Below are 111,640 nucleotides of genomic sequence, written 5' to 3'. Positions count from 1 at the left end.
CCGAATGTGTAGGAGCCCTGAATGCCTCATGTTCATGGCACACGACACATCCAACATATTGTACATAGGTTTTAATATATTTGAGCGCCCTTTTCTATAGAAAAAGATACCAGTGCCGCAGTATCCTTTCTATGTTGGAATCACACTCACCCTGATTGCTAAAATGTACAGAAAACATTCGTTTTAAAACAGATGGAGACACAAAGAGGTCGTTTGTGTTTCTTTTACAAATGTGATCTAGTTGCCATTTTGTGTTTTTTGTTGTTAGTTTCTGTTTGCTGGAAGGTTTTTACAACGATGGAAACAGCTTTGAGATTATGGAGTCAGACATTATGCCTCATGGGAAGTTTTTGTACAGGGTAAAACGGAACACCTCAGAATAAGACGATGACGAAACGTCAAGGATTTATCAACGGGATTCAGATATTTTCACTGCTAACATTTCTCACTGGCACACAAAGTGACTGCTGAACAAGAAGTGTGTCCAGCCATCAGAAAGACTTCCCTCAGTCTCTTTTACAGACAGGATGTGGACACTAAATGCTGACCGTCCCCAACTGAAGAACTAATGTTTGCCATGACAATGCTGTACTCTCTGTCTGTTTTTTTTTGTTTTGTTTGGCTTTTTTCCTGTGTCGACTATCAGAGGAGAAATCTTTACAGGATGTAAACAGTCCCAAACAGGTGGCTAACTGCAGCCGATCATCCCGTCCAATCGCTGCCTCACACGTCTATTTCTCTTGAGCTAAAGTGGCCTGGAAATAACACACACACACACACACACACACACACACACACACACACACACACACACACAATGAAGTCCCATCTTCATAACAAAGCGTTTACAAGCTAATCAGAGCAGAGACCCAACAAAAATGCCTCGTTAAACGATAAGGTTTTCATTTTTTATTTTTAAAAAATGTATTATAAAGGTAAAAGTGCAGTGAAAGCACTTATTCAGTGCTGCAGCTTAATTTGCATTTTATCCCCTTTTAACTCCACTACTTCAGAGTCTGGGTATTTTCCATGATAAATTGGTTTAAAAACTGGTAACACTGAGTCTTATAAATACTTCACTTACTAAAACTGCTTTGTTGTGTTTTTAGCTTTTGTAGCTACGTGTGTTGTGATACTGGTCACTTATTCATAGCACTGTGTTAGGATTGAGTCTTGAAAGCCAGAAATTTCACCATCTTGTCAGCCTCCAACAGGCGTTTTTAGTCCACTCAGTGATAATAAACAGGAATATTCTGCCTGAATGCTCAGATACTTTACTCACAGAGATTAAAAAGCCATTAAGCAGGTATTATGGTCTGAAATTGGCAACTGGGAGAACAATGTTTGTCCCGGTGTGGTTCCTGTTGCGCTGCACTGTGGAAGTTCAATTTGCCCATCTTTAATGTAGCATTATGTGGCATCATGTGAGCTCAAAATGTGAACTGAGACTGTCCATCAATTCTTAATTCTTTCCTTTAAGATGGGCCTTCAGAGACACTTTGCTGTAAAGGAAATCCACTTTCTCCATCAGTTAAACTGAAATCATTGTCTGATTGCAGTTATGAGCTTTTCCAGTCAAATGAAGCCGCCCTGACTGTTGAGATGTTCATCATCAGCTCTTAAGAACGACATGTTTACAGCTAAAGACTCAGACATGATTACAGGTATCAACATTTCGATAACTTCAGTCAGGCAGATTGTGTTTTAATAAAGCTCCTCCCCCTTCGAACAAGAAAGGATGCTGCAGCACTCGATGTGAAAACAAATGTTGCACTGATATATTTAAAAAAAAAATCTGTGTTTATGATGTTGATTTATGAAAAGAGAGAGAGAAGGACGGAGAGGACAGTGTTATTGTTGCTTCTTTTTAACATGCTTTCAGATGACGATGTTATAATTCTGAGAAGTACAATTTACAGAGATGTTTTTCATTCTCGAAAAAGCTTATATGCGTCTCTTTGAAACGTAACAGTTTTATTTACTTGGTATAATATCACCTTGTTTTTGTACTGTCACTGATGTACGTGCCATTGTTTGGTTTTTTTCTTTTAATACTGCTTCTGTAATTTTTTGCTGTCTCAGATCCAGGAAAAAAAAAAACAAGAGAGGAAGTACGGAAGTAAAAAAAAAAAATGGGAAAGCAGTGAGGCCTTACGTGACTAAAAGTATTGTTTGTACTTTGACTTTCTGGTCAGCACCCAGACTCATTCGTCTCTGTTGTCTCAGACTTCGATCATTGACTATTACATTCCAAAGAATTGGATCAAATAAATGTTTTAAGTAAAAGCCGCTCTGCTGTTTCTGTGAGGGAACACTTTTTTTTCCGAAGGGACAGTTTTCCTAAATCACAAAAACATACTGTTGCCCAGGAAGAGAATTTTGGTTTTTATTTTCTCAGGGTTTTCACTGAAACTACAACTTATTAAAATAGTCTTGTTGAAAACAGCATGTTCTTTGAAACACCCCAATTTTCTTTTGCCCTGAGAAATTGGGACATTTTGTCTATAAATAGCCATTGCTGTTAAATATTTTAAATGCAATTATTCAATACTGTGTGCGTCACAAATTGGAATTCAGTTCATCTCTGTTGTTTTTGGGGAAACAGGCAAATAAAACCCAAACTTATCCGTATGGCTGGATACCACCACAAGGTAACTTCATGTGTTGAGAAAGAGTGTGTGATACTGTTGAAAGCTCCAGATCGGCGACGAATGGACCTTATGGTGAGATGGAGCTGCTAACTGTTTTCTGCAAATATTTAAAATTTTCCAAAATCTTTCTTGGCTGTTTTCACCACCACTGACAATTGTTAGTTTCTGTATCATGTTTGAGCTCTACAGAACAGTATTTATGTGTGAGTGTGTGTGTGTGCCCCCACCTCTCATCCACCACCATCTACAACAGGTAAAATTTGTAGCAAATGCAATCAAAAATTGCTGACTTGATTTGTCCGCATTGCATTTCCGTAGCCTACTTCAGCAAAACACAGCTCACTGGCATAATTCAATTAACATTAATGCCTTTACAACGTTACGCCACAGCTATGGCCCTGCTGGAGGAGTATTGGAAGCACTCAAATATCCTGATCAGCCTACTCAGAATTATGTGTCAGTAAAGATAAAGAGAAAAGGTCCCAAAACGTGTTAGGAAATAAAACCTCAAAAATGGTCATAGAGTTGGATTCATGTAACGTGTCTAAGAGCTTCTTTACTGCAGTGACACCTGTCTGCATGCTGTATCAGGCTGTGACCCCAGAGTGGCAGCATTGCCTCTCCAAACTTTCTTCAGAACAGCAGCATATTTTAGAGATGCAATCTAAATGCATTATATTTGTCACAGAACTGTTTCCCTCCGCTTGGTGAATATGTTTTATGAGCTACATGAAAGCGCAGCATTGAGCTAAGCTCTGCTCAGTCTGATCTCGTGTGAACTTCAGTGGTGTGGCTTCGGTTTAGGTGAGGTTTCCTGCCCAAGATTGGTGCCACTGAACCGCTTTCCCATGAGCTGCTGGGTTCAGTGTCTGCTGTGGGGCTTGTTTGCTGTTTCATTTCTGTGCTGCAAAGAGTTTAAGTGCAGCTTCTCTGACTTACTGGGTTATACTGCAAACTGTCTGTGAAAAAGCCATGAAAAAGGGCATGTTTATGAAGCAATACTTAAAAAAATAAAAAAGAAGCTGTTATTCAGACACCATGCCTGCATTTCCCTGTGATGTGTCCTGGTCATCAGAGGTCTGCGGCTGTGTTTGGTGTTTCCCATGAATGTGTGTGAAACTGATTCTGAAAATGACAGCTTAGCAAACTCTCTGAGAGGACAGGTCAGAAGTATGCAGCAGGATGATTGTGTGCTGATGTAAAGAAACGGAGATGGTGACTCCTCATGTGTCATTCGGCCAGCTGGCAGCATCAGCTGTTACATACTCATCACACATTTTACAGCGATATAGAGGCAATGGGGGAAGGTGCTTGTGTCTTTTTCAACATCCATGTCTAGTTTTGGACAACAGATGTTAACAAAAATGATTTGTGGTAATGTTACTATTTCAAGGTGCTTTACTGATTACTTCCCATGTGGCTTTTCTTTGTTCTCAGCTTTAGTTACTTTTCAATGAAAACCATGTATCCCCAAATTTGGTGATTTTGAATTTTTGTGATAAGCCGAAGGATGAAAGTGTTCCTTATGTTTGAGAAAATTCTCCTACTTCTTAAGCTCATACACTATTGAAAAAATGTTTTGGATCAGCTTGAAATTTCATTGCACAAAGCTAAAAACAAGGCTGTTTTTGTTTTGTTTTTTGACTCTTGAAAAGTTTACTTTTAGCCATAGATGGATAGCATAAACAGGACAGTGACACTACAATATAGTTATCTTTATAGAACATGATGCATTGCTGTAGATTAAACTACCCTATGGTACATAAAGGGTTAAAATAAGCACAACCTTACACAACTACATTTGTAATACACAAAAAGGTCTAGTATGGATTAAGTGACATCTAGTAGTGAGGTTGCAGATTGCAACCAACTGAAACTTCCACCATGTGCCAAGTGTGTAGGAAAACTGTGGTGCCATCGCAGAAATGCAAAAACACAGGAGTGACCTCTAGCTCACCTGGTGGAATATGTGCCCCTTAAAGCTGAGTTTTCATCAAAAACGTTCAGTGTAGTATCTTTGGAACCAAAAGTAGCATCTACGAACATGGGCAAGGTCGGGTTCAGCTCTGACCTGTGGCCCTTTGCTGCATGTTATCCCCTCTCTCTCCCATTTTTTCTGCCTAACTTGTCCAATAAATATAGGCAAAAATACCCAAAATAATCTTAGGGGAAAAAAATAATGGAAATAGAAATGTGAAAGCTGTGAAGCTAAAATGAGAAAATGTGAATGGCTCTATCTACAGTCAGTGTTCATTTGTCTGTTCTGGGCTACTGTAGAAACGGTATGTCGGACTCTGTGGAAGAGAGCCTGCTCTGTATGTAGATATAAACAGCTCATTTTAATGTAAAGAAAACCCAATAATTTCTTAGTTTTTACATGATAAGAAACTAAGAAAAGACTGCGTTTTCTATAATAAAAGAATAAAACCATAGCTTACAAATATTAGCCTATACTGAATTTAATCGATATTATTCATACAACCCCCCCTAAAGCAAACACACTGGACACGTAATGCAGCAGTAATGTTAATCCAAAAAACATTATATGTGGGCCTAATAGTAAAACATGAACAGGGAACATTTTGAATACTTTTATCTTTGAAACTTGAAGTACATTAAAAAATGTTCCAATAGCCTATAAATGCACTAGATTGGATTTTTTTTTAGTTATGTAAGTGTCTGGGTTTCTCAAATGTTATTTAAAATATTGTTGACCTATATTGGCCTCTGTGTGTGTGTGTGTGTGTGTGTGTTGTGTGAGAGAGAGAGAGAGAGAGAGAGAGAGAGAGAGAGAGAGAGAGATAGAGAGAGAAATTAGGTGATTTAGATAATAGATAATAGATAATAGATAATAGATCTACGGTTTGTTCTTTCGCCCGCTACGTGCCGCTGCTCTTCCTGTGTAGGCGGGGTCTAAGTAAGACGTAGAGGTTTGTTGAGCTGGGGCATTAAAAAAACATCCAGCAGCACCGGAGCTGCGACTGTAACGTGTTTGGACGAGCCGAGGACTCCTCCCTTTTTATCAGTTTTTTTTTATATATAGCCCATATTTTATAAGTTTTAGTTTTCATAAATAGGCGTTTTTTTTTCTGGATAATGTTGCTCTAAATCAACAGACACGCCAGGACAGCGTCAACACAAGGTAAGTTGACCGCGGTGAAGTTAGTTTTAGTTTGGATGTTCGGCAGAGATTCGCTCCCGATCCAGCAGCGTCGCTTTAAACTGCTGTTGGCACTTCAGGGCGCGAGCTCTCATCCGCATCGCAGGGTTTTCACTCAGGGACCATCAACAAATGACTTTGACACTAGGTCAATGTTATTTTAAATATTTCGACAGCTTCCAGGTTATGTGACCTAATGACTCAAAATCAGTGCTGGATCATATTACTACACTGGCTGGTCAGGACACGCCTCTTGTCATTGCATTTTAATAGTCCTCATATTTCAAATAAGCATTTTTGATTAATAGCTTCCAGGTCATGTGACCCACAGAGTCAAAATCAGGGCTAAATCATATTACTACATTGGCTGGTATGGACACACCTCTTTTTATTGCATTTTAATACTTGTTATATTTTCTATAAATATCTTTATGGAAAAACCTGCATCTTTCTTCAATAGCTTCCAGGTATGTGTGTCCCAGACAGTCAAAATCAGTGCTGGATCAAAAGCAGCAGTCGAAAGCGACAACATGCATGATACATGTGACACAACAAAATTGTGTTTCATATAGCTGTCAGATCCCTTAAACTAGATATGGAGGTGGTTGGGTTCATATTGTGAGTTGAGATGCATTACACAGTTTGAAGACTGTCCAAAAAACAAAGTTAAAATAAACAGATTAAAAAGTTGGAGGAGGAGGAAAAAAGTTTAGAAGGTGCAATAAACAAAGCCAAATGTGGAGATGACCTCCTTTTCCAAAATCCAATTTCTAGAATTACTTCTAGAATTACAGAGATGACGTTAAAATACCAGCTGAAGCGAGAGTGTATGGTGACCACCGGCAGGCACAATCTACCTTAAATAAGCGTTGAATCAGTTCAGTATTGTGGTTGTCCGGATCACTGAATAGCTTGAAATCCTAATATGAAATTGTCTCAAGGTATAGTTTGTTGATGAATTACATGCTACAGAGCAATACAATTCATACTCAGATGTACACTTGTGGATAGAGCAAAGTGGATTGGTCCAGACATGGGTTTCTGATTTCTACTTGATCATTAGTTCAAGGTTCAAGTTGATATTAATGTTTGTTTTTTAAAGATCTTTTTTTTTTTTTTTTTTTCTCGCATTTTTGCCTTTTATTAGATAGGACAGGACATTGGGGCTGTTGTTAATGTAGGTAACACTGATGTGAGTTTAAATCCACGCACTTGCCTGGCATGCATAAGTGCAGCGGATGTAGTAGCAGGAGGTGTAAGCCCAATGCCATTTGAGGAGGTAGGGCCACAAGAGGTGGACATCTCAGTATATGTGCAAGAGGCTACTGTTGGACAGCTGTTAGCTGGGAGTCCACATTTCCATTTGAGTTTAGCAGTCCCCCATTTGAATGAGTAACAGTTAGCCCAGGTGAAGAATCTGCTAAATGAGAATGCAGATGTGTTTGCTAGCAGTGACGGTGAGCTGGGAGGCACTGACATAATACAACACGAAATCCCTCATCTAGAGTACACACCATTTAAGCAACGCTATCGAAGGCTACCTCCAAGTCAGTATGACGAGGTTAAGGCACATATAAAGCAGCTTTTGCAGGAAGGGGTTATAAGGGAGAGTTCCAGTACAAACTCCTCGCCTTTGGTGATTGTGTGCAAGACCATTTGCCAGAAGTAGTTTTTGCCTACAATACATCCGAGCTCCTCAGAACTGGCTACACAACCTACTCCCTGATGTTTGGTAGGTCCCCCAATTTGCCTATGGATATCTTGTTGGGGGTGGGAAATGAAAAGTTGGATGGAACGATGGAGGACTGGATCCAGAAGCACCAGAGAGAGTTGGAAGCGGCTCATGGTAATGCATGTAGAAAATTGGTGTTGTAAGCAGAGGCCCGTAAACGAAGCCAGCGTTAATTGTCTGCTAGTGCAGCTGAACAGCTGGAACTGGAAGTTCAAGCAGGCCCAGGAGAAATGGAACGGAGTCTTGGGGAGGATTCAGAGTCCGACGCAGGGTAGGAAGTGGACTCTGAGTCGACCGGGGATGAGCGGGCTCCTTCTCCAGTTGTGCGGCGATCAGCTCGAAGTACAGCTGGCGTGCATTCCAACCCATACTATCAACCACGCTCTGCAATCCCAAGGCGAGGGGAAAGGGCTGGAGCTCAGGTAGGGGTTCAATTGAAAAGTGTATGGTTAGGCACTCTTAGAGATACCCTTTGTGATGCAGGGTGTGGTTAACCTCCAATCGCATGAAACAAGGAACCACAGAGAAACCCGCTAGATTTGTGGTTGCATTTGCAACTATTTCCAGTTTAATCTGTCTGCTGCATGCACAAAGAGCCGTGGGTATTAGCTATTTCTGTTTTTGTACTGTTTACCTAATCATTTTCAGAATTTTTTAGTTGAGCTGATTTCTCACAATTTGCATTGAGGTTTCACCCAAGAATGAAGGACATTGTGGAACTGGCTTGTTTACTGGTTGTAAATTTTCAGCAGGGAAAGCAAAGCAGATTCAGCAGGAAGCTGATTCTGTTATTTCTCTTGCTATGAAGATATTTGTCAGAGGTGGAAGTGAAAAAAAAAGAGATGAGAGATTCTCTCCCTGCTGCTGTGGCTGGTTTGATTTTGACATGTTTTGATTTATTTCTCTGGGAGGATATGATGTCTTGCCAGTGACCATACATCTCTTGAATTTTGGCGAAATACATGAATCTACAGTCAACAGAGCACAGTGCAATGTATAAGCCAGATTTTATCAGCCTGACCTTACCAGACTTAAAAGTTGATACAGAGTTTCTTTCAGTATTGGTCATGCTCATGAAAATGTGTTTTCTGTTTGGGATGGGTGCAACGAACACATCACTGAGCAGATCACATATACCCATAGGGTTCCCACAGTCATAAAATTCCTGTATAAATTATGAAATTATAAAAAAAGTTTTGAATATAAATTATTCAGTCTGTTGTTTACATTGTGTAAATAAAATGCACCAAACACATGTAATGTCATGCAAAAATATGGCCATTGTATTACTAATGTAAAATTTAGTGCTGTGCTGTATGGCCATTGAAACATCACTCATCACATTAGAAATATACCAGAGGGGCATTTTGTCATCACAGAGGCTGCTAATGTCTAACATGTGAGTAGTTAGCAAGCTCGAGCAGTTTTCCTGGGAAGTGTGTGTTTATTAATGTATGCAGGGCTCTTGCAACATGATTGAGGTGCTTGGATTACTTGACTTTGGTACTCTGAAATTGAAGTACTGGAATATATTGAAAATCAAAATTCATATCTTACTATCTTGAAAATTTTTTAATTTGGTCCTCGACAAAATAATTTCAAGAAAATTGAGAGAACCAATAGATAAATTATTTTATGAAGCAACTGAAAAATTGTTTAAAATTAGAAAAAAAAAACAGTTATGTAGTATAAAGTTCAGTTTTGGCCGTGGTAGCATGTGTTTGTTCCCATTTATGAATTTGCCCAAATCTTTTGCAACAGATGGTTGTGAAGAAAAAAATGTCATTCTGCCTTGAAAAAGGTACTTAAAACGTCCTTGAATTTGACTTGAATTTGACTTGCCTTGTCTGTATGAACCCTGTGTAGGACTAATGTAAGGCTATATAGGCCTTCCCATTTTAATCTACTTAAAGATAGTCATAGAAATGGGGAAGCCATGATGAAAAGGTTTTGAAAATTCATTGATAAACTCTGTGTCTGCTCTGTACCTAACTATGTAAAGCCACCAGTTTTATCTCTTCATCACTCAAAGTTAACTTAAAAAATATCTTTTTTTCTTGAGTCATGTAAAATAAATGGCACCCACAGACAAAGACAATGTGAGAATTAGCTTAATAATATCCAGCAGGGACTGACTATTTTGGGACACAGCTGTTGACTTAGCTGCTATCAACACTTCCTGATTGTAGGCTATGAAGGCTGCATCTTACTGGGGCAAGTAAACCGAAAGTTGGTCTGAGTCTCCAAGTTTGAGGATTGGGCAGACCGTCAAGGAAATGTGTCACTGGAGTTGTTGGGAATGGCAGAGATTCAGGAAGAGGCATGAAGCTGCCAGACCAAATATGGGAATACACACATGAACACACCTGCCTTTTCTCTCTGCGAAGCTGTAACCTTGGCTTTAGGTTCTTTCTGCAGAACTTACTTAGTAAAAACATTGACTTGATATCAAGTTGCAGTCAAATAAACAATGTTTAGCCACTTTTGTCCAGTTGTATTTTTGTTTTTGTGGCTTATCGGTTAATGTTCAGCGGCTCAGCTCAGTGTGGGAGAGGCATTATAGGACTGTAGAACCACAGTTATTTTTCTCCAGTCGGATTGTGTGGCAGCTTTAAATGTTGGTCATCATGGTATTAAAGCTTCTGCTCGGTTAGAGTCATTACATGTCTGCTGTTAGACTCATCATGAATCACTCTGGTTAAATCTAAACACCTCAAGTGTAAATGCGAATATTCTCTCCTTTATGCAACATTTTTATGTCTCCTCAAGCTTCTCTGTCGTCCTCTGTCTCTGTGTCTCATATAGTCTAAGCTGAAATACCCTGTGGAGAAAGTCGAGATAACCATACATAATCCTGTAACAGCTTAAACGTTTCCAAACCACAGTCAGACAGCAAGCACGTAGTATGGCAGTTTCATGGAAGTGATGATGAACTGGCAGCTGTTGGCAGCAGAGTGTGGGCATTTCCTTCCTCCATATTTGGAATAAGCAAAATTAGAGTCGCTCCTCCCCTGTGCTGTCTAACAGTAACTGAGGAATTTCACTAAAATGCAGGATACAGCCTTTACAACATGCAGTGATGATTGTTAGGAAGACAACATCACCCAAATTTATTCGTGCTGGTGGTCTCATTAAAATTAAAAACTAATGATTTAGGAGTCATCAGGCCATAAAAACATTTGCCTGAAGGATTTGCTGTGATGCACTTGATGATATAACAGTTTCTTCAAGTGTTCACTAATTTTAATGTAGACATACGTAAAGTTTTTTTCTGTGCCTCAAATGCAGATGTTTTTGAATCTCTTGTAAAGATATCTCTGGGTAACACTGACCCTTTGAAATGCAGAATGACACCTTTTGATAACATGGCTAAAAAAGTACTGAGCAACTTGTTAAGAGATGTCCCACATATTGCAAGAAATTAGGAAAAGGTGACATGAAAATGACTTGAAAATATGTTTCAAAAGAAAGACAGGAGGAGATATTATGACAGGGTAATGGTAATTTAAATAATAGAGAAAATGTCCAGAAAACTGTATTTGTACATACTGTTTATTATATAATAATAATAATAATAATAAGAGAAGAAGAAGAAGAAGAAGAAGAAGAAAAAATGATGATGATAATAATAATAATAACAACTATAACTATAATAAACTAACTTTATCTATATATTTATGTTTTTTGTTGTGTTACCCTTTTTTCTTTTCCTGTTTTTTTTTCAATTTTTTTTTCAGGTAATTTTCTTGTAACTAGGGACCTCTGTCTGTGTTTTTGAAAGAAATCAACCACTTTGTTCAGGTTTCAAAGGGTTAAACCTCTGTAACCAACACAAAGTACATGTGACTGTTACACACACAAAACACCATTTTTGTCAGCTCTCACTAACACAATTTATAATGAGGATTGCCTGATGATGTTTGTTTTAACTTCTAATACTGAGTTATTTCATTTTTCTTGTCACAGATGGATTTGCGGTTACTTTTAATAGCTACGTTATCAGCGATCCTTGGTGGCAGCTGGGCACAGCAAGGTAAGAAACAGGAAATATCATGATTCTATTTTTTAACTGTTAAATATTAGTTCACCCACAGCGTAAAATGTTTAACAAAGACCCCAGTGCAATACAGTCACCTTCATATTCATCTTTATGCTTAATGCATGTGTTGATTATCATGGTTTTGAGTAGACAGTCATGCTCTGTACTTCGTGCCATATATCGCCCTCTTATAGTTTCCCCCATTAATGTCCTTAGTGGAATTTCAAAATTACCTTCACAGCAAAGTTCTAGCTGACCTTCGAAAATATCAGTTGGAATTTTTCATATCAGTCAAAATATGAGGCTACAGCACCTGTTTTTCATAAACTACTATTTTTTACGATGTAGTCAGAAGGGGTTTCTTGTTTTTTGATTTTTCCATGAAAACACATACACAGATTATCTGGACTCTTTTAATACAGATTTTAAAAAATCTGTATTAAAAGAGATGATTCATTGATTTTTCTTGCTCCAATTTGACATTGTACACAATATATAGAGGCATTTTATAATGTGTTTCTATGGGGTTTACAATGGGAATAAAATATCTGTTTAGGCTCCAAATCATCCACCCCTACTTAATATCACTAACTCTGCAAAATCCATCGTCATAGAACAAGAATTCTCATAATTTCTCCCTAACAGCACATTGGAAAATCTATTTTATAATTTATTCTTACTTCAGTCTATCTGTGATTATTAAGTGCATGAATTTTTTGAACATGCTATCATGGGAACCTTTATTTCCACCACGGTTTATAGGAAAAGTGATAAAATGACTAACCCTATGCAACTAACTATTAAAGAAAGAAATGGCTGTATCTCAAAAACTATGAGGATCTATATCACATTTTGGTACACTGGACTCAGAACAACTTGAATTTCAATAATTTGTTATTTGTTTCAGTGTATTATAATATTAAGCATATAAAATTAGTGCTAAAGCTATTTTTGTGATTTTTTTCAAATTTTTTTTCTATTAATGCATGATAAATGTCAGACATTGAACATTTTGATTTTGACATGTGTAGCCACATGTTTTGATACTTAACACAGAAAATTCCATGTTTCTATCTATAACAGAAATATATGTAAGCTTTTACTTAACATACTAAATATAGTATACGGACGCACAAAGCAGTACAGCTGTGCTTACCCGTTTTACCCAATCCCCTCCTGACATTTTGCATTTCTTCATTCATCGTTTATGACTCTGTGGGCCCAGTTGGTTTGTGGGAAGCTTTTTTTTTAATTATTTCTTTTTTACAAGGTGAAGTCATCACTTGGTGGGCTGCCTGGAGCTTCTCGCAGCACGACTCAGTTTTCTGAACTGGGATGGGGTTGTGTCTCACAGCCAAAAAACAAAGCTGGTTTGAGTTAGTGAACTAATGGAAAATCTGTTTTGTCATCTTGGCTGAAAGGAACTTGTGTTGTCTCTTTCAGAGGGAAGCATATGCATCAAGGCGAACGCACAATCGTGTGGGGAATGCATCCAGGTCGCTGAGTCGTGTGGATGGTGCTCAGATGAAGTGAGTTAAGTCACTAAAACTGCCACCAAAGTGTTTTGTCATAGGACTGAAAAGTTATCTGGAAGACTCTCAAGCTGTGGGAGTGGCATGTTCAGAGTTTGTGGCTGCATTGCACAATGGTTGAATGGCACAGAAACGGCTAACAGACGCAGCTGGAAGTCATCAGTGCGTGCATTGAGTAATACAATTTAAACATAACGAATAAACTCTAATAGTTACCTTTGACAATTCCAACATTTCAAGTCTGTGTACACCATCCCTAAGTCATAATCTGATCTATTTTAAACGACCAACTCAATCAAAAGATAATATGATTAAAAAATGTCATTACAATGTTTTTAAGATGCTTATTTGAAATTTTGAAAAGGAAGCAAAGTTAAAAAAAACTTTTGTTTTTGTGTTCCTTATTTCCTAACATTAATTTTTGCATCTATAGTATTGATACAAATAGATGCATCTATAGATAAGCATGCACATAAACTGTACTTATCCTATAAATGCAAGCCCAAACAACTGAAGAGTTGTACTAGAGAGTAAAGAGATTCACATAAACCACAACTCCATTAAGTTAATCCATTCACTTTAAACATGAGTCCTGCTGCTTCTTGTCTCACAGTGGAAACTCGGGCTAAATAATCATCTTAAATAGACATTTTCTGTCCTCAAGGCAAGACTCTACCTGCAGACCACACTACAGGAAAATACTGATTTGGTGGCAACAATGTGCAGGACAGACAAAAAGCAAATGTTATAGAATTATAATGTTTTCTATAGAGTCTGTCAGATGTGCTGAAAATGCTTTGGACGTATTTCCTAGTGGTAACTTCTACAATAAATAAAATGGTGAACAGCATGTTTTAAAGGTTCTTCAGTTTCACCCTGCAAGACTTGGAACGCGAGATTAGCGTCAATCAGCAGAACTACATTTGATACTACATTTGTCATATTTTTACTGCAATATAAGAGTAGGAGACCTTTGCTCTGATAATATGATGACTTTAAACATGAATTAATCGGTGTTAGAAACCAAAAAGTTCGCCATAAATAAGGGTTTGGATTGGTATACTGAAATTCTATAGCTGCATTACAAATACCCCTTTTCCACCAAATTAGCTCTGGTCCTTAAACCGCTGCTGTTCAGGATTCTTGAACCTTGGTTCTATCCAGCGAACCAGTTTTGTGAAGACTCATTGTAATTAAGGATGTGTCATGATCGGAGGGTCTTGCACAATGTGCAACAGAAGTAAACTGTTGTAGCAAAATTGCATGTTACAATAATTATCGCAAATTTCTGTTGCTATTACAGATATTTGATTTAAACAAACAGGCATGAACCAACTATTATTGCGACCACTGCATGTTTTTTTTAACTGACGATTTCTCTCTTGACTTTGTTCTCCATCCTCACTACAACCTGTTAGATATGACACGCCCACTGATGTGGTCACATGTTTTGGGGGGTTTATTTTTGGTTGAAAAAATAAATCCCCCAGAATTTTTTAAAAGCTGTTTTACAGTTTGGTAACTAAAGTTTTTGAGGTTATTGGACTGCTGCTGTAAAATGTGCAGCAAACACCTCAGCCTACTTAGTCATGTCCCCATCACTAATGATTTTTGATCGAGAGTTGTTTATCTAAAACCAACCTGTATTGGACCCTAAATATCAGCAATAGCTAAAAACACACCAAGGTGAGTTCTCTTGAACAGAGTCTCTCTAAGTTTGGTATTTTTGTCAGTTTGGCACATGTCAATACAGAGCTGCATTCCTGTTAAATGTTGTCTGTACTTTTTTCTGCCAGACTGCTGACTGATATCCACCCGAGCTTATGAAATCACAGCATAACTGCAGTGTTTTCACCAGATGAGGTGAAATATATATAGGTCACCCTGAAGTACATTTGGTTTAATATTTTGTACTCAGAGGGCATTTGATGTTCATAATCAATCCCAAAATCACAGGGAAGGTCACCACTGAAGGACAACTCTGCCATCACTAAAATAGCTCTATAGAGAAAGTGCTTTGCGCCTTTTCAATCAGATTTCATGTTGTGAAAAACCATGAATGGTGTGTATGCTGGCCTCTGCAACATAACCCCCATTTCTCGTATTCGCCCTGCAAACTCGATGTTCTGCAGAAGAACAGGAGTTTTTGTTTGTCTGTGTTTTATTTGAATATTTTTTATGTGATGTATACAGCGAGATGCGCAGGAGGGAAAGGCCTCTGTGGGTCATGTGGTTTTGAAAGAATTAGGTCAAAGCACAATTTTTGTTTTGACTAAGCTCAATGTTTCAAGAACTCCTCCGCTATGCCTTGTGGGACATCATGTGCATTCAATCGATATTCTCAGTCATCTGTTTATGCTTGTGTCCTGCTGTCAAAGAAGAATGGCTTTAAAAAACAGACAGTTAAGGGGAAAGGGATTGATTTCAGAGGCCACATTTATTGTTTACTCTCGGATCCTGAAAATGGTATCTGCAGCATTCATACACCAGATATTAGTGAGTTTATTGGTTCATATATCACAAATGCATAACAAACTGTTACTTTTTTTCTTTTCCGGATGTTTCTGCACATACATCACCTGTAAAATTACTTTTCAGTTTTTCCACTTTGGAATTTGTATTTGAGGTGAAAATGTTTTTTTATGACCTCACTACTACACTGCTGTCTCTGTGCTTTAACCAGTATTTTAGTGTGGTTGATGAAAAAAATAAACTAACAATAAAAAAATCTGTTAAACTGTGATGTGCAATACTTGAAAGAACATTTTATATGTTATGCCACCGATTAGATCTCCTCAGTGTCTTCAAGCCCATGGAGCAAGATGAGAAATGAGTGTGATATGTGGTTCAAATTTCATTGAGAATTATCATCACAAAAACTTGTCGTGCTATTTTGCAGAACTTCCTCACTGTGGGTGAGTCCAAGTCGGCGCGCTGTGATGATCTGGAGTCCCTGAAGAAGAGAAAATGTGCTGTGAACAAAAATTTGAGAACCCACGAGGAAAAATTGACATCAACAAAAACGAGCCCGTCACCAACCGCAACAAGGAAGTGCCAGACCAGATCACCCAGATCCAGCCCCAGAAACTCACTCTGACACTCAGATCTGGTAAGCATTCAACTTCTGAAGCCAAATCTTTGAATGTGTTGCCTGAGCAGGAAAGATAGTCTGATTAAACATTTGCCATGTGAGGGACAATTCCAGAAGTTGTGTTTTATATGTAATATGTTGCTGTTGCTGTTGGCGTGGTTAGCACTGTTGCCTCACAGCAAGAGGGTCCCTGGTTCAAAACCTGGTTGGAAAGGGGTTCGGTCCGTGGGTCCCTTCTGTGCAGAGTTTGCATGTTGTCCCTGTATTTGCGTGGGAACTCTCTGGGGTCTCTGGCAACCTCCCACAGTCCAAAGACAAGCAGGTTGATCAGGTTGATTGGTGACTCTAATTTGCCCTTAGGTGTGACTATGAGCGTGACTGGTTGTCTGTCTATATGTGTCGGCCCTGCGATAGTCTGGTGACCTGTCCATGGTGTACCCCGCCTTTCCGCCCGATGATAGCTGGGATTGGCTCCAGCCCCCCCGCAGCACTTACGAGGACAAGCACTTACGAAAAATGAATGAATGAATGTTTGCTGTTGTCATAATTAATTTCCAGTAAGAAACTCTGATTTCTTTTCCTTAAGGTGGCCCCAGACTTTTTGACCTGAAATTCAAGCGTGCTGAGGACTACCCCATCGACCTGTATTACCTTATGGACCTCTCCTTCTCCATGAAAGATAATTTGGAAAACGTCAAGAACCTTGGCACTGACCTTATGCAGGAAATGCAGAAGATTACCTCGGATTTTAGGATTGGTAAAAAGAAAACATCAATAATAATCATCTAAAGGACTGTAGTGTTAAAAAATATTAGTGCAATCCTGAGTAAAATACTTTCTCCTTTTAGGTTTAGGCTTAATTGTAGAGGAGCCTTACATCAGCACCACGCCAGCCAGGCTCAGCAACCCCTGCACAGGGAACCAGAACTGTACCAGCCCCTTCAGCTATAAGAATGTATTGAAGCTCACAGACAAGGGCGACGAGTTCAATCGGTTGGTCAGTCAGCAGCAGATCTCAGGAAACCTGGACTCTCCAGAGGGGGGCTTCGATGCCATCATGCAGGTGGCGGTCTGTGAGGTGAGAAGACGCGTCCCTGTAGTGTCAGCAATTTGGAAATGTAGACTTGTTTTGCCGTGATACTGTATCTAGGCAATAGTGTCAGATAACTGAGATAACTAACTCTTTGTGTTGGTCTGCCCAGGAGCAAATCGGCTGGAGGAGCGTGACTCGGCTGCTGGTGTTTTCCACCGATGCTGGTTTCCACTTCGCTGGAGATGGCGAACTGGGCAGCATCATCCTGCCAAACGATGGGAAGTGTCACCTGGAGAACAACAAGTACACCATGAGCCACTACTATGTAAATCGTCATTTATTAAATATGCATAATGTATCCAGGGGAGCTAACTGAGCATGTGGAGAAGGGTCGAGATGCAGTCTCTCACACTCACCTCACTATCCATAACACTCACCTCGCCTCTCGTCTCCTGAGACTCTGCCAAAAAATTGCATGTGAACACACCGCAAAGACTATAACTGAAGGCTAAACAGCACATTTGTTCTGCGCCTATATGAGAAGAAATTATTCTCCATACCAGCAGGCAGCTGTAGTCTGTATCCATCACTCAAAAAGGGAAACAGGAAGACCAACACAAACAGTTTTAACCTGTGTCTGCTAAACAGCTCAATGGCAAAAATAACAGTCTTACCTTTTTATAGCAAGTTTGTTTCAGCCTTATTGTGATTTCATTTATCAACCTACCCTAACACAGTTTCAACACGCTGAATCAGCTGAAAAAAAAAGCTGACGAAGGCTGACATGGGCCATGATGCAGGACACACCACAAAGACTAAGGCAGGAGACGTTCACTGACGGCCCTACATTGACCGACGGCGGACTGCCTCAACCCTGACCATTACGTGTCCGCAGCCTCAGCTCGGTCTTCTAGAGCGAGCATGCTAAGATCTAAGATTTAACTCATTGTTAGAGTTTCTTATTGATGTTAACCCACATTTGTCCACAGAGTCTGGGATTTGAAATGCTAGCTGAATGTCCCTCTCCTCATACGTTTGTGTTTTTTTCTGTGTCGATGAATCCTTTGATAGGACTACCCCTCCATTGCCCATTTGGTTCAGAAACTGAGTGACCACAACATCCAGACAATCTTTGCTGTCACTGAGGAATTCCAGCCTGTTTACAAGGTAAACTTTGTGTTTGCTGTACATCGTCTCTTCATGTATTTCGGCAGTAAAATGCACGTTTAATATTTGTTCACTCTGCTCTGACTTACAACACTTTTGTCTTTTTCAGGAGCTAAAAAAAATCTCATCCCCAAATCAGCTGTTGGCACGCTGTCCTCTAACTCCAGCAACGTGATCAAACTCATTATTGATGCTTACAATGTGAGTCAAACTGCACCGCCTTCACATCACATCTGACTGTCCCTGAAATTAACAGATAACTTGTGATTCTGATTCGATTGCTCTTGAATATTTTGTGATGTAGCATATTATTGCACACAATTTTTCCATTCATTCTGTGAGGAAAATAGTTTTTTTCCTCACCATAAAAAGATTTTCAGGCTAAATGAAAATTACAAAGAGTCACCATAAATGGTCATGTACTTGTACGTGTTCTGTGAAGACAAAAGATAACACTGAAGTCACTACTGCTGTGGTTACTTCTCCCTGATGTGAAATACTATTCACACATTCAGGTTACATGAATGCTGTCTATGTTACTAAATGACTCAGAGTTGACAATTGTGCCTTTGTTCTGCACTACTTTACATACATATTACTGAGACCAGGCACTATAAAATCTCTTGTAAAGTAGCAGCTGGGTTTTTGCATTTAAATAGCTTGTATGCATAGGTTGTGATTGTCCCACTAGAGCCAATGCTGATTGATCAATCTTTCTTGTTTGGACAGTCTTTGTCATCTGAGGTCATTTTGGAAAACGGCCGACTTCCAGAGGGAGTTTCCATCACATATAAGTCAATCTGTAAGAACGGCGTGGAGGGGACAGGAGAGAACGGCAGGAAGTGCTCCAACATCTCCATCGGAGACGAGGAGGTAGATTTGATGCTTTTTGCTGGTGTGAAAATGATGCAACTAAAAAATGACTTCTGGAACATTTCGACTAAGCACAATGATGCAGCATGACACCTCAGCTAAAGTTATGCAAGTGTTCAGTTCGTGACAGCAGGGTTACTTTATAGCCTTGCTTTGCTTTTTCTGTGCTGTGAGGGTGGATACAATTGTGTCCTTGTTGCTACATAAGTATCTCCTACTGGTTTGGGGTATTGGTTATTCCAAATTGAGGAAAAAAATTGGGAAAAATGCATGCATCGAGAAAAAATCACGACAAAACAAATAATTAATGAGAAACACATCAACTAATGCCATAGGTCATGTCTGAAATTTGGAACGATAAGCTTCAAGGCATCCTCCTTAAAAGTTTTAATGACCCTATAAACTTTCTTCTGGCTTCCAGGTGCTTTTCGAGATTTCCATTGAATCCCAGAAGTGTCCATCACATGGCAAGCCTGAGATCATAAAAATTAAACCACTGGGCTTCACAGAGGAGGTGGAGGTAGTCTTGAACTTCATCTGCGACTGTCAGTGCGCCGCAGAAGGAGAGCCCAGAGTGAGAAGTGCGATGAGGGCAACGGGACCTTCGAGTGTGGAGCCTGCAAGTGAGCGTTCAGCCAAAAAGATTTGCTAAATCAGTGCTGTTGTATTGTGTACCACAGAGTCTTAAAAGTCTTTAGATTTTCTGTTTCTAAACACAACTGTACATCTTGAAGTAGAAAAAGGAACTGCTTATTAGAAAATATTCGGTGGTGATAAATTGAATGGAAAACAGTTAGACTTTGGGCTTCTGTGATACATGGTTCAGTCAGTGAAGAGGGAGAAATGTGTTTGTTTTTTTTTAACTTTTTCCACTCAAATAATCTCATTAATTCAGACATTCCAACATTAACTATGTTTTTTTTCATGTTTTTGAATTTTAGTCATGAAATGTTCAACTTTGCTTAACCTCTTATTTCCTGTTTCAGGTGTAACGAGGGACGCATCGGGCGTCTCTGCGAGTGCAGCAAAGACGAAGTGCGGACAGAGGGATTGATGCTAACTGCCGAAAAGACAACGGCACTGATATCTGCAGTAACAATGGTGATTGTGTCTGCGGCACCTGTCAATGCAAGAAACGGGAGAATCCTGCAGAGATCTACAGCGGCAAATACTGCGAGTGTGACAACTTCAACTGTGACCGCTCAAACAACAAGCTGTGCGGAGGTGAGGATTGGAGAAATTAAATCATTTGAAAGACTGACACCTCTTTTATTGTATCTGTGGTAACCCTATCTTGTACTTTACCAGGACACGGGCGCTGTGAGTGCAGGAAGTGCATCTGTGATGCCAACTACACAGGCAGTGCCTGCGACTGCTCCCTGGAGACTTCCACCTGCCTCGCCAAGAACGGGCAGATTTGTAACGGTCGCGGTACATGTGAATGTGGACTCTGCAAATGCACCGACCCCAAATTCCAGGGTCCAACTTGCGAGATCTGTCCCACCTGTCCTGGCGTCTGCACTGAGCACAAGTGAGTCTGAAGCTTGCATATCAGGCCAGAAATGTAAAATTCTACAGTTTTTAAATGTGAGGTTTCTGCTGGACACAGATATTAGGAAATAACATGTAAGTTTAGAGTTTTTTTTCCATATTTAGACTCGTTATTAATATTTTAGTTAAAAAAATGTGGGGGGATTTTACAGAAAGATGACTACTTTTTATGTAAATGTGTTCCTACTTGTTCCATATATTTACCACATAAAATCAGTGGTTTTGTGTTTTTTTTGATAATATTTTTTTGTTTTTTACCAGCATGAATATATTGAATCTTTTACAATAGACCTGTTTCTTTAAAGCAAGGCCACAGCTACTGTTGAGGACCCAGATGTCATGTCTCTGCATGACTATTTTTTTAACAGTCTGAGGGTAGTTTAAATTCCACAATTCACAATCTGTAGATACTGTATATTGTAGACAGCTCCCACTGTTTTTTAGACTCAATATAACTTAATATAATTAAATTTGATGACTTAAGGGCCAACAAATAGAAATGAAAATGATTCAGTGTTTCTCCATCACATTCTTATAAAAGCATTTATGCCTTACTGTTTTGACATTAGATTTACAGGTTATATCATTGAATACACTCTAAAAAATCCAAATAAATCAACAGTTGAAGAGACTTTAGTTTTGACATTATGACCTGATAATTTCTAAAATCTTGAATACACATTTGTCTCTGCTTTCTCTGTTTTATTCATTGTCCATACACATGTGGTTTGCTTAGATTGGCAGCTATTCACAGCTTTTTGGTCACAATGTCAGTTTTCTCTGCCTTCTACCAATGTGTGTCGGGACTATAATGACTAGAATACAGCACAGAAAGAAAATCAACCCTCCGTCCATGTCTTCACAGAGATTGCGTGCAGTGCCGAGCATTTGGGGAGGGTGAGAAGAAGGATACATGCGAGCGGGACTGCAGCTACTTCCAGCTGATCAAGGTGAGGGATCGCGACAAGCTGCCCCAGCCCACTGACCAGAGCTTCCCACTGACTCACTGCAAAGAGAGAGACGCCAACGACCGCTGGTTCTACTACACCTACGCCATCAGGAACAACGCCAAGGAGATCCACGTGGTGGATACGCCGGGTATGGTTAGACAGCTGCATTTTGCACAGATTAACATCCAGAATTAAAAATCAGATGGCATCATATTTATCTGATATGTTGAATATGATGCCGGCAATCTTTTCTGTAATAGCAGTTGTCTGAAAGATCTTGAGTTAAAGGTACCGTGTGGGGTTTTTGTAGTGATGCTATGGAGAGAAGTGTCCTCATTAGTGGGTGCCCTTTGTGATTGTGATACACAGTCTTGCCAGTGGTTTCATCTGCAGTAAACACAGCAGAGCATGAGCACAAGGCAAGGAAGAGGAGGACTGCTAGCAAATTAAAAGGGTTTAAACATTAAAACATTACATAATTTGGAATTTCAAAATATTGTATCTTCAAATGTTTTCGGTGAATACTCGATTCTGATTGGCTGAAGTCTGTCCATTGATTTTGATAATGGATGCCTATCAAGTGGTTCTAGAGAAACTGTCAACAGCTGTGTTAAATAAGCACACTGGCTACACACTGTCAGTCTGTATCTTAATGGGGTCACAGTAAAGGCCTCTGTTTAAAATCTAGTCATTATCTCGGCTCCAACACTGTGTGTAGTTCTTCATCCCCTGGACACCACAGGATGGAGAATGCAACACAAGTTGTAAGAAGTACACTGCCCCTCTGAACTTACTGATATGATATATTACATCAGTCAACATGTCAAATCCCAAATGCTGTTTGACTTGATACTTCAGGCTGTGACCGACAGTACACTTGTTCATTAAAATCTTGACATTAATTTGGGGAGTGTTGATTTGGCTGGATAGCTACCTAATTTTGTTGTTTAACATCTGGTCAGATTATATTCACTGTTTGTCAACCATATTCAACGTTATTGACTTTGAATCTTGCTTGCATAATGTTAGCTTTCTGGCTCATAGCCAAGCCAAAGTGATCAATGAGCTGAGTGGACTAGAAATATCTCCTGTTGCCATGTCATATCTAAGGTTCATCCTCTTTCCTGGAGCAGTGAACCATATTTCCATTGCATAAGAACCTTATGGGACTGTAATGATTGTTCCAGGTATTAGGTAAACCCTCAGGTGTTTGCAACATACAGCAGCAGCCTTTAAGAAGTGACTGTAGCAGCTATGCTTCTAGGAACATTTGCTTGGCTTTCTTGATAGTTTTATAGTACAATAATAAGGGTTCAGTGTGCTTGAAACAAACTAGTTTGTACGTGTTGTCCGACCACATCCAAAGGCTGAACTGTTGCTGTTCCAGATGTTGATCATAGCCTCCTCCTGGCTGCAGAAAGAGGGTTACAGACACAGACAGACAGTCAAGAAGTTCCATTTAAAGGTTCTGTGTGGGACATTCAGAGTGTAAATCTACCACTATTTGCTGTTAGGGCTGTCAAATGTTTATTTTTTTAATAGCAATTCATTGCTGAATTTCAGTAGTTTATCGCGATTAATCACATTTTTTATCACACATTTGCAATTCCATTATTTTGCGTTTAAAACAGTTTTGAAGTCCATAGTAAAAAGGTAAAGCAAGTCTTATCAGAGTATTTTAATTGGGAATCAAATTACAGCATTTGTGATGTTGTCTGCAGTCAGTTGCCAACCATTTAGCAAGCGCTCAGTTAAATTCCTTGATATAATTCATCCACAGGTCTGTGATGATTCACACACTCCAAAATAGTGATTTGCCATCTTTGGCGATGTAGTTGCTGGCTGACATCAGTCTGCTTCGCTGCACCTGTATGCTGAGCTCATAGGAGGCTGTTTTTATCATTCCAGATCCTCCTCTGCCAACTGAGATTTTCATGCGACGTAAGTAAAATTGCTGACTCTGATTTTGTCATTACACAGTGTCAATATGCCATTTTGGTTGCACAGACTTGTGTTTTCCTCTTAGTGGACATGTCTCCATAGACTTTCTTTGTCTCTACACAGAATGATAAATGCTATAGAGAAGTCCTGAGCAGTGATGTGTGCAAAAGATAGCAGACAAATAATCTTTTAGATGACAATAAAAAAAACACTACATTACTAACAAAATAAGAGTTGATGGATCAGATTTGTGTTATACCTTTTAAAATTGAAAATGTTTATACTGTATGTCCTGCTCCTTTATGTCACACACAACTGATGCTTTTTGACAATTTAAGGACCGCATCAATGTATTTCCATGTTTGATGAAAAATAACTACACACACTGTATATAACTTTACTCCTGACTAATCTATCTTAACTTGCACATGCATGTGTGAAGGTGGGTACCACAGTGACCAGTTGACTGTGCCGTCCATTATGAAAGAAACAGTTGACCTTAAACCTGTCATAACTTTTATTTAAACATAAATAACTTTTTGTAATATTTGCTGAAACTGTCACTATGTTCACACAGCTCTAAATGAGACAGAAAATCTGTGAAAAAAGGATACTCCTCTGCTTACTCTTTTGCCTTGTAGCACTTCCAGTGGCCATAAAAGATACGTCACTTGAGATGTGTCGCCAGCAAAATCATTGTTTCCCCATGGTACAGCATGCCCGTCGGGTGCGCCCCTCTTTTTGCTGAGTGACACATTTTTCTGGCAGTTTTTGGGTGTTCATAAAAGTGAAAATATTTTAAACTATTTCGCTAAAGGCAAGGAGTTGCACCGGTTGTCTCTGTCACTTTCCGCCACTCGCACACAAACCCGCTCTACAAGTGCTCCCAGCTGTTTTTCCATATGCATTTCTGAGGCATTTTTTGAGCGGTCGCGCTTGGCATTGCGCATCTCGGTATAATTGCCCCCTAACACAAGTGATCAAAAACAACCAATCAGAGCCGAGATGTCTCCAAAACAGCTGTTATTCATGTCAGGTACACTGCAAACTGCGAGCTTATAAACTAGGCAGCGCTGATCAATGTAAATCTAGATTCTGTATTGCCTATTTATTATCTGAAATGTTTTCAGAAACATTATTTAATGTACTGTTCAGTGAAAAAGTTTCCTCCGGGCTGGGGGTCAGTGTTTAATACTTCTGTCGACTGTTTCCAACATGGCAGCCAGGTCTCAAACTGTCTTATTTTACAGCAAAACAGTACACTAAATATATGTTGCTCCTCTCATTTTTCCCATATTTACTGTTAGAAATCAAACTGATTTGCTCAGGGTTCAAAGGTTTAAATACTTGTGAAAGGCTCCTGAAAGAAGCACAAGAAAACTGATGTCGCTCCAGGTTTCCAAGGGTTAACCTGTGGGTTTTTTTCCAGTGAAAGTTACATTAAAGTAGTTGTGACTGTGTGGAGAGTGTGTGTTGAAGTCTGGTCTTCGGTGGTGTGTTCGCAGGAAGTCCAACATCCAAGATTTAAGAGTGTGCTCTAAAAAAAAAACATTCACAAAACCATGTTAGAGGGAAAAGTTTGGTCATGTCTGGAGAAGACTCTTTAGTACTTCATGATCCGGAACATGTCAAAGCACCAGTAAGCCAGTAATTATATTTGAATGCAACATATTACCTCTCCTCTCTCCTGCAGTGATGGACTCCCTCTCACAGAATAACAGCGAGTTGGGCAGCATGGGCAACATGCTGAAGACCTTGGACCCCATCCTCATCACCATCATCGCCATGTCCGCACTGAGCGTCCACGGCGATCTGCTAACCTGTGTCTAGTTCCAACAGTGTCTTTCTTTTCTTCCAGTTTTTCTGTTGCCTTGTTTTTCTGCTGGTTTTTTTCTCATCGGCTGGCGGGTTCCTACACACAAAGGTGAGGAAAAATCCGGAAAACGCATTTTGTACTTTGTACTTCCAGATTGCGATTATACAACTGCAGATTTTTAGTTGTTGTAGTATACTGTCAAATATCACATTTTGTCGGTGTAGATCTTAAGATCGTCTTGCCTTGATGACAGTCGTACTGACGCAGACTAAAATATTTAAGTAAAGCAGTTTTACATTGTGGAGAGCTTTTGGGAGAAACGATTGAATTTCCGAATGTGTAGGAGCCCTGAATGCCTCATGTTCATGGCACACACAGTCCCAAACAGGTGGCTAACTGCAGCTGATCATACCGTCCAGTTGTTGCCTTAGACGTCCAATTCTCTTGAGCTAAAGTGGCCTGGAAATAGCACAAATTGATTTGAAAACTGGTAACACTGAGCCTTAGAAATACTTCACTTACTAAAACTGCTTTGTTGTGTTTTAGCTTTTGTAGCTACGTGTGTTGTGATACTGGTCACTTATTCATAGCACTGTGTTAGGATTGAGTCTTGAAAGCCAGAAATTTCACCATCTTGTCAGCCTCCAACAGGCGTTTTTAGTCCACTCAGTGATAATAAACAGGAATATTCTGCCTGAATGCTCAGATACTTTACTCACAGAGATTAAAAAGCCATTAAGCAGGTATTATGGTCTGAAATTGGCAAATTTTGCGCTACTATATATATTTTTTAAAAATAATCTGTGTTTATGATATTGAGTTATGAAAAGAGAGAAAGCCTCTTTTTAACATGCTTTCAGATGATGTTATAATTCTGAGAAGTACAATTTACAGAGATGTTTTTCATTCTCGAAAAAGCTTATATGCGTCTCTTTGAAACGTAACAGTTTTATTTACTTGGTATAATATCACCTTGTTTTTGTACTGTCACTGGTGTACGTGTCATTGTTTGGTTTTTTTCTTTTAATACTGCTTCTGTAATTTTTTGCTGTCTCAGATCCAGGAAAAAAAAAACAAGAGAGGAAGTACGGAAGTAAAAAAAAAATGGGAAAGCAGTGAGGCCTTACGTGACTAAAAGTATTGTTTGTACTTTGACTTTCTGGTCAGCACCCAGACTCATTCGTCTCTGTTGTCTCAGACTTCGATCATTGACTATTACATTCCAAAGAATTGGATCAAATAAATGTTTTAAGTAAAAGCCGCTCTGCTGTTTCTGTGAGGGAACACTTTTTTTTTTCCGAAGGGACAGTTTTCCTAAATCACAAAAACATACCGTTGTCCTGGAAGAGAATTTTGGGGTTTTTTTCTCAGGGTTTTTACTGAAACTACAACTTATTAAAATAGTCTTGTTGAAAACAGCATGTTCTTTGAAACACCCCAATTTTCTTTTGCCCTGAGAAATTGGGACATTTTGTCTATAAATAGCCATTGCTGTTAAATATTTTAAATGCAATTATTCAATACTGTGTGCGTCACAAATTGGAATTCAGTTCATCTCTGTTGTTTTTGGGGAAACAGGCAAATAAAACCCAAACGTATCCGTATGGCTGGATACCACCACGAGGTAACTTCATGTGTTGAGAAAGAGTGTGTGATACTGTTGAAAGCTCCAGATCGCCGATAGAGTTGGATTCATGTAACGTGTCTAAGAGCTTCTTTACTGCAGTGACACCTGTCTGCATGCTGTATCAGGCTGTGACCCCAGAGTGGCAGCATTGCCTCTCCAAACTTTCTTCAGAACAGCAGCATATTTTAGAGATGCAATCTAAATGCATTATATTTGTCACAGAAACTGTTTCCCTCCGCTTGGTGAATATGTTTTATGAGCTACATGAAAGCGCAGCATGAGCTAAGCTCTGCTCAGTCTGATCTCGTGTGAACTTCAGTGGTGTGGCTTCGGTTTAGGTGAGGTTTCCTGCCCAAGATTGGTGCCACTGAACCGCTTTCCCATGAGCTGCTGGGTTCAGTGTCTGCTGTGGGGCTTGTTTGCTGTTTCATTTCTGTGCTGCAAAGAGTTTAAGTGCAGCTTCTCTGACTTACTGGGTCGTACTGCAAACTGGCTGTGTAAAAGCCTTGAAAAAGGGCATGTTTATGAAGCAATACTTAAAAAAATAAAAAAGAAGCTGTTATTCAGACACCATGCCTGCATTTCCCTGTGATGTGTCCTGGTCATCAGAGGTCTGTGGCTGTGTTTGGTGTTTCCCATGAATGTGTGTGAAACTGATTCTGAAAATGAGTGCTTAGCAAACTCTCTGAGAGGACGGTCACAAGTATGCAGCAGGATGATTGTGTGCTGATGTAAAGAAACGGAGATGGTGACTCTCATGTGTCATTCGGCCAGCTGGCAGCATCAGCTGTTACATACTCATCACACATTTTACAGCAATATAGTGGCAATGGGGGAAGGTGCTTGTGTCTTTTTCAACATCCATGTCTAGTTTTGGACAACAGATGTTAACAAAAATGATTTGTGGTAATGTTACTATATCAAGGTGCTTTATTGATTACTTCCCATGTGGCTTTTCTTTGTTATCAGCTTTAGTTACTTTTCAGTGAAAACCATGTATCCCCAAATTTGGTGATTTTGAATTTTTGCGATAAGCTGAAGGATGAAAGTGTTCCCTTATGTTTTGAGAAAATTCTCCTACTTCTTGATCTCATAAGCTATTGGAAAACAACATTGTGGATCAGCTTGAAATTTCATTGCACAAAACTGAAAACAAGGCTGTTTTTTGACTCATGAAAAGTTGACTTTTTAGCAGGACAGTGACACTACAATATCTTAGTATATCTTTATAGAACATGATGCATTGCTGTAGATTAAACTACCCTATGGTACATAAAGGGGTTAAAATAAGCACAACCTTACACATCTACAGCAGTAAAATGATACATATACAAAAAGGTCTATTGTGGATTAAGTGCCATCTAGTGGTGAGGTTGCAGATTGCAACCAACTGAAACTTCCCCCATGTGCCAAGTGAAAATGAGAAAATGTGAATGGCTCTAACTACAGTCTGTTTATTTGTCTGTTCTGGGCTACTCTAGAAACAATGTGTCGGACTCCGTGGAAGAGGACCTGTTCCGTATGTAGATATAAACAGCTAATTTTAATGTAAAGAAAACACAATAATGTCTTTGTTCAGGTCATTAGAAACTAAGAAAGGATTGTATTTTCTTTAATAAAAGATTAAAACCATTGCTACAAATATTAGCCTATACTGAATTTTGGCATACAATCCCCCCTAAAGCAAACACACTGGACACGTAATGCAGCAGTAATGTTAATCCAAAAAACATTATATGTGGGCCTAATGGTAAAACATGAACAGGGAACATTTTGAGCTGTTTTATTTTCGAAACTTGAATTACATTAAAATTGTACAAATAACCTATAAATGCACTAGATTGGATTTTTTTTTAGTGATGCAAATGTCTGGGTTTCTCAAATGTTATTTAAAATATTGTTGACCTATATTGGCCTCTCTCTCTCTCTCTCTTTGTGTGTGTGTGTGTGTGTGTGTGTGTGTGTGTGTGTTTGTGAGAAGGTTAAAACGGGTTCACTGCATCACTGTTCTCGGGTGTGTTTGTTCTTTCGCCCGCTACGTGCCGCTGCTCTTCCTGTGTAGGCGGGGTCTAAGTAAGAAGTAGAGGTTTGTTGAGCTGGGGCATTAAAAAAACATCCAGCAGCACCGGAGCTGCGACTGTAACGTGTTTGGACGAGCCGGGGACTCTTCGCTTCTTATCAGTTTTTTTTATATAGCCCATATTTTATAAGTTTTAGTTTTCATACAGAGGCCGTTGACGTATGGTGAGCGGAAACGTTACGTCCTTGGCGGTGTGGTTTATTAGCTTAAACAAAGCGGACCCTTATAACAGTTTTAGCTAGTCTTCGCCTCAGTAGCCGTTTTTATTCCTCAAAAGAGGACGGTTTTTTCGGTCTAATGTTACTCTAAATCAACAGAAACGTCAGTACAGCATCAACACAAGGTGAGTGTCGTTATTTTAACCTACATATGTCAAATTTACCAGTGTGCCATGTTTTGGGCGAAAACACGAAACGACAAAAGGGGAGAAGCGAGGAATGCTTGTCTTCAGGGGCAAACTTTGGGTGTGGGTTAACGGTAACTTGCTAAGCTAGCTGTCGACATTTTTGTCAATTTCCTCATATAATACGGTTTTTTTCGACATCGTGACATGTGAAATGTTGGCATATTTTTACCAACATCTGAAGTCTGACCCCTTAATAAGTCTTCATCTGGGCTTTGTGCCGAAAGTAGGCCATTGAATTGGCCTTTGTATGACCAAAGAGGGCAGTATGGGTGGTTTAAAGTGTGAAAAGATCGTGTTTATCACTTCTGGATAACTATTAACACCACTATTACTTCATTCTTATGTCAAATATCATAGAGACTTTTACATATCTGAGCCTAATGGTGTTAACTTGCAAATGTCAATGTAAAAAAAAAACACAATTCTCTGTTGCTCTGCAATGATGTCGTTGTGAATTTTCTGCCCTCAAAGTGTTTTGTTAAACAACGCTGGCATTGTTGTCATATTGCTACAGTGGGTTATATTTTGGTTAAACCATAAGGAATGAATAAACAGTTAAGTGATTAATCTTTTACATGTACTACCCTAACTGCTACATTTTAAGTCTCCTCAAATGATTTCTAGTTGCCTTTCTCTAGGCAACGATATAGCAAAAGGCTCAATAGTACACTATAAGAAAATTAGCACGTTTTTTGTATTGTGATGTCTTATCATCGTCTGATTTTTATTTTATTTTTTTTTACTAATGCTATCGAAACCATTAATCCGATTTTTTTTCCCCATTTCCTGGAAAGTGAAGATTGTGTTTCAAAGCGACCTGGTTTTCCTAAGGAGTGCTCTTTAAGCACTCGGGTCCATCTGTCCGACCAGACTTTTTTCAATTTGTCAAAAAATACCTTTGCAGATGTCTTAAACATCTGTGTTTGTGCATGCAAGAAGGGAGCATCTGATTTAACCTACTCTAGACATTGCATACCTTTTTGGCAAAACATACATGATAAAGAAAGAAAAAAACATCACTTTGTAAGCCAAATTCGCAAACATTAGTGTGAAGTGTAATAGAAAACTGACACAACTCATAGCTGGACCCCAGCCTGGTCAAAGTGCATTATGGGTTGTATAAACTGTGGTTGAGGATACAGTGAGACCAAGAAGTCTTAAAGAAGGCCATATTGGTTAACCAGAATCAAGAGTCTCTTGTTCAGCCTTGCCCACAGCTCTGATTCAGGACTGTTGACTGTGCAGTATGTAAGTGGGACAAGATTGGTCTTGCCTACCTCTCTCGCTTACCCAGAGGAATTGCAGCCTGAGGGGGTGTTTTTTCCCCTATTGTTAATCTCAGGGAGAAGCTTGATTTGTTGAACTAGTAATCTGCGTTCACCAAGGCCTAATTTAGAGACATGGGAATAAAACGCCTTAGGTTAATTACTAGCCTGTCTGTGTTTATATACAGCATCATAATGACATAGCAACAGCATTGTATTGAGGTGAGAAAACACATGTCTGTGATGCTGTGCAGCGTGTATAGATGCAGATAATGCACACCAGGCCTAGTAATTGTAGACATGAGGGTAGACGTGTCTGTAGACTAGAGACGGCTCCCTGTAGATCAGTGACTCACTTCCCTTAGTTACATTGTTGTGATGTTAAAACAGAGCGAACAGTCCTCGGCTAGGAGTGTCCGGGGCAGTCTGAAGGGTCACTCAGCATTACTCAACTCTATTTGTCAGATATGAGTCATGAATGATCTGGCCAGGCGGATCATATAGGAAGGGTAGCCTATGTTTATAGATATATGATCATGGTTCAATCATTAGCTCTTGTGCTACCATCTTTCTGTGGTAAAATGTTGGAAGTCATCACAACACAGGCATAAAAGTGCCAAATGTGCAGCAAGAAACAGGAGATCGACATATTTTAGGTCTCTCGTAAAAGTACAGAATATTAATGGTCATGGAAAACTAACCTGAAGAGAACAACATAAAAAAGCACAGTATTAAGAAATAAATGATCAAATTTGTACAATACAAAAAAAGATTAATATAAAGGAGAAACAATTAACTATATTATATTATATTATATTAACATTTACAAGGTGTATCTATATGGAATCCAGCCTTAGCATGTAATAGAAAGTGAGAGAGGAAACAGCATTTTAAAACTTGACCAAAGGGGTTTCAACAAGTTGCTTAGGGCCAAGATTGTGATCATACTCAATCTACATCAAACTGACCGAGTGAACTCTGGGTTCAGGTTGAAAAGGAGTGGAAAAAGCACCCCATATTTCAGTGACGTTGTTTTTTCCCCGAGACATACTATGGGGCCAGTTCAGTTGGAATGCGTTATCTCATCTCTCGAGAGGGTTGGGAGATCGGGATCTCCTCCACATGACAGACAAACCCAAACAGGTCTTGCAATTTGTTCTACAACTTAAAAGAATATGCAGCAGACTGACTTTAACTCTTTTCAGGAATAGTTTGCTAACTGCTGAGTGATAAACATATAGACAATTAGATTTGTTTGGATTTTTAAATGGCTTTTAGATAATAAAACAAATGTGACATGTTATTGCATGACATTTGCTCTTATTAATCACTCTACTTTTTTGCCACAGAAAGTTTAGGCTATGTCATTTTCATACTTTTACCTTATTGTCAGTTTTGGGATACTGGTAATGTATGAGTCTGGGATGTCAATGATTAATCCACTTTTGATCAATTATCTGTCAATCAGGTCATAGCTGTTCAGATCAGTTTACTGAAAAAGAGGAGCCGCTGCAGCAAAGGGAGTGAAAGCAAATGTTCAGACGCAGTGCAATGAACGGTTAAGTTTCACTTTCACTGTGTCTGATGTTCTGTCTGTGCCCAGAATATGCTCTGTGTTTCAGGAGGAGCAGTGAGTAACTAAACACTCCAAAAGCGCAGCTAATAAAGGGCCCAGCTCCAAAAATAGGAAACCAGTACTTGGAGGTAGATGTGGGCCACCACAAAAAATTAATATGTTAGAGACCCTACATTAACTTCACATTAAAAAAAAGGAAAAAAGGTCATTCTTCAAATCCTTGGTGTCTTTATTTCATAGCAAAAATAATTTCGATACTGGCCAAATTATTGTAGGAAAGGACAACAAAACATTTCCAATCATTCTATCAATCATTCTTTTTAGCCGACTGGATGTCAGCAGGGCAGAATATGTCCCTATGCTTTGTCTCTAAAACATAGATAAAGAGAAAGACTTTGCCTGGTAACAATCTAGTTTGGCAGCACTTTTAAACTGATGGTAGATGTCCGCTGGATAAAGAAGGCATTCCTTTTTGTAGGCTGGGTTTCCTTCAAACATGCTGCATTTGCAGTCAAAAGCGAGACGTTCTTCCTGATCTCTCAACAGCCTGTTAGGGAGGAAAGCAGTGACGGGGCGTGGTTTTAATTTAGGGAATGGATGTGGAGTCATGCTGAGTTGTTTGGGTGCCTAATGGACTGAGAGTGGACTGTGACTTTCTGCAGCATCTGGGGGCCAGCTGGCTCACCGGGTGGCAAACAGAGCTGGGGGGATGGGCACCTAACTCAATTTGTGGACGACCAGATGACCCAGCCACCGTAAAAAAAAAGCTGACTTGTTTAGAATGCCATCTTTCACTTTGCCTGTTTTTTCGCAAGTTCTTGGCATTTCAGGGCAGCATTTATTATTGGATTATATCAGAATGCATGATGCATGTGACACAACAAGTTGTGTAGCTGTCAGATCCCTTAAACTAGATATGGAGGTTGTTGGGTTCATATTGTGAGTTGAGATATGCATTACACAGTTTGAAAACTGTCCAAAAACAAGTGAAAATAAACAGATTAAAAAGTTGGAGGAGGAGGAAAAAAGTTTAGGAGGTGCGATAAACAAAGCTAGGGATGCACGATAACTGTTTTTTAAAACCGATACCGATAACCGATGACTTTCAGCTCCTAAAGGCCAATACCGATAACCGATAACCGATAACCGATAACACACACATATACCTAAGATCATGAAATCAATACTATGAACAAAACCAAAAACAGGGAGGGCCTCATTCATTGCCTTTTCCATATTACGAGCATTATCTCGTAAGACAACATGCACCATCTCCTTCTTAATATTCCACCGCTGTAGCATAGCTTCAAAAGTCTGTTGAATCATTATACCTGTGTGTGATCCGGGCAGCTCCTGGGAGTGCAACACCGCTCTGTACATTTTAAAGTCTGTATTTATCCACTGCGCGGTCAGACTCATGCTTACAGGGCTGACATCACAAGTCCATATATCCATGGTAAAGCTCATGTCTTTTACGTTGTTATCAATCAAAGTGTGAATACATTTGGCAATCGCATCATACTTAGCTGGAAGGCACACATCAGAAAAGTAGCGGCGGCTCGGCAATGTAAACCGTGGCTCCAAGTGATTAATCAGACGGGAAAAGCCTCTGTCCTCGACCAGGGTGAAGGGCTGGTCATCAAGCGCCTGTCTTCTTCGGAAACTTTGAAGAAGTCCCACACAATCGACGCCATGTTCTTTGTTTTCGTAAGCACGCTGCTGCATGCTGCATTCAAGGTGTAACGTAACCCCTCAACAAAGCCTAATGTGGAGCTGAACTCCTTTCCCAAAATCTAATTTCTAGAATCACCTCTTTAAAGATTATGTTAAATTACCAGGTGAAACGAGGCCCAATCTATCTTAAATAAGCATTGAATCAGTTCAGTTTGTGGTTGTCGGGATCACTGAATACCTAGAAATCCTAATATGAAAATTTCTCAAGGTAAATGTATAGTTTGTTGATGAATAGATGCTGCAGAGCAATACAATTCATTCTTGCATGTACACTTGTGGATAAAGCAAGGTGGATCGGTTTGAGTGAGGTCAATTTTCAAGATCTAATACCAAACATCATTCATTTGTGAGGATTTGATGCTTTTCTTATGTCACAAGAAAATGAACATCTCACTGTTTTTGACTGTCAGTTGCATGAATACAAGCAATTAGAAGATCTTGGGTTTTAGAAAATTGTAATGTTTTAAACAATATTTTACATTTTTGACCAAACAATGAATCAAGTGAATAATTTGCAGATTATTGATAATAAAAAAAGTAATTATTACACGCAGCCATAGCATATGTACACGGTCCCCTTCTCTCTTCTTTTACTTCTTTAGCTTCTTTACATCGAAAGATGCTTGGAATGAAGTATAGTATAGTACATTGGTTCCCAACTGGTCAAGACATGGGGTTCAGATTTCTACTTGGTCATTAGTTCAATGTTCAAATGTTATAAATTACCACATATCCAGATTTATTTCACAAAATGTAAATAACAAGTTGGCTTAGAACACACAGAAATAAAACATGTTGCAAGAATAAACAGAAACATCACTTGAAAATCAAAGCTATGTAACTGATAGCATCTTTAATATCATTACTATTATTATTATTGTTGTTGTTGTTGTTATTGTTACTTTGGATATGTAAAATCTGTTGCATGAATGTCACCAAAAAAAGTCATGTTTTCGGTTACATTTAGTAATTGGGGGAAATTGTATGTAATCAGTTGATTTTCAGTTATGTTTTTTTTTGTAAAATTGGTCTCGAATTTAATTCCAAGTGGCATTAACAAAATCTTAAAGTCGTAAATCTAACGTGCTTGAAGCTGTAGGAACCCTGTGATGATGCGCAGTATGTAAGCAACAGCAAGTTAGGACCAAGGTGTTTGGTCAGAGTGCAGTTTTCTTTTCATGAGAAAGAAATTGAGCCATCGATCAAGGTTAGTGACGCAGGGTGTGGTTAACCTCCAACTGCATGAAACAAGGAACCACAGAGAAACCCGCTAGATATGTGGTTGCGTTTGCAGTTACTTCCAGTTTAATCTGTCTGCTGCATGCACAAAGATGAACCATATGTATTAGCTATTTGTGTTTTTGTAGTGTTTCCCTAATCTTTTTCAGAATTCATTAGTTTAGCTGATTTCTCTTTTTTTGCACCAACACCATCTTGCATTGAAGTTGCACCCAAGAATGAAGGGCATTGTGAAACTGGCTTGTTTACTAGTGGTGAATTTTCAGCAGGGGAAGCAAAGCAGATTCAGCAGGAAGCTGATTCTGTTGTTTGTCTTGCTATAAAGATATTTGTCACAGGTGGATGTTGGGGGAGGTGCAGAAATATGCTTTTAATATTGTAGTGCTTCAAGTAAAATTCATGTTTTCATGTATGTTTCATGTTTCTCATTATAAAAGTTAGATAAGATAAAAAGTTAGATAGATAAAAAACCTGATTTAAGTCAAAATGTTTGTGACAGCAGTACATATACCATAAACTCAACCACATGGAGAGACATTATTAGATCAATTTGTTGAACTGTGGTCACCCACAGTCGAAACATGGACTTTGTTAAAGATTACAGAACATTCACAGATGTGCCATGCTCCACCTTCAGACAACACAAGGCTTGTCTGTGTAAAGCTATAGGAGTTGCTGCAACAAATCAGAGGTGTCAGAAAGACAGATACTCAGTAGAGTTTATACATATATTTTCTTTTAATCAGACAGTGCAGCTCTTTTTTTTTAGTTGAACAACCCCCACACATTAGCTATATATTAACACATAGAAGCAAGGAAAAAAGTCTCATTAACTGACAGTCTATCAGCTAAGGACACTTCTGTGGCTGTATTAACCATAACTGTTATAAACACCTTATAAAGCTATTAGTGCAGTGTTTCATAGTATCAGTGAGTGGCCCTATCAGGAAGAACTCTTCTACCGCAGACTTTGCATAGTGCGTTTCCCATTTGATAACAGTCACAGGAAGAGAGAGGAAGGGGTAAACAATGATGGAGTGGTGACACATGTCTGCAATGTCACAGCACACATGTTCAGTTACTGCTTTCATGTATGATTGACATTGACCCTGACTTGGGAAAATCCCAAATGTATTTCCAGCTGGTGATCAAACTAACTAAAGCCTGGTGTCTGGCAGAGTAGCTGAGTGAGCCGTGTGCTTTTACTAACTTTTTCCTGAACAAACTATTCTGATTAATCTCCATAATGTTAATGTATATCACATACTCAACATCTAAACATTATAATCTATGAATTTATGTTGTAATTGAGTACATTTTCCAGAAATTCATTTTATAACTGTCTGTAAGTAACATAAATAAGATTATGATTTTTCTGACCTGTCTGAGACTGATGGTAGGCGGTGGACCATAACAAAAAGGCAAAGGATTGAGTTTCAGTCGGCTCTTCTGGGCAGCGGTTGGAAGAAACTCTTGATAAAACATTCGTTGAGGTCTGTGAAGCCCCCCACTGCTCATGTTGAAAGCTGGGCTATTGTATTGGTTTTTGGCAGGCAGGTAGTGTTTACACGATAAAACTACTCAACAGAAAAGCACAATGAGGGTTAGAAAAAAGAGATGAGAGATTCTCTCCCTGCTGCTGTGGCTGGTTTGATTTTGACACGTTTTGATTTATTTCTCTGGGAGGATATGATGTCTTGCCAGTGACCATACATCACTTGGAATTTTTGGGAAATACACGAATCTACAGTCAACAGAGCACAGTGCAATGTATAAGCCAGATTTTATCAGCCTGACCAGACTCGGTAGTTAGTAAAGAGTTTCTTTTAGCATTGGTCATGCTCATGACAGTTTGTCTTCACCATTCAGTAGCAAGTGATGTATTTGTTGAGCTGATGTCATTTTCAGTCATCACTGAAGATTTGGTTTGCTTGTGTGCTAGGAGCAGTTTTTCAAGCCGATTACTTATAAAAACCTGTGCAGCCATGCCAATTTCATCGCTTTTCTCCATTATTGTGGCAGTTTTCCTGTCCCCATTTTTCTAGCAGTGGCACAGGAAGAGGATGTTCCATTCTCATTCCAGACTGCAAAGCTTTTATTGGCATACTTATTTTTTTTCTGACTAGTAAAACAGCTGTCAATGAGTACATCAGACCTATTTGAATTTCTGAAAAAAACTGAAAACAGAAGGTCAGTCAGAAGTTGTTGTTGTCTTGTCTAGTACATACACTTAATTTGAAATGTCCTCACTCTCTCAGACCAACTCGAGTCATCTTAATTATATCAGGCCCTTTACTGCATAACCTTTTGATATTTTTTTGTCTGGACTCTGAAAAACTTGGGCAGTGATCCTATAGCTTGAGGTTATGATGACTAGAATCTGAAAAAAGATAACTATGCAGCAGCTATTACCAATTCATCTGGCACTAATGTATATTAATGTATCTGTAATGTATAATGTCTAAATGTATCTCTTACTAGTTTTTTTAAAAAAATTTAAATCAAATTTCAGAAAAATAATCTAAAACCAGTTGCCTTAGTTGGTGTCTTCATATTACTAGTTGATATTAACATCAGTCTATAACCCAAAAATACACATGTATGATAAAGAAAAGCTGCAAATCCTCATATTTGCAAAAAAATGCCAGACTCATTACCCATCAGCAAAATTGTTATTTTTTATCAATAGACTTATCAATTAACTGTCCAGTTGTTTCAGATGAGGAGTAGGTAAACTATGCAAGACCCTGCTTTGTATTATTCCAGTCCATCGTGTCCATATTGAAGCATTTCCAGTCAAAACCAGTGTCTTGGTTAATGTACTTGTACTGGAAAGAGCTGAGCAGCTCTGGCTATTATCAACAGAGGTAGAATTGTAAATGAAAAATGGTGGCGCTAATGTTCAGCATCACAAGCACAAAGCATGTACCGTCTCTGTCTTCTCGAGCCTGACCATACAAAGTCATGATTCGACACGGTGTACTCCTGTTACTCTAAATATTAGGCTCTCAGGTCTGTCATCACGACTACTCATAGACCATAGTTTCTGCCTGACGATAGAGAGGGGGTGTTCAAAGAGGAGGATGAGGAGGCTAGAACTTTGTAAAAGTATCTGCCTGCTATCATTAGTCACCCTGACTGTGAGAGAAGAAATGGCATGACCTCGTGTGTAGTTGAATGATTTTCTCAGCTGATATGTGGGAAAGATAAAGGCCAGTAGTTTTAACTGTGTGCCTCAGTATTGGGTCAAAAAAAAGAACATCAATGAGAGGCAGCTGCTGGTTCCTGTTCAGGTGTTGAAACATTAAGATAACTTTCTACCTGAGCCTGGACATGATCATGCGCTGCTCACGCAAGCAGCGCATGATGACTAACGCCGGATTTCCACCGCTTGCATGTGCGTTGCATTACGGCTCTGCTGCGGTTTTGCTCCTTGCTCCGGCATCCGTCAATCCCCACCGGTTGCGTTTTGAGTCCGGCACGGCATAGCACTGCCGGATCAGCTGGAGTGGTGAGACCGAGGAGATCGGTAATTACAGAATCACGCACATTACTGTATATCAGTACAGAAGGAAAAAAAAACTCCATTCACTCTCTGGGTTAATTTTAGTGATGCCGATTCACTCCCATAACTTCCAATAAGTTGCTCAACGCCATTTCCTTTCTATGGTTGTCCTTATAAAATGATGCGTGGTTCTATAAATAATTTTGTGGTATTCCACCTCCATAATTAGCTTCTCTTTGTCCGTGTTGCCGGTAATGACCTTTGAAAACTTCTGACCTGATGAATAAAGGCCTGGATCTGCTCATTTTGACGTTTTGTTGATGTAGTTAAGTGAAATACAATCTGCAAAAATTGGAGGCTTGTGTAGCTGAGACGAAGTTGATACGCAACGCAGAGGAACCAGTGGAAATTAACACATAGACTACAGTGTTATCTATTTTCTCCGTTTGCCGTGACGGAGCGGAGCCAGACCACACACAGATCTGGTGGAAATTAGGGCTAACTCACTGAGCTGCTGCAGAGCTGCCTGCTGCTATAACTACTGTATACCCACAATCAAAAGATTATAGTCCACTAAATTATGAAGCTGTGCAAGCCACTGTATTGTCAACAACACGGCAATGAAAGTACTTCACGATAAAAGGTGTTAAAAACTGAAGTCGAAAGAAACATTGTCAGAGGGCTTTTATTTTGAAATTTGAAAAGGAAAGGTTGAGTAAAACAGATATATTTGTAATTCTTTGTGTATGTAATGGGTATAGACATTAAAACTATATAAAAAAGGTAGTGTAATGTCAACATAATTGTTAAATGATCATTTTCACTGTATTTTTTCTGCATGATTTTTTCTGTCATGCAGAAAAAATCAGCAAGACTCCTGTGCTGCAGCAAAGCGACAGCCACGCTGCACCTGAGCAGTGGTGCTCATACGGGCACTATGGCTGCTTTAACCTGTAAACACAGGCGCCACATACAAAAACTGGAGCCAGTGTTAAGCCCATTATAAAAAGTGACAGGTATATTGTCTTGCATTGGACAAAATGTGGCGAAAGTATAACTAAACCAGAGGGACTTTGCGTGAAGAGGTCATTTAATAATTCTCTGTCCAATACATGAGATCAGAGATGCTACATTATGTAATAAAGATAAACACATTTGATTTGACTTTCTCTCTGATGAATTCACCACAAACCAACTGGCCTTCTTTTATAATCTTTTAACAGTTATAAAGGGCACTTTTACTACAGTCTGTTTTAAATTACACTTCATCAGTCTACCTCTGTCTGAAATTGCTATCAGCTCTTATCATCTGTGACGTTAGCTTTGTGGAAGCAGTGCTGTCTTTTATGTCTCTCCATGTCTTGTGAGACAGTGAAGTCTCCTCCTACAACGGTCATATAATAATTTAGTTATCACTTACTGAGAAAGTTATGAGACTTGCCACCACAGGTCTTATTGTTCTGTTGAATTATCTAATTTATTTCTTTGATAAAGCTTTGGCAATAACCAAAGAGCTGCTGTAAACAAAGAAAAAGCTAAAAGGTTGGGAGGTGTACTTAATATTTTATTCAGAGTAGATGTTATAGCAAGCCTCTTTGCAAAGATATCATGCCCCAAGATCATTACCACAAATGCCAGTGCCTCCCTAATGTGACACAAAGGCATAAAGGACCCTGAATGCCTCCCAGTCTGTCAGCTCCCTGTAATTTGCATTCTGAGCCCCAGCGTGATAAACATAGCTGTACTTCAGGAATGTTGGGGAGGAGCCCTAATAGTGCAGAAAGTCTTTGCAGTTGGTGTTGGTTTGAATTTAATAATAATCATCTTGCTGGGTGTGTTGAATGCTGAACATTTGTGTCTATGTTTCCACAAGTTCTTCAGGAAGTGTAAAGGGAAAATGCCCATTGATCAACAGAAAATTATTTCCATCTGTTGCCTCTGGCCAGATGTTAAAATGCACCTAAAAATTCAAATAAAAATTACATTTGGCTCAACTGTTAATGTTCGTTTTGCATCTCCCACTACTCAACATATCTCTCAGCCTGCCATTTTGTTTTGTCTGACACGTTTTTTTCCCCACTCAACAGTATGATAACTATTACTAAAGCACTTAAGGGAAACTCAGATTGAGGTTGGCCATTAGGCCCAGTTTCACAGGATGTGGTTGTTTTTGCAGATGTATGTACCCTCTGAACCACAGCACTGCAGCAAACACATCACTGAGCATTTCACTGAGCATTTCGCATATACCTATAGGGTTCCCACAGAATTCAGTTTCCTGGAAAAGTTCCGAAATTAGAAAAATTGTTTTCCAGTCTTGGAAATTGTTTGGAATCAACAGAATGTTTTGGGAAAGTTTTTAATATAGGATGTTGTTTAAATTGTGTTCATAAAAATCCCCAAACACATGTAATGTCATGCAAAAATATGGCCATTGTATTACTAATGTAAAATCTAGTGCTGTGCTGTATGGCCATTGAAACATCACTCATCACATTAGAAATATACCAGAGGGGCATTTTGTCATCACAGAGGCTGCTAATGTCTAACATGTGAGTAGTTAGCAAGCTCGAGCAGTTTTCCTGGGAAGTGTGTGTTTATTAATGTATGCAGGGCTCTTGCAACATGATTGAGGTGCTTGGATTACTTGACTTTGGTACTCTGAAATTGAAGTAATGGAATATCTTGAAAATCAAAATTCATATCTTACTATATTGAATAGGTTTTACCTTAGTCATTGAAAAGAAGAACTTCAATTAAAAGAGTACCAAAAGATAAATTATTTCATGAAATTTGAAAATAATGATAATAAGTAGTGAATTAATATAAAGTTAAATTTTAGGCTGTGGTAACGTGTTTGTTTCCATTTATGAATTTGCCCTAATCTTTTGCAACAGATGGTTCCTTGAAAATTTGACTTGAATTTGACTTGCCTTGTCTGTATGAACCCTGTGTAGGACTAATGTAAGGCTATATAGGCCTTCCCATTTTTTTAATCTACTTAAAGATAGTCATAGAAATGGGGAAGCCATGATGAAAAGGTTTTGAAAATTCATTGATAAACTCTGTGTCTGCTCTGTACCTAACTATGTAAAGCCACCAGTTTTATCTCTTCATCACTCAAAGTTAACTTAAAAAATATCTTTTTTTCTTGAGTCATGTAAAATAAATGGCACCCACAGACAAAGACAATGTGAGAATTAGCTTAATGATATCCAGCAGGGACTGACTATTTTGGGACACAGCTGTTGACTTAGCTGCTATCAACACTTCCTGATTGTAGGCTATGAAGGCTACATCTTACTGGGGCAAGTAAACCGAAAGTTGGTCTGAGTCTCCAAGTTTGAGGATTGGGCAGACCGTCAAGGAAATGTGTCACTGGAGTTGTTGGGAATGGCAGAGATTCAGGAAGAGGCATGAAGCTGCCAGACCAAATATGGGAATACACACATGAACACACCTGCCTTTTCTCTCTGCGAAGCTGTAACCTTGGCTTTAGGTTCTTTCTGCAGAACTTACTTAGTAAAAACATTGACTTGATATCAAGTTGCAGTCAAATAAACAATGTTTAGCCACTTTTGTCCAGTTGTATTTTTGTTTTTGTGGCTTATCGGTTAATGTTCAGCGGCTCAGCTCAGTGTGGGAGAGGCATTATAGGACTGTAGAACCACAGTTATTTTTCTCCAGTCGGATTGTGTGGCAGCTTTAAATGTTGGTCATCATGGTATTAAAGCTTCTGCTCGGTTAGAGTCATTACATGTCTGCTGTTAGACTCATCATGAATCACTCTGGTTAAATCTAAACACCTCAAGTGTAAATGCGAATATTCTCTCCTTTATGCAACATTTTTATGTCTCCTCAAGCTTCTCTGTCGTCCTCTGTCTCTGTGTCTCATATAGTCTAAGCTGAAATACCCTGTGGAGAAAGTCAAGATAACCATACATAATCCTGTAACAGCTTAAACGTTTCCAAACCACAGTCAGACAGCAAGCACGTAGTATGGCAGTTTCATGGAAGTGATGATGAACTGGCAGCTGTTGGCAGCAGAGTGTGGGCATTTCCTTCCTCCATATTTGGAATAAGCAAAATTAGAGTCGCTCCTCCCCTGTGCTGTCTAACAGTAACTGAGGAATTTCACTAAAATGCAGGATACAGCCTTTACAACATGCAGTGATGATTGTTAGGAAGACAACATCACCCAAATTTATTCGTGCTGGTGGTCTCATTAAAATTAAAAACTAATGATTTAGGAGTCATCAGGCCATAAAAACATTTGCCTGAAGGATTTGCTGTGATGCACTTGATGATATAACAGTTTCTTCACGTGTTCACTAATTTTAATGTAGATGATGTAATTGATAATTGATAATGTAATTTTAATGTAGGGTAATGGTAATTTAAATAATAGGGAAAATGTCCAGAAAACTGTATTTGTACATACTGTTTATAATAATAATAATAATAAGAGAAGAAGAAGAAGAAAAAAATGATGATGATGATAATAATAATAATAAATAACAACTATTTTATCTATATATTTATGTTTTTTTTGTTGTGTTACCCTTTTTTCTTTTCCTGTTTTTTCAATTTTTATTTCAGGTAATTTTCTTGTAACTAGGGACCTCTGTCTGTGTTTTTGAAAGAAATCAACCACTTTGTTCAGGTTTCAAAGGGTTAAACCTCTGTAACCAACACAAAGTACATGTGACTGTTAAACACACAAAACACCATTTTTGTCAGCTCTCACTAACACAATTTATAATGAGGATTGTCTGATCTAATACTGAGTTATTTCATTTTTCTTGTCACAGATGGATTTGCGGTTACTTTTAATAGCTACGTTATCAGCGATCCTTGGTGGCAGCTGGGCACAGCAAGGTAAGAAACAGGAAATATCATGATTCTATTTTTTAACTGTTAAATATTAGTTCACCCACAGCGTAAAATGTTTAAACAAAGACCCCAGTGCAATACAGTCACCTTCATATTCATCATTATGCTTAATACATGTGTCGATTATCATGGTTTTGAGTAGACAGTCATGCTCTGTATTTTGTGCCATATATCGCCCTTGTATCGTTTCTTAAGCACCAAGCAGTACAGCTGTGCTTACCCGTTTTACCCAATCCCCTCCTGACAATTTGCATTTCTTCATTCATCGTTTATGACTCTGTGGGCCCAGTTGGTTTGTGGGAAGCTTTTTTTTAATTATTTCTTTTTTACAAGGTGAAGTCATCACTTGGTGGGCTGCCTGAAGCTTCTTGCAGCATGACTCAGTTTTCTGAACTGGGATGGGGTTGTGTCTCACAGCCAAAAAACAAAGCTGGTTTGAGTTAGTGAACTAATGGAAAATCTGTTTTGTCATCTTGGCTGAAAGGAACTTGTGTTGTCTCTTTCAGAGGGAAGCATATGCATCAAGGCGAACGCACAATCGTGTGGGGAATGCATCCAGGTCGCTGAGTCGTGTGGATGGTGCTCAGATGAAGTGAGTTAAGTCACTAAAACTGCCACCAAAGTGTTTTATCATAGGACTGAAAAGTTATCTGGAAGACTCTCAAGCTGTGGGAGTGGCATGTTCAGAGTTTGTGGCTGCATTGCACAATGGTTGAATGACACAGAAACGGCTAACAGACGCAGCTGGAAGTCATCAGTGCGTGCATTGAGTAATACAATTTACAATAAACATAACGAATAAACTCTAATAGTGACCTTTGACAATTCCAACATTTCAAGTCTGTGTACACCATCCCTAAGTCATAATCTGATCTATTTTAAACAACCAACTCAATCAAAAGATAATGTGATTAAAAAATGTCATTACAATGTTTTTAAGATGCTTATTTGAAATTTTGAAAAGGAAGCAAAGTTAAAAAAAACTTTTGTTTTTGTGTTCCTTATTTCCTAACATTAATTTTTGCATCTATAGTATTGATACAAATAGATGCATCTATAGATAAGCATGCACATAAACTGTACTTATCCTATAAATGCAAGCCCAAACAACTGAAGAGTAGTACTAGAGAGTAAAGAGATTCACATAAACCACAACTCCTCCGTTAACTTTAAACATGAGTCCTGCTGCTTCTTGTCTCACAGTGGAAACTCGGGCTAAAATAATCATCTTAAATAGACATTTTCTGTCCTCAAGGCAAGGACTCTACCTGCAGACCACACTACAGGAAAATACTGATTTGGTGGCAACAATGTGCAGGACAGACAAAAAGCAAATGTTATAGAATTATAATGTTTTCTATAGAGTCTGTCAGATGTGCTGAAAATGCTTTGGACGTATTTCCTAGTGGTAACTTCTACAATAAATAAAATGGTGAACAGCATGTTTTAAAGGTTCTTCAGTTTTACTGTGTAAGACTTGGAACGCGAGATTAGCGTCAATCAGCAGAACTACATTTGATACTACATTTGTCATATTTTTACTGCAATAATAGAGTAGGAGACCTTTGCTCTGATAATATGATGACTTTAAACATGAATTCATCGGTGTTAGAAACCAAAAAATTCCCCACAAATAAGGGTTTGGATTGGTATACTGAAATTCTATAGCTGCATTACAAATACCCCTTTTCCACCAAATTAGCTCTGGTCCTTAAACCGCTGCTGTTCAGGATTCTTGAACCTTGGTTCTATCCAGCGAACCAGTTTTGTGAAGACTCATTGTAATTAAGGATGTGTCATGATCGGAGGGTCTTGCACAATGTGCAACAGAAGTAAACTGTTGTAGCAAATTGCATGTTACAATAATTACCGCAAATTTCTGTTGCTATTACAGATATTTGATTTTGCTAAAAAAAATAAGCAAACAGGCATGAACCAACTATTATTGCGACCACGATGTTTTTTTTAACTGACGATTTCTCTCTTGACTTTGTTCTCCATCCTCACTACAACCTGTTAGATATGACATGCCCACTGATGTGGTCACATGTTTTGGGGGGTTTATTTTAGGTTGAAAAAATAAATCCCCCAGAATTTTTTAAAAGCTGTTTTACAATTTGGTAACTAAAGTTTTTGAGGTTATTGGACTGCTGCTGTAAAATGTGCAGCAAACACCTCAGCCTACTTAGTCATGTCCCCATCACTAATGATTTTTGATCGAGAGTTGTTTATCTAAAACCAACCTGTATTGGACCCTAAATATCAGCAATAGCTAAAAACACACCAAGGTGAGTTCTCTTGAACAGAGTCTCTCTAAGTTTGGTATTTTTGTCAGTTTGGCACATGTCAATACAGAGCTGCATTCCTGTTAAATGTTGTCTGTACTTTTTTCTGCCAGACTGCTGACTGATATCCACCCGAGCTTATGAAATCACAGGATAACTGCAGTGTTTTCACCAGATGAGGTGAAATATATAGGTCACCCTGAAGTACATTTGGTTTAATATTTTGTACTCAGAGGGCATTTGATGTTCATAATCAATCCCAAAATCACAAGGGAAGGTCACCACTGAAGGACAACTCTGCCATCACTAAAATAGCTCTATAGAGAAAGTGCTTTGCACCTTTTCAATCAGATTTCATGTTGTGAAAAACCATGAATGGTGTGTATGCTGGCCTCTGCAACATAACCCCATTTCTCGTATTCGCCCTGCAAACTCGATGTTCTGCAGAAGAACAGGAGTTTTGTTTGTCTGTGTTTTATTTGAATATTTTTTATGTGATGTATACAGAGAGATGCGCGGGAGGGAAAGGCCTCTGTGGGTCATGTGGTTTTGAAAGAATTAGGTCAAAGCACAATTTTTGTTTTGACTGAGCTCAATGTCTCAAGAACTCCTCCGCTATGCCTTGTGGGACATCATGTGCATTCAATCGATATTCTCAGTCATCTGTTTATGCTTGTGTCCTGCTGTCAAAAAAGAATGGCTTTAAAAAACAGACAGTTAAAGGGAAAGGGATTGATTTCAGAGGCCACATTTATTGTTTACTCTCAGATCCTGAAAATGGTATCTGCAGCATTCATACACCAGATATTAGTGAGTTTATTGGTTCATATATCACAAATGTATAACAAACTGTTACTTCTGGCTTCAGAGTCTTTTTTTCCTTTCCGGATGTTTCTGCACATACATCACCTATAAAATTACTTTACAGTTTTTCCACTTTGGGAATTTATATTTGAGGTGAAAATGTTTTTTATGACCTCACTACTACACTGCTGTCTCTGTGCTTTAACCAGTATTTTAGTGTGGTTGATGACAAAAATAAACTAACAAAAAAAATCTGTTAAACTGTGATGTGCAATACTTGAAAGAACATTTTATATGTTATGCCACCGATTAGATCTCCTCAATGTCTTCAAGCCCACGGAGCAAGATGAGAAATGAGTGTGATATGTGGTTCAAATTTCATTGAGAATTTCATCACAAAACTTTGTCGTGCTATTTTGCAGAACTTCCTCACAGTGGGTGAGTCCAAGTCGGCACGCTGTGATGATCTGGAGTCCCTGAAGAAGAGAAAATGTGCTGTGACCAAAATTGAGAACCCACGAGGAGAAATTGACATCAACAAAAACAAGCCCGTCACCAACCGCAACAAGGAAGTAGCCGATAAACTGTCACCAGACCAGATCACCCAGATCCAGCCCCAGAAACTCACTCTGACACTCAGATCTGGTAAATATTCAACTTCTGAAGCCAAATCTTTGAATGTGTTGCCTGAGCAGGAAAGATATCTGATGAAACATTGCCATGTGAGGGAAAAAAAAAACAGTTCTAGAAATTATGTTTTATATGTAATATGTTTGCTGTTGTCAAAATTAATTTCCAGTAAGAAACTCTGATTTCTTTTCCTTAAGGTGAGCCCCAGACTTTTGACCTGAAATTCAAGCGTGCTGAGGACTACCCCATCGACCTGTATTACCTTATGGACCCTCTCCTTCTCCATGAAAGATGATTTGGAAAACGTCAAGAACCTTGGCACTGACCTCATGCAGGAAATGCAGAAGATTACCTCGGATTTTAGGATTGGTAAAAAGAAAACATCAATAATAATCATCTAAAGGACTGTAGTGTTAAAAATATTAGTGCAATCCTGAGTAAAATACTTTCTCCTTTTAGGTTTCGGCTCATTTGTGGAGAAGACAGTCATGCCTTACATCAGCACCACGCCAGCCAGGCTCAGCAACCCCTGCACAGGGAACCAGAACTGTACCAGCCCCTTCAGCTATAAGAATGTATTGAAGCTCACAGACAAGGGCGACGAGTTCAATCGGTTGGTCAGTCAGCAGCAGATCTCAGGAAACCTGGACTCTCCAGAGGGGGGCTTCGATGCCATCATGCAGGTGGCGGTCTGTGAGGTGAGAAGACGCGTCCCTGTAGTGTCAGCAATTTGGAAATGTAGACTTGTTTTGCCGTGATACTGTATCTAGGCAATAGTGTCAGATAACTGAGATAACTAACTCTTTGTGTTGGTCTGCCCAGGAGCAAATCGGCTGGAGGAACGTGACTCGGCTGCTGGTGTTTTCCACCGATGCTGGTTTCCACTTCGCTGGAGACGGCAAACTGGGCGGCATCGTCCTGCCAAACGATGGGAAGTGTCACCTGGAGAACAACAAGTACACCATGAGCCACTACTATGTAAGTCGTCATTTATTAAATATGCATAATGTATCCAGGGGAGCTAACTGAGCATGTGGAGAAGGGTCGAGATGCAGTCTCTCACACTCACCTCACTATCCATAACACTCACCTCGCCTCTCGTCTCCTGAGACTCTGCCAAAAAATTGCCTGTGATCACACCGCAAAGACTATAACTGAAGGCTAAACAGCACATTTGTTCTGCGCCTATATGAGAAGAAATTATTCTCCATACCAGCAGGCAGCTGTAGTCTGTATCCATCACTCAAAAAGGGAAACAGGAAGACCAACGGGACAGATTCAGGATGCAAGTTAGCCGGTTAGCACATTAACAACAACACAGTGTTGAAACAAAGCATATTTACCAAGCTAGTGAACAATAACACAAACAGTTTTAAACTGTGTCTGCTAAACAGCTCAATGGCAAAAAATAATAGTCTTACCTTTTTATAGCAAGTTTGTTTCAGCCTTACTGTGATTTCATTTATCAACTTACCCTAACACAGTTTCAACACGCTGAATCAGCTGAAAAAAAAGCTGACGAAGGCTGACATGGGCCATGATGCAGGACACACCACAAAGACTAAGGCAGGAGACGTTCACTGGCGGCCCTACATTGACCGACGGCGGACTGCCTCAACCCTGACCATTACGTGTCCGCAGCCTCAGCCAGGCCTTCTAGAGCGAGCATGCTAAGATCTAAGATTTAACTCATTGTTAGGGTTTCTTATTGATGTTAACCCACATTTGTCCACAGAGTCTGGGATTTGAAATGCTGGCTGAATGTCCCTCTCCTCATACGTTTGTGTTTTTTTCTGTGTCGATGAATCCTTTGATAGGACTACCCCTCCATTGCCCATTTGGTTCAGAAACTGAGTGACCACAACATCCAGACAATCTTTGCTGTCACTGAGGAATTCCAGCCTGTTTACAAGGTAAACTTTGTGTTTGCTGTACATCGTCTCTTCATGTATTTCGGCAGTAAAATGCACACGTTTAATATTTGTTCACTCTGCTCTGACTTACAACACTTGTCTTTTTCAGGAGCTAAAAAATCTCATCCCCAAATCAGCTGTTGGCACGCTGTCCTCTAACTCCAGCAACGTGATCAAACTCATTATTGATGCTTACAATGTGAGTCAAACTGCACCGCCTTCACATCACATCTGACTGTCCCTGAAATTATCAGATAACTTGTGATTCTGATTCGATTGCTCTTGAATATTTTGTGATGTAGCATATTATTGCACACAATTTTTCCATTCATTCTGTGAGGAAAATAGTTTTTTTCCTCACCATAAAAAGATTTTCAGGCTAAATGAAAATTACAAAGAGTCACCATAAATGGTCATGTACTTGTACGTGTTCTGTGAAGACAAAAGATAACACTGAAGTCACTACTGCTGTGGTTACTTCTCCCTGATGTGAAATACTATTCACACATTCAGGTTACATGAATGCTGTCTATGTTACTAAATGACTCAGAGTTGACAATTGTGCCTTTGTTCTGCACTACTTTACATACATATTACTGAGACCAGGCACTATAAAATCTCTTGTAAAGTAGCAGCTGGGTTTTTGCATTTAAATAGCTTGTATGCATAGGTTGTGATTGTCCCACTAGAGCCAATGCTGATTGATCAATCTTTCTTGTTTGGACAGTCTTTGTCATCTGAGGTCATTTTGGAAAACGGCCGACTTCCAGAGGGAGTTTCCATCACATATAAGTCAATCTGTAAGAACGGCGTGGAGGGGACAGGAGAGAACGGCAGGAAGTGCTCCAACATCTCCATCGGAGACGAGGTAGATTTGATGCTTTTTGCTGGTGTGAAAATGATGCAACTAAAAAATGACTTCTGGAACATTTCGGCTAAGCACAATGATGCATGCATGACACCTCAGCTAAAGTTAGTTCCTTGTTGCTAAGTATCTCCTACTGGTTTGGGGAATTGGTTGTTCCAAATTGGGAAAAAATTGGGAAAAATGCATGCATTGAGAAAAAATCACAACAAAACAAACAATAAATGAGAAACACATCAACTAACGCCATAGGTCATGTCTGAAATTTGGAACGATAAGCTTCAAGGCATCCTCCTTAAAAGTTTTAATGACCCTATAAACTCTCTTCTGGCTTCCAGGTGCTTTTCAAGATTTCCATTGAATCCCAGAAGTGTCCATCACATGGCAAGCCTGAGATCATAAAAATTAAACCACTGGGCTTCACAGAGGAGGAGGTGGAGGTAGTCCTGAACTTCATCTGCGACTGTCAGTGCGCCGCAGAAGGAGAGCCCCAGAGTGAGAAGTGCGATGAGGGCAACGGGACCTTCGAGTGTGGAGCCTGCAAGTGAGCGTTCAGCCAAAAAGATTTGCTAAATCAGTGCTGTTGTATTGTGTACCACAGAGTCTTAAAAGTCTTTAGATTTTCTGTTTCTAAACACAACTGTACATCTTTAAGTAGAAAAAGGAACTGCTTATTAGAAAATATTCGGTGGTGATAAATTGAATGGAAAACAGTTAGACTTTGGGCTTCTGTGATACATGGTTCAGTCAGTGAAGAGGGAGAAATGTGTTTGTTTTTTTTAACTTTTTCCACTCAAATAATCTCATTAATTCAGAAATTCCAACATTAACTATGTTTTTTTTCATGTTTTTGAATTTTAGTCATGTAATGTTCAACTTTGCTTAACCTCTTATTTCCTGTTTCAGGTGTAACGAGGGACGCACATCGGGCGTCTCTGCGAGTGCAGCAAAGACGAAGTGCGGACAGAGGACCTTGATGCTAACTGCCGAAAAGACAACGGCACTGATATCTGCAGCAACAGTGGTGATTGTGTCTGCGGCACCTGTGAATGCAAGAAACGGGAGAATCCTGCAGAGATCTACAGCGGCAAATACTGCGAGTGTGACAACTTCAACTGTGACCGCTCAAACAACAAGCTGTGCGGAGGTGAGGATTGGAGAAATTACATCATTTGAAAGACTGACACCTCCTTTATTGTATCTGTGGTAACCCTATCTTGTACTTTACCAGGACACGGGCGCTGTGAGTGCAGGAAGTGCATCTGTGATGCCAACTACACAGGCAGTGCCTGCGACTGCTCCCTGGAGACTTCCACCTGCCTCGCCAAGAACGGGCAGATTTGTAACGGTCGCGGTACATGTGAATGTGGACTCTGCAAATGCACCAACCCCAAATTCCAGGGTCCAACTTGCGAGATCTGTCCCACCTGTCCTGGTGTCTGCACTGAGCACAAGTGAGTCTGAAGCTTGCATGTCAGGCCAGAAATGTAAAATTCTACAGTTTTTAAATGTGAGGTTTCTGCTGGACACAGATATTAGGAAATAACATGGAAGTGTAGAGTTTTTATTCCATATTTAGACTCGTTATTAATATTTTAGTTAAAAAAATGTGGGGGGATTTTACAGAAAGATGACTTTGCAGTAAGAAGCTTTTTTATGCAAATGCGTTGCAACTTGTTTCATATATTTACCACATAAAATTAGTGGTTTTGTGTTGTTTTTGATGATGTTTTTTGTTTTTTTACCAGCATGAATATATTGAATCTTTCAGAATAGACCTGTTTCTTTAAAGCAAGGCCACAGCTACTTTTGAGGACCCAGATGTCATGTCTCTGTATGACTATTTTTTTAACATTTAACATCAGTCTGAGGGTAGTTTAATTCCACAATTCACAATCAGCTCCCACTGTTTTTTAGACTCAATATAACTTAATATAATTAAATTTGATGACTTAAGGGCCAACAAATAGAAATGAAAATGATTCAGTGTTTCTCCATCACATTCTTATAAAAGCATTTATGCCTTACTGTTTTGACATTAGATTTACATGTTATATCATTGAATACACTCTAAAAAATCCAAATAAATCAACAGTTGAAGAGACTTTAGTTTTGACATTATGACCTGATAATTTCTAAAATCTTGAATACACATTTGTCTCTGCTTTCTCTGTTTTCTTCATTGTCCATACACATGTGGTTTGCTTAGATTGGCAGCTATTCACAGCTTTTTGGTCACAATGTGAGTTTTCTCTGCCTTCTACCAATGTGTGCTGGGACTATAATGACTAGAATACAGCACAGAAAGAAAATCAACCCTCCGTCCATGTCTTCACAGAGATTGCGTGCAGTGCCGAGCATTTGGGGAGGGTGAGAAGAAGGATACATGCGAGCGGGACTGCAGCTACTTCCAGCTGATCAAGGTGAGGGATCGCGACAAGCTGCCCCAGCCCACTGACCAGAGCTTCCCACTGACTCACTGCAAAGAGAGAGACGCCAACGACTGCTGGTTCTACTACACCTACGCCATCAGGAACGACACCAAAGAGGTCTACGTGGTGGATACCCTGGGTATGATTGGACAGCGACATTTTGCAAAGATTAACATCAAAAATTAAAAATCAGATGGTGTCATTTTTATCTGATATGTTTACCTTACTGAAGTAGTGAACTACGTTTCAATTGCATAAGAACCTTATGGGATTGTAAATATTGCTCCAGGTATTGGGTGAATCCTCAGGTGTTACCAGGGAAAATCGCAAAACGCATTAAAATAGAAATGAGTGGTCTTTTTCTTTCTTTGGTAAGTGACCATGGTATGAGTGGGATAATGCCCTTTGAGGTGTCCATTATCAGGAATTAATTGGACAATAGGAAAGCCTGTAGTTACCTCCACAAATTAACAGTCTCCACTGAGGCAATGCAGAGGGCTGTTCCTGCCTCCCAGTCGTCCAATAATTCCTGATAATGGACATCTTGGAGGACATTATCCTTTACTTACAGCAAAGGAAATGCATTCAGCACAATGTTAAAACAGAATCGTATTTGTTTTCAAGAAAATCTCAAAAAGGTACCTGTTTAAAAGTATTTGAATTTTGGTTTAGATTCCTCATCTTTATATATATGAATGTTAGTAGCAGTGGTAGTGTTGGCATGATAATGTTGCCTGTATGATGATTTTATAAAAAGACATACAATTAGTATTAAGCCAGTCATACTGCTGTCTCTTTTTAGTTTTGATAATACAACCTTTTTGTGTCCCTTTTTTGATACCTAGAGGGAAGAAATCATCGAAAGGAAACCTTTTATACCTTCCTGATATTTTGTTGTAACCTCACTTGTACAATGCCTGTGTTACTTCAAGGTTAAAGCTGTGACACATGCATTGGTCTGATCCCCCTCGGTACAAATGGTGAACCCAAAACAGCAGCATAGCTTCCACATGGTCGTTCTATTTAATAGAAAGAGTGGGCCTTTTAATGTTTGCAGACCACCATCAATACACTGAATAACTTGTCAAAATTAATGACAAAAACATGTGTTTTGAATCTGTGGACATGTAAGATAATATTTTCAAACACTATGAACAGATTTCAGTTGTTTTCTGTGCATTTTCTCTTTTTCAGAGTGCCCGGCCGGACCTGACATCATCCCCATTGTGGCAGGTGTGGTAGCAGGCATTGTGCTGATCGGCCTCGCCTTGCTGCTCATCTGGAAGCTGCTTATGATCATCCATGACCGCCGAGAGTTTGCCAAGTTTGAGAAGGAGAAAATGAACGCCAAGTGGGACACGGTGAGTTAGTCACACCAGAGCACCTAGAGCAACACATGGAGGGAACTTTGATTGGGGCAAACTTCAAATTATGGTTACATGAAGCCTTTCAGCTAGCGCTGTTCTTGATTTTATTTCATTTGTGTCTGCGGTAAGATCAGAATGTTTTCTTGGGGAAATCAGGGTATACTCAACTCTTTTAAGGTCTGGGTTAAAATAATTTTCAGATTTCTAGCTGTTAAACTGTATGGAAATCATTAAGCACAAATAAAATTGGGCACCACCTTCAGGCTTCTCCAAGCATGTATGGATGTGAGGAAGTTCTCTTGTCAAACATGTGAAGTAATCAGCAGGGAAATGTCCAAAAGGTGTATAAACAGAAAATAGATTTAACCCAGAGTAAGGTGGATTATTCAGAGAGAATCTCCACCTTTTTGGCTCACACTCTGTCTTCGATCAACCTCAGATCTGCACAGTTGTGTTTAGTCTGTGATGGCAGAGGGAGCGGCCTTCCCCTCTGCTGACAGTGCTGCCACTCACTGTCCACATGGTACAACTGCATGACCATAAAAGGCAATGAATCAGAGAAAGAGGAGGACTGCTGGGTGACCATTGATGGAAAGCTCCACTACTGTGTCGTAGTCACAGCAGCAGTGTTTCTGGCCTGATGGGAGTAAACTAATCACAGGCAATGTATGTGGAGAAAATAACTGTAAAAATAATGTGTTACTGTATTACTAGCAGAGGAAATTAGAGACATTGCAAAGTTACCTGAAAAATAACATTTGTTTCTTTTTGTATTCTCTCTTTATAAACAAGCTGTAGCAAGGTAGCTTGTGCTGGCAGGGATGTGGTCAGGGTTTCCTGTTTTATTTTTACTTTTTATGATCAGCCAATCTTATTTACTTCAACTATACTTAGTTTTCTTCCCAGAGATGCTGTGCTGTTTGTGTTTTTACCTAACAAAACTGAACTCATATATAACAAGGATAATAAAAGTAAAGATAGTCATCTGATATGTTACAAATCACATATTACAGAAAAAATGAAATCATTTACTTCTTCTGCAAACTTAAAACAGAGGAGGAACATTTTTTGCCTGGCACTGATGGTGGCCATTATAGAGAATCATGTTATTATTAGCATTAGAGATATAAAAAGGGCAAGCTGTTTCACAAAACCATAATTAGTCACTATTAGAGATCGCTTTTTGACCTTTTCTGCTCTGTGCTGAACATTTTCCTTCAGACTGTTGTTTCTGTCTTTTTACGCTGCTTTTGTTCTTTATTCTTTTTCTTCCATTTTTCCTTCATCTTCTTCTCTTCCATGTTAGCAAGGGAACCCTATATACAAGAGTCCTATTAACCAGTTCCAGAATCCCAGCTATGGGCATAAAGGCGCTTCTCTTTAGGTCAAAGTTCGTATCACCTGTTGGCCTCGTGTACTTGCATGTACTTTCTCTGTGCAGAGTGCTGAATTAACATCTTGACTGGCTATATAGAGCTGCTGTTACTTGAAAGATTTTGTGACGGCATGTTGTGAAATCAGCATGCTTAACCACATGTGACAGTTGTTGGTTAATAAAGAAAGAAAAACCACACATGATAAACATATAATTTTGTTTATACATACATTTTTTTTTTTATACATTTTATTCGAACACTTTTTTCTCTAGATTCTACTCCTGATCTCTATGCATATACGTCACTGTCCAGTGAAAACAATGCATGTTAAAATTAAAATAAATAAATACAATTTCCTCCATCCAAAGATAATCTATTTGAAAATCAACTGTAGTATCTAAGATCGCAGACAGCTATTAAAATTGCCGTTCTTCATGAGTTGGAATGATGACATTTGGAGATGCATGCTTTTCACTGGGCAGCAACAATATGTGATGTATATACACACAATAAAATCATTGCTGTTACTTTTAAATATTGAAAGAAAAATATTGCTATTTTAAACAAGGTTAAAGTCTGACCTACATTTTGCATCAGTTTTTTGCCAAGCCAAAGTTTTAGCGATCTAATATAGTTACAGTAATGCTGGGCAGAAACTGTGGTTTTATTGATCTTTTGTGTTAATTCACTCTACACGTTTTAATCAGCTCTTCTGCACAATAGAATCTGTGACTTTTATGCTCACTCTGTACGGATCAGTTGACCAGCCACGTCGCAGAGCTCACACTGAACATAAATACGGGACCCCAGGTCTTTTTTTTTCAGTGACAGTTGCAATACAGTTTAATGTCCTCAATGTTGACAAAAAGAGAAAAAGTCAGCATCACTTTGTGGAATACTACTAGAAACAAAGTAGGATGGAAAATGGAAAATACTGTGCTGCAGATATCTAGAAGATATTTGGTTTCATGTCACAGCAGTCCCAGTTTAGACTGCAGTTTTGGCCACAACAATTTAAAAGTCAAGCTCACTATTGTTTATAATTTTCAGACAACAATTATGTGGGAAATTATACTGTGGTACTGCTCAAACTGCAAGCAGACCAGAATATCAGACCTACCAGAAATCAAACTGTTCAGCCAATTTATCAGGCATTAAAATCCCCCTAAAACTGAATATCAAACAACAACTGATCCGGCAGAAAATTAGTTGAGGGGCAACCAATTCAGGGCTAAACTCAGGCCAAATCCATACAGTTTCTGCCTGGCTTCATCAAATGTGATGGGCAACAACAAATTCCACTTTACTGTAACTCCCAGAGAGCAGGTGCACTTACAGGTGGCAGATCATTTGAATACTGCTACAGATTGTAATAGCTGAGGATTAGAACAGAGAGTGGCAGTGTGATACTTGACACATGACTAACTCAAACTACTAAAACCACGGAAACAGCTGAGCTCAAGTTCATAACGCTGTTTGTCCAGATGGTCAGGAAGACTGAACGTGTGAGTGTGGCCACATGCTCCTTCCTGACTGTGCTTGTTTGCTGTTATGTTACAAATCGTAATCTGTCGATCTTACTGGTGTTGAAATTTTGTTATTGTGACACCACAAAAATGAAGGTTTGACATGTGCCGTGTTCAAATTTAACCTGATTACTAAGAGTTCACAACTGTTGCACTCACTCTTGTTGTTCTTCTGTTTCTCAGGGTGAGAATCCGATCTACAAAAGTGCCGTGACAACTGTCGTCAATCCAAAGTACGAGGGCAAATAATGGAGCTTTGCCTTCCTTGTGACAACACTGTATGGAAAAGAATGGGGGCCGGGGTGAAGGGAGGGGCGGGTTTTATAATGCTCTCACTGTTTGTTTGTTTGTTTGTTGTAGTCACCAAACGATAGCAATGCATTTTGCCACTACTTCAGTTTGTTTTACTAACGTGTTTTTTTTCTATGCATCTTCTGAAATGTGTATAGTCTGTAAATGTGGGGTTTTATTTTTTTTTGTTTGTTTCTTGATTTTGCAGAACTTGAGAGAATGTGTTGAACTGATTTTTCTGCCACAGGACTGGCAAGGAAAGCCCAGCTGTGCCTCTTTTTTGTAATCGAACTATCAAGCCATCAGTGTTTTATTGAGGGTTGAATTGGATGTTGATAATGGGCAACAAATGAAGGGTTCCTTTCCAAACAATCATGCATACAGTGTTTAGTGGGTGGCAATCTATCAGTCCATGCTTCTAAAACACAGGTGAGCAAAGGTCTCGGATTGATTTGCCGCTGGAGCAAAGGTCTTATTATGTCTGTAATCATTTTGACTGAGTAGGAGTCTGTCACTCTTTTTATCTCTTTGGATCGAAACTCTTCAAATGTAGCGCCAGTCGGCCGTGTGTGGTAGCAATGAAATGTGTACAGTATGTTTTGGTTTCTGTGTTAAGCCATATTTGTATTCACAGAACAGGATTGAAGGCGTTAGTGTGTCCTTTCTGAGTGACTTACTCAATCTGAACAATCAGTTGATAATTATCTTTAGTCAAGAAAAGACATTTTCTTAGGCTGCCTTCCTAGATTAAAGTATGGTAAGTAAGTAAAGTATCAGTGTACAATAGTATTACTGTTTGGCTTCAGGTTTTACTCGCTTAATTTATAGCCAACTCAGGTCCTTAATTCTTCACAGCAATGCCAAATACACGCAAACATGCCTTATTTGTTAACTCTATTTGCTTTTATTGAAATGTTTCATTTGTAGGATATGAATTGGGGGAAGGATCCCATTTTTTTCTGTATGTCAGTAATTCCACCCAACTATTTTGTGGTGCCTCGATCAAATGTTTTTTTTTTTTACTTAAAAGAAATAGAAATGACAGTGATGTCATTTAGTTTTAAAGATCAGCGGTAAGGGATGATTTCTAGATCTCTAGAGTTTTTGTAAAGATAAAAAAGGTTACACCTGTCACCATTGTTTTAAGTGCCTTTTTTAAAAAATTTTTCAACACATTCACATTTGAAATTCTGTATTTCTGAAATTATTTATTGAATAAACATTGAAAACAATTTACCCTGATATTGTTAAAATATTATGCAGTTACTGTTTTGTGGATTTTTTTCATTCTACTGACTGGTGTGTTGAGTGTGTTTATAGCGCCAGCATCAAATTTTATACTGCTTACCAGAAGGCCTGTTATTGTATATTGATTCATGTCTTGTAGATAATGCTGAATTATGGTTTTACTTGCTCAATTCTGACACTGTTTTTTGTTTTGTTTTTTAATCACTGGTCATGGTTTTCAGTGATTTTGTTTGCAAGTGCCATGATGAAAAAGTTTAAATGTTCACACAACTATGGATGTTTTAAAGAGGGCATGGCCTATTTTTTTTACAGTTCCTATCTGCTCAGTGAGATGAACACTGATTTACGAGATGTGCTTCTAAAAAGGTTGGGTCACAATGAACTGTAATGTGCTTTAAATTATTCCCAAGTTTGTGGGAAAAGAAACTGTCCTGCACATTTTTAGGTGGATGTGCCTCAGAATCAGAAACAGGTTTATTCCCAAAGTAGTTTTTCACATACATGTTTTCATAACAATTTCATACACATTTACACAGAACCAAATGATGACTGCATCAGGCTGCACCGGTGTCTGATTTTAGATGGCATGCTGACATAGTGGAATCAAAAGAGGCGTGACAAATGTGACGTAACCCTAAAGCGTCTGATCCTAGTGTGACATACATACGCATCAGCAATGCTTTCTGAACAATGGGAATTTTATAACATATCAGTAATAATCATTTACCATCCCTGTTTTACGGTGGCTGATCTCATCCTCTGAAGGGTAAGGAGCTGCAGAATTTCACTGGTCTCCTGATTTGTGAACATTCACGGCCACTGTTCTTTGAGTTAGTTGCTAACTGCTAACATGATTTTTGTTTAAATGTTCAAATTAAAACGTCACACTAATCCCATCTCTCAGCTGTCCTGTTTATATAGACACAGCTTCGGTGCTGTTACTACCTCCTATGGTGGCTTCAAGGCGAGACCACTCTGTTCTTTCATTCCACTATTGCACCTTTTATATATAATAATGAGGCAGCATAACGGCAGAATATTCCCCGTCTTGAACTTGCAGGGTTAAAACGTCTCACAAGACAAAACGAAAAAACAAGTATGGCAAAAGTCAGTTCTTGGTTAGAAGCCTGAAATTATGTCTGTGGTTAACACAAGCTCAAGAGATTTTCACATTTTGTTCTACGGCATAAAATACGTCAGTAAATACCCCACTCTTTAAAAAGGGGGTTGCAAACAAGTGGCTAACGGAAACTACAGAATGTCATCAAGTCAAACCACGCCGAACACTCCTGTTACAGCTACGTAGTGGTGGCAACGTGATGGAAGTGTAGTTAGTTATAGCCTAGCTTTAGCTTTTTATTTCTGGCGGCTGTGTTTGGGCTTTAAAAATCACAAAAGTGGTGTTATATTTTTGAAGATTATCTCGCTGAACAAAATGTGTAGCATCTCAAACATTTGGTTACCACAGAAGTTATTTTCTGCAATGATCCAAAACCCAATGGAAAAATCTCATAGGCTTTTTGACAAGGTAATCAGGGTGATATTAGCTTCCAGGTTTGACTTCACAAAAATGCCATTTCTGGGGCACTCTATTGGGATATATAATTTCTTTGAGGGACAGTTAATAGAAATGAATAAAAAAACTTAAATAAAATAATACAATCAATAAAAATAAATACTAAAAATGTAATAAATATAAAAATATTTATATATGTAAAAAAGATGAGGACCAAGTCTTAAATTAAAGCCTAGCCCGGCTAAAAAAAATGTTTGGTGTTTTTTTTGAATATTAAAAAAAAAAACATGAATAAATAGATGCAAAAGTATCCCTTTAATGGCTAAAAAAATCAAACCCAGCTAAAGAGCTAAAGCCCAGCCTTCATCGTGACACTGTCAGCCAATCACGTTGCGTCCCATCCCCTGTGGAACGTGACGCCACAAGCCCAGGCCTTTCCACAGGTGATTGGTGGCTTCGGCTGTCCAATCAGAGCTCGTGTTTTACAGCAAAGTTGTTAACCCCCAACAGTAGCACTTTGGTGTCCACCTCTCTAGTTTCAGCCTGCTTTGCATCGACAGGAAAACACAGACTTTTCATCGACCGATAAACGCTGGTTGACACGGTGGATATAAAGCGGACAGCGGCTTTCCCTGCCAGGACTCCGGTTCACCGTCTGCACATTTTTTTTAATTGTAAAAACCAACTAGAAGAACTAGCTGTGGCTAACGTTTATGTTAGTTCTTGCTAGCTGCGTCGTGTTGCCTGGCGTTTTTTTAACTTCTGACTTGCAGAAATGTTTCCCATCTGTCGTTAAAACCCCAGACGTGTGCTGAGTGCTCGACTTGGTGAGTATTCTCTTCTTCTCTAATGTTTTTTACTTGTAACTTGAACCGGTTGTCGCCAGAAAGGCCCATCCGTGAATAGTGTTTTCTGGCATCAGATGATTTCATACACGCAATCAAATTCCTGGCTGGTCAGCTGGATGCAATTCAGCACTAATACCTCAAGTTCCTCTTCACTTTGTCACCTCTCGAAGCAAGGCGGTTGTGATATTGATCGATTAAGGCAAAAAAAATGTGTTTTTAATGTATAATTCTAGTTCATTAGTTGTTACATTAATGGCAAAACTAGACTGTCGGAAACCTGATGTGTCTGTCAGGGAGGGAGAACATCAGCAGGAGGCGGAGGTGAAGAGTCGATAAGGGCTTTAAAGAAAATTTTGACATCATTTCACAATAGGGGTTTTCACCATCCTGCTTGGAAATGTAACATTGTTGGATCAGAGGCTTAGGGTGTGTGGCTAAACAGTGCCAGGCAGTTCCTGTGGTCTGTCAGGGAACTGCTTGGCCCTGGCCTGCATGGGTCTGAATCCTTCATATCCCCTGCATTATCTGCTGTAACCAACAAAAGATCCCCACCTCAACCCCCCCACCTCTCTCTACATAGACTCAAAAATGGGGCAAGACTTAAGAAACCTCCCTTGAAAGATTAAGTTTGGATGCCCTGCACCCAGCCAGGGATAGAGCTACCTTATAGTGACTAGTTTTAATTTATATTTCCTTATTTACGTCTGTGTAGAGTACTAAAGGATTAGAGTTCACTACAGCAGGTCAACCAGGTAAGCTGTAGCTGAAATCAGAAAAGTACAATAAAAAGGGTTTCCTGTGATTGTGTAAAGTCTCTGGGCATTGTAGGACAAACCCCACCCACACGGGACATTTGTAGGCCAGCACAAAGTATGTGAGGTATGAAAGCACTGTTTGCTAGGCTGAGATCGTCTACCAGTATGATGCAGTATTTCACTAAACTTTAAAAAGCTGAAAAGTCAAGGTCACAAATAATATTATGAAAGACTAAAATATTTTACCTTTGCTTTTGTCATTTTTGCATAATCATAGGACACTACTGCCCTGACTTCAAGCTCAAATGCCTCTATGGTAGTAATCTTCAAATGAAAGAACATTTTAAGACATTCTCCTACAGTATAGTCTAATACTTATTAGGAATGGGAATCCCCAGAGGCCCCATGACAAAATATGTTTTATTTATTTTTAGGTGCAATTCAGTATTATTGTATTTTTTAAAAAACATTTTTCAATATGCTGTGATATATTATGATTTATTGGCATTTTCAACTGTAAATTATGTCCTCAAACGAAAGAAAATGTCAACATCTGTTTCATATAATGAGAGTAAGTTTTGAAGACAAATTTTCTTAAGTCAAATTTATTGTAGCAAAATGTATTTAGTGGGTTGAAAATGCAACTGATTTTATTGTTTTATCAGGTAACAGGAAAAAATAATTTGTATATTTGTTGGTAGTAATTTATATAATTTTAAAAATCTATACATGATGTATATTGATACAGTATTGCCACACAAAATATAACAATAATATGATATGATTAGAGTTGACTACAGCAGGTCAACCAGGTAAGCTGTAGCTGAAATCAGAAAAGTACAATAAAAAGGGTTTCCTGTGACTGTGTAAATCACAGGAAACCCCCAACCCATAATATCTGTAACTAAAAGGGAAAACATACCTTAAATAGGATATTAGTTATTTATTTTCAAAAAGAGGGCATCAGTATTATAGTGCAGCAGACACATTGATTGATTTATAGTGTTTTGTAACACTTAGGAACATGCACATACACTATGTGCCACCATCCTGATTTCAGATAGCCATAATAATCTCATGGGCTCAGCTACCAGACAGAACAAGTAAAATGTCTAAAGAAAGCGTACGTGTCAATATTGCAATAGAGAGTACATTACAACATTTCCGAGTGAATTGATATTGTATCACAAGTGAGATTAGGATAAGACATTTTGAGGAATCAATAAATATGTACAAAAGTATTGCTAAATGTCAGTAGTTTTGTCCTAAATGAAAAAAGCTAGTATGGAAGGATCAATATTCAAATACAAAATCTTCCCCTGGGGTTTCATTTGCCTCATGATCTCAATTCTACTTTGCATAACAGAGCTTCTTCCCGATGATAACTGTACATCAATTTGGATGATTCTCTCTCAGTGAGCGCTCACTGTAGGACAGGAGAGATCCCTTTAGGTACAGGTTACAGTCATTGTTGTTGACGGTATGTAAGATTAACAACTCCTCTCCACTGTCTCTCTCTTTACATAAATGAAACCAAAATATCCCCGAACGATGAAGATGTTTTGGCTGTCATGTCGTATACAGTGTGTGGTCGATACAGAGACCCATAGTGACATTCAGGTGCAACCTTTAGTTTGTCACACTTAAAGCCACCTCTTCTACATTTCTTTTTGATCCAGTGGAAACATAAGACATAAGAGTCTACAGCCACACCAGTGATTTTAAAACTGTACTATTTTAGCCAAATGCTAAAATATTTAGCCTGCTAATGTACTCAGAATGTCAACGCTTACATGCTGAAGTGAATCACTTATAATGACTCCCATGTTTACAATTGTCGTTCAGTGTGTTGGCATACTTACATTTACTAGTTAGCATTAAACACAAAGTGCAGCTGAGGCTGATGAAATTTCATTACCTTTGCAGGTGTAGATTGCTGCAGGGGTAGTCAAGTCAATTTCATTTATAGAGCCCATTATCACAAAGCATGGTTTGCCTCAGAGGGCTTTACAGTGTACCGGTAGCGCTAACACAGTAGTTAACATCGCCTTGGTTCACGTGACAAAAAACATTCTGGATTTTTATTGCAGAAGTAAGCTTTGTGGCTACAAAAGTTTTGAAACATATATGTTTAGTTTGATTTAAAAAAAAACCTATTGACTTTGTGACGAGCAGGATTGGTAAAAGGATAACTCATTTCCAGGTTTTAGGACGACTTTCTAACAATGCTAACAAAGGTAACAGTGCTGACAGAGAACAGTGTTAACCTGGGGGGAATCCGAGGGTAGGGGTCACGCTTCCCTGACAATGCTGTTCCACCACTATGGATGGAGTCATCAGCTTTAACCGTAATAGCGCAATGCAGATCGGCGGTGGTTAGCTAGCCAGTGAGTCATGAACAGCGGGACTTACGTGCATGCATGACCTGCCTGGCTACTAAAATGAAATAACAGAAAAACTCAGATTTCAACGCACACAGAGGGAGTGTGACTTAATTCTCTGCTCTTGATACCATAGAGTGCCCCAGTGATGAGGTTTTTCTGTAGGCCAGCCCAGAAGCTGTTGTCGTCCTGGTTCCTTCGTCAAAAATTCTTTGGGCTTTTTCCATTGGATTTTGGATCATTACAGAAAATAAGCTCTGTGGTAAACAAACATTCATGATACTTAATCTTAATCAAAATAATCCTCACAAATGAACACCACATTCAGGATTTTTGAAGCCTAAATGTAAAGTCAAAGTTTACAGGTGGGGTATTTACTGACGAATTTTATGTCATAGAAAGTCTCTGAAGTTAGTGTTAACCACAGACCCAATTTAAGGCTTCTAACTATAAACCCGTTCAAAAAACCTATTGACTTTGAGACTAGGGAACTGGAGGTTTTGAAATCCTAACGGATATCTGTGTTTTAGGACTCATTACTGGGGTTCTCTATAGTTGTCAAGATATTTAGTTAAAAACCAAAAATGTTGGGATGCCACATTGGCCTGAGGTTAAAACGTGCAACATACAACCACAATGACCCATTTTAAATACGGCTAGGGACTTCTTCTATGTCTAATTCGCCTAATGAGCTGTTTGCCTGCAGTATCAGCTTCACCGTCATCCACAGCTTGTTTCTCATCTTAATTGGAATCAGATTGTGTGTGCCTTCTCCCCTCATGTTTTGTGTCATCACAGAAAAAAAGCAAATTGCATCTGGTGGTTGCAAACACAATAAATCTCCTTCGTAGGAATTCACAAAAAAGCAAAAGAGTCCATTTAGCTAAAGCCATGAACACAGCCAGGTGTGGTCGTTGGAGGGTTTACCCAGACACCACTGCTTAAATTCTAATCAGGTGGTGGACTAATGTTTGCACTTTGCCCCGCCCAGACTACCCCCTGCTAAACCTCTTTTTAATCAGCAAGTGTAAAACCTTGAGTTTGTACTGAGTTGTCATAATGTCTTTCCTTTTAAAGCTTTTTGTTCCCATAAACTGCCCCAAAGTTTTGGCTAAATGCTGCTGCTGCTCTTGTCCCTTGGCCCTCAGGTCCTCATGATGCAGTCACTGGAGTTAATGATGAAAAGAGAACCTCGGTTCCCCTGGGTGGACCCTGGCTAAACACAATGTCGACAACAGGTGAGGTGTTTTCATGACTGCAAAACATTATTCTGACCTCGATAGACATTAATTAACACTCTAGATGTCTTTGGCTCTGGTGTTGTTGCATACAAAGCACATTGGCCAATCCATGGCATCTGCTGGGATCACCCAAATGCAACAGTAGACGCACTGATGTAAAGAGCTGGACAGTGTTTTTGATACCAATGTACAGAAAATGGTGTGTGCAGTGTGTTTTTGTACGGCATTCACAGCAGCATGTTGCTGTCCTGAGAGTCAGATCTGGTTGCCTGTGGCACCAGAAGAGGGCGTCATTGTTCATGTGGTGAACATGTTGCCATGGGGCGTTTCGCCTAGAATAAACATTTCTATATAGTGGGCTGTGGAGGGATCACCACTGATAGATAAAGTCCCGTGGTTCTGAGTGGTTCTTTCAGGTTAGTCAGTAGGAACAGAGGTATTCTGTGGTATCAAGGCGTTGGCCTGCAGTGGATAACATGGAATTTGTGACTCTTACTCCTGTTAATGAAAGCTTTCCTCCAGTTTTGCACCAAAGCATAAAAAAGCCTTCAGAGTAAAGGTGTATTTCATTGAAACTGAAGAAAGTTTTGAATAAAATAATAACAATTATGAAACAATTTTTAAGCTAATTGTTTGAAGCTTTTTAATGCAATAATTTTGTTAGTTGTTCATTTTTTTTAAGGGTAACCTGTTTAATAAACTAGGCAAAACCCATTTAAATATCCCTCTTTGATACCAATGCATGAACTAAAAGGAAGGAAAACAATACAGCAGAATATCCTTGGACAGATGAGCTTTGTGTCTCATGATTTTTGAGAGGTTATGATCAAAACAAACGTGAATATGGTGGTATTGATATTTGATATTCAAATATTGACTACATAATCACCCTGTAAGATTAGCAACTTCAAAGTCTGAACACCTACTGCTTTTTGATTACTGCTGCAAATTTTTACAAAAAAAATTGTGTCACTGATTAAACTTTTTTTTTGTTGTTTGATAAATGCAAATCCATCTTCATTTTATATATATATATATATATATGCACACAAACACACACAGTACTTTCCAAAAGTCTAAGGCTACTTATCTTTGGTATTTAGCAAGGTTTTATTAATCCAATGTTTTTGTTTATCAGTAGTTGCTTTACTGAAATATGTATTCAGTATAAAAAAATATTTATATGCAAATATTTCAGGGAAAAAACCAAACCAACAACAACAAAAAAAACCCTACAACTTAAAATGGCTAAAGTTGCAAGTATTTATTGTGAACCCCCTTTTCCCATTTAGCATGCCTTGCACTCTCCTGGGCAGACCATATGAAATTTACCATTTCTTCTGAGTTTTTTGGTGCTTTAATGCATTCAACACGCTCTCTGTATTTCTGTATTCTTTGTCTCTGAATAAAGACACACACATATATACACATTTATCCACATATATGTATGTATATATTTATATACACACAAACACATACGCACACACACACACATATATACATTTATCCACATATATGTATGTATATATTTATATACACACAGACACACGTATATATTGATATACTCATCATTGTAATTTTGCTAAAACAATAAATGTATGGGGAGTGTAAGACTTTTGCACAGTAGTGTACTTTGATTTCTATATTTTATATGTATTTCTGGCTTAGTAATTTTTCATCTAGCACATGAAAGTTGTTTGTTTTTTACGAATTTATAGTGTATTTTGTCTAGATGTTTCATTAATGTGTACATTTTTTTTTTTTTTTTTTTTTAGTTTTTTATATACCTTGCGTACCTCAGCCATGCCTAATGTTAATTTCAATAATTTATGTGCATGTGTGGAGAGGAGTTAGTTTGCAAGAAATGCCCTTCCCCCCACCCCCGCAACGCGCAAGCGCTCGGGATCGTGTGGGAATGGTCGGTCCGCGAACTGGGGGTTGGACCGCTCCGAGCGAAACAGAGCAAAAGAGTTTTAAATGTCCGCCATGTTGTCCATGGCGCACTGAACCAACGATAGGGAGCGGAGCGTCGGAAAAAAACAGTCCGAGAGCGAGCGACCAAGATCCGGGCCTTCCCCCGGCTCCGCTGGCGACGCCCCCTAAATACAAGCTACAACCATTCGATAGTTAGAGTAGAGATAACCGCACAGAAACATCCATGAAAGCTCCACTCGGTACCGTTTTGAATATTAGGAGATCCGATAGATTTATATTGCATCTCGAATTGTGAAAAATGAGTAAATTGTCGTTTCGGGCACGGGCGCTGGACGCTACCAAGCCACTACCCGTCTTCCGTTGTGAGGATTTACCGGATCTACACGAATATGCATCCATTAACCGGGCCGTGCCACAGATGCCTACGGGGATGGAGAAAGAAGAGGAATCGGTATGCTTTTAACCGTCCGAAATGTGAAAATATGTGCTTTCTTTTATTTTTTATTTTTGTATGATCACAGGCGTCCCTCCTTTTTTCCTGCGCAAGCTTTCACAAAATGGCCGCCAATTTTCTCAGGAGAAACACGACGGAATTCTGTGGCAGATGGATTATTTGTGGGACTGTGGCGACTGTTTGGGTAACGCAGGGGTGCATTGTGTCATTATAGCGTAAAATAGCCCGGTTTGGCCGGCTTATTTGGACGTGAGGTGATTTTCTTAGTACAAAGGAGTCATGTGACTTCAGCAATTCCGACATTTTGTCTCGTCTGTCAGGACGGGGCCTTGTGTTGGCGTAATTGCAAAGGACCAGGGCAAGGGGGAGCTGTAGTGATTTCAGATTATATGTGGCATCTGTACTACTACCAGACAGAAATGTCAACACTGCTGCCATGCATTGAGGAGAAACTCAGTTTGGGTCGTCTGGGACAGGACACAGCGCGTGTGTGTTTGTGTCTCTGTTGTTTGTGTTGACACATCATTTTCTCTGTGAAGTGTCACGGCTGGTTGGCTATTAGCATTTTGTCAAAATGATACATCCCTTCATGTTTACTTGCACGGAGGCTGTGGGTTGTCTTCCTTCACTGTATAATGCTGCTGTTGTCATTCAGTTATTGCAACAACCATTATTTGAACAGCAAAATCACCGGTTTAATCACACTGCTTGTGTTTTCGGTCAGAGATTCACTGTTTAATCTCACAGACTTACACCTACCTGGAGAGATTCCTGTTAACATTTTATCCCATGTTGACTTCCAAAAGCGAGTCACTCGGGCTGTCACTGTGATAACCAGCTCTCTGGTTTCCCACTGTTGATTTTCAAGATATGAGCATTAAATCACATCCACAAACTAAATCCTCCAGCACATGAACACTGCTGTTCAAAAGTTTGGACGCTGTTAAATTGATGTCTTTTTTTCCCCCCTTAATAAGGTAATCCGGGTTATTTTAGACACCAAATCTGTTACTTACCTCAGAAATAGTTTTGTCTGCAAAAGAAGAAGACTTTAATAATTCAAACTTGTATTTGCAGTGTTGTATGGCAGGGGAGAATTCAGTTGTAACAATTTTCCTCCTCATATTTTAGGGGTTGGGAATCACCAGAGGCCCTGTGATACAATATTATCACGATACAATATTCTTGCAATTTTAAACGTGTTGAGAAATGATGCGTATTGCCATAAATTATGTTGCATTATATTGCAATTTATCAGTCTTTTTCAACTGCATATGGTTTCCTTGAAGGGAAACTTTGTCAATACCTGTTTTTCTCTCAGAAAGTTTTCAGTCCGCTTATTTTTTCAGTTATGTTAAATGCAGAAACACTGACTGTTTGTCTGAAAAAGCCATTGATGTTATAATTCTAGAAGGCTATCAAAGTTTAATTTTTATTTTTTATATTAATTATTTCTATAATTTAAAAAATCCATAACAATATGTTATTGCCATACAAAAAAACTGTGATACTCTGCTCTATGATTTATTTTAATTTTTTCCCACCTATGCTAAATATCCCTTGATTTTTCATTTGTTTTCTAGTCTATAAATGTGCAAGTGACCCTTCATCAATACTTGACCGCAACAGTGTATTTTGGTCGTAAATATTTAGGAAAGCGGTTGTCTTTGATTCCTCTGCAGTCTGCTCAGTGGCTGGATTGAAAAGGTTTAAAGTGTGATTTGTCGGTCCACTCTTTCAAACGGCCATGTAGGTTTTCAAATTAACAAATTGAAAAGACATCAGGCCATTTTGGCTATCATTTGGTGAAGCTCTTATTGTATCATAGCAATGTAATTGTGAAAAAAAACAGTGATATATTCAGGTGAGTCTTCAGCTGAGGCAGGTAAAAAAACAAAGTCTGCCTCCTGCCATTGGTTATGCGGGATGATGTGTAGCTACCTGTAGGATGCAGAAGGTTGCTTTTAAACCAGACCCATGGAAATTTGTACTTTCGTTCTTTTCATGTCATTCATCAGACATCTGGATTCTCGAGGCTAGACGTCGGCTTCTCCCAGAGTTGTTTTTTGCAGCTGACCCAGCAGTCTTGACTGATATTTAAATATAAGAGCAAGTAAATGGGGAATATCACTCCAGACGTCCCCAGCGGATACTGTTATTATTCACTGAAAGTATTTTGCAGCCAGTCTGCCTCCCGCTCTTGCAGTGGCTCGGTGTCAGGGGTTCAGTGTGTCAGATGGCACAGCAGGCTGGCAGACCAGCGGCACGTGGCGCTCAGGAGGAGATCAGGGCATCGGGAGGAGGAGGAAGAGGGGGGTTGCTGTCACTTCAAAGTCTGTGTTCTGCTCAGCTGGAGTGCTCGGTTATGTAACGTTCATATTATCATAAGAGGTAGGCCAAGGCCTGCTGCATGCCAACCGCTCTGTGTTTGGAGTCGTCTTTTATGAGTTTCTATGTCAGCTGTCGAACTGAGATATGTTTTGGGTCATTGTTTGTAGATGCTGTAGCTCATGCGTCTTCAAATAAGTCTGTCAGCGCACAAGTGTGGTGTTGTTGCTTTATTGTGTTTGTGTTACATCTAGGAATGTCTAGATCAGATCACAAGGATCCGTATCGGGCCAGATCAACGAATTTTTTAATTGATCGCGATTGGTTATTTTTAGCACACACCTCGCCTGATCGTTTGCTTACGTCGGCTGTGACAAAGGTGTCGTAAACGGAAAGCATGATTTGTGGGAGGTATTCAGGTTTAATTGTTATGCTGCTACTCCAATAAGTGGAAACTTTTGTTTTTCATGTTCACTCCACTTCTAGTAGATTTAGTTGATTTTTTTATTTATTTATTTTTTTTGGTTCATTTTTACTGAACTAGTTTTACTGAAATGCTGTAATAAGTGGCATTGCGACCGATTTTTATTTGTAGTGATTGGCAATGTTAAAGTTAAGCTTTAGCACTACTTTGAAGTGGAATTTTGATTATATTACTTTATTTTGTTGGGGAAAAACAAGTGCTGCACAAAGTGTATTTTTAACAAGAGATATAAAAAAAAAATGGTGTGTTTACTTTATTTTAAAAAAAGGAGAGAGAGAGAGAGAAAAAAAAAAAACCCAAAGGAACTGTGTGGACGCAGACACTTTTTTATTGTATTGCATTATAGAGCTATTAAACCGTCAAGCATATATACTGGATGATTTTAACAAGTTTGAAATACTATGAAGTGTGAATTGTGCAGCCGTATTATCCAGGTTAATACAAGTATTGGATCGGGACTGGGTATCGGCAGATACTCAATATCAAATGAGGCAGAATGGGGGCAAAAAAAACATGATCTGGACATCCCTAGTTGCATCCCTGATTCTCCACTCATTGATGTAAACAGAGGATAGCGTCTAGAGATGCTTGACCCACTGAGCTTGCAGCAGCCTCAGCCACATTGACAACCCCCTCAGTGTTGCGTGGTCTGCAGGGTGACTGTGTGGTGACTCTGTACTTCCTGACTCTGCTAGTAAAAGAGCTGGGAGCCATTTGTAGGTTCAGACCGCTCTCTGTGCTACAATTGGTGCTGCTTGTTTGCACCATTTAGTAAGCACAAGACTGCATGCTTGCTTTCTCTGCTGCTGGACCTGCCCCTCAGGAATCAGTCCAGCATGTGGTTTTATAATTTACAGGCAGTGTGCATATGCAGCGTTGCTTGACTGAGGAGCCGTCATCGCTGAAACTCCCTCAGCACGTGCGGCTTGTTTGTTTTGGGCCAGACACTTTGTCTTGTGTTTACGTTTGGGTGAAAGTGAGGTCAATGTCTGCGGCCCTGGTGGGAACCCACAGGCATCTGTTGTGTTTGCCTCTCTGCCAGACACAGTTCTTGAACTTGTGCGCGCACACACACTAACAGACACACACTCTGGCAGGCCACCAGTTTGTCGATAAGCCTTGCTGGGGTGGAATGTGGGGCATGTCACCTGTCCAAAGTCTGTGCAGCCTATATGCTGTGAAACTGAAAGTTGCCTTTGTCAGCTGTTTTTTTTCCCCCTTTTCCCTTCACTGTTGACAGTTTTGTGTTGATGTGTATGTGGGCAGTGTGGGAATTTAACACCAGCCTCCAGGCAGGTTCTTGAATCTAACCCCACAGCTAGTTTGCCAGCGAGGCAAGCCTCAGCTGAAACAACTTCTGGGAATGACTGGTGTATTTAAGAGTTTTCCAGTCATTGGCCCACGGGTAGACTTTTTTACGTTCCATGTTTGTGAGTCATCGGTTTCACTTTATTATGCAATAGTGGACCCACACTCAAAGTTGAAAAAATAACCTTTTTCTGTCTTCGTTAACCCTGTGGAACTTGGATCGACATCCTTTTCCTTGTGTTGCGTTCACACGCCTTTCACAAGCTATTTGACCCTTTGAGACCTGAGTAAATTTGTTTAATTTCTATGTAAAACATGGGGAAAAGGAAATGACCAAATTGGCAACAAAAAAAAAAGCCTCACAAAGTGCAAGAAAATACTTTAAAAACTTTTTCTAGTCCCTAAAAATTATTAGAAAATTATCTTTAAAAAAAGGAAGAAATATAATAAAATATATCAAGTAATTATATACATATGCACTCTGTGTGTGTGTGTGTGTGTGGTGTATGTATATGTATATGTATATGTATATATATATATAATTTTTTTTTTAAATTTTCAAGTAATTTCCTTATAACTTTATTGCTTATTTTTTGCTCTCAAGTCATGATCAGTAACTTCACAAGCTGCCAGGCTGAGCTGGAATCTAGTAGACGCCGTCAAAAGTGAAATCTGATGTCTGCTGTTGATTCCCCACCCTCCTTACACTGGGTGTTAAAAACCATCCTCTCCCACATGGTGCATAACAACTGCTTTGTACTGTAGCTATGCGTCCCTCGACAGCCCTACCCGACGAGCCCCTGCGGCTGTCCATCATGTTAAGTGGCATTTACAGTGTCTGGGACAGTAGCTGTCAGGGGCGAGACTGGGGAAGGTGGAGGAGGCTCTGGCTGCCTCAGCAGACTTGACAGTGATCGATGTGGTCATTTTAGAGGGCTATTTCTGGACTCTGTGTGCATGTGTGAGAAAGCGAGAGCAAGAGGGAAAAGTTTGTGTGTGAGGGCACCAGCTAATGCTCTGTATTCTGACTGTTCACCTCAATCTAAGTCTATTTATTCTCAGGCAAATAGCGGTGGCTGGGAAAGTAAACAAACACATCGCTTGATTATGTTTGGCAGCCTGTGTGTTTTTGCTGGAGGCTGTTTGATTTTTATGAGTTTTTGCCTCATTGTAGAGAGGCCCGAGGACGTTGATGCGGAGGTTTAGGCGTTCGCCGGGGGGAATGATTCAGTGGGAATTGGATAGGAACATGAAGGTTACACAAGCGTGCATGCACAGAAGGGGTCGCAGTAAATGCTACAGATAGGTTGGATGTGTACAAGTTTTGAGATGCCTTAGGGAGGCACTGATAATAAAACTGAAAAGTTTGTCCACAGCAGCTTCTCCAGCTACATCCTTAGAACAGATCGCCAGAGCACATGGCGCTATGAATGTAAAATACAATCACTTGCCTCGGGTACAACAGACTGTGTGGAATATTATTGGCCCCAAAGGTCCAAATGGTGGTGATGAACGTGACGCTCAGGGACACAATAAAATAGATCTGATACAGTCGTATCAAAGTGATACAGATGATAACAAACAACAAAACAGTATGCTGAAGGTCACTCATTATAAAGTTTACTTTTCTGCCTCTGTGGCATCTTTTTTTGTTGATGGTGAAAGTAAGAGTTACCAGTTTAATTAATAGGTCGCAATATATAACCAGTTATTTTTTTTTTGTATTCTGAGGAAGTACTGTCTAAAACAATCTGTAAAGATGATTAAAACCTTCAAAAATTACACTTTTCACAAACTGTAGGTGCTTATTTTGAAAATGTATAATTGCGTCCATATATAATAACACTGTTTTATGTATGCATGTTCAACCTATAATTACATGTTTACAAGAATACATCACGTTTCTAACTAAAAATCACCTAAAACGGGCTGTTCACATTTTTTTTCAGTCTTGGTTAGAGGGTGGAAAAGCTGTTTCTCTACTGTGAATGCAGTGCCGTGTATGAAATCATACACGACTATAGATCATATAGAATGGGATAGTACTGAATGTAGTAGAATCCTGATTTGTGTCTATAGGGTCTTAGTGAAAGGACCCTCCAGTTAAAAACCATTGTAGCTTTGACTACATGCATATCAGGGTTGGGAATGTGCACCAGCTAAATTCTGGTAAAATGTGCAAGTGGTTGTTAGATTTGCTTCACTTACCAGCCAAAAAAAACCCAAAACAATCAAACAATGGTAATCTATTGAGTGGCTTGTAGATTTTGGAAGCCACAGTAGCAGGTGGACAAAAAAGTTAATTTCCAAACTTAATTTACATGCAAACTATTATGCTTCTGTGATTCCAAATATAATGATATTCTGAATTTCATTCAGGTTATGTAAACAGCATATTCAATTTGGATATTTGGAATTAAGCATTCTTCCAAATGAAGCATTTTCTGATGAGACGTGGGATATGCATGTGATTATTAACTGTTAAGAGCATGGTTTGGACATGCAAACAGCGCATTCTGAACATGCACCTTAATTGTTGTTTTTATGGCATTTTGTGACACATAGCCTTTTGCCTATGTATGGTCAGCTCTGTGCATTGTCATGGATGTGTTGTAACAACCCAACAGTTTGCAAGGCTGGGGTAGAAATGCATGCCCAATAGAAAAGCCCATATTTTGGGTTGGAAGAAGAAAACTGAAAGACTTGGATATCAACAGGTTTTTGGATATATGCATAAATCACAATGTCAACTGTTTGAAGGTTGTTGAAGGAGTGAAAGAGGGAGGCTGTGGTCACACAGTTGAATACGTCCGCCAACAGTGGAAAACAATCTTACTTTAATGCCTACAAGTAAAATGGCATACATGGCTCCACTTACTCATATTTTGATGTGATAAATGACATATTAGGGCACATTAACCAGAGTATTTAGTGCATGTAAAGGTAGTGATTGAAACATTTTGTGAAGTGATAACACACACTGATTTGTGCTCTGCGTTGATTTACTTCAGTATTGCCGCATGTCTTTCTGAGAAGCTGCACAACTCACCTGATGTAACCCAGTGAAAACTGTTTGCCGCCATTATGTTCCCGTTCTTCCTCCTGGCCATGATGTGGTGCCAAGGGAAGCTTACATTAAAAACAAATCCAGCTAACATTAAGCACTAAGCTGACCTATAAAACCAGCTTACATAAATGTTACAGTAGAACATTTTTCTCTGATTTAATGAAACTGCTCAGTCTACCAGTTGACAAAACAACAATTTGTTGTTCATAAGTTGTCGTTAAATGATGTTAATACTCATCTCAGGATGCAGTGCAAATACAGTGCTGTTCTGTTAAAGGAATAGTTCAACCCCAAATCAAATATGCATATTTTCCCTTTTCTCTGTGCTGCTATGTATCAATCTAGATTTTTTTTTATGCAAGTTATCAAGTGTTGGAGATGTAAGCCGTAGAGATGTCTACTGTCTCTCAAATGTGATGGAATTAGAAGGCACTCAGCCTGTGGTGCTCAAAAACGCCAAAAAATACACTTGGAAAAACTGAAACGCAATGTCTATTTAAGATATTCCACAGACCTTGTGAGTAGTTTCATGTAAGTACTATTTTCTTTGTATCGAACTACAACTGCCTAACATATCACTGTGCAAAAGTAGGGAGTGCATCTACTGCTAGCTCATGTAGCATGACAGAGCCAGCTAAAGTTACAGCTCAGCCGAGGAGTACGCCATTAATGTTAAGCTCTCACACGGCCATGAGCATGATCCTATTGTCCATGCGTTGATGCCCTTACTAAAATTCCCATGTGGGTATTATATCTTTTACATGGTTTGTTAGTGGAAGTTGTTGAGAATTAACTTTGTTACGGGGTTTTCTACACATTCATTAATTTGTGACAGCGACAACAGTATCAGCATTTGCCTCAACGTAGTCATTTTGAATTTTTGGAGCTGAACCATTCATTAGTAGCGCTGTTGAAATACATGTATACTGTTTAATTATTGAGAGCATCACATTCTTGGAGCGCGGAGCGCACTCTGTGCAAGTCTGAGCAGCAGAGTGCAACTAAAACTGCTCATTGACTGAAATAAAATGTCTGTCTCTTAGAACTTTGCTTTTGTCGTAGTGTTGTCCATTGTATTTCCAACCTACTTTTGATTAAATCAGGTGTGTACCCATGGAAGTCACACACCATGCTGTCCAGCGCTGGGTCTAAAAGTTTTCTTACGCTTGCCTCTGCAGCAGCTGCTCCTCTGATCTGCTCTGATCGATTGAACCGTAAATTGATGGACTGATCACCTGTCCACCCCATGACTCAAACTCAGCAAATTCAGAGAGAGGACATAGAATGATCTCAATAACTTTGCTGAGAGCAGATAACTGCTGCTAGCAGTAATAACAGAAGTGATTTGATAAGCTGGTCAGTTGCACACTGCAGTTGACCATAGCCATAATGTTAGCCTGCGATTGTCACCCATGAAAAATAAACGGTGACTTATTACGTGTTGGTTGCAGAATTGAGTTTACAAGTTAAACTGCATTTGGGGTAACTATGTGAACTTTGCAAACCTCATGACATTTCAAATCAAATTCAGACTGGTGACCCCCGAAGAAAGTGGACTGCTTATGTTGAATCTAAATGAAGCTCTTCAGTACTTGCTAACATAGTGTAACCTCACATGCATGCATTGCACAACAGTGACTATGGCATGGCTGCCTTGTAGTGGCTATTTTTGCAGTCAGTTGCTTTCTATAGAAAAAGACCATTTCACACAGTGTCACACTCATTCCTTTAAGCACTCTCAAATACTTTCTTTCTGACTCATTCACTCACTCTGTCTACATTCCTAAGGCAAAGATATCCCCCACCCCCTTACTATCCCTGTGTCTCTGACAGCCGCAGGGAAAACAATAAATACACACCTTCTCCCCAGAGAGCTGCTGTATGAGTCCGGCAGCACGCTGCCTTGTTGACAGACTGCCTGCCAGTGGCTCAGCGCCCAGCTCTGGGCCAAAGGCTCTACTACTACGACTGACTGGGACTGTTCAGACAAGCAGCCCGCCAGCAAACCAGTTAGTCAGCCATCCAGCCAGTCTGCCTTCCTTCCGGCACATTACCCCTCAACGGGCTTGGCAGCGACATGCTCTCGTCACACTTTTGGCGGGTAGATAAGGCCAACTGACAGAAACGGTGTCAGGTTTTCCACTTTGTGCTCTGGAGATGATAATGATTAGATAGCAGGTTCAGATTTTTACTGTCCAACTTCGACAAATCACTCTAGGCTAACTCTTATGACTGTGAAAAATGACGCGCATTTGCGTATAAAAATTAGGAGCTTCATGAATGCATAGATTTCAACATGAAAACTTAAGACACAATATTAAAAACTCTGTCTAGCAGCATAGATTTAGCATAGAATGTTTGTATGAGAGCCTGACCAATAATTTTGAGGCCAATTCTGATATTGGAGAGTAAAATTTCAGTTCGATTATAGTCTGAGATGAACTCAAATATTTTAGTTATCGTCAGGACTTACAGAGCACTGTCTTTATACAGCACCCTAAGTTCTTTATTAGTTATTTCAAGATAGAAAAATGGGACCTCTCCTCTATTTCTGAAAGGATAGAGTAAAAATGGGACTGTTGTGCCTGTATGTTGTCAGATATCCTTAAGTCAAATATGTCAGTCATTGCCAGAAATATTGATTTTTTTTTTTGTCCAGCAACACAAAATTCAAAGAATAAAGACATTTCTCTCACAATTTAGTGGTGTTTTTTAATTTACAAGGGATGCAGGTAATATGCGTTATACTTCTCATGAATATAATCCAATAAATCTTATTTGAAAATCAGATTCAATCACAACTGTATAATTCCTCGAATTTCGCCCATCTATCTGAAGCTGTTTCTGCCAGCTCAATTTTGGCCGTTTAAAGGCTTTTTTCAGTGCTACTAAAATCAGTACATGGATGCACTAAAGTTGTTGGAAGAGCTGATTTGACCACAGCAAACACATATGATAAGCAGGAGTGACATGATGGTTGTCAGTGACAGAATGATATAAGTTTAACTGAAAAGTTAAATAGAAGTGGTTGGATTGTGAACTTCCCAGCAATGTATTTCACAAACTAGTGTGCAGCTAACTGTAAAGACACTGCTGCTCCATGTACACTCTGCTGGCGCTGAGTCTTGTAGCACTAAGATGGCCTTCATTTCCCATCATACCTGTCAGGTGCTGGACTAGTGTCTTGTCTTAAAGTTTGTGTTCCAAAATGCTAATTTTGACTTTTGATTAGTGTTTGTAATGCATCTGTTCAGAACATGGTGACTTATGTTGGTATTTGTAATTTTTGTGCTGGTTGGTAGTTTGTACCACTAGTGAGGTGACTGTTCTTAAGTCCAGCTTTGTTTCATTGCAGTGACGAGAACATCAAGTATCTCAGTGTCTGCAGTGTAATAGTTAAGAGGACAGTGTGCCCTGCTAGATGAACTATAATGTGGCATCAATTGTAAGTGTTATCAGTATTCATATAAAAAAAGAAGGTGTCATATCAGTGCATATTGGAGAACAAATGCAGATGCAGTATATCTGTGATAATCCAATATTGACATATTTTTAATATGGTTCTGTTCACCTGGTGGTCTTGTTTTGTTCCCGTACAAAGGTGATTTTCATAGATTGTCATGTACTGGAGGATAAATGTTTCCCATTGTGTAACTGAATGACTTTCCGTTTCCTTACTGTGTAACTGAATGTCAGTTTCCTTCCGCAATTCAAGTTTACAGATGCATACATTTGGTATGATTTGATTTCATGACAACCTTAAGTTTTGACATGGGTAAACCATGTCTTGGATTGTTAAGTTTGTTGCAGCCCTGTATGAAGATCCAGCTTTTGCTTTAAAGGACCAACATATTTAGTCCAGTTTTTATAAGTTTTTATTTTGAATATTACAACAATAGAATGAATCAACCTGCCGTACAGGCTGGTGTTTGCTTTGACTCTAAAGATTGAATCTGATCACTGTGATGACAACTGGCCATTCTTTTGAATTGCAGAGAAATGATCACATCTTACCGGCACAGGAGTTATGCTATGTTCTGCCGTGGACAGAGGCTGCAGCAAAACATATTTTAGCCACCAAGAAGAAAAACAAATTCAATATTCAGTGCTATATTTTGAATATTTTAACCACTTAATGTAACACACTGTGATTGAAACAGCAGTAGACCAGCAGACCAGACGTTCCCCGTCGTGATTTGCTGTTTACTTTTTATGTAGACCTATATAGATGTTTGTCAGTTTCAATAATAATAATAATAATAATAATAATAATAATAATAAAAACATCAGGCATGTTTGCATGTTTGGGAATTTAAAAAGTCATGTTGTGATATAATCAACCTACAGTGACTTCTTTTAACAAGCACATAAAGTAAACAAACAACTTTTGACCCCCCTTACTTTTGTTTTTCTCGTGTTATTGTTTGTTCGTTTGCTTGCTTGTTTGTTTTTTGTTGCTGTGACTGTGACCCAGAGACATTGTATGTATGTAGGACATTTTTGCATTGAAACAAACTTGACAGGGCTCTTTGATGGACAAACTGCGTCATGTTCACTGTAAATTACCTCAAACCTACTTGACATTCCTCGACTGCAATTTGTTGTTACTCATGGCAGGCGTATACACTGATTGAGTACACATTTGCATATCAGCCATGCCTATTTATGCTGCTCAATTTAAGCTGCTTTTTGCTTCTCAGATTCTTTTATAGCAGAGCCTTTTTTCCAAAAAATCCAACTCTGTAACTATATTCAATAAACGGTCAGTGTCAGAGCTGTAGGTGACTATAATGTCGGGTCCAGATTTAGTTTTAAAATAGTTTTTAAAACAATGTGCCTCCAGCTTTTTTTTTTTTTTTTTTTTAATCTTGTATTCTAGCTTTATATGAACTTGATGGTTTCCAGAACAATATTCTTCTGTTGTACTGAATTAGTTTTGTATTTTGTTTAACACCAAAGTTCGTATATAATCTGTAGTAAGAACATATTCATGCTCAGCGGTCCAGGTGTCTCACCTCTGTCTGTGTCCCTGCAGGAACACCATCTCCAGCGGGCCATCTCGGCACAGCAGGTATATGGCGAGAAACGGGACAACATGGTCATCCCGGTCCCCGAGGCAGAGAGCAACATCACCTACTACGAATCCCTCTACCCTGGGGACTACAAGATGCCAAAGCAGCTAATTCACATACAGCGTAAGTGGGCTTCTCTAATGGCAAATTTGTGATGGTGAACGCAGAGAAAATGAGTTTGATGTAGCAGATTAGGGCCCTCGGCTGTTTCATTAGGCTGTTAAGAGTGTTTCCTTCAATTTTTTTGGATGCATTAAATGACACTCGGGGGCTGTTGATCAAAATTAATAGTGGCAATAATTATAATATTCCACATTAGTGTACTTTATGTATAAACATCTCTCTAGACTGCTATCATTTCATTAGATCAACTGCTATACTATAAAGCAGAGTGTAAAGAGTTTTCTCCAGAACTCAGTGACTTAAAGAAAAAAAGGTGGTATTAAAAGTAAAACAGTTAATCATCATGTTTTTTTTTTCGGCTGTAAGAACTTGACTTATTTGACTTTGTAAATATAGTAGCAGTAGTATAGGATAGTATAAAATGGCGAGTCCATTCAGTGATTCAAGAGTCCACAGGTAGAAAAGGGGGTCTGTTCAGAGGCAGCTATTCATCCATTTAATGGCATCAGGCATGTGTTTTATGAGCTTTTACTGAGTTGTCACATGTTTGTCAAAGTAAATGGGTTTGTGAGATTGCCCAGTTCAGTAATGATATCAAAGAAAATGAGTTTGCTAGATTGCTTAGTTCAGTAACCATGTCGGTGTCACAAATGGTTGCCATGATTGTTTCTCAAAGGGAAGCAATTTGCTTTACCCTACACGCAGACACCGTTATCAGTTGAAAGCTGAAATGACAAATGTTTTGTCTTGTCACATTGCTGTCTGAATAATTTCAAGGTTTCCTCAGAGGTCTAGACAGTCTGAAATGTGTAGAAAATTCAGTGTTGATTGTTTCCAGCTTTTGAAAGTGCAGCGTTTGTTTCAAAATATCTAGAATCAACAAAAGGATTTCAGCTGTCAGGTTGTTAGCAGGCCCCATTTACTGTCATTTTGTAAGGTGATGGTTAATAACTCCAGCAATAACACAAGTCTGCACAAAAATACAGACATTTAAAATGGGAAAACTCTGCAAAATCAAATATAATCGGCCTCATCACAGAGCTTGCTGTTTTCGGTCAGTATCCCCTCTGTCGTACTCAGTTGCCTTGATGGCAGCTCAGGATGGAAGTGATTTGCATTAACTAAATTATAACTGAGGTTATCATTTTAAAGATAAAGCGGCTAGACACTGGTCTGTATATCGTTTGCTATGTAATTGTAAGCACAGTAGCCGTGCATGTCTGATAGAAGCTAGTTTGATTTGATTTCGGCAAATGAGGCGATGTTCCTGTTGTGAGTTCTGAGGCAGCTCTTGAGAGTCAGAAAGGAAATGAGTTGGTTTGAATTGGCCTGACACGGTATGACATGACTGTCTGAGGCTTGGGACGAACTAGCCAAAGCACACTGAGTGGAAAGCTTTTTACATTTTTGTGTCTTTTGAGTCAGAAATATGCTCACACTCTAGACCATTAGGAAAGGGCAGAGAGTCACATTTTCTGGTTCAACTAAAATTATACTGGTGTATCTTTGACCTGCAGAAATATTCAGTGTGCATTATTAAGCTCTGTACACATTAATGCAGACTCCATTAAATTGTCTGATGAAGTGTCGGGTCAGGCTGTGAGTTACCGGGTTGGATGTGACTGAATGCACCAAACTCCACACAACAAACCTATAGTGTTAGTTCCAGTCAGTCCTCATGCTTTCAGTCGTTTGGGAAGGGCAAATCTGGTGTAATTATGCCTGATAATCATCTAGTGTGTCCCTAACCTCATGATCCAACAGATGCTGGGTGGGCTGCACTCTTTAAACACTTATTTTTTCCAGTTAAGTGTGGGCCATTAGTCCTGCGTAGTTTAATGAATATTATATCTTCAGTTAAGACTTTTGAGGAGAAACACTCTGTTTTTGGCTTTTGGATGCTGCAAAGTTTTGACAGTTTACTGGGTGACTGTCAAAGTCTTTGTTGCACATCATTCCCCACAGTGTGTTTTGTTTTTACAGTGCCGATGATAATGGTGTTTCCCACAGGATTAGAATCTATGTGTGGTGGTAGCTGAAGACATTTTTTGGGTCCTTGAGGGCAGCACAGCCAAGAACTCTTGATGAGATCAGCAGCTGTTTGTGGAGTATGAGTTGCGGGGTGGTTAACTGGTAAACCAGTCAGATCAGACTGATGGATTAGAGGAACAGTTGCTGCAGAGGCAAGTGAATAGAAACTGGCGTTCTACTGCTTGGTCTGTGCCCAGACTTTGCTCTGTGCTCCAAGATCGGGGTGCAGTGAAAAAATGAACAGTTTATGTTATAATAGTCCTTCCAGTGAATGGTCCAGCTTCAAAAAATAGAAAATAAGTGCGTGGCTCCAGATGTTTTAATCGTAGTGGGTTGCCACAGATAAATGAATGTGTGGGAAACCCTGAATTAGACAGGGAATGTTGCTTCATTGTATTATAGCTTATTTTCAGTAATATATTCAGACTGTTTCTGAGTTTCTCCTAGTTGCTTTGTTGTTTTGATCCAAGACATTTTTCTTTGGTCAAAGTTGTGTGCAGACAAGTCTAACTCTTGTTTTTTTTAGTTTTCCTGAAGCAGTTGTGCTCTTATATTGCTAAAATGTTTAAATCCACAAGAACATTGTTGGTTACAGTTCTGGCAAATAGAAAGCTATTTAAAAATGTGCATATCGTTTCTTTTTGTCATTGTTTGTCATAGTTGGACAGTTTGGTCAATGCCTGTAAGCAGTCTGGCAGTAAATGCTTTAATTTTAAACTTTAGACTTGTTTTATTTTGTGGTGAATATATATGTTTAGGACAATTTTGTTTTTTCATACATCAGGCTGCATATTAATCCTGCAGTGCTAACAACTTGAACATTAAAATAGTTAAATACCCATTAAATGATCCGATTAAATGAACGATAATCTTTGTTCAGAGTAAAGGATGTACTGTATGCATCTCTTTGTACATTGGTTATATGAATTGCCTGCACTCAAACTGACACCGAAAACACTGAATGTGTACTGAATGACTTCTTTAGAGTGTGGTAAACACTGGCCTTGACAGTCATATTGCCAAGCAACCATCTGTCTTTACCTGTCTGTATGTGAGGAGGCTGCATCTCTTTTGAATTCAACTGTCTTATTTGATATGAAAGGGAATTGTGAGTTGGGATTTGTTAGCCACTGTAGGTTGAGCGCAATAATTTTACTTTCCTTCTGTAATTTGATTGATTAAAGTGAGTTTTGGAGCCAACACTAACTAAAAGTTAGGGTTCATAGAAAGTCTGTATTTGGCTTTTCAAAGGGTTTGTTCAGAAGGCACGTTAAGTGAACTTGGCTGGAAACAGGCTTGACAGTGTTTTAGTAATGCTGCACGCAGTGCCTTCGGTCATTACCAGACCAATTAAGCTGAATTCTGACTTTTAACGGTCAGTTTGCTGTGGAGTCAGAGCAGAGAGGTCATGTTCACCGCATCACTTTGAAGTTCTGCATCAAATAAGTGCCAGAATGTGAACGACTTCATCTTCATATCTGATCACCAACTCTTGAGTGGACCCATGTGGCCAAAAATGCACATTCGCACAACCCTCTAGTATCACTGATTCTTAGTACTAATTCTACATCACTATGGATGAAAGGATAACCTAAACACCAAAATGCTTGACTTGAAATAAAGTTAAGAATGTGAGGGCAGTGGTAGCAAATGCGTATCTGGATATGTCGATTGCAAAAGAGAGAAAAAGAATGCATGACAGTGAACATTTTGAAGGAACAGGACTTGGAATGGAATTTTAAAAAAACAACACAGTGGATATGTTAATCCTTAAAAGCTGAATCCTTTTCCCATCATCCACAACTTTTCCCACAACCTTAATGTTTTTTTATTTGTTTTTACATTGATTACTGATCTGCAGCGTTTAATCTGCCTCAACTATCCGTGTCTTAAGTCTGTCTCCTCTTCTCTGCAGCTTTCAGCTTGGACACAGAGCAGCCCGACTACGACCTGGACTCAGAGGACGATGCATTTGTCAACAAGCTGAAAAAGAAGATGGAGATCAGCTTCTTGCAGTTTGAGGAGATGATTGACCGGCTGGAGAAAGGCAGTGGACAGCAGGTCTGCTTTGTTTGTGTCTCCCCCTGCTCCCAGCTGTAAAGAAAGGCCCATGAAATAACCCACAAAGCAATGCAAAATAAGCTTTTGAAAAAATAAAATAAAATACCTGCATTAAATAGTAGGTAATGCAAATTTGAAACCATTAATGGTAAGGCACCATCAGCATGAAAGCCCTCTCACCCTCACAGCTGTGTAAATACATTTTTATCTATAAAATTTAACTTCTGTTTTGTATCTTTTAGCTTGTGAGCCTCCCCGAGGCCAAACTGCTCCTAAAGGAGGACGACGAGCTCATCAAGGAGGTCTTTGACTACTGGAGCCGCAAGAGGAAAAACAGCAGGGCCAACTGTCTCATCCACAATGTCAAGCAGGAGAAACGGGACGGCTCCAGCACCAGTGACCCCTACGTGGCCTTCCGACGGCGCACTGAGAAGATGCAAACCAGGAAGGTTGGTAGTCTTTACAATCAGAGCTGTATTGGCAGTTTGTGTGTGGCTGTGATCTTGACCGTTGATAATGTCACACCAGATCTGTCCCTCTGTTGGTTGTGATTTTTTTAAATTCAAAGTTAATGATGGCAGATCAAGACATCCTCTGTCCCGTTAGCTGTTGTGTTAGTGGACATGCTATTAGTGGCAATATGACTTTTACTGTGGACAAAGAAATGATGCATTTTCATACCTTCTTACATAATTCATGACATATTTCATCATGTTAGACAGGCTCCGTCCTTGCATGAAATCATTTTTGTTATTGATAACATTTAACTGTCTTCTGTGAAGCCTTGGCAGATTAGCTTGATCCGGTTTGCTGTATTTACACACTATACATGCCTAACCTGTGATGTAGACGGAATATATTCTCAATACCTGACAGGCCGACAAAAGAAGAATGCTGTCAGGCACCGCAGCTGCGTTCAGTGATCGGCGTCTTACCTCACGTAGAGCGCGTATTGTGTCAGCAAAGAGCTTTGTGCGAGACACTCAGCACAGCTTTTACTAATGCTGCGTCTGTCTCGACAGAATGAGTTAAAACAGAAGCGTGAGATTTTGTCTGCTGGGAAAATTATTCTCTGTTTGTCTGCTGAGCTGCTCCGTGAAATGATGTTGATGAAGGCACAATGGTTAATCAGCTTATGGTTCATTTATATGAAGAGACTTAAGTCCTTAATCAGTGATGTTTGAATATATAGACAACTGAAAACGTCATGACTGTATGAACATTATGATGGACTTAAGATAGAGGTCAGATAAAAACAACACTAAAGTGGCCAGATAAGAAAAGCATAACTTTTCATATGAAGTTGAATAATATAAAATATAAAAGTTTTACATTTTGTGAAATTTGTGATGCTACACTGCTGGAAACTGTGACTCAATTAAATAGTAGTTTCCTCTCTACCCTTTTGTAAAGGACGTATATGCCACCAAGTGGTCATTTGAAGAACTTAGCCTTGATGTTAACTTTGTGATCTCAGTAACCCGTTTGATTTCATTTAAGCAACTTTTTAAAATGTGAACAGTGATGCATCAAAAACCTTACCGATCACATTTGATGCACATAAATCACAATGTAATACTTTGAAACACAGTTCATATAACAGGTTTTAGTTGTATAACGTCTTCTTTTTGTGAATTTTCAAATAAGATATTCCTTCGGCAACAATAAAAATAAAATGGCTGTGTACAGAGTAAAGGAGATTTGTATAAGATGGGGCACAACTAAAGTCAACCCCCCTCAAAAAATTAAGTAATAATTTGAAATAAAATAGATAAATGAAATAGGCAGAGGAAGATGGAACAATAATCATATTTCAGGGTTTTCAGACAGTCTAATATAATTCCAAAAATCCCCCCAGATTGTTCCCTTGGCATGATTTTTCAGTCATGCTTTCCAGCATAGATTCATTCAAGGCACTTTTTGCCATACCATTGACCCATTCTTTAATTTCCAGGGATTTAGGTCATCTCTAGTGTGTGTGTGTGTGTGTGTGTGTGTGTGTGTGTGTGTGTGTGTGTGTGTGTGTGTGTGTGTGTGTGTGTGTGTGTGTGTGTGTGTGTGTGTGTTTTGTCCCGGCAGCTGGAGAAACCCCGGCCATAACAACTGAGAATTCTTTTCCTAACATGTCTTCCACTTGTGACTTTCTCTAAGTAAATTACAAGTGAATTGTATTTGTCTGTCTATTCTTTATTTATTACATATACTGTTTAGATGTTGCTGGTTCTTAAGTGTTGCCTATACTTGTTCCCTCGACCTCCAGAACCGTAAGAATGACGAGGCGTCCTACGAGAAGATGCTGAAGCTGCGCAGGGATCTCAGCCGAGCCGTCACCATCTTGGAAATGATCAAAAGGAGGGAGAAGAGCAAGAGAGAGCTGCTGCACCTCACACTGGAGATCTTTGAGAAGAGGTGAGCCTGCTTGCAGGGCCACACGTGATGCTTCAGTGCCAAAATAAAACAAAAAGCAGTTAGACAGCCAGGTGGCAGAGTGGAGACAGCAGGGTGACTAATTGAAGGTACAGGTTGGGTGACTGCTCGGAGTGTAAAACTGAGACAAAAGAGTGGTTAAAGCTACTTTATTCCATTCAGGTACTTTTCTATTCGGTACTGTTTCCAAATGAAATTTTATTGATGTAGTTTGAGGGGAAAAACCACCTTGCCTAATGAAATGTTTTTTGTATTCAGTCTGAGGTTCTGATTGTGAAAAAACTGTTATATCTTTTTCCCCTTTTTCAGAAACGTCATGTCAGACTACGGCGGTGAGGTGATGGCAGAGGTGTTGGCTGAACGGGCGCTAGTGAGGCCGCAGATCATTCCCCTGGTCCCAGTCACCAACCAGTACCGACATCAGGACCACATGGACCTCAAGGACTACAAGTCTAAGGTGAGGCTCACCATTAACAAAACAGCTCTGACACTGAACTGGATAATTAGAGAAAGACTTACCGTTAATACACTCACAACATGCCAGTGTAAGGATGTTATTTATCTGCAGAATGAAAGCGGTCCCATTGTTATGTTTGTATATTGTATAATTTTCCCTCTTTGTGTAAAGTGCATGTGTATTGTTAACCTACAATAAAAACCTGTTTTTGAAATAACTTGAAAATGCAGCGTTTTGAAATGGTAATATTGGTAGTTTTTTAAGAGTTCTGTGCAAGAGTAAAGACTGCTCGTAGACTGTAAAGTTGTGCTTTCAATGTGCTCAAACAACAACACGTTACCTCTTCTTTCCCCGTTTAGCCCGAGAAGACAGAAGTTCCCCGACAGAAGAGGAAGTATGAGAAGAAGCAGAAGGTGTTGCCTCTCTCGTCAGGTGCCCCTCACCACGCTGGTCCGATCGTCTTCAATGCCAAGGACCTCAACCAGTACGACTTCCCCAGTTCAGACGACGAGCCCTTCTCTCAGGTACATGCACAACCCAGACAAACGCAAGCACTCAGTCATGCAAAGCAAAGTGCACTACGCAAACCAAGCAGCACCTCTTGTGTCTGAGTTTATCATTTGTAGATGGTTTTGTTTTGTTTTCTCTGAATTCTCAGTATGACTTAATTTATTCTTCCTATACATTAGCGTTATTTTTTCCCTTTTCGTAAGTTCAAGGTTTAAAGATTTAGAAAAATGGCAAAGGCCAGAACCTGGCACTTTTCTGCAGGTATTAGTTTAGTCTCTGAGTTTGTAAGCTGACAGATCCATTTATTTAGAATTCAGAAAATGGATGCTGTGTTTTAAATCCTTTGTGGAACTAACAATGATGATATGGCACTGTGGAAATCTCCAAATCATCTCTAATTCTCTAAATAAAGGTTAAAGTGATACGACTGAGAAAGTAAAGCTGCATTTGCAGGACATATTTTGATGGCTGCTTATTCTCTGACACTTGCTAGAAAACTCTCAAATAAGGATTTAGTTTGTTTTCAACTTACATACAAAGCACACAACAAAGCACACTTTGGCATCCAAAGTGATTGCAGGGCAACCAACAGTAAGAGAGAGGGGCTGTAAAAACATGGCTGCATTTTGCATCAACCTCAAAACACAAGATCTTAATCAAGTGTATTTCAAATGGAAAGATGAAATGCCATTTCAAGACACTGGAAAGTCTGGCTGGTCACTGAAAGGACATGTGTCCTATCTGTGATGCAACAGAAATATCTGCAAACAAAATGTAATATGACGTGATTCCAGTATTGGACTTGGTGCTCTGCAGCCTACCCAGGCTCTTTCCATACCTCCACTCAACTGCACTTTGCCCCTTTGTCCCGATAAATCCACTCCAAATTACAAAACCACATGAGACAAGTGGGTGGGCTTCAGTGATTTAAATTCTGCTCTTCCGTTGACCTTAAACTGACCTCTAACCTCTGCGTCCACAGCTGCACTCAGGCTCATCAGAAGCAGAGGAGGAGAACGACCCAGATGGTGCCTACGCCTTTCGCAGAAAGGCAGGCTGCCAGTACTACGCTGTAAGTACTGTGAGCATCCATAAAAAGCATATCAGAGCTTTACTTTTACATGATGGTGGGTTAAAGGGGCCATAATGTCCTAGCAGTTGTGCCCCGAGGTTGTTGGTGCTTTGAAATGCTCTTTGCTAGCTCTGGTTAGAACAGGAACAATTATGTACATTTAGTCTTTGTATTTTAACATGCTGTGAAAGGATTTAATGATTGTAATTGTGTTTGAATGTAATGCAGCACAGCTAAAGTTGTGTAGAGGAGTTGGCTGGAAGGTAATTTTTTTAGAACTTGGGCTTTCTAGCGGAGTATTCTGTTTATTTCTAATTTTAAGTTTATCTCAACTTTCAAGGCCATTAGTTCACACTTCACAGTAGACTTGAATGTCTTTACTCCGCCTCTAAAACAACCAGGATCAATACTTTTAAGATCAGAGGTATTGTACCTAGTCAGTGAGAATGAGATGAATGACGTTAAGCATCCTGTCTTGTTTCCAGGCTCGTCAGGACCGTGTGGGTAGCTGGCCATGGTGCGGACCCTGGGATGGCGGTTTGGCAGAAGCTCGCTTTCGTTACAGTCTCACCACGCTCACCGTGCCACGGCGCTGCCTTGGCATGGCTCGACGGCGCCTGGGAAGAGGCGGCAGGTCAGTTACATTTGTTTGTTAGATTTGCATTTTCTTTTTTTTTTTCATGGGTTACATGCTATTCACAAGCTAAATACAAGTTTTGGAGGGCATGTGTCATGCTTTTATATTTTTTTATATTTTAGTTTATTTGTACACTTTTTTTATTCATCTCGATCAAGTTCATCAAGTTTTTAATTAAGAGGTGTGTCAGGAGAGGTCAAGAGCGCATACTCAATTTGAAAACATCAAACAACTGAACAGAAGAGGGAAAACACATTGTGCAGAAAAATACAACAAAAGATAAATGAAAATAAAGAGCGCAGTGAGCAGAATACGTAACCAGTCAGTTAACAGTAGTTAAACAACACAAATTAAATGTAATGATAATTTCTTCTTAAAATTTTCTAAAGATAATGAGCTCTTGATAACTGGTACTATATCTGCACACCCCAATATATGAGGGAGTTTTGCTTTGTAAAACAGAAGGTGAAGCTGATCGACCTGTCAAGTTATATTATATAAATGAATCTGTGGTTTAAATTTAAAGAAATGGCTAAAGGCCGATGGTATAGGAGACGGTAAGAAAATGTGTTTATATGCGTAAACACATCTTATGAATATTTGTCATATACAGAGAGAATGTTCAGTTTCTTAAAAACTGGAGTAGAGCCCCTCTATGTAGATATTTCTGATGTCCCAGACAGTGGCGGCTAAGAGACAATTGAGGCTTGTTTCTTATATTGTCATGTCCCACTGTCCAAGCACAAGACCTGAACTACTTCTTCTCTCGCAGGGTGTTGCTGGACAGGGCGTACACGGACTATGACAACGTTTTCCACGGACTGGATCCAGAATCGCTCGACCTGCCTCTTCCTCCCTCTCCTCCTCCTCCTCCTCCTACTCCTCCTCCTCCTCCTACAACTACTTCACGCTCACCGGCCACCGACAAGTTTGCCAGTACCTCAGAAACAAATACCTCGGACAGAAGTTCCTCCTCCTTCAACTCCTCTCTTTCCTCTCCCTCTCCCACGGACCTCAGTCAGATACTGTTGAATATAAAGTCGTGCCGATGGAGGCACTTTAGACCGCGGACACTACCACTACACGAGCTGGACAATGCCCACCCGCTATTCAGGAAGTTGAGTAGAGGCCTGAAGCGCCCTATCTCTGCCTCCACAGCTGGGGGACAGCCCCATGGCTCTCAGCGCCCGGGGAGGGTTGTCCCTGCGCCCACACCCACTGCTGGTAAGTGGAGCGGCTGTCATAAAACACACACATTGTGGATGCTTTCACGTCAGGCTCTGGTTCTGAAATTACTTTGCATTCACGGCAGCTTGGGATTTCAGACACTCATCTCTGCTTGATTTATGAGTAACTCATTTAATTACAAAAATATTTTACTGAAAAAGGGAAACGCATACTCTCTCTCTCTCTCTCTCTCACACACACACACACACACACACACACACACACCACTATGCATGAATTGTCTTGTACTTATAAGTTTGTTTTAAAGGGTCAGTGTCCTCATATTTACCATTCCAGTAGTTTGCGTTTCACTCTCCCAGGTGTTGAGATATCCCCTACTGAAGTTCCTGCAGTCAAAATGGAGGCCAATGAATACATTTTTTGTGCTGAGAACAACCTTGAAAAAAAAAAAAGTGAAGGAGTTATTGAAAAAGCTCAATCGGGTTAAGTTCCATAAATTTTTCCTTAAGATACTCAAAATATGCTCTGTCACACGGTTGAGCAGAACGTTCATTAAATTAAAATTAAATAGAATTTCCTCTTCAGTGTGTTTTGAAAGAAAATGTCAAAACCTGCTCACATAAAAAATATTTGTGTTGCAAGATTGTACTCTGTGCAAGTAAATAAATGTGTGTTGGTTAAACTGACCCTTTAAGCGGCATGCTAGTTCAGAGAAGCTATCAACAAGTATTCACGAAAATATCCAGGAAGCACACTTGTGTCAGATAGCTTTCTCTGTACACTGCTAATTTCCTTTGCTTGCTGTGATCTTTTTTTTTTCTTTTTTTTTTTTTTGTCGGATAAAGTTTTTGTGTTTTTCAAGTGCAGCTGTTGCTTGGCATTCACAGTGCACCACTTCCCACCCCACCCAGTCCACAAGGTGTCAATTAAAACTGGGGTTTGATAAATAAATTCATGAGGTGCAAAGGATTTGTTAGGGTGTTTGACAAAGAGGCGTGGAGCGCTGAATACAAACTAAGTGCCACAGGTCCCTGGTGGTATTTTTGTGAGGGCAGTCAGGCGGTCCATGTCTTTATGTTACTACAAGCAGTTTACAGGAGTTGTCTGTTTTGATGTGCATGAAAAACAACTGTCGATTGATTCTCTCTTGAAAAAGCGATTTACTTGTAAAGCGCCATAAAGAAACTGAAGGTCACAGATGTAATGAGCAAGAGAATTTGAAAGAAGGCTACAGTGGTGGTGAAATCTGCAAAGAGCAGCCGTGAAGGCGGGTTGCAAGCAGTGCTGAATTAATAAGAGCAGTATTTTTGATTAAACGAGACGGTGTCAGATTGCATGAAATAAGCATGAAGGGTGTTCCAGATGGAGGTGGTGCCAGAGGACGAGCTGTGACTTTCAGATGAGTCCTGGATTCTGTGAAGTGGAGAACTGAACGGCTCACAGGGAATAAGAAAATCAATATTGCACTAAGCACAAGGCCACATTAATACCTCCAAATACTGCAATAGGACTTCATAATCAATAGAAAGCCGATAAAGAAAGATTTAAGACCATGTTATTAACAGGGTAAATAACTGGGAAGCCAATGGGACCAACTTAAATGTGCATACAGAAACCAGGTGTCTGAGTAACCAGGCTGTGGCAGAAAATTTGAGAATTTGTCTACTGGACTAAACTGGTTACTGTCAAACAAATGTGTTGTCATGCAGCTCATTAATCTAATTTCTTCTCTACCCTCAGTGTTTATGAAACACAGCTGGCATGATTTCTGTGTACCATGAAAACAAACTGAAAAGTAGTCCTTGTACTAAAGTGCCTGTAAATACATAAGAGTTTTGTTTCCCCCCTGAAGCTTAGTGTTCTCATGGCAGGACCAGACCCAACTCACTTACTCATTCTCATTGGTAGACTACAGGTTTGATGATACCGGTGTTGTATTAGTTTGAATAGGAGAGCAATCTTTGGGAGTAAAGAGCTCCAACTGTCCAATATATGGCAAGCTTTTTTTTTTTTTTTTTTTTTAAACTATTATTCAGTAGCCCTTTTCACACAGAGATTGCGCTATGGAGCTGCTATCAAGGCTTTTTTATTTCTTTACAGAACCAAACAACAGCAGCATCATGCAGTTACAGTCTCTGGTTTTTAGCTAGCATACCAGCATCGTGGAACCAAAAGAGGCGTGATGAGCATAACATTTAACACAACAGCGTCAACCTCTTGTGTGACATATAACATACCTGTCAGCAGCGCTTTATAAATAATAGCAATGGCATAACATGGTAATAACAATCATTTACCGTCTCAGTTATCTGGCAGCTGGTCTCGTCCTCTGCTTGGATGGTAATGAGCACCCAAACTAAATGTTTTCCCACTTTGAGAAAATTTATGGCTGCCGTTTTTCTTCTTTGAGTTAGTCTCCAAGTGCTGCTAGCTGCTGTCTAAATTTTTTGTGGTGAGTCGCATGCGTAACACGCCATCAAAACGTCACACCTGTGACACCCATGATCCCGCCCTGCCTGCTGTCCCTTTTATATAGAGCTCTATTCAGCACTGTTATTATCTTTATAGCTGACTGAAGGGCAAGACAACTCTGTCTCACACTATGTGATTGTACCAGAACAGCAAGCAACAGAACAGCACGACATTCGCGCCCAGAACAGGCAGTGTAGAAAGGGTTAGTAACACCTTTAGTGTAATGGTATGAGGACAGTTTAAGCTATAGATGCTCCACTTCTGCAATCTGAGAACCTGATTGTAGTTTTCTCCTTAAATAGTCTTTTTATGGTGGCTTCCTTATCAATGAAGTGCTGTTGTGCCTGTGCATTACAGCTGTGCTTGAAAACAAAGCAGGGAACTATGAGAAACTTGGTTGTTTAATGAAATGTGATTTCATTCACTGAAAAGAAATTGAAAATATACATTACGGCATCTATATTGTATTATTACCCTCAAGAGAGAAAGTTCAAGGTGAACTGTGGCTATAAACAGTCTTCTGCATCAGTGATGAGTTTAATGCAGAGCTGATGACACTGGGTTGCCAAAGCTACAGCAGGTGTGACCAAGCACTCTAACCATAAGAGCCAAAAATAAATAAATAGCTTTACCGCACATCAAAGCCCCATCCTATCACACACGCAGCCTTGCATGCCTGCCACACACACACACACACACACACACACACAGTGATTATTTTATCTGAATGTCCAGCTTGTGTCATCCAGCCTCCTTCTCCAATAGACCATCATGTTAATGAGTTGTTTCCAAAAGTAGTCGGGTCTTTAAGAATCTGTTGCCAACAAATGAATGTATATGCTAGAGAAATGTCTTTATTTTATTCAGACTTTCATCCGAGCCCTTCTCTTATTCACACACTACCTACGCTTGTTTCTGTATTATTTGATAGAGATATTGTCTCCCTGCATCATCTTCCTAGAAACCATGTGTTGGAACAGTATTTTCAGTGTGTACGTATATTACGGTATGAAATTTGGTATGAACAAACTCTTGTCTCTCTCAGCTTTCACAGCCGAACAGTACCAGCAGCATCAGGAGCAGCTGGCCCTGATGCAGAAACAGCAGCTGGAGCAGGTCCAGCTGCAACAGCAAGCCAACAGCACCGCCACTACAAACAGCACAAAGGTCAGCATCCTACTGTCACTTTTGGTCGTCTTTTGTTTTGTTAGCAGTTCTCTTTTAACAGTTTTCATCTCCCCTGCAGGGCCTGACAAATACTTTGGACCAGGCCAGCGCCCAGTTTGCCGCCTCGGCCCTAGTTACCGCCGACCAACTGCTGGCTCTCAAAACCAAGGAGGAGCTAGCCCTTGGAGGCGGAGTCAATGGCGTCCTCTCCCCCTCAGGTATGTCAACACTCCAAACAACCACGTGTATGGTAAATCTGTCAGTTGGCTACAGATTCATAAAGTCTTGCTCACTGACAAGACAGGGTTTTATCCAGATCTTTAAAAGTCTTAAAATGCATTGAATTCATTATTTTTAAAATTAAAAATTTGGTATTAAAGTGTCTTCAATCAATCTTTCAAAAGTCTAAAAAAAAAAAATATATAAGACATTGAAAGCAGGATTAATTATTTCTTTTTTGACGTCACATTGTAAAATCTTAAAAATGTTACCATCTGTTTTCAAAGAAAAATAATTAATAAATAATAAATGCCCCTCGCATTAATGTCTCATGGATCAGAACTGTGGAACCAAAAAATGTTCTTTTGTTTATTGTCTTTTGTTCTTTTTTCTTTAGTTCTGGTTGTAAAATTGGTCTCAGATTTCTTTCGGAGTAGCATTAAAAAGTCTTAAAAATTCTTAAATTGAACTTGCCTTAAAGTGTAGGAAGCCTGGTCAAGAGGCATGTTTTGTCTTATGTACATAAAGTGACTTCCTGTGCGAACCTCCTCTGTCAACATAATAAAGAGAACACACACACCAATTGTTCTGAGCACAGTGGGCCATCACAGTAATGGCTGGAGTAATTATCCTCATTATTTTATTTAATAAGGTGGTCTCTGGTCTCATTAACTGCAATTTTGTGTCTGATGACCATCTATGATTGTCCCCAAGCACCGCTGGAAACGTTTCATTGCTTAAACGCAAACACTTATCCCAGCTTGTGATTATTTGTACGTCCCAAAATATAATTTAAAAGAAATAATAATGCAGCCGCCAAGTAATAAAAAAACTAAAAGCAATTATCATTTAAAGTGCACTTCACCCAAGTGTTGCAATACAGTGAGACCACACAGACAAAGCAAACAATGAGGGTGAGGTAATTACAGTCCTAAAACCCATAATGGAGTGCACTGACAGAGCAGATAACGGCACAAAGCAGAGCGAACAAAACCTGCAGCGCTTACCCCCCAACAACCAATGCCATTTTCAGGCAGCAGGATTTAGGAGATAACTGAGAAAAAGTGACAAAAAGTAATTTCCATGTGAGATTATTCTGCAGATGAAAACGGTGCACCAAGGATCTGTCCTTTACAGATAAAACTATTGGAAACTTAGATAATCACTGTAAAAGATTTTTTTTGTTTGAATACTTAGTTTCTTTGTGTTTGTGGTGAAAAGGAATACATCCAGATCATAAATGACCTTCTGCCTCGCAGCAGATATTTAACACTGTGCACATTCTCAAAGTTTTAAACTTACAGGATGTATTGAGCTGTTTTGACGTCCTTAAAACCTGTGCATGCATTCTCAACCTTTGATTGATTATAAAGGATTCACACATTCAAACTAAAACATTTTTCATTTTTTTGTGTACTTGAATAGTTGCAGCACATCGCTTATTCAGTGCTGCAAGTTTACGGTACAAATAACAGAATTTTTCCTTGAAGAACAGTTGATAATTGAAACCTTCAACTTTCCAAACCCCGCCTCCCAACCCCGTCACCTCGACCCCCAACATCACCACCACTACCCGCCGTCTTTTCACCCCTCAGGTGTCTACAAGGGCTTGCACCTCTCGAGCACAGCGTCCCCTTCCCCCGCCACCCCAGCTCCTCCCACCTCCACCCAGACACCCGCCCTGCTCCACCCCTGCACCACCACCAGCTCCACCTCCGCCACCAGTAACAACAACGGCACCGCCCACCCTGTCAACACCACTAACACAGCCGCCACTCAGGTCCTGCTGGGAAACAACAACAACAACAGCCTCCGTCTGGGTGTTCCCGCCGGCAAGCGCGTTCACGCCCCGCGGACGCTGAGCGCCACCATGTCGACATCCGCCTTAAAGCTTGCCCACGCAGCCGCCGCAACCGCCAACTGTCAGAAACCCAAGGTTACTACGGCCTCGGCCTCGCCGCTGGACATAGTGCCCAGGTGAGAAAAAGGGACAGTAAAGGCCCACATTTAAAAAGATGAAAGGTGGCTTCTCTGGAAAACATCAACTATCCAGATTTTTTTTAGAAACAAATGTATGTTTGGAGTTTGACGAAATAATAAAATAAATAAAATAAGATATCCTGCTTCAATTCTCCACAGTCAGATGCTAAAAGGAAGGTTAAAACAGAAAAGAAAGAAAGAAAAAAGAAAATATGTTGAGCATTATATTTAGCTCACTGTTGAATGAAAATCCTGGAAAGTCATGGAATTTCACAATTTCATTTTCATGAAAGTTTGTTGTGTGTATTGTTATAATAATCTTCCAGTGAGCCATGTAACATGATGTCACATATTTCTGAAAATATGTGACATCAATTACCAATTCTTTGGTAATTTATTTAATAGTTGACAACTAATGGATTACTTGCTATATCTCTAATTTCTACTATTTTTTAGTGGGCGAGAATATAGCGTGGACTAATGCCACGTATTACAAATTTATCGCCCGCTTTAGTTTGGCCTTTATACAGTTAACCAAAACTACATTTTACTGACTTATTTTAAGTCAACAGTTTGGTCCCACTGTTGCGTTTTTAATGCTGTACATCCAAAACGCTCTGCTTTGTTAAAAACAGCAGAAACGTAAGCCAGGACCTTGTTCCAACGCCTCCTGAGGTTCTGAAAAGTGGCCTCAGATCACAGGTCAAAGTTCCTGCAGGCTTTCGGTACATCAATAAAACAGTTCTGAATGCTGACTTTCTTCTGCTAACGGTGATGCTTATTGTCTTCTCTCCTCTTTTGTCCTCAGGGAGAATCACGAACAAGACAAGCCAGCACTGAACAGTCTATCAGAGAACACAGTGGCCATGGAGGTTACGTAGCCTCCCGTACGCAGCACGGGGGAAACGTAACTCCTTTATTGTCGTTTTTTTTAGGTGCTATGCATCGTTCGTTAGTGGTGAAAGCAAAAGCGGTGGCGGAATGAGCACGGCAAGGCTGGGTTTCCATGGCAACTGTTTTGGGACTTAATTGCAATGCTCGTCTCGTACAAAAAAAAATTTTTCTCTCCCCCAATTTCCCTATTTGTTACTGTTAATAAGAGATCGTCTGTAAATTCTTAATATGGCAATTATATGTACAGTACTGCATATTTGTAATACCACCCTCCCCCCACCTCCCTGTTCTTGTAAATAACATTACTTGAATACAGAATTGTTCATTTGTGATGTTTTGCACTCGAAATATAAAAAAAAAAGAAAATCAAAATTAAAAAGAGAAAACGACAAACTGCAACTGGTGCGAGTATGAGGTGTGAAAGTTGTACCACAGAAAAATGTATGTCATCACATGCATGGTGCAGAACCTGCTGTTTGATCTATTTATTGTGCCGTGTTTACAAAGGTTTTTTTTCCTCCGTTCTTGTTTTTTTTTTCTTTTTTAAAAATCCTTTTTTTTTTTATACACTGTACCCCTCACCGGTTCCCCCCGTGCTGTAGTCAGTGTTTAGCTAGATTTAAAAAAACTCTCTGTATTTTTTTGGATGTTGTGAACATGGCCGGGAGCTCGCCCATTTTTTGGGCGTTCTTCCATGATGTTCCCACGTGTCATGTTGAATCCATGGAGACATGCGTTCTTACAGATTCAGGCGCAGGGCGGTAGAAGAAGATGACAGGTGTGAATTTGTTTGTTGTAGGCATCAGTTTGTCAGTGGGTTAATCAGTTTCCACAAAGCTCTTCCATACATAAAATATTCCTGAGACAAGTAACAAAACAATGGGGATGATGACTTTTTCCCAGAAGTCTTTGCTGCTTCTGACTTATCTAAGCACTATATAATTTGTTTATTGATTGATGCTGCTTTTGTATGATTTTAGCCTTTGGTTTGCACCAGATGGCTTTATTAACATTTTGTTATCTCTAAAAGATAAAACCCAACCTCCCCTATCATTTCAAATAAATATTTTTGTATCACCCAACTTTTTTAATTTTCATTTCCTCACATAAAAACTTCATTCTTTTGTTACTTGTTGATCTAAACAAAAAAAAAAAACATAAGGGAGTTAAAAAATAATGCAGTAACTGACATTTATTATCATTCCAGCTTCTACATAAAAAGGAAGAAAACATGTATTAATTGAAAAAAAAAAAAGAAAAAAAAAGTTTTCTCTACTTTTAAAAACTCTCCAGAAGGCTGAAAGGCCATGAACCACAAGTTATCGGGTGCCTTCATTTGGGAAAAAAAAAGAAAAAACCCTTAAAAAATCGCTCTCTTCTGTGAAGAGTTTGGTACTGAACAAGGCTACTTGTAGTTTTTCTTTGTCTGTACCACAATCCCAGTGCCCATTCCAATGGCCCAGTTGATTCATGAGTTTTTGTTTTCTTTTTGTAGACCCTTCCACGACACATACACACACACATACACACACACACACACACACACACACACACACACACGGGAAAGACTAAGAATCCTCTTGAATTGTCACAAAATGAAATAAAAATCCAGGGCATTATGTGTTTTGACCAGCATGTCTCGTTTTTTGTCGTCTTTGTCTTGAATGTGTCCTGAAGTGAACAGCTTGGATGCAGTGTAGTGTAGGTGTGTCTCTGAGGGGAATAACTGCCAGCCAAAGCTGTTAAAAACTTTGGCTGTGAATTAAATGTTTGTCAGTCCCTTTTGGCTTGTATCCAGCCACCTGCAATGCTGTAATCTATTTGTTGTTTAACGTGTGTCTATATCCAGGTAACAACATGAACACAATAATGTCTGCAGCAAACCAACATACTTCATTTGAAAGTCTGACTCAAATGATGGAGGCGGCTGGGTAATCTTCTCCTGTGACCTGTGGTCAAAAAGGTCACATGTTCAAAGCTGCAGATGTTTCTCTTTGCATGTGTCTGTTTTAATGGGGAGCACCATCTGAATGAAGAATTCCAGTATGTTATTTCCATGGTTGAGGAGCTCCATCAGTGTTAGTGAACATGAGCTACTCTCTCTCTCTCTCAAAGCCAAAAACCAGAGAAGCTGCTCTCACTCCTGTAATGTCATCAGGTTCATCATCAAGAGCGGAGCTGGGAGCCTGATTTTGTGGACCCAAAGAGTGCTTGTTTACTTTTTTTTAAATTACCAAATGAGCGTTATTCTGTAATGGTCTCTGTTCTGAAGCAGAAAATGTACCTTTACACTGAGAAAATTATGTAGATCACTTTCCAGTTCATTGTGTGTGGAGCGGCTCCCGACTTTCTATCACAGATTCAGTTTGAGCACTTTAGTTTAGGGATGGAGATGTTTATTTACTGACATTTTTTTGACTGTCTTAGACCAGAGGAATGATGTGTGCATTTTAAAAATGGGTGTAGTTCCCTTTTGAATGTCATTTAAAAAGGATGAGCATCTCTTCCTGAAAAAACAAAACAATGAAATTATTCGATCTCTAAAATTAGCTGTTATTGTTAAACATGTACTGCTTGGAGTGGTTAGTATCCTTTCTTAAAGATGATAAATACCTGCAGCCTGTCATTGTTGTTCCTACCTCTTAGTTTTAATGTAGACATGACTCGCATATTTACATTATGATCATCTGTAGTTTAAGCATCGTCGGTCGCGTCTATGAATGAAACCTAAGTGGTGACGTTCTTTCTATCCAGTGTATGAGAAAAACTGAGGTTGCCTCTTGGACTTTTTGCTTCATTTCTTTTCTCCTGTAATCCTTTGGTTTTGTATCAGTAGTGAGTGAAGTTGGACAGTATCTACCAGATACAAACACATTTGGTTATGAAAATATGTTCAAAAATGCACCCAGTACTTCTTAAACTGAAGTGTTTGAGTGCAAGCGCTTTAAGGAAACACAAAGTAACTGGGAAAGTTATTCGCAGTGAGAACTGATTTAGTTTTAGATGTAGAATTTCAGCCAGCCTGCTAATGACTCAGCATTACAAGCACTGATTGCTAAGTAAACAAAATGTATTTGCCTCAATAAAACTAGAATCAAGAATTTAAATAGTTGTGTTATGATACTCACCATTGATCTTTACAAAAAAAAAAACATCAATGAAAAATACTAATCCAAACCTTAAGTGTGTGGGAGTATTCAGACGCTCCCCTGACAAATCTCCATGTTTAGACTTCAGGTGCAAGGACTGACTGATGATGTGGCGATGCAGTCGGGCATTTTTTCACCAAAAGCATGACGTGTGGTAAAAGTTGGTTCCACAGCATCATGCACATGGGATGCAGCGGTAAACTTTCAAAGACTACAAAGGGAGATTTTATCTACCTGCTCCTCTGGAGACTTTAATCAAAGCAGTTTATTGTTATTTTGGCTGCACAAAGTAGATTTTGCGGGGCAGAGGTGGCAGGACAGATGTTTTGAGCGAGAAAAAAAAAACGGACAAAAAATTGTGCAGGAAAAAGGCTATTTATATACGTATGTAGGATCCCTAATTATTAATAATTTCAATCTGAGCGCAGTGAGTGGCGAGTGAGGTAAGAAAAAAAATATAGAAAGGCAGACCCTGGCACACAGACCAAAAGCATTTTAATTAAGGGAAATGAGATCCTAGTACCAATTTTGCATCCAAAAATACCACACAGTAGGTGTTTGCTTAGGCGTGTGGCCCTCCTGATTAAGTTTCATTTTTGGCCCTCCAAAGGAAAAAAAACCTGGTTTATAATTAGACTTATGCTTCAGTTAGTCAAAATATGAAGCTTTGCTGTTCATGACTTTATTGACTCCAGATTTAACTCTTGAGTTTCAGAGAGTGCCGCCTTCCTTCAGTTAGTATGTTCTCAAAGGTTAAACTGAGAGGACAGTTAAGGTGCTTTGCTCTTGTGAATTACATGTTGAGAGTTCCCCTATCTGTCCCTTTTATTCACAAACTTGACCTCCATGCATTTGACTGTTGAGAAAAAGAAAGCGTGTGTCTGTGTTTAAAGCCGTGTAGAGGCACTTAACGTGTATAAATTAAGCCGTTTATAAAGGTTAGTGAATGTGGGTCAGTGACAGCAATGAAATGAGTGTATTTTGCACAGGTTTTTCTGCAATGCACATTTTGTCAACATCAAGGTGGCTCGGGACTAAATGAAGATGATGATTTCAAAAAAGGATGAATCTTCAGCTTTTATCTCACACTGCTGCAATGCAGTACAGTATTATAAAAGTTAAAAAAAAAACAAACAAACATGAATGTGTTCTGAGAGAGGCCAGTGAGGAGCAGTGTAGCTGTTTACCTGAGGCTCTTATTCATTGAAGTAAAACACAAATTGGGTTGGATAAGGGATGACATTTAAATGTAAATTGTGCTTCTTAGAGGGGGAAAAGAGGAAAGTCGATAAGGGGCTGGGAAATAAATGAGCCGAGCTGCGGTCTAACTCCTAGAGAGAGATTGCGTTGACCGTGCGTCTGACTTGATCATATTTGGATCTTTGCCTGTAATTGCCTGCTCCAAAAAGATAGAAGAGAATACTGCCTATGCAAAAAGTTTTTAGGGATGAAGGGAAAATGCATGAAGGTAGTAAGGTGGTGCGAGACCTGTGTTAAATAGTCTGAGCGCAGTAAATATGGTTGTGGTATTGTCTGAGTTTAAGTGCTGAGATATACAGCAAGTTTTTTCTGCAACGAAATAATAAAAAATACTGACTGAAAGAGTCATGAAAGTAGTCGGGAAGTTTGTGTGAAGCTATCAATATCTTTTTCAAGTCATTGTGAAAGTTTGCACAATGTAAAAGAACAAGTTTTTTCAATGTAAAAATATAACTGATTCGGCTACCTAACAATTTTGAGTGAACTGAACTAGCACTGAATTTATTGAGTTTGCTGAGCTTATCATAAAAGGTTTGATCATTTCATACTTTATACTTTAATACAAACTAAAGTATCTAAAAAATAAAAAGATAGTTTCACATAAATTTTGTACAAACATTCTTGATTCCAAAACAATGAAATCTTTGAAAACTTTTCCTAACTTCTTACTGCATTTAATGCTCAAGTTTATGCCCATAATACCTGCAAAAGTACTGACATTCAAATCAGCCTCAGTCAGTTTATAGAAAGTATCTAAGTACCTGCGTATTTACTTTTTAATACTACTCAACACGTTAACTGCTTTTGTACTTATACTGAAAGGAACAGTGTGTAAGACTTTGTTTGTGTCTCGTGGTGAGGATTGCAGATTGCAACCAGCTGAGCCTTCTCCCAGTTAGAATTCCTGCAGTGTTCAGTGTTCAGGAGGTTTTAACTGGGAGCCGAGTTATCCGCAGACGTCTGTTCCCCTCCAAAACAAATGGAGACCATGATTGAAACGAGGAAAAACATTGATTACAGAAATTAGACATTAAAAACCAGTGTTTCTTCTATGCTGTTTGGCACATTGTAGACAGTCTGCTTGCCCTGCACCTGCTGTGAGTGCTCACTGTATTTCCTATCCAGATGTTAAAGAAGTTTTCACCAGGAGCTGAAATGCTCCAAAATGCTCCAAATCGCTAATTTAAACAGGTAAAAACACTGAACAAAGCAGTTTCATGTTACAAATCTGTGTCTTTCTAACCCTGTTTGGCGTATCAGTCACCTGCTAATCTGTGCTCACTTTTTTTCTCAGATAACTAATGATCCCAACATTCAAGAGATTTCTACCGGGAGCCGAATTATCGGCATAGGTCTCCCCCTCTCCAAAACAAAAGGACCTAGTTATTTAGAGTGGTAAAAACGCTGAATAAAGCAGTTGCACTTTAAAAATGGCCCTATCTACAGCCAGTGTCTGGTTTGTCCGTTCTGGCTTATTGTATGAACATGGCAGCGCAACATGGCTATCTCCGTAGACGAGGACCTGCTTCCTGTGTATATATAAAACGACTTATTCTAGGGAAACAAAAACACAAAGATTCTTATTTTCAGGTGATTATACACTGAAGAACAGTACACTTTTTTTTATTATATTATATTCCATTTTTTGCCAATATACAACCCCTAAATCTTACACACTGGACCATTAAATAAGATTTTCAGTCCAGGACTTATCTCTAAACTGTGGTATTACTGCTTTTTACCCATGTAGTATTCCTTCTACCATTGGCCTCCATTCTTTTGTTGTATTAAGTGCTAATTAGCAATATTAGTACGCCAACAGGCTAAACTAAGATGAAATGTGGAAATTTTTTTCATAGTTAACCTTTTAAAAATTACCTTGAATAACATCGATAAAATGTTTCTGTGTTCTGAAAATCAAATTTTTTGACATCGGCGACGTTTCTTGCCGTATGAGCTCGGCTGCTGTAGTGAATGAAGAGCTTGGGGGACGCTGCAGGTTCCTTTAAACGAGGTTATTCTCCATAGAGCGCAATCAAAGCTCAGCACAAAGACGCTTTCACACCGCTGCCTCATTAGCCGTGCTCTTTGCTTTTGCGTGTATACTGACTCTATCTCTCCCAGCCACCTTCATATCTTCATCTACAGTCGCTGCTTTCAATTACCGAGGAGAGCCCTTAATGAACAGCAGACTTACTCGGCGGAGACGTCATGGACTGGCGGGCTCATTAAGGCTGATGAGTCAGAGGGCAAATAGGGACGATCAAGGTTGTCTGCAAAGGCCTGCTCACGCTGACCAAATGACTGTCTGGTGTCTGAGCCAAGTGTCAGTCTTTGTTCTCTGATTTGAAACTGAACCATCCATCTCCATCCGTCTGTCACTCAGTAGTGCTGCATTACATTGAGATGCATGCTTTAGATTGTGAATTAAATGAGTTTGCTCCCTTTTTTTTTTTCAAGTTACCTTAGGTTTAAGTAAACCAAAGGAGCATTCACAAAACCAGATTAATCCCTGTGTATTTGCACCATAGTGTCCTTGAATGTAGTTAAAAGTTTGCAGAGACAAATGTAACCCAGACAGCGTGTGCTTCAATAAAAAGCAGAATCAGAGGCAGTGTGCTGCAGTTTTTCATGACTTATGTCTCATCACATTTTCAAGATGTCAGGTAAAAGATGCCCCCTTCCCCCCTTGTTTGATACCATCACAGGTCTGGAAAAGACACCATCTCAACCAAATCACCAGATATGTAATGTTTGTTTGTTATTATGTAGCAGATTCTAGGGGCATGAGGTGTAGCAGCTAAAATCCCCTCCAAAACCTTAAAAAAATATTAAATAAATAAAAGATCTTTATTTTCTGCATCTCAGCGAGTGATGAAAACAGCTGTAACTCTTAAGACAGCAAGCCAAGAAAAGGATGAAATTGAGAGCGAACAGGCGAAAGATGAAACAAGTTTTTTACCAAGAGATGTGACAGGTAAAAAAAAAAAAAAAAAAAAAAAATTAGCCTGGGGGTTGGGGGGATTGTGGGGCATCGGTGTTAATTTTTATATAACCAGTGGCTGTTTTATGTCAGACTAGTCTGACTGGAACAAAACTGAACTTCTGCAACACGTGTCAGGTTGTGACCATGTCTTTAGTCCCCAAAATAAAAATCACTCTGTACCTCTCTGAAGTATTGTAATTCAGCATGCGACCATAGGCAGGGAACATTATGCTTTTTTTATCCTTTTGTGTTTAATCTAGTATAAGAGTACAAAGCGAGGCTCTTGTCAATGTGACCACAGAACAGAACTCAATTATAAGTTTTTGATTGCGTCAGCAGAAACCATGTAGAAAGCAGCTGTGTGGTGAGGGAATCCTAATTTCACACAGCCGCCCACGTGTTCCTGTTCTGTAGATCTCATATTCTCCTGGTTTCCCTGGAGGGGGGCAGGATGAAGGCAAGATTATTGGTTACACATTGCATTGTGTGTGTGCAGGGGCGTCATAGTGGGGGAAAAGTGGGACTGACTACCCAGGGCCCAAGTGGGGAGGGGGCCCTTATTGGGCCTGAAATAAAAATTTTTTTTTTTATTTTCATTTTTTTCTCTTTAAGTAGTGACTGCAATAAGTTAACTAAAATTGTCTGAGTTAATGAACAAACATTCAGAATTCCTTTCTAGAAAAAATGTGGAGTCTCTCTCAGAGGCCCCTCTCACATTTTTCAGGAGTGTAAAACAAAGTTATAGTTGTTTATTGCTTTTAATGGGTCATCGGGTAATGCAGGTGTGGTTATAACAATTGTACAGGGTTGGCTTGGGCCGTCATGATGGGGCCCAATGAGATCTGTTTTCATGGGGCCCAGAATCCTGGCGACGCCCCTGTGTGTGTGTGTGAGAGAGAGAATGAGAGTGTATGAAAGTGAGAAGAAAGATATTTCTCTGTAGACTTTTTAATTCAAGGTGTATGAGGAGAGAAAGCATGACATTGAATGTTTTTGCATTGCCACAACATCAGGAGACACTCTAACCCCCCCTAACCTCCGCAGCTGCCCCCAAAAAACCCTTCAGGCAGGCGCGTAGCAGACGCGGAGCTACCTCCATGGGAGCTACCCGTGGCAGAAGTTCCCCGCACTTCCCGTATCTGTGCCCTTTGACCCCCACACTTTTCTTTTTTTTTTTTTTTAAACAACCGTTCAATTCATTTGTAACGTTGCTCGTTTTTCCGAGCGGTCTTGAAACGCACCATGAATGGGCGGCGTCATACACACGCTGACTTTGTTGTGATCACATGACGCAGTTGAGACGCGCGAGCAGCACTTCCCTGAACTGTTTATTTTAACTAAAGTAACGCAAATAATGTGCAACAAACCAACCAGGAAGAGGCAAAAACCCTGCGCTCCTTCTTCAAAACAAACCGTGTAAGTTGAGTAATGCTGCTGCCTGTTGATAATGTTTGCTAAATGATGTCAAATTAATGAGATAACACGGTGAACAAGAATACTAACGTTATTGTTACCTATGGCGGCTAGCTAGCTTCATGCTAGGATTAGACCAACTCCTCCTTAATTTCTGCGCAGAACTTGTGCTCACTATTGCTTTGCACTTATTTTTTAAAAATCTTTTAGGCTCCAAAAGAAAAGAGTAGGGAGGAGAAATTAGAATTAGCTGAGAAAATGTACCTAAAAAAGCATAAAAGTGACTTTGAGATTAATTGCGCAGCTTTTTGCAACTAGTATTCTTTTTTTTTATCTGCATTTTTTTGCAATAGACAGCAAAAAGAAGGCATCATGCAGCGGTCAGGACAGAGACCAGGCTGCAGCACTGAGGCTTCACAGGTGAGGAGAGATTATAACTAATGGCTATAGGGAAATATATTTATAAAATAAGGATGACTTTTGCATTCATCTTCGCAGCTATTTCAGAACTACTCTTCTAATTTTTTTTTTTGCACATATTTTTTGTCTGTATTGCAATAGATCGAGCAGGGAGAAAGCAGCACACAGCAGTAAGGACAGAGACCAGGCTGCAGCACTGACCATCAGCCTGAGGCTTCACAGGTGAGGACAGATTATAAGGACATGTTGTCTATAGAATAAGAGGGACTCTGAGATTAATTTCCACAGCTATTACTGAACTTTTCATGTCCAGTGTTGTCACTTGGCACTTAATTATATGGCTACTTACCCTGTAGATCCTCGAGGATCATTCTGTGTCAACTCAGCCAGAGCGTGGCAGCTCAAACTTTTTATGTTGACAGTATATGATTTTTAATTTTGAAGAACTTGATTTGGTCCCCAGGTGCCATACTGTGGCTGTTTGTGGTTATTTGGTTCTTTAGCTGCTAAGGAGAGGCACAATTGAATGTGAGAGGATGATAGATCACATAATAAAGGTCGGTTTATTCCTGAACAACCAGCCCCCCTCACTTCTGAAATAATGGCTACGCCCCTGTCTATAGGGCTCAATTAGATTCCCTTTATGTACAAAAATAGACATGTTCATCAAACTTTGTAACTGTCACTGACCACATAGTTTCATGTGTCTTTATGTTTGCATAGAATCCACTAGATGCCACTAGAGCATAGTCAAAAGTTTCTGACAACAAAAAATGGAAATGGCGATGGTGGAGGAGGTCATAATAATATACCTTTCAATGGCGACGGCTGCTCTCAGTGTCACCTAGAACATCTTTCACCATTCATTTTCTCCAGCAGCTCCACACTTTATACCCTGTGACATCACAAATATGAGTTTTGGCAGTCTAGTTTTTGGAGTTGATTACAGTTGTTCATGTTAACCTGTAGTTTTGGGCAGTCTTAGACAATAGGAATAACATGAATGGCTTTTGAACACAGGTGTAGTTCCCCTTTAATTGGGGGCCCTTCCAGCTATCATTTGACAGCTGCTACTGTTTGGACAGTCAGCTACCTGCATCTGTCATACATACGTTACATATAACCGTCAGCACAACCGCCGGAGCGTCGATGCCTTCTTTCCATGGGAGCTCCCAGGATCTAAGATTACCACTTTGTGTGTGAGTGTGTGTGTGTTATTATGGTTGGACCTTACAGGTCAGGTTATTTGTCTTTGTTTCAGAGTATCACCAGGAACAGAAGGGGGGTTTCTATCAGTATCACTGGTAGAAAGCCCCCTTCAGAAATAAATGTGTTGTCACTTGGTAGTAAAATGCCAAGGCAGTGTTATTTGTAGAGCAGATTTCGTACAACAGGGAAATTAAAAGTGCTTTACAGAGCAGTAAAATATAAAAAGATAATAAAGGATACAGATTTACAATAAAAGAGTAAAGAGATAAAATATTCAAGGTAATATTAATTTATGCATGATTAAAAAAAAAGTCAAATAAAATTGACCATTAAAAATAGCCGAACTGCAGACAAGAGGTGCAATGATAAAAAGATCATTTAAAATGAAGTTTAAATTAAGTTTGTAGTCATAACCACGTGGAGTAGACAGTGTTAAACAGGAACGTTTTTACAAACAAATGACAAACAAAAGATGGAAGTGCTTAACCCATCATATGGAGTTCAAAATGTGCACTTTGTATTACAACATACGTTATTTTACATCCAGTTTATAAGTATGTTTTATCACAGGATTTGGCTGATATCTCTTCTTTGATTGAGCTTTTAACTACATATATTTCATTATGTTTTGCTTTTGGTGACAGCCATCAAACCAGCAGCTTCTCAGCAGCATCAGCAGCCAAACTGCTCCCCATATCAGGATTTTTTAATCCCTGAGGATTACATAATCCCACTTGTATTCAGGGATAAAAAAAACGCTCCCAATTCAATTATCCCCCTGTGGAAACAGTGTGAAAAAAAGGAGGCGGTGGCAAGCGTGGAAAATCCTGTTTTAGCCCGAATTTGTGTGTGTGTGTGTGTGACTTCAAACTGTCAATTTGCAGGGATTGTTGATATCTTGCTCCACCTAGTGGCTAAACCTGATGTGTGCATAGAGTTTCTAATGGCATGCTGCTTGTTACAAATGATTGTCTTATCTGCTGTTACACATTTATTGTGAGCAGTTAGGATGAAAAATCAAATCACTAGTTGACAGTGGTTGCTTAATCCTCAAAATGGATATTTTTATTTCGACTGTTTCATTTAGGATGAAGACAATCCCCAGAGTTGGCATCAGAGACTTCTGTCAGACTTCTGCTGCAAAAAGAGGATTTGAGACTTAATTTGTGACTGATGTTTGTCTCTGGTATAATCACAATGCACTAAAAAAAATAATATAAAATATACAGTAACAAGCAGGCTTTGGACACATACATGTATTCAGTCTGTGCACTGAAAAGACTTAGTTATTAGTTACGTATTTTAAAATAAATGCTTGATCATTTTAATAGTCACCATTCAAACATCAAAGACTTGCAATCTGCTATCAAAGACTTGTGACTTGACCTAGACTCGCCCCAAAAAACAACATCTGACTAAAATACCCCTGATGAATGGTATGCTGTCTCTCGCAACATTAAAGGACACAGTTAATTTTATTTAGCCTTTATTTACTCAGGCGGAGACATCAAGCGTCCATTTGAACTGTTTCTCAGGAGCGCTCTGCTGCACGCTCACACTGGGCGCTGCTGCAGAGCGGCCACAGCCGTGGTTTGTTAGATATTGTGCAAATACACTGAAATATTTAGAGGTTAGGTGTCTTGCTCAAGGGGAGAAAACCAACATCCTACTTCAAAGAGGTTTCGGATGCTGGTAAAAACTTTTGCTGTAACACATTTTACTTTCTCCTGTCTGTTTTTTCAGATGTGAACTTTTATTGTCGAGGCAGAATTATTGTGACATTTGTGTTTGTGAAGTGTCCGTGAGAGGAGCAGGTTTAACCACTTTATTTTGTTTTCACTGGAGTCGAGAGATCTTTACACAAGTGTCACGAAGATCAATAAAAACAGAACAGTGTATGCATTTTTTTTTACCCTGAAACATTTATCTGTCAAATTATTTCAACAACGTCTGGTATTAATACATTTTATTTGAATTTTCCTTAAATGATATGCAAACCTGGTTTAAATAAATTAAAGCAGTTGACCCTAAAATCAAAAGTACATATTTTTCCTCTTAGCTGTAGAGCTATTTATTAAGTTTTGGTGTGAGTTGCCAAATGTTGGTGATATCAGCCATGGAAATGTCTTTTTATTTTTATTTTATTTAATGAAACTACATGGCACTGAGTTTATGGTACTCCTTGTGAAAAAAAACAAAAACAAAACAAAACAAACAAACAAAAACCATTTGAAAAACTTGACAGCGATGTCGCTTTCTATAAGGTTACTCAAGATAATCCACAGACCTTGTTGTGAGCAGTTCCATGTAGGAACTATTTTCTTCCTACCAAACTACACCTGCCAGGTGAATCACTGTGCAGAAAGAAGCATGCATCTACTCATGGACAAGAGGCTCGTGCTAGTGACAGTGTGAAAATAAACATTAATGGTATTTAAGTTAGTTAGCTTAGTGGTGCTAGGTGAGCTAGCAGTAGATGAACACTTCCTTCTGTGCAGTGATTCGGTTGGGGGATATAGCTCGGTGGAAAGAAAATAGTCCCTTAATGAAACTGCTCACAAGAAGTCTTGGTATTATCTTCAGTAACCGGGTTGGTTTTTCGAGGTGCTCTAAACACCCAGCCTGAGTGCCCTCTAGTTCCATTATATTGGAGAGAAGGCAGACGTCTCTACAGCTGATATCTCCGACACTCAGCAGCTCACATCAAAACTATCTGGATTGATAAATAGGTATTCTTGATTTTAGGGCTGAACTGTCCCTTTGAAACAAAACTCGTGTTTCTAATTTGGCTCTCGATTTTGTCACTTAATGTCTTGAACATGCTTACAAATATTGAAATATTAACATTTTGTTAGTCCTATAAAGGGCTGAATAGATGTAAAATAACAAGTGACAGTTTCTGCTCCTCACAGAAGCATGTAGTGAATGAAAAACACAATACCGTAAATTCATAGTCAAAATATGCTCGCTGTCGGCAATACATTCAAACAGCGACAGTAACCAAAGGCCTGTTTCAGCCACAGTAACACACCAAGAAAATCAACACATCACATGTATTTAACAACAAATATTAGAAAGACCTGTGTTCACTAGGATGTGCAACAAAAAATGTTAAAATATTAAAACCTCATTTTTGTTGTAGTAGTGATAGAGACAGTAAACAAAAACAATTGCAGAACTACAAAAATAATTATAGAAATAATTATCATGATCATGCACTTTCACAAGTAAACATTTGTTTCCAAACCCAAATCTGGGACGTTTAAGAATGAAACATTAAAAACTGTTTCACTTTGTACATATTCTGGTCTATCTATTTATAAGAAACATATTCAGATTATGCACGGCGTAAAAAACATCTTAATGCCACATGGTGTCGGCCCTTGTGTCAAGAACTCTGTCAGTTTGTGAGTAAGAACATTTGGAAAAAGAAAAATAGACAATTATAAACAAACAGTGGACAAACAATCTATAAAATCACATCAATCAGATGACTGTGCTGAAACTGCAACAGCCGTCATAACAGTAAAGAAAACCACCACACCGCCAGAATACATAGGAATTTAAAGGGTCACTTCACTCAAATCACAAATACATTTTCCTGCCGTTAGCTGTATCTTGTGAGGTGCGGTCCCAATCCTGCTGCCTGTGTTTGGAAGAACCGGCCACACAGCTGTCTTGTTAAAATGTGTGGACCTTCAGATCATTCCAACACCAGAAACCATTGATAACCAGAACCATCTGGAAACATGGACAAATATAAAGCAGCAGCCAGAGATGTAAGAAGATGCAATAAAGGATTAAATTATAAGTACAAGTTGAAGAGGCAGATGGGATCACCTCTAACTGGAGTTGCACCTTGTTTAATTGTCAGCAGTTTACATGGGAAACAATTTTCTACTGAAGTGCAACTATCAATCTTGGCAGCAACTGTTGTCAAAACTTTGGCAATTCTAATTGAAACTACAGTATCTTCAT

The 111,640-nt window shown here is 39.3% G+C and overlaps 2 protein-coding genes and 2 pseudogenes across 3 annotated transcripts in view; 3 read left to right on the top strand and 1 right to left on the bottom strand.

The window, feature by feature from the left end:
• Positions 1-5,576: 5,576 nt before the first annotated feature.
• LOC121951371 lies at positions 5,577-26,794 on the top strand (annotated as a pseudogene).
• A 2,443-nt stretch (positions 26,795-29,237) lies between these two features.
• On the top strand, positions 29,238-58,586 carry LOC121950942 (annotated as a pseudogene).
• A 2,113-nt stretch (positions 58,587-60,699) lies between these two features.
• Positions 60,700-98,844, top strand: LOC121950979 (enhancer of polycomb homolog 1-like). 2 transcript variants are annotated; one of them, XM_042497131.1, is made up of 15 exons: positions 60,700-60,941; positions 65,247-65,336; positions 79,951-80,110; positions 84,057-84,202; positions 84,445-84,651; positions 86,463-86,611; positions 86,939-87,086; positions 87,446-87,610; positions 88,579-88,668; positions 89,154-89,302; positions 90,078-90,529; positions 94,011-94,132; positions 94,212-94,350; positions 95,947-96,328; positions 97,140-98,844. In XM_042497131.1, exons 3-15 carry the CDS (start codon positions 80,011-80,013, stop codon positions 97,210-97,212), a joined length of 2,322 nt encoding a protein of 773 aa, XP_042353065.1. In that variant the 5' UTR covers positions 60,700-60,941; positions 65,247-65,336; positions 79,951-80,010; the 3' UTR covers positions 97,213-98,844. The 2 variants fall into 2 exon arrangements, with proteins under 2 accessions (XP_042353065.1, XP_042353064.1); XM_042497130.1 differs by lacking the exons at positions 60,700-60,941; positions 65,247-65,336 and adding an exon at positions 67,270-67,725.
• An 11,182-nt stretch (positions 98,845-110,026) lies between these two features.
• The window catches only part of LOC121951286 (arylsulfatase I-like), a 16,554-nt gene continuing 14,940 nt past the window's right edge, over positions 110,027-111,640 (bottom strand). The window contains exon 11 of the mRNA XM_042497552.1: positions 110,027-111,640. This exon is cut by the window's right edge and continues 797 nt beyond it. The gene's annotated coding sequence lies outside the window, so the exon portion shown is untranslated.

This window comes from Plectropomus leopardus, chromosome 12, assembly GCF_008729295.1.
Source record: "Plectropomus leopardus isolate mb chromosome 12, YSFRI_Pleo_2.0, whole genome shotgun sequence".
Taxonomy (NCBI): domain Eukaryota; kingdom Metazoa; phylum Chordata; class Actinopteri; order Perciformes; family Serranidae; genus Plectropomus; species Plectropomus leopardus.
Note: the sequence above shows the minus strand (reverse complement) of the source record. Positions and strands in the feature narration are given on the sequence as shown.

Coding starts and splice junctions, on each gene's coding strand:
- LOC121950979 (XM_042497130.1), top strand. CDS start 67,573: ATGAGTAAATTGTCGTTTCGGGCACGGGCGCTGGACGCTACCAAGCCA. Junction 80,111..84,056: donor GCAGCTAATTCACATACAGC/GTAAGTGGGCTT, acceptor TCTTCTCTGCAG/CTTTCAGCTTGGACACAGAG. Junction 96,329..97,139: donor CCGCTGGACATAGTGCCCAG/GTGAGAAAAAGG, acceptor TTTTGTCCTCAG/GGAGAATCACGAACAAGACA.